Source organism: Microchirus variegatus (assembly GCF_963457635.1).
Source record: "Microchirus variegatus genome assembly, chromosome: 17".
Classification (NCBI taxonomy): Eukaryota; Metazoa; Chordata; class Actinopteri; order Pleuronectiformes; family Soleidae; genus Microchirus; species Microchirus variegatus.
In genome coordinates, this window is record NC_139818.1 from 9,922,254 (window position 1) to 10,064,279 (window position 142,026).

General features: G+C 41.1%; 5 protein-coding genes across 7 annotated transcripts; 1 reads left to right on the forward strand and 4 right to left on the reverse strand.

Annotated features, from left to right (window-relative positions):
* The first annotated feature begins 4,510 nt into the window (after positions 1 to 4,510).
* nrap (nebulin-related anchoring protein) lies at positions 4,511 to 37,657 on the forward strand. Of its 2 annotated transcripts, XM_083904055.1 has the most exons (42): positions 4,511 to 4,763; positions 5,448 to 5,542; positions 5,673 to 5,760; positions 8,288 to 8,392; positions 9,172 to 9,279; positions 9,376 to 9,483; positions 9,573 to 9,677; positions 9,767 to 9,874; positions 9,974 to 10,081; positions 10,273 to 10,380; positions 10,981 to 11,097; positions 12,182 to 12,286; positions 12,404 to 12,511; positions 12,843 to 12,947; positions 13,072 to 13,170; positions 13,845 to 13,952; positions 14,108 to 14,215; positions 14,344 to 14,541; positions 14,627 to 14,731; positions 14,829 to 14,927; positions 15,028 to 15,132; positions 16,903 to 17,010; positions 17,169 to 17,326; positions 18,866 to 19,019; positions 19,106 to 19,210; positions 21,273 to 21,371; positions 28,188 to 28,292; positions 28,381 to 28,488; positions 28,608 to 28,721; positions 28,807 to 29,004; positions 29,526 to 29,630; positions 29,859 to 29,957; positions 30,846 to 30,950; positions 31,057 to 31,164; positions 32,375 to 32,686; positions 32,777 to 32,881; positions 34,725 to 34,823; positions 34,920 to 35,024; positions 35,147 to 35,254; positions 35,893 to 36,204; positions 36,348 to 36,503; positions 36,607 to 37,657. In XM_083904055.1, exons 1-42 carry the CDS (start codon positions 4,698 to 4,700, stop codon positions 36,910 to 36,912), a joined length of 5,325 nt encoding a protein of 1,774 aa, XP_083760181.1. In that variant the 5' UTR covers positions 4,511 to 4,697; the 3' UTR covers positions 36,913 to 37,657. The 2 variants fall into 2 exon arrangements, with proteins under 2 accessions (XP_083760181.1, XP_083760180.1); XM_083904054.1 differs by lacking the exon at positions 8,288 to 8,392 and having other exon boundaries at positions 4,512 to 4,763.
* A 1,084-nt stretch (positions 37,658 to 38,741) lies between these two features.
* Positions 38,742 to 46,574, reverse strand: habp2 (hyaluronan binding protein 2; the record flags this gene model as incomplete). Its single annotated transcript, XM_083903525.1, has 13 exons — positions 38,742 to 38,974; positions 39,072 to 39,214; positions 40,282 to 40,419; positions 40,515 to 40,657; positions 40,754 to 41,003; positions 41,608 to 41,699; positions 42,933 to 43,104; positions 43,211 to 43,327; positions 43,407 to 43,523; positions 44,798 to 44,908; positions 46,206 to 46,298; positions 46,391 to 46,409; positions 46,497 to 46,574. 13 exons carry the CDS (start codon positions 46,572 to 46,574, stop codon positions 38,819 to 38,821), a joined length of 1,629 nt encoding a protein of 542 aa, XP_083759651.1. The 3' UTR covers positions 38,742 to 38,818.
* Positions 46,575 to 49,007: 2,433 nt separating this feature from the next.
* dnmbp (dynamin binding protein) lies at positions 49,008 to 104,364 on the reverse strand. 2 transcript variants are annotated; one of them, XM_083904300.1, is made up of 17 exons: positions 104,210 to 104,364; positions 86,909 to 87,063; positions 85,406 to 85,528; positions 79,260 to 81,503; positions 57,921 to 58,120; positions 57,684 to 57,783; positions 57,330 to 57,477; positions 55,593 to 55,610; positions 54,578 to 54,777; positions 53,864 to 53,994; positions 53,665 to 53,769; positions 53,355 to 53,483; positions 52,930 to 53,265; positions 52,647 to 52,838; positions 52,338 to 52,533; positions 51,120 to 51,820; positions 49,008 to 50,012 (listed from the first exon to the last, which is right to left on the reverse strand). In XM_083904300.1, exons 2-17 carry the CDS (start codon positions 87,051 to 87,053, stop codon positions 49,827 to 49,829), a joined length of 5,154 nt encoding a protein of 1,717 aa, XP_083760426.1. In that variant the 5' UTR covers positions 87,054 to 87,063; positions 104,210 to 104,364; the 3' UTR covers positions 49,008 to 49,826. The 2 variants fall into 2 exon arrangements, with proteins under 2 accessions (XP_083760426.1, XP_083760425.1); XM_083904299.1 differs by lacking the exons at positions 55,593 to 55,610; positions 85,406 to 85,528; positions 86,909 to 87,063; positions 104,210 to 104,364 and having other exon boundaries at positions 79,260 to 81,371.
* Positions 104,365 to 111,810: 7,446 nt separating this feature from the next.
* Positions 111,811 to 130,805, reverse strand: cpn1 (carboxypeptidase N, polypeptide 1). The gene is made up of 9 exons (XM_083904128.1): positions 130,466 to 130,805; positions 125,979 to 126,175; positions 122,482 to 122,637; positions 118,221 to 118,397; positions 118,017 to 118,128; positions 115,535 to 115,674; positions 114,842 to 114,941; positions 113,954 to 114,072; positions 111,811 to 112,418 (listed from the first exon to the last, which is right to left on the reverse strand). Exons 1-9 carry the CDS (start codon positions 130,698 to 130,700, stop codon positions 112,308 to 112,310), a joined length of 1,347 nt encoding a protein of 448 aa, XP_083760254.1. The 5' UTR covers positions 130,701 to 130,805; the 3' UTR covers positions 111,811 to 112,307.
* A 3,405-nt stretch (positions 130,806 to 134,210) lies between these two features.
* Positions 134,211 to 140,944, reverse strand: mfsd1l (major facilitator superfamily domain containing 1-like). The gene is made up of 13 exons (XM_083904315.1): positions 140,729 to 140,944; positions 139,929 to 140,029; positions 139,504 to 139,613; positions 139,368 to 139,423; positions 139,129 to 139,272; positions 138,879 to 139,037; positions 138,268 to 138,383; positions 137,989 to 138,089; positions 137,401 to 137,512; positions 137,170 to 137,307; positions 136,819 to 136,958; positions 135,939 to 136,050; positions 134,211 to 135,818 (listed from the first exon to the last, which is right to left on the reverse strand). The coding sequence occupies exons 1-13, from the start codon at positions 140,748 to 140,750 to the stop codon at positions 135,681 to 135,683; spliced, it is 1,449 nt and encodes a 482-aa protein (XP_083760441.1). The 5' UTR covers positions 140,751 to 140,944; the 3' UTR covers positions 134,211 to 135,680.
* Between the last annotated feature and the right edge of the window lie 1,082 nt (positions 140,945 to 142,026).

The window sequence follows — 142,026 nt, forward strand, 5'->3', positions numbered from 1 at the left end:
AAATGCACCATGGTCCAAATAAAGTCAAATTAGTTTTATGCGCACGCATATTTATTATAAAGCTGCCATTGCTATGCAAAACACACACCATTTAGCAGATAATAATCATCGTATCCTAATCCCTTTGCTATTGTTTTTGTTAGTAAAAGTCATCTTGTTATCCTTACAGGCTGAGGTAAAACATCTCGCTGCTTAAAAGAGAACATGGACTCTGTGTTTGACTATCGCTGTCAGAAAAGAAGGTGATTCACTCTATGTTCCCCCATTACAAAGGTTCACAGTGCCACCCTGTGAGTCAGACTTGACTAACAAGAGGCAACATATCTATGTTTGTCACTGATGGCTGGAGGTTAGGTCCTGCAAAACAATGTCAGCCATGAGACACTGTAGAGGGATTTACAATATCATATTTAATCATTATTTTTAGCACTTGCTGTGGTGCACAGCCACTTGGCGATTGACCTCAGCACTAAAATTTAGTTCAGTTAAATTATGACCTCATCACAGACTATTTAAAACTAAGTTTTTGGGTAAATCAAGGTAAATATATTGATATTTCGTTTTGATTTGGTGAAGCAAAACTCAAGAAACCCTCACGCATAGAAATACTGATATTTCTGAATTCATACACATTGATGTAGTTTAGGACCACAGTACAGTTTTTTCAGCCATTACAGCCACTGTAATATATGACACATAAATAATTCACAATGCAAATGTCTTACTAAAACATGTCCAAGTAAATTGAATATCTCTAAACTGTTAATTAAACAGTAAATATAGGAAGAAATGTAATAAACAACACAACTAAACTATTTTCTATACCACACAAATTAAACAAAAACAGATGGTAAAATGTAATTGCCGGTAAAACGTGCAGAAATCAACCCATGGTCTACTGATTTGAATTTATGTGAAAGTGGCTGATCAGTTCAGAAAAAGGTAAAATTAACAACCACAGAAACGTGACATTTAGTTCATAGAAAACATTGTGTATATACTTAAGTGAATAACAGGAGGATTTTCAGAGAAGAATTTGCATCATAAAGCATCAGAGGGCTATATTGACATGATCAAGCAGGAATAGAACAGCACATTAATGGTGATTCTGTTCAGTTCAAGTAGTCATGACCGGCATGAATGTGGAAGCTAAATGGAACTCAGCAATCATTATTATTATTATTTTTATACCTGTGATTTTCCTCGTATGACCTGTCAAAATGTTTGCTATGAAAAAGGTCAACAATTATCGCCCAATGGGTAACCAGCAACACTTCCTACTGTGATTACAGTGTACTCGATTTTCCGATCAGAAAATGGCTTTAGGAAAAGATGTGACACCTTACTGCGATGGCAGATAATAATAAAATATTGATGAAAGAATGGAGAGATTCTCTCTCTTCCTTTGGGGGATTTTCTTGGGGTTGCACTGGATAGTTTTGACTGAAATTAAGCATATTATTCATGTTTAAATTTCAGATCAGATTGTTATTAACGATGTACTATTGCACTGTCGATCGCATGGTTTGCTTACTACTAAGTGAAACTGTTGTTGTTACACTTATAATACTCTAATAGTATGTGTACATATATACTGCACATATCTACATATACATATATATAACTAATAACTGGTTTATTAATGCTATAGCAGACTGGTTTAACTGCTGTGTTTGTGTGAGAGAATACTTCCTCCTGGGTTGTATGAGTGTGTTTACCTCTGCATATGAACAGTACACAGGTACAAAAGAAAGTCACCTCACCTCCCAAATAGCAGAAATCTGCCTTTGCGGTCAGGTTTGGCGTCAATCTGATCTTCAGTCAGCTCTTCCTCCTCCTCTTCACCTCCAGATGTAGTCTCCTTCTCAGCTCCTGTAGCCATCTGTGCTCAAAACACACGCACGCACAGACGTTACTCTTTTAGCTTTAGGTATTTACACTGATTTGTTGTTAAATGTTTATATAACGTCATGCCCTCATGTCATAGAGTCAGCAGTTACCAGAGGGTTGTCACATTTCAGAAACACATTAGAAACTATTCACTACTGATTTAGTACGTGCACCAGCAGTGAAGCATTTGACTACGCAAACAAGCTAGCTTGTCTGATTAGCATAAAAAGTTAAGAGAAACTTTAAACGAACATTTTGCCAACGGCCATTTTAACACTTAGCACTTACTCTCTTGTTTATTTGTTGTCGAGTATTGGCACCCTTACAGCCGCGGCAAACCTTTTATTTCCTCTTCCACAGGTTTCAAGCCGAGTTGCTGTTCCTTAAAGAAAACTTTAGCGCCGAGAAAACGAAAGTATGTTTGGCGTTTTACGTCATTACGTCAGAGGAAAGCTCCAGTGTGAGCACCAGGAGTCCCACTGTTGTGACCACATGTCAGGTAATATAAACTCGAATATTAACCATGTAATATTGTAATAACGATAATGTAGTTGAATGTAATGCACGCTCTTATGCTAACACTGGTCTAAGATAGATACATTAAAGTTTATATGGCACAGGTTTTCAAAATAAGAGTCCCCAATGAAGGCTCTAAACGTCTTCAAAAGAAATATCAGTATGGATGTGAAAAGTTATGACTTTTGTTTCTACATTGTAAGTCATTTGGTTGAACAATTCAATGATGTTTTATATGATATATAGTCACAAACTTATAAACCTTTTAGAGGAGTATTTATTTCAAGTCTGAAGTTATGTCATACAGCAACATTATATGTTATTTTATTATAATTATATGGAATCAAATATGAATCATGGTTGTGTAGGAACCCAGACATCAAGTGCAAGTAAACCTGAGGGGAGGGACACACTTTCAGACAATCAATAACTCACTGATTAATTCAATAATTAAAACGTTTTTTTGATATTTGCTAAATTGTTTTAAATGTTTGTAAAGGCAAACATGTAAAAAACATGATCTGAATATAATGTTTCTTTGTTTGCTTCTTTATGACAGTAAACAATATCTCTGTGGACAAAATACATTTAAGTACATTGTCATCATTAAGAGTTCAGTAAAAATAATCAAAATTTTCCTCAATTCTTTTTGCATTTTATGGTTCAAATTACTGCTCGTTTACTACAGAACATATTCCAGAGATCAGTCAATTATGAAAATATTTGTTCATTGCAGCCCTACAGGAAAGTAGTAAAGTACAACTTTTTCAGTAAGGTGTTTCTATTATTCTGCCCACGCTATTTCTGTTAGTCAAGGTAGATGAAATAACAGAAACACCCCTGTGTGCCTCTCTGATTCTGTGGCAGAGCCCTTTATCCATGCTTTTAACACCTCCTGGGGGGATGACATCAGTGGAATCCGATCCTGTGTACCCAGCAAGAACCAAGCCCCAACAGCACAAAACTACACTCATCTATTTTCACTCACATTATCCTCCTTATTACTTAAAAATGCCCCCTTGCCTTTGTCCGTCAGTACTTGTCTCACCTCCTGCACATCTATTCTATAGATCTATACTCCATTCCAGAATCTATATCGATACAATACTCGGTATCATTATCTGCTCAATATTGATCAAAATCACTGGAATGGATACCGGAAAGGGAGAAGTAAAATAAGATATTATCAGTAAACCAACACATGTTGTGATCTTCCAACAGATCATACAGTAAGGGGATGCATGCAGGTGGGACATTTTGTTTTTTTAAATGAGTGGTTATAGCTAGATGTTAAATGCATCAAGCTGAATGTTGTGTTTCTTAGGAAGGTGGTGATGGAGGAGGACATGGCTGGATATGTTTGAACTGATGCACTATTTCCGGGAGCCACTGAGGAAGGAGAGATGGGAGAGATGCAGACTCATTCCTGCGATGGACATGATGCATCTGACTGGTACGTACGTTTGTGGTGGAGCATTGAAAGAATCATTAGGTGCGGGATAGATGGACATTAGTACACTATACCCCATGTACATGATGAGTTATCAAAAGTTTCAACGCAGATTCAAAGGCATACAGTAACAACTTCTAAAATCCTATAAGAATATTGGAAAATCACCTCTTTTTATGTTATTATGTTTTATATGGGCCAATAGGTGACTTTTCAAGCAATGTCTAAATGATTTGCGTGATAAAATATCGATTTGGATGCCATGGGGATTTGGTATTTAGTATTTGTATTTAGTTTTCTTTTCTTGTTTTTGACAATAAATGAATCCAAACTTTTTTCAAACAATTATTACTGACAGAAAATACAGTTACCCAGCAAAACGTCCATCCTCCAAAATGATAAATAACCTGTGTATATATAAAGAAACTCTAACACAAACTATATAATACTCATTCTTGTGTCGTAACGTCATGGCATGATCCCCATTGTTGAAGTAGCTCTCATCTCAGGATCATGACACATACAGTGACATCTGAACTCCCCGTTACTCTGTCTGTCTTTCTTCCCGCAGACAGACAGCTGCCTTCAACCAGTCTTTGAACGCGGGGCCTGGGAGGGGGTTGGTTCATCATGGGACCTGGTGTCAAGTAAGAGACACTTGCAGAGTTTCACAGTCACAGAGCTGCTTTCGCTGCCGTCAGAGACACACCGTCAGAACTGTGTGGAAGCCACTTCCTCCTCTGAACTCCTGCCTCACCTGACACTCGTTTTTTGGCTGAAATCTTTTGTTTTCTTCTGATATTTTTTTTTTCTGAAGGAAGGGAAAGGACAAACTCTCACCATGCAGTCCTGTGCAAGGTGTGGCTTTGTGGTCTACCCAGCTGAGAAGATCAACTGCATTGACCAGGTAACACCCAGATGATTGCGAGAATGAGTTTCTAGAAATGTAATATCTATTCTGAAGTGCTAGTTGAACTCTTATGAGAGCAAGGGTTTTTATATTAAATATATTTAATCAACCTCACAAAAAAACATATTTGTGAAAGAATAAGATTAGGTTGGTAGAAAGCATTTGGAGATGTATTTTGAATAGAATAGAATGCCTTTATTGTCATTATACAAGTTGTACAACGAGACTTACTTAAATTATGATAGTAATCAAGCTTAATCATCTAAGATTTGCCACAGGGAAAATGTAAACTTGCCAACATTTATGCTCTTAAACCAGAATTAGGGGAAATACAAAATATTCCTCAGTTTGAAAACATGTGATTGTGTGAAATAGCATGAAAACATCAAAACATCCCTATATCATGACACTGACTGGCTAAAAATAAGAGGTATATAGTTTAATAGTTACACAAATGCTTAATTTGAGAACAAGTCAACGAGTCCAGCTGGAAGAACACTCTGTGTCCAATGCTGTTATTTTGGGCCTTGCTATCTTATTATAATCTGAAGTTATCCATCCAAAATTAATTGCTAAGTTTATTTTTCTGGCATGATAAATTGACTGATTGACTAAACGGCTGAAGTGATGAGTTTGAGATAAGATTTTGGATGTTAATTGGATGTGATTTTCTTTTGGCAGAACTGGCACAAAGCATGTTTTCACTGTGACGTCTGTAAGATGGTTCTCACTGCCAATAACTTTGTCAGCCACAAGAAGAGGCCGTACTGCTCCGTGTAAGTTCCAGGCACCACCCCAAAAACTGATCAAAAATCTAAATTAATGGTCCATTTTGCTGTAAAATTAGATTTACTTCTCCAGCCTCAGAACTGGTGATTAAAATGAACCCTACTCTCTTCACCCCAGGCACAATCCAAGGAACAACACATTCACAAGTGTCTACGAGACGCCCGTCAACATCAATGCAAAGAAGCAAAGCAAGGCGAGCAGTGAGGTAAGAGGATGTCCCACACAAACGCAGCAGGAGCAACAGCTACAGCAACGTGGGGGTGAAATATTTCAGCCTTGATGTGAGTCAAGGTGTATTACTGACAGGCTGACATAAGTCTGGCACTAGAGGAATGACCATCCATCATTGGCTGGTCATGACTGAGTTTAGTGTGGAGCTATTCATAGTGCTGCTTACTGTCAATTTAGGTTATTGTTTTTCAGAAAAGTGGATTGATGCAAGCATTATAGTTGAATTTTGAATAGACCTGCCAATATCAGAATCACTCATAGTAGGGGTGCAGCTGACAATATTATTATAAGAGAGAAATGTCAGACCTCAATATGACGACATCCTCAAATGTTCATTCACATTCAGTTTACTGTCATAGATGAGCAGATATACCAGATAATATTCGCATATAGGAAGCTGCGATCAGAAAACTTCCTGTGATTTGATAAGAATAACGTGGTAAATGTAGATTTATTGGTGACTTGATGCAGCCATATTATTCAGGCTGGGAGAGGGATCAGTCCTCTGTTTCTACCATTTCTTTCCATGTACAAGGGTTTTGTGCAGTTTTTCCTCATTGATGTGAGGGCATAAGGATAGAGGATGTTACTTGTTGTACAGACTGTAAATTCCTTCAAGGCAAACTGTGTTTGTGATGTTGGAATACACACATCAGTTTGACGAATTGACTTGAGCAAGACTTTTGCACAGGAAATTGACAAAATATTTTCCTTTTTTATTTATCACCAAAAGCCACACAAAACCCTTAACGACTTCACAGTAGACTCAGCTCTATTAACCTATGAACATATAAATGGTCAGAGAGTTCAAGACCTGAACCTCATTCCATCTTTATGAGGGGAAAAGAGAGAGAGAGAGGTGGACTGCTGCTATGAGTCTGTGGTGACGGCAGCCGTGTGGAATGGAGAGTGTGGCTGACTGCAGGTTATTTCTGTGCTTGTGACAGAGGCGAGAGACCACCTCTCTGCTGAGCCCACTTTATGCTTCAGTGGGCTAAAATTATATTTCAGGGGGAGAAAAAACAGCCTCACATCCCTTCCTCTCCTCTGCCCTGCCACCTGTCCCTGTTCGTCCCAGTCTGTCTGTGTCCACGTGCTTATAATATTAGCAGTAGGCTAGCAAGCTCATCAGCTACTGCTCTGTGCCACTGGTGATAAGTCAGCCTAAACATGTTGATATTTGATCTGAGGGCCAACCATGCTGCTTTACCTAAATCTTACCTTTAAAAAAAAAAAAAAACTTGCTTTAAAGGATGCTTGTCTGTTTCTTTGATATGTTGTTATTTTGTGTAAAATCACAATTTTTATTCATTCATTTCAATATTTTATTTTCTCCTTAGCTTATACAGAACACCAGAAAATACAATAATATTGTATTTAACATATTATGTTAAGAAACATTATGCAGATCCCTCCCTATTATCCCTTCCCTCATTTAAAAAAATAAATAAATTGAAGTAATAATATAGAAAGATTATGTTGATGAAGAAAGAATAGAGTCAGTAGAGGCAATTTAAGCAATATCATATAATATCTGATGTAGATGTTGGTTTAGTGTCCAGTAAATCTGGTAGGGCTGCCAAATCTTCTTAAAGCTTTTCTGTTTTCAACAAACCATTGAGCTATGAGGGGGTTAGAGTCAGACTTCCCTGCCATAACAATACATTTCCTGTTACTTAAGATTAAATATACCATGTAGCACATGTGTGTACGTACTGGGAAAGAAGTAATTGGAAAAGTAAGATGTGTCATAATCTCACAGATGTTTTGTCAAAAGGCCTTAAATTTAGTGCAGATCAAGGTACAATGTAAGTATCCATCCTCTTCATCTAAAACACATCATTTTATACTTCAGGTTTACATTAATGCAATTTCTGTAGAGTAAAATACATTTAGCATTCGGCATAATGTAAACCTTAACTGCATCAGTTGTTGCATCTATGTCAGATTTTCAATTTTTGATTTATTCAATCCTGGTTTGAATCCCCATCCATAAACAGAGAATACACTTTAGAATGAACTATGTTTCCCTCATTAAGTATTTTTTCTATTTGGCTTAATTCTGGTAAAAGTTCTGGCTAAAAATTCTTCTTGATGATTGTTTCTCATGATTATTGTTATCACTTCAGCATTGACGCTCACTCAGTAGCTGTATTGCATCCTTTGAAATGTGCAGCTACTCTAATCTTAGTTCTGAACACTTAAACAGCTCAGAGTTTCATCACTTAAGTTCTCCGCTCTGGATCATTCCCAACAGATCCAGCTACATCTTGATTAGACAACTTAGTTATTAATAACAGCGCACTAATAATATTACCCCTTAGGGCTGCAGGTCAGACTACATTAGACAAATGATGATTAATGCTGTGGCTCTGGAATTCAGGCAATCTTAGTAATTTATTTTATCATTGGCATCAAAGTGAATGCTGCAAAGTGTGTGCTTATGCAAATGTGTGCTGCTTTGGCTTAATGTTTGTCTTAATCTATATGTGCACTTGTAGCTGAAGTATCGTGAAGATGGCGAGCGCTTTATGTCCACCTTCCATTATGACATGAGGTCCATGGAGCTGCAGAAGGCTCTCCTAGCCAGACAGATGGCCAGCCAGGTGAGGTAGAGCAACTGGCCTTTAGCCTGGGTTAAAGGGATTCCCTGCTCAAATCTTGATCTTTTTATTTAAATAATGCAGTAATACTTTTAGTTCATTGTATTTTATAATATATGAAGCAAATAATTCACGGACCATTAGGGTGTCTATTTTCTTTTTATCATTTGTGCCAAAAGCAAAGTGGGTGCAGGATGTCAAAAGTCAAAATTATTATTTAATGTTGATGTTTTAAGTGAATTGTGTATGCTTTCAGTGATCATGGAGGGCAAGGTTGTAAATCAACAGTTCCCTCACAATACATTTGCTGTTATCACAAAACCTGACAGGATATGATTTGTACCAATATGACAGGGCCTGTGATAGATATGAAACTATATTATTTACATGGGTATATTAATTTCAAATCACAATAGCCAACATTAATATGATTAGACAACTTTGACACCATATAAATATGAAGAAACAACAATCCCAATATGTTACAATATGTTTTCACAGTTTTTGTCATTCCTTTGCATTAATTGATGCATAAAACCTAACCTCATCTCTTCACTTTTCTGTTATAGGACTTTTGGTTTTGTCCGTTTTTAGACAAGTGCTGCTGACTGTGTTTTATAGACACTGGTTTATTTGCTCTTGTTACCGTTACTGAATAGAGACTGTGTAAACCAGAGAACAAGTAGACAGGGCTGGGTGTTCTTCATGGCGTGTAAAGGTACAGTATAACCTGTACTGTGAATGTCTCATAATAATCAGGTTTGTTGTCTATGTCCAAACAGGCCTTTCACTCTCAGTCTGAGTTCTCACAGCAGCAGACCTGGTATTCTGGCATGGCGAGCAGTCAGGAGATTGGGATGTCATCTCAGGCACAGAAGGCCATCAGTGATGTGAGGACACTTTTTACCCTTCCACAGCATTGATAATAAAAGCAGTTTCTCAGTATTTACTGCTCAAGTGTGCTCACTGATTCTGTGCTGTGACAGGTGAAGTATACAGAGGAGTATGAACAGTCAAAAGGAAAAGGCAGCTTCCCTGCGTTGATCACTCCGGGTTACCAGGCTGCTAAGAATGCCAATACGTTGGCCAGCAATGTAAGTGAAATCCTTTTTGTTAATGGTTGGTGTGACATTGTGATGAGGTCAGTGAATGTCACCAAGTTTGATGTTGACTTTCTGTGCAGCTTGAATACAAAAAAGGACACGAGGAGAGAGTTTCAAAGTACACAGCATTTGTTGACCCTCCAGAGGTGCTGCTGGCAAAGAAACAAGGGCAAATAGTCAGTGATGTAAGCCTCTATTTTATTGTAATTCAAACCCGATCTTGAGTCAAGTCAGTCAACCACGTGTGCCTGAACCATTGCTTGTCTTCCACTAGTATGCCTACACTGAAGATTATGAGCAGCAGAGAGGTAAAGGCAGTTTCCCCGCACATCTCACACCTGGATACAAGATGTCAAAGAAGGCCACTGAGCAGGCCAGTGATGTAAGTAGCAAAATAGAAAATGCAGGCACACTCATTTATACATGCATTTATAAACCGTGATTATTGTTTTATGCTGGATTATGATTCATATTCCACCAGATAAAGTATCGTCAGATGTATGAGCAGGAGATGAAGGGTAAAGCCAGCACTGATGCTGCTGTTTTGGAGACGCTTCACGCCAAAGAAAATTCAGAAAACTTCAGCCAGGTAAGGAAGTTTCTCTATAAAGCATTCGTTACTTAAGGATGCATCATCATGATGTGCAGTTGAAGGTTGAAGTTTATGTGGTTTCCACCTCAGAACAAAAAAAAAATATGATTAACAGTATTGTTGCAATGATTACATGACTCTAAACACTTTAAAATCACAAATTGAAGTAAGTGCTGTCCTGTTTGCAGATCGCGTACACTGAAGACTATGAGCAGCAACGAGGCAAAGGAAGCTTCCCTGCAATGATCACTCCTGGTTATTATCAGGCAAAGAAGGCACAGGAGAATGCAAGTAATGTGAGTATTAACGTTACAGACATTTATCCAATAATGATGAAGTGAATGTTGAGTCGAACAGGTGCAAGTTTAAAGTCTGTGTTGCTAAATTTGATATGATTTGAAACTGAAAATTTCAAACACTTCGTGGCTTTTTTAAACGTTCAAATTTGCCAAGGTAGTTCGTAACACTTTTTCCTGTTAGATGATGTCACTTTACTGCACTGTAAAGGTTAGCGTGTCAGTTGTATAAACATGTGGACTGGTATCATGTGAAGGGTGTAAGATGGATAACTTCTGGCCTTGTCATCATTGAGCAGGACAGATGAGGGACAACAATGAGAATACCTTTCTGTGTCGCCATGCTGTAAACACTTCACCGTGACCAAATTAGACTCTGTGTGTGTGTGTGTGTGTGTGTGTGTGTGTGTGTGTGTGTGTGTGTGTGTGTGTGTGTGTGTGTGTGTGTGTGTGTGTGTGTGTGTGTGTGTGTGTGTGTGTGTGTGTGTGTGTGGGTGTGTGTTAAAATGCGTGCTGCTAATCTTCTGATCCAACAGTAACACAATATGTCATCCTCATACTTCACGTATATGCACTAAATCATCTTTCATCCACTTGCAGCTAAAATACAGAAAGGACTTAAGCAAGATGAAGGGCACCTCGCACTTCCATAGTCTGACATCTGAGGACAATCTGACTCTTATGAATGCCCGGAAGATCAACAAGCTTGTCAGTGAGGTGAGTTTGTCAGTGATTCATTTGTCAGGCTCTTGAGGTGAAGGCCTGGTCTTTATTTTACTCACTGGTTTTGTCTCAATGGTTTTAAAGCCTTTCCTGTTTGTGTGTGTGTGTGTGCTCAATAGTGACAGTAGTGGGCATACTGTGTCAGTACCCAACAGACATGAAGCCGCCCAACCTACATGTCTGACATGCCTGTATGGTGGGGTAACAGCTCACCTCCAAGGTTACTGGACATCCCATAAAACTGATTTGACATAAGTTAACATATATTCAGGATCTTACCTTACACTAAAAATATACTTTCTAAAGAAAGAACATATTTATATATTTTAAAATAAATCTTTGATTGGATCTTAGGTAAGAACTGAATCTACTCACACCCAAAATCACACTAACATTTTATGCCTGAAATACAGTCATTGCAAACTCTTCAATTCTACAATTTTATAATATTGTATGAATTAATTTATCATTCAACACATGTTTTTATTCTTTTACAAAGCATTGTAGTTTTTCCAATAAATACACACTAAGACAACATAAGACAACATTGTGCATCAAATGTAGTTTTCTTAGTAACTTTCTTAAAAACAAACTTCAGGGAAAACATCAAGAAGATAGAGAGAGATAAGTTCCATTACTCTTATTTTTAAAAGAAGAAGACTGCTTTGTATTTAAGTGAGAAAGCCAACAGACATTTTTGTCTCAGCAACTCTTGATTTATGCTGGAGAGTTACTGTTGGTGACTGATAGGTTGCAGGCACTTATATACTGTATATTTAGCACATGACATAGATGACGACCACCTCAGAGCTTCAAAAAATCAGACTGTTTGATAATAAAACTAGACAAACCTCAGTCATTACACTTTACATTTTTTGCAAGGTTAAAACATATTTGAAAACATTCTGAACCATGTCCAGACTGTCACCACAATCTAATAAATTCTTAATTTAGCCATAATCTACATCCCCATAATTTTTTTGTTGTTTCCTTTTAAACTTGTGCTGCTTACACACAGGCAGACGGAGGTAACAACTTCAAGAAGCAGCTGCTTTAACTTCATGTATTGTTGTAACAGGTGGAGTATAAGAAGGACTTGGAGAACACCAAAGGCCACAGCATCAACTTCTGTGAGACACCACAGTTTCATAATGTTTCTAAAGTTGCCAAGTTCACCAGTGATGTAGGTATTTTTGATGTGTTATTCATGTAATCACTCAACTTGCCTATCAATATGTCCTTTTAGCGTAGCATCTGCTGTCGAGTTCTGCAGTTTGATGAGTCTTTTTGTCTTTTTCAGAACAAGTACAAAGAGAAGTACATCAGTGACATGAAGGGACACTATGAAGACTCAGGAATTGATAAGAAGACCATGCATGCAATAAAAGTCAGGAAGTTGGCGAGTGATGTAAGTTTTTCATTACCTTGCTAAAATAATATTCTTAATTAAGTCCACTTTGATAAGGCTTCATATTTAATTACTTCCATGAAATCTTGAATTTCATTATTTTATTATTATTGAATGTCTTATTCGTGCATACTTAGCAACTGTTTTTGTAGAGGTGTTTTCTGGGATAAAGCCGGAAAGTGATGGGGATTTACACAGGTGTTAAAATGTAATTTGAAACCTACAAGAAGGGAACAAGGTGAATGTTTACTAAATAAACCATGGATCTGAAAATAATAATAGATAAGGTGGAACTGTTTTCAAATGATGCAAATCCTTTTGTACATTTTAGATTTCATACAAGCAAGGCTGTGAACAGGAGCAAGGTGAATACAACTACCCAGCCACTCTCACACCAGGTTACCAAAGCCAAAGGAAGCTTGACCCACTAAAAGATGTGAGTTCTCCAAAAATCAATCATTTTAAAAAATCAGGAAAAGGCTTAATGTACTTAGTTTAATCTGTTATGATCTACTTTGTAATTGATTGTCACCATTTGGTTTGTTTTGGTTTGTTTTCAGAGGAACTACCGGCAACACATTGACCAGGTCAAGTACAAAATGGTGACAGACACACCTGAGATCATCCTCGCAAAGAAAAATGCCCAACTTGTCAGCAGTGTGAGTAAACAGCATCATGATCATTTTACAGTAGTGACTGATTTCGAGTGATTTGATTTACACCAATTTTTCTCAGCACATTTCAGCTCCACGCACACTGTCTGTAGGATTTAAATTTGTAATTCATGGTGTCCTAAGGGCAGGCTATGAAAAGACAAAGCACCAGACTCAGGAACTGCTCAGAAACGAAAACACTAAAAGCCACTGCTGCTGTCTCTTAAAGCTCCAGTGTGTAAGATTTAGTGATGTATAATGTGAGACTGTAAATTGTAACAAATGGTGGACTCCTCCACTCAACTCTCCCTTCCCAAAGTGCATCAGCAAACTGCAGTGGCCTTTGTTTACAAGAAAGTATGTTGTTTTTGCTGCTGTAGATACATGATGACACAAGATGGTGGAGTCTTTAAAGCATGCCCCTTGAGAACTTGTACTTGTAAAAGGCTAAAAGCAAACGTTTTTTATTTTAAAGTGATTTTACACATATATTCATAGATGTCTGCGAGTAAACTCTCCTAAATATTACATACTGCACCTTCAAATTCACTCAAACACTCATAGACTCTGTCCCTTGCGCTTTATGTTCACACAATTAGACATTATAATACAACAACAAAACAAATTAATTTTAACTTCTCATAACATCATGTATTGCCAACCCATATCCATCCATCCAGAATAAATATAAAGAAGACTGGGAAAAGACCAAGTCGAAAGCCTGTGACATCGGCATGGAAGACCTGAGCGTCAAAGCGGCCAGAGCTTCCCGGGACCTCGCCAGTGATGTAAGCAAACACACACTCCTCCTCTACTCTGCTCTGCAGGGAGCTATAATCTGAGCGTGAACAGAGATGATGGCTGATCTGAACTGTGCGTAAGTGCATTTAATCAGGTGTAATCGCAGGCAAATTAAATTAAGTCAGGCGGGTATGTGTTTCAGATTAAATACAAAGAGAGCTACTTGAAGAACAAAGAAAAGGCAGTGGGGGTGAACATGAGTGACTCCAAAACTCTGCACTCTCTTCAAGTGGCCAAGATGAACAGTGATGTAAGTTTCTTTTACCATGAGTAGATTACAGGTACATTTAAACGCATGTTTTTCATTTACCGTGTACACTACAACACTGTATATTATTCTTACTGCCTGCCTTGTTTTTGGTATCATTAACGCTTCAGATTGCGTACAAGAAGGGCTCTAAGGAGAGCCAGTCTCACTTCACGCTTTCTTCAAACATGATCAACTTGAGCCACGCCAAGAAGGCCCAAGCCCTTGCCAGCGACCTGGAATATCGTACAAAGCTCCATGACTACACCATTGTGGCAGATGACATCAAGGTCCAGCAGGCCAAGAAGGCTTATTCTCTGCAGAGCGAGGTGAGAGGGATGAACCTCAGTCTGGTTTATATGCTTAATGCCGTTCAAGGTTAATAACACAGTTTTTTTCTGTTGTGCTTGACAGAACCAGTATCGTTCAGACCTGAACTGGATGAAAGGAGTCGGCTGGGAGGCAGATGGTTGTCTGAACATAACACAGGCCAAAAAAGCTGGAGAGCTTCTCAGTGATGTTAGTACAACTGTTATATCTTTGTAGATAATGTTTAGTAAACATTGCATCCGGCACAACTGTCCATCTGCTCTGTCTTCTGTCTCTCCTCTCTCAGACTAAATATCGCCAAAAGGCAGACAGCATCAAGTTCACCCAGGTGGCCGATGATCTCTCCATCAAACACGCCAAAAAGAGCCAGGAGCTGCAGAGCGATGTAAGGTCTTCACTACCAAGCTGTACATTTAAGTCACATATATCTAGTTACACCCTCTCTCGCTCATAATAATATGTGTGTGTCCATGTATGATTCTCAGCTGGCATACAAAGCAAGCACGGATCAGATGATTCACCAGTATACCATGACAAATGACGAACCTCTTTTCAGACAAGCAAAGGCCAATGCTGAGCTTCTCAGTGCGGTAAGTTCAGCAAATGTTTCTTCAATGTGTGTTATAATAATGAATAATTACAACAATATGATCTGGACATTTACAGTCTTTAAGTGTAGAATCCCCTGAACATTAAATGTGGTTGTGAGATACATACATAGCTGCCGGCAAGGACACTTAACAAAAGGCTCACTGGAGAATTAAGAAATAAGAGAGAAATTATAGAGAAAATTTTTACTTCACACAGACAGTTGTTCAGTAAATTCAAATCCATCTTTGTTGTCAAACTTAGACTTTGGTTTGTTAGAGCAGTTTATGGAGAATTAACTGCCTTTTCCAGACAGAAAAGTTTGTCTAACGGTGAGATAAAGCGAACATAGTCTTCAGATGTCATAGAACTGAGCAGGTTTAACTTTTATTGGGTTAACTTTTAGTGAAGTGGCTAAATATATTTTTTCTTATCTGAAAATGGGCTCTTTCATATTATCACACCTTATCGAGGAAGCATTTTTGTGTGTATAGAACAGGGTCAAGAATAGTTTATCCCATCAAACTACTGAATACCCTTTGGTGTTTACTATACTCGAAACTGTTTGCAGTCATCTCACTTTGTGCCATTCTTCCTGTGATTTATTTCGTGTGTCGCTAGTCAACACAAGTTCTAAACATGCTCCAATTGTTTGTAATCATTGAGATGTTGTCCACTACAGCTTATAGCTGCCCTAAATGCCTAATGGGCAGAAACTAACAACAGCTTTTAAGGGGTCCACAAACACAAAGAACCAAAATACTGTACGGTCCAAATACATTGCATGCTTTCCTCAATCTCAAGCAGTCGTAACATAAAGTGTGTTAAAATGGTTAAAACGTCAAATATTGTATTCAGGTTCATCCACAATAAGTGCATTTGTTAGGTGCTAATCTGTTGAACTCTAACTTTCTGATAATGATCAGAGATCAGCAGGACGCAGTGGATTTAAGAGAAAGCAGTCATCATTGCACTTTAAATTTAAAGAGAGCACAAAGCATAGTTTCTTTGAGTCATGTCCCTTCACAAGGTCAACGGTTAATGCTGAGGAAGAGGTTGCCATGTACAGTATAATATGCAGTTTATATTTGTTTTTTAGTGTCCCAGTAGGGCACACAAAAAAGTTGATTAACCAATGATTTAGTCCTTCAATTAGAAATAAGAATAATTAGATCAGGTTGAAAATCTGCAAAATCCACTTTGACGATTTAGAGCTTTTATTCACAGTTTGCCAGTTTGCGCTCCATGTGGCATATTACTACTGAGCAACATAAGATTCTGTTAAGAAAGTTATAAGCCACGTAGAGCATCTTTGCAAGTCAAAAAATCTATTCAAAAAGACATTTTATAATATATACTGTATGTTAAACACTGTGAACACATCCATTTACAAGATCTAAAGGTAAATTGACTGTGTTTCTTTGGGGCTTTTCTTGTCTGACACTCAAAGTACTTCTGCATCACTTTCACCCATTCACAAACAGAGACTGGAGGAGATGGGGCTCAAACCATGACCTTTCTGATTAATGGGCAACCTGCTCTGCCTCCTGATCCCCAGTTGTTTTCTAACACCGTCACTCCAATACATTCACTTTCTTCAAGAATCAGGGCTGTTGCTTATTTAATATACTAATGCAAGAGATCATGTACAATACGTCCTAGTACTTATCTTTGCTATCTTGTTTTGTTTTCCTCCATGTTTCAAACATAATTACCTTTTTCTTTGCCTTCAGTTCATGTTAGGTGACTCTGATGTTGATGTTTCTTTCTAGAAAATGTACAAGAGCAACTGGGAGAAGCAGAGAGAAAAGGGCTTTGAGCTGCGTCTGGACTCTCTCTCCATTCTCACTGCCAGAGCTAAGAGGGACCTGGCCAGTGATGTGAGTGACATACAGTTGTGTCATGGCATCATGTATTTAAATATGTTTAAACTTGACAAGAGTTTAGTACATAACCAAAGAAAAATGACTGTAATAAATGCAGATAAATGCATAGATCTACTATTTGGTCAAACCATTATTATCTTGTCTGCTTGCAGATCAAATATAAGGAGCAATATGAGAAAAACAAAGGCAAGGTGATTGGTATTAAGTCAGTCAGTGAGGATTCTCAGATGGCCCACTCTGCTCTGGCAACCAAATTACAGAGTGGCCGCCATTACAAGAAGAACTACGAGGACACAAAGACTAAATTCAGGTGAGTTAGCGACAACTGACACGACACAAGCTTGTACAATAGAGAGCCAAGAACATGGCCAGTGAAATAAAGTTAAGAAGTGTGGTTGTACTGGATGAGGTGATAGGAGTTTGTAAACTGCTTACTCTCCTGCACCAAAGTCCACAAAGAAAATCAGTGATTTTCATCAAGGGTGTCATTTTTCAATTAGTAATTTTGTGACTTTGTTTGAAATTCCTCATTTGAATTTATCTACATAAACTTACCAAATGCTGTACTAGCTGCTCCTCTGTCCCCATGAGCTATAAATTATTATAAATTATTATATTTTATCTATTGAATTTGGTGGGATAGATTGAGCTGTTTACATATTTTTGCTTCCAGATGGTAAAGGCTGTTTAATGGTGAGATAAAGCAGCAAACATACTATTAAGATTTTATTAGGTGAGTCTTTTGTTATGTGGCTAAACTCTATTTGTCCACTCACTGGCAGCCATGTTTTCAGTAAGTAGAGAAAGAGTGAGCCTCCCAGGGGGCTCACACAGCTCAGTCAATGCTGACTAGTGTCAGTACTGTAGACAGCTACCCTTTAAAAAACGAGAATTATCCCTTTAATGGAGAATCCGACAACAATGCGAAGACGTTAACTTTCATCCTTGTCACATTATCCTAGTAAAAAATGTGTAAAATCCACTTAGTTGAATTGATTGGTATTCAGAGAGATCATTAAGGCTTTATTGTCGGTCTCTGCTACAGTTGTCCATGACCTCTAGTTAAATATGTTCAGATGTGCCTCAGAGGGGATTGATGACGTCAACATTTGATATGGATTAAAGGGCCAGCCACTGCCCGAAAAACATAGATATCTGCTTAAATCACAGGCAGTTATACTCTAAAGCTCAGGTCTGCTGACACTGTGGCCACTGATCCTTGAAAATAAAGTTCAATCAGGAGAGACTTGGACTGACAGTGGAGCAAAGGTTATATTGTTAAGCACAGCCCAGGAACATGTATCTTTTGGGACCTTAGGCCCCTTGAGATATTTATGTGATTAGAAAATGGGTCAGGCCATGCTTATGGCCCGTCTAGACTGTGGGGTTGGTTGATACTTTGCGGAGTTGCTGAGGATCTGAAGGATAACAAATGACTGTTGCATTTAAACTTTTGTAAAAATGTCTTCACATAACGCTTATTAAGCTCTTTGCTATCCTGGACAGTCAACTGTCTTTGTCCTGTGGACAAAACAGAGATGGGATTTTGGAAACCCCGATTGATTATTTTTTGCATTTATCTGAAGATTCAGAAAACTATTTATTGATTATTTGAAAAATATTTGTCAAACATAGTTTTGGACTGGAAGTAAATGGGGTGGAGGAGAGTCCTACAGCCAACTAGTTTGACTGCAACAATGTTATTCACTGATTCAAAATATATGATTACAAAGATGCCCAACAGCTTAGAACATGGAGGGCAGGGAGGAACCTTCCTTTGGAGTTATCAAAACTTTCCATTGATTTTGGAAGAAAACCCCTTAACTGATGTATTGAATCTCGTCTTCAGTGTTGCTTTGGATATGCTGAACATCAGCCACGCTAAAAAGGCTCAAGACCTGGCAACCGAGACCAATTACAGGACTTTCCTCCATGAGTATACTATTCTGCCGACAGACATGAACGTCGCCTGGGCTAAGAAGGCCTATGGACTGCAGAGCGATGTAAGTCTCAAATTGCTAGTTGTTTTATTAGATGGTAGGATTTTGGCGTTTGGTACTGAAGTGCTCTTGTAAATATGTGTCCACAGAAACAGTACAGGTCAGATCTGAACTGGATGAAGGGCGTCGGTTGGGAGGCCTCACAGTCTTTGGACGTCCAGCAAGCGAAGAAGGCAGGAGAGCTCATCAGTGAGGTAAACCTTTGACCCTGAGACCCAAACCTGGCGCCACAAGGGGGCATAAGAAGTCTGAGCCCCTGAGTTGCATTTTCTGCCACCTCTGTTGGAGCTATATGCATCTTAACAGCCTGAACAGAAGTGGTGGAGAAACTAACGTAGCTTAAAGCTGTTTCTATGTGCCACCCTGCTGATTTTAAGTATAATCATATGTATTATAATGTGTTTTTTTTTTTGTTTTTTGTTTTTTTAAATCTTGTCAACAAAAATGCTCTTTTTATGCTGCATTTAAAAACAGGCTCTGTCAAGCAAGTTATCAGACCTGATCGAGGGAACATTTGTGTTTAGGGTTCAAGAACCTGGTTTTTTGAGCAGTGGATTTCAATTTTGAAACTTTTAATGTGTGGTTCTTTCTGTTTTCAGTCATTTTCCAACCTGTTAAAGAGCTGACTTGATTTACGAGCGCAATGTTTCAGTTGCCGTTGTCAGTTCTCTTCACCTAAACTAAATCACTTGCTGTGTGCAGTGTGAGAGTGTTGGTGTCATGAGTTAAAGAGCACCACTGAGAAACAGAAATTTAAATGATTGAATGATTTAAACGTAGTCCACATTTGTTACTATTTGAAAGTTACACTTTGAAACAATAGTCATTATACTAGAGATCTTCTGTAATTAATTTATTAATTTTATTTAGGGAAAAGAAAATTGCCCCCTCAGTGACTTTATCCCAGAATTAATTGCTGAAATTCACTTATGACCAGTGAACACAATTCGTGGAGTGTGAAATGAAAAAAAGTGACAAATGACTCCACTTCTGGGGCTGAATGGAAGAGAAAGGGAGCGTTTCTCTCTCTGTGACCTGAAGTGACATTTAACCACTTTTATGCAAATTATAATGAGAGCCAAGTGTAATTATCATGCAGCATATGATACGTGCTCTTAAGTGTTAATATCTATGAGACCTATGTGGCTAAGTGAGCACAGAGAGCAGCAGAGAAAGTGATGACAAACATGCAAGTTGAAGATACATTATGAGGTTTACGGCTGAGGTCAGAATGTATCTAAAGAGCCGCAGTTGATTTGTGTTGTCCAGAAACTGGGACAAGTGCTCGATCAAGAGGTCCAACTGTTTATAGTTGTATTTATTTTTTATCACAAAGATTCTACTTCACTGATTTGGGCTCAGTTTTAAATCTGTGATGCCACACAACTTATACTGTAATATTATACTGCAGCTTTTAAGATAAAGAGCAAGTGATGAGGGAATCATTTACATTTATGTTATTTGTGCTAACTAGACCTTCCCAGGAAACGCTGTGAGGCATCTCCATAATGCCAAGTGTCCAGTTTCCTCAAAGCCTCCAGATATTCTTAGTGCACAGTGACCACATTGAGTCCAGGAGCTGTGTTACATAAATGCCCCAGCTCTGAAAACATATCTTATTATGAAATGTGTTCATTTGACTTACATTCATTCATTTTACATTTATATGTCACTTACTGTTTACTTTTAAGCATTTGATTTACTGTAAATATTTATATTTATCTAATTTTGAAGAGAAAAGTTGTAGGAGAAAGCATGTTCTAACTTTAACATGAGAGATAACTGATGACTCAGGATTCTTATTGGATCTGACTAATAATAATGTAACCTATCTTTGTAAGAAATAGGTTAAATGTTAACATTTGCAAAAGATACACAATATATTTATGTGACATGTCTAGTGGAGACTTAGCAACACCAGACTCATTCTATTCATAACCTGTTCATGAGCAGCCAGTGTAAGTGCCATTCTGGTCAGGGTTACCAATCATGAACATAAATAGAGTTTTAAGCTCCTTCTGAACTGGACATCTATTAATATTGGAATTGTATGTATGTTTGTCCTGAAAGGAAAATAACTGACTTCTTTTGTTTCTTCTTGGCATTATTATGGCGTTATTATTATTAATAGTTGTCTGTGATATTCTTGTGCCCTCTGCTGTTTATCAGGTGCATGTTCCACTAGAGTGTCATCTCGCTCTACTGTGGTGAGTCTCTTGATAACTCGTCCCTCTTGTGTTTCATGCATTTTTGCAGAAAAAGTACCGCAAAGGTGCCAGTGCTCTGAGGTTTACCAGTGTTGAGAACACTCCAGAGATGGTCCAAGCCAAAGTCAGCAACAAACTGGCCATTGATGTAAGTTAAGCTGCAGTTTAATTTGTCCTTTGAGCCAATGCATCTCTTATACGTTACATTTCAGATTGTATTCCCCTCCATCTTACTTTAATCTACATTAAGCAAGACACAGAAAGAAACAAACAAAGTTGATTGTTGAGTGTGCTCATGTTTTGGGATAGAAGCCCTCTGTCCTGAGAGGAGCATTGACAGATGAAACTGCTTTATATGCAACAGATGAGCAAATGCTTTTTAAAAGTGTTTTATTGTGTTTACTGTCTGAGTCTGAGTCTCTGTTACATTGATTCCCGGCTCCACTAGTCTACATGCCGTTGTGTCCTTGGGCAAGACATTTAACCCCACGTTGCTACTGACGGAGAGTTGTGTGGTCATCAATACGAGAAAAGTGCTATAAATACAGACCTATAACATTGCAAATCCATGTAACTTAAACCGAAAGTTACGAATGTAACTACGGTTCTATGAATCCTGGATGACCGCCAGAGGCGGTGCTTAAAGCACTGGATATCTCCACCTCGCGCATGCGCATTTCGAGTACCTAATATCAACATAGTCACTTGTGACCCTCCCCGTGACACCGGGAAGGCTATAACTTCCGGTGTCATCGGAGGCTCAGTTCCCAGAATCTTCTCGCGAGAACACAAGGATTCTGAGTGACTGGACGCTCTGGCGGTCATCCAGGATTCATAGAACCGTAGTTACATTCGTAACTTTCGTTCTATTTCATCCTTACTGACCGCCAGAGGCGGTGCTTAAAGCACTGGATGACTCATACCAACAAGGTCACAAAGAATCCGACACCCACCTCACTCATCAGAGACAGTAGAGCTCAGACGCAGGATCACATCCATCGGATGGGGAGCAGCGACGTTGACACGATAAAACCGTGCAAATGTGCCAGGCGACGTCCATGATGCCGCAGCACAGATTGACTCCAAGGGCACCCCTCTCAGCGCCGCCCATGATGTAGAGACACTTCTAGTGGAGTGGCACCTCACCCCGGATGGCGGGGGGCAGCCACTGGCCTTATAGGCTTGCATGATGGCATCGACAACCCAGTGGGACAGCCTCTGTTTGGAAAGTGCACAACCTCTGTTAGGGCCACTATGACACACAAACAGCTGCTCCGACCGCCGTATACCGGCCGTAGCAGCAACATAAGCCTCTAGTGCCCGGACCGGGCATAGCAGCTCCGACCTACCCTCCTCAGACAGGGAGCCAAAGCGTGCGAGCTGAATAGGCTGGTTGAGATGCGTACGTGAAAGCACCTTGGGCAGGAACGCCACATTCGGCCACAGGACCACACCTGAACCATCAGGGTTCCATCGCAGGCAGGTATCAGCCACTGACAGGGCATGTAACTCCCCGACCCTCTTCGCGGAGGTAATGGCGAGCAGAAAAGCAGCCTTCATAGAAAGCCATTTCAGCTCCACTTGGGTCAGAGGCTCAAAGGGAGGTGACCGCATGGCCTCCAGCACCAGGGGCAAGTCCCATGCTGGAGCCCTCAGGGTCCTTGGAGGACGCAGCCTCAGTGTCCCTTTAAGGAAGAGGGACACCAGTCTGTGGCACCCTACTGTAGAACCCTCGACCATTTCATGTCTGGAAGAAATAGCAGCTGTATAGACTCTCAAAGTGGAATGAGAACGACCACGATCCAGCAGAGACTGCAGAAACTCAAGAACAGTCGCCACAGAGCAACGCACTGGGTCTTCTGTCTTATCCCTGCACCAGTCAGAGAACAGCTTCCACCTGTTCTCATACTGAACCCGGGTAGATGGGGCCCTGGCGTTCAGAATAGTACCCCTGACTCCCACAGTACATTCCCTCAGTAGAGGGTCGGGCCCTGAAGCGGCCAAACCCAGAGCTGGAGGCGACCGGGATCCGGATGCCAAATCTGACCCCGCCGCTGCGAAAGGAGGTCCTTCCTGCAGGGGAGGCGCCATGGGGAGCTGCAGCAGAGGCTGCGCAGCAGTGGAAACCAGAGTCTCCCTGGCCAAAAGGGGGCCACCAGAAGGAGTCTGTGGCCCTGCAAAAGCACCCGCTGGAGCGTAGGAAGAATCAGGGGCAGTGGCGGGAAAGCATACAGTGGTCTCTGCGGCCAATCGTGAGCCAAAGCGTCCTGGCCGAGGGGGCTGGTCACCTCCATCCAGGAGAACCAGAGGGGGCAATGTGCCGACTCCGCCGAGGCGAAGAGGTCCACTTCCGCCCTGCCAAAAAGACCCCATATCATCTCCACCACCTGCGGGTGGAGCTGCCACTCCCCCGGTGGGAGCTTTTGTCGTGACAGAAAATCTGCGACCTGGTTCTGTTCCCCCGGAATGAAGACTGCTCGCAAACTGGCCAGGCGGGGATATGCCCAAGTCAACAGGCTCCGAGATAGCCGGAGTAGTTGTGCAGACCGGGTGCCCCCCTGGTGGTTGATCTGGGCAACTGTGGACCTGTTGTCCGATCGAACAAGCACATGTTTGCCTTCCAGTTGAGGCAGAAAGTGAACGAGTGCCAGTTGCACAGCTTGGAGCTCCAGTGTATTGATGTGCATGTGGTGCTGGGCCGGCCACCGACCCTGGACAGTCCTGCCCTGCCACACCGCGCCCCACCCCGAGAGGCAGGCGTCGGTTGTGACCACCTCCCGGCGGGATGGAATAGTTCCCATCGGTACGCCCATAGACAGAAACTCCCTCTGTCCCCATGGGGACAGAGAGAGGAGGCACCGCCGAGACACCCTGACCTTCCGGTAACCGTGCCACTTGGGGTCCAAGTGGAGGTTGTTCAGCCACATTTGAAGAGGGCGCAGAGACAGCAAGCCCAAGGGAACGACAGACGAAGCAGCGGTCAGCTTTCCCAAGAGCCGGAGGAACTGAATAAACGGCACCATCCTGCCAACCCTGAAGAGGGGGAGGCGGAGGAGGATATCGTCCACACGCCGAGGTGCCAGAGAGGCCATCATGGCTACCGAGTCCAGAACCATCCCCAAGTATATGACCCGTTGGGATGGGTCCAGGCTGCTTTTTTGAAAATTCACGTTCAGGCCCAGCCGGCCCACGTGCATAATTAGCCGGGCTGTATCCTGAGCCACCTGGGGTCGGGACGGTGCGCATACCAGCCAGTCGTCCAAATACGGCAGGACCTTCATGCCCTGCTTCTGCAGGGGTGCCAGAGCTGCTGCTACAACCCTGGTGAAAACTCTCGGGGAAAGGGAGAGACCAAAGGGAAGTACCCTGAACTGAAAATGCTGTCCGCGGAAGGCAAACCTGAGGAAGTGCCGGTGGTGCAATGCAATTGGGACATGGAAGTATGCGTCCCTCAGGTCGACAGTGGTGAACCACTCTCCCCTGGCAACCACACGAAGCGTGTCTGACACAGTCAGCATATGAAAAGGCAGAACCTTCAGGAACCTGTTGAGTCCCCTCAGGTCGAGAATGGGACGGAATCCGCCATCTTTCTTCGCCACAAGAAAGTACCTTGAGTAGAGCCCCCCGGGACGTAGCAGAGGGTCCACTGGTTCGATTGCGCCCTTGGCCAGGAGGGCAGACAACTCCTGACTTAGAGCTAAGGCCTTCGCCGGGTCGCTGACAACAGTCATATTGACCCGGCCGAAGGCTAGGGGCCGGTGTCGGAACTGCAATTCGTACCCCCGGGTCAAGGTGGAAACCACCCACGGGTCTGAAGTACAGGCAGCCCAGTAACTGAGCTGCTGATGGGAAAAACATCCGACGGCCGGCCCCGCACCCCTAGCGCCTGCCCCCCCGGCCTCCGGAGGCTCTGGGGGGACGGCGGATAGGCTGCGGCGCACGAGGCTGCCAAGACGGCAGGCGCTCAGGGGCCCGAAACCCGTCAGCAGGTTGCTGAGCAGGCCGCTGAGCAGGCCGCTGAGACCTCCGTAGGCCACCAGCAGGTGGCTGAGAGTGCTGCCGGGGAACAGCAGCGGGGCCCCTAGACCTGCTAGGAGTGGAGACTCTTCTGCGAAGGCCAGAAAGCCGCTGCCTGGTCTGCGTGGCCTGGGCCGCCCTCTCCAGTGCTTCCAAGGCAGCTGGGCCAAAAAGATCCCCTGGTTCCACTGGCACAGCACGAAGAACCTTCCTACATGATTCAGACAGGGGCGACTGAGCAAGCCAAACCTGGCGGCGAGTCTGGACAAGAGTGGACATTGTCCGTCCTAACTCTCTCGACATGAAAGCGAATGCCTGTAAAGAGGCATCGCTTAGACTCTGCAGTGAAGGATCCACTTGAGCCTGTTGCAGAGAGGTTGACAGGCTCAGCAGTAGATGGGAGAGGGAGTTCCCAATACGACCCATACGTGCTGCCGCATCATAGGCCTTCGAAAGAAGGTCGTCTGTGACCCTGCACTGTGGTCGGGGACATCTGGCATCCGGCCTCAAGGCCTCATCAGGAGCCAAAATGAGGGAGGCAATGGCTGGCTCAACGGACGGCATACGCCCCAGCCCAACCTGTGCTGCATCCTGCATGGCGGCTAAGGTTCGGGCATCTGAGGTTAAATGAGAAAGTGCCCTCGTGTCCCTCCAACAGGCATGAAGCTCCTTCAGGTATTCCCCTGAAGAAGGAACAGTGAAAGTGGTCGGGGCAGGGTTGCGCCTGAAGAAAGCGCTAGCCTGCGCCGAGTCAGTCTGCGGAACGTCAAGCTGTAGGCGAGCAAGAGCCATACGCATGATGGCCCCCATGGAAGTGTCTGCTGTCCCCTGCAGAGAGCTCTGAACAGAAGAGCAAGAGGCCTCCCCCAATGTGCGGGAGGCATCGTCCTCTGTAACAGCCTCATGGAAGAGACCGGATGAAGCGGCCAGTGATAAGGCATCATCAATCATAGGCGCATTCTCCGAGGGAGGGCCAGGCTGTAGCCCAGCCAGCACCCCAGTAGTCCCAGGCTGAAGGGCCAGGAGGAGCGACTTCATCTGCTCCATGTCAGCCGCCAAACCGTCCACCTTGGAGGACAGCCCGCCCCTCCCCTTTTTCTTGGGGGGGGCACCTACCACCGCAGCTCCCTCACGCCGACGCCGAGAACGGTCGGGTTGATGTGGGGGGAGACCGGTTAAGGTGGAAGGGTCGTCAGTCATCGCCCGCTCCATCTCCGCCACCCTAGCCACCTTTAGCCCCCAGGGCAGGAGGCCACAGTTCATGCAGGCGCTTTCAGTGAGGCCCTCCCTCAAATGCTCGAGACCGAGGCAAGGAGGGCAGTGGTCGTGACCGTCCTCGGGAACAAGAGGAGCCGCACAGGCGACACAAGGATGGGCCATCAAGAAGGCAGCCGAAGCAGCGTTGCTGGGAATGGGAGCGAACACACTGCCTACACGCAAACGCTGTCGCCAACAGAATATAACCAGGTTATAGCGTTACCGGGAGCGGGAACGAAAACACTACCGTCACCGGTATGGTCAAATAAATAAATAACGCGGTAGCCTAGCACCGCTAACGCAAATCAATATCTGCAACGAGTACTGGGAGCGGGAGCGAACACACTGCCTTCACCAGCAATCGGAGGTGACAAGTACAGTAAACAGGCGGAGCGCACACGCTGCCGCAAACAGAAATGACAGATTATAGCGTTACCGGGAGCGGGAGCGAAAACACTACTATCACCGGTAAGGTACAGACAAATAAATAATCAAAGCGGTAGTCTTAAACCGCTAATCTTCTGCAAAATCAATAACGCTACAAGCGCTGGGAGCGGGAGCGAACACACTGCCCTCACCAGCAATCGGAGGTGACAAAGTATAGAAACAGGCGGAGCGCAAACGCTGCCGCCAGCAGAAATAACAAATTATAGCGTTACCGGGAGCGGGAGCGAAAACACTACTATCACCGGTAAGGTAAAGACCAATTAAATAATTGAAGCGGTAGTATTAAACCGCTAACGCAAAATCAAAATGCTATGAGCGCTGGGAGCGGGCGAGCGAATACACCGCCGTCACCAATAACTACGGCGATAAAGCATATCAATCAGGCCGAGCGTGAGCGCTGCTGCCAATAGAAACAATAAATGATAGCGTTACTGGAGGCGGGAGCGAGAACACCACCGTCCCAGTAAGATACACAGAGCGGTGTTTTAGAACCGAGCAAGCTAACGGCTAACACACCAACTCGATAACCCAAACATTGAGAGCAATGAGGACAGCGAACGCTGGGAGAGGGCGCGAACACGCTGCCTTCGCCAACAAACACCGACACAGACCTGCTACTCTCTTCTGTCGTCAGGTTTCAGATGATCAGCTGGCCACAGCCTCTGGAGGACGGGTTCCCCGCGGCTCCGACTGTCGTCGCGAAGCTGCACGCGGCCAGCTGTAAACGAAGTTTTTCCTTTTTTTTTTCTCAGCACAAAGTGCGAGACGGTACATGCGCAGCGAGAAGATTAAAGGAACTGAGCCTCCGATGACACCGGAAGTTATAGCCTTCCCGGTGTCACGGGGAGGGTCACAAGTGACTATGTTGATATTAGGTACTCGAAATGCGCATGCGCGAGGTGGAGATATCCAGTGCTTTAAGCACCGCCTCTGGCGGTCAGTAAGGATGAAATAGAAACAGGGCAGCGTGCCTGATGTTTGGTGCTGCGCAGGGACAATAAATGCCAGAAAACACGTGTCAATATCATCAGAGAGTTTCAGACATGCCTCAGCTCAGTGCTAATCTGATAAAAGGAGATCAGGACAGATCAAAACATACTCAAATAACCTGTAAACCTGGTGGCTATACCAGCATTCCTTAACTCCAGCACTGATGGACTGACTATTATAAATACTGTAAACATAAAATAAAGAAACACTTGTTTCGCGTAGGATCTGTAATGTTGTGCTTTCTCCTTCACAGAGGTTGTACAGGGAGAAGGGTGAAAACCTGAAGCACAACTACACACTCACTGAAGAGCTACCTGAGATGGTGCAGGCCAAGCTCAATGCCATGAATCTCAGTGAGGTAAAAAATAATAATAATTCAGGAACTTGTACATGAATATCTTACGGTAAATGTTTTACATACAGGATATTGCTTTGTGTGTTTGCAGAGCCATTACAAGGAATCTTGGACTAAGTTGCGTGACGGTGGTTACAAGCTGCGTTTGGATGCCATTCCCTTCCAGTCTGCCAAAGCATCTGCTGACATTCTCAGTGATGTAAGGGTTCAATAAACAGACATAATTTTATCACTGCTTGAAAACTGTTGGTCTGAGAGATTTAACAGTCATCACTCGCATTTTGAATATCTAACTGTACCCGGACGTTGTGATTTCAGCAAAAGTACAAAAAAGAATTTGAGAGGACTAAGGGGAAGATGATCGGGCTGAAGGGACTGCAGGATGATTTGAACATTGCTCACTCTGTCCATGCCACCACGCTACAGAGCGACGTGAGTGCTTTTATTTAAAAAAAAAAAAAATGTCTGACAAGAAATACTGTAAGAAACGAGGGTTACGGTTAATATCTCGTTCCAGATTAAATATAAGAAGGATTCAGCGAAGCAGCTCTCCAAGTTCCAGCTGCCCATGGACATGATAGAGGTTGCTCATGCCAAAAAGGCCCAGTTGCTGGTCAGTGATCAGGACTACAGACACAGCCTGCATCAGTACACGTCACTGCCTGATGACATGAAGGTGCTGGCGGCCAAGAAGGCATACGCACTGCAGAGTGAGGTAAGAGTGACAGCACCATGCTGCACACACAGCATCTGTTTTAAACAAGTGGCAGCTGATAGTGACATCACCAGTTTTGAAGATTCCACAGTTGTGATGTGGCCAGTGCCACGTTGAGGTTTTTACATCATGACACCAGCTGTCAGTCACACTGGTGTCCACTCATACTGTATATGCCTTAATTTACCCTCTATTTCCCTTTAAATGGGAATATAATTTACAAATTTGAGGAGCTGAAATGAGCTGGAACTAGTGATTGAGACCATTAACTCCTCAGGAAAATGTTGACTGACATTCTAAATCAAGTAAATCGCAACCAGCAGAGTCGCCCACTGGTGGCTAGTCAATATATATTTTATTTTCGGGTTGGCCTCATCCAACAAGAGGGTCTAAATGAATATCACAATGGTTTTGATTGCAACATCCAGGTTTTACTGTCATTAAATGTTACACAGTCAGTTTATCACAGAAATGTTTTATAAAAACTAAAATTTGAATTGAATAACTTTGATTATTTACAGAAAGTGTATCGCTCTGACTTGAACTACCTGCGTGGTGCAGCCTGGATCGCCACAGGGGCCCTGCAGATCGAAGGCTCCAAGAGGGCCTCAGATCTCATCAGTGATGTGAGATATTCTGAATTTTGCTGTCTTATACATGTCTTTATGCACATGCAACTATTAACTAGCTGTCAATACCAGCAAGGTTTATCAGTCATGTACTACACCATGTACAGTACCTATGTGTGTTGATGTTTAATGTAATTCTTTTGGATTTTGAAGTAACAAAAGTTACCCTCTGATACACTTGGGGAAACACAACAGGGACTAACATGACTGTTTCTCCTCTAACAGAAAAAGTATCGTCAGCAGCCGTACAACTTCAAGCACACTTCTGTCATTGACTCTCCTGATATTGTTCATGCCAAACTCAGTGGACAGATCACAAATGAGGTGAGACAATAAACATGTGGTATTAAAAAAAGAACTCTTTCCTAGATTGTACGTCAGAGGCAGAGTACTATCCAGATAATGATATATTAATGAAGTAAATTATAAAGTAAACTTTATTAATATTGCACCTTTTGAGAACACTGACATCGCAACATGCTCCACAGAGGCAGCAAAATATAAAAAATACAAATAAAACAACATAGACAGGGTATGGAAAAGTATGGAATTTAATTTGAGTAATTTTCAGGTCTGGATAATTATGGAAAAATGGAAAAGAGTACGGAAAAATGTTGTGTTGTTTCCAAACTATTATCTCACTTTCTAAAAAAATATGAATAAATACAAATTACAAAAAATTACTAAGGCAACATAGCCTACCTGTAGATGATATGAAACTATTCAAGCTGGCTGTAGAATGGTGTCGGGTTACCATGGTTACCGTTCGCCATACAACTGCGATTCTCATTTATTGAATTGTTTTCCATACGTGTCATCAAGCCAGCCACCTATTGTCGGCAGCGATAGTGTCATGGGTCGATGCAAGTTTTCCGAGGGCTAGCTTCATGAAAAATGAGTGAAGGATTTTAAAACCATTTATTTACATAATAAGCATCTAAAAATTGTTATTCAGATGTTTAATATTGACTGAAAAATCCTCCAAGAAGTCTGGAAATTTGAGTCTGAATAAATATGGAATTTTGAAATTGAAAATGTGTAGGAACTCTGCATCGAGGAATCACTCAAAAGCTAGCAAAAACTATTGTCAGTGACATAACATTTATGGAACTTACTAATATACTAGACATTTACATTAAATGCTTGATGCTGCTGCTGATGAGGATAATGTTTGGCCTTTCTCTCTTCTGTCTCTCTCTCGCTCTCTCTCAGCGTTTATACAAAGAGAAAGGCATGAACGACCAACACAACTACACGATAACATCCGAGAGGCCTGAGATTACACAAGCAAAGGTCAACGCAGCCAACTTCAGTGAGGTACTACTAGTGCATGTCCCCAGAAACCATACAACACACACACACTGCATGCACCTGTGTTTTATTTACATTTGATGATGACTCACCGTTTGTGTCTCTGCTGCAGATTAAATACAAAGAGTCCTGGCACACGCTGAGGGCTCAGGGCTACAAACTCACCATGCAGGACATCCCATTCCAGGCTGCCAAGAGCTCCACCGGCATCGCCAGTGATGTAAGATTTTTCAAAACAAAACAACACAGTTGCTGAAAACATGTAAATACCAAATGTATAAACTAAAGAAAGTAAAGGTCCAATGTGTAACAATGGGGAGGGTTTATTGGAAGAAAATGAATATACTACCCATAAGTATGTTTGTATGAGCATAGAATACAATTTTTGTAGACTTAACTTAAGTTAAGGCAAAAGCAACATTTATTTTGTTTAGTTTTCATTTTATTAGTTTATTTGACATTTGCAATGCATATCAACAAACATTTGTGTAAATATACAAGAATTAGACAACTTCTTAACCATATTCCTCTGCTTGATTTAAATCACAGTCACAGTTGAGATTAGGGAACACATATTCACCATCAACTAGGTGCTTACTAACATATATAAGTTGCATACCAGCCCTTTATTACTAATTAAGCATGTATTAACACCTTATTCTACATAACCTTATTCTACCTCTATTACGAAGGTTTTTATTACTATTTGTCCTACATAAGGTATTACTACATGCTTAAAGGTGCCATATGTAAGAATGTGGCCAAAAACAGTTACTACATTCAAATTCAAAATACTGAGGTCTTTTAGGTTTTGTTTTTTGACGTAACTGGCAACCCGTGGTTGCTCGGCAGCTGAAACTCTACTGACTGCAATAAGATGGCGGTAGGTGACGCCACATGCCAAAACATGATTTGCAGTCTGCAAAATATTTTTTTTAATGCAAATATTTTGGCTGTACTGTTGTTGTTGGTGAGTTCAGTTTGTTATATGAACATTATTCCTGAGTCTCTGTGACATATTAGAAGGATTTTATGGCCAGTTGCTTTAGATTTATTACATAATGCACCTATAATATTTCCTAATAATGGGCTAGTATGCTACTTATATGCATGTTAGTAAGCACCTAGTTAATAGTGAGTATGTGTTCCCTAATCTAAAGTGTTACCAAAATCACAAACTGTACAATTTTGCAAATCACTAAAGCTGCAATTTAAACATTGTTCTATGCCAATTTAAAGATGTAATACATGTGTTTGAAACAAAGTCCTTATCCTTACTTTACAATATAAAAGTTATACTTATACTTAACTTATACTTTATGGTATTTGTTTGTAGCCTTCAGTTATCATTAAAACTCAAAAGGTGTTTAGTTTTTTGTATTGGTCTAAGACTGTAATTTACTCCAGCTGTTACTTCTGCTTCTCTGCAGTACAATTACAAACACAACCACCTGCTGGAAAAAGGAAAACACATTGGTGTCAAAAGTGTCCTGGACGACCCACGTCTCCTGCAGTGTCTGCAGGCGGGCCGGCTGGCCAGCGACCAGGAGTACCGCAGGGACGCCCTGACTGCCAGCGGTCAGTACCACCTCACTCCAGACATGATTAATATAGTGACGGCTAAGAATGCCCAGGCTCTGGCCAGTGATCAGGACTACAGGACCAGGCTGCATGAGTACACGGTGCTCCCTGATGACATGAAGGTTAAATGGGCCAAAAAGGCTTACGACCTGCAGAGCGAGGTGAGAGGAAGAGATACGTAACAGAAAGAAAAAGAGAGACAGCACAAATGAGGCAATCTGTTTTGATGACTTTTACTGACTTTTGCCCAGAACCTCTACAAGTCAGACCTCAGTTTCATGAAAGGAGTGGCCTGGGATGGAGTGGGAGCTCCTCAGCTGGAGTCAGCCAAGAAAGCTGGAGAACTCATCAGTGATGTGAGTATATGTGGACAAGGATTTTAGTTTGGTCCAGAAGATTGTTTATTGGCAGAAATTCACTTTTAAATTTAAATCATTTGGATTCCATAGACTTAGAATAATACTGCATTCCGTTTACATCGAAAGTGAAAGCCACGAGCCACTGTTCAAAATAGCAGTTGATAGCAACACTCTACATGGTATTGTGTATGTCCATGGATACAAATTGAACAGTACTATTGACATCTTGTGCTGAGATTGTTTCTTTAGCAGCTCAAATTGACAAACCAGCCTGAGTGAAAGTTTCACACTTTTAAGCAGCAGCTTACTAACTAAACAAATTTTGATCATCAATTGATCAGCAATCAAAAATTGCTGTGTCTAAAACAACTCTACATGCAGAAAAGTAACGTTTATAGCATATTCATGTGACTCCATGGGCGCTGCCATTATTCTCCGACTTCATTTTGGTGAAGTCGGGGTTGGTCGATCAGCCCCGACTTCACAAGTAGGAAGTCCCACTTCGACAGGCATTGGATGGGCTCTGGAACACAGCAAATGAATCCCATTCTTATTGGTAAATAAAGGCCATTGTAGTTCACTGACGCAGTTGGAAAAGGGAGCTTTGGGCAGAGGAGTCCTTCATTTGTTATGAACTGCAGTCTCTTCAGAAGATGTCACTATGTTTTTACACCACAGTAACCAATAACACCCTATAACATCATATCTTGGACCACAGCAGGATTATAAAATTATAAATACATAAACTAAACAATAAAATAAAACCATGGATGCTGATAACTTGATAAGAAGCACAAAACAAGCAGCAGGAATCAGTCATGGGATTTCATTGAAATAATCTTGTTGTTGTTGGTGGTGAGGTTGAATAGTGTAAATTAGACTAAATGAGTATAAGTATGTATAAGTATAAGTATATATATATAAGTATATAAGTATAGGTCTGCGTCAACATTCCATTTGAGCAGAGTGGAGGTTGTTTAGCTGGTTGTTTGAGGCTGCCTTGATTGCACTGATCACTTGCACCTGGTGGATGATCTGTCCTGACTGTGACACACCTGCAGCTAATGAGATGATAAGATAATAAGAGAGGGAGGGGAAGAGGAAGAAGCAGCTTAGAGCAGGTTACTGAGGCCAGCACTAACATAACTACTGTCATAGTCGCATTTAAAGTCTCATTCTGCATGAACACGCTCACACTTCTACATGACACTGTATATTATTATATGTCCTGTGCTCCAAAACGTTTGCGAAGGAAAAAGGAGAAAAAGATGTTGTGATAACAGTTGAATTCTACAACAATTCTACAACTCCATTTTACAGAAAACATCGATGTTGAAAGAAAACAAACACTTAGCATAAATAATAAAAATCTGTTTTCTGTTTTACTTAAGAATCATGTTTACTGCATTATCTCAACATTAGACAGACTTTTTTTCAAACTGGAAACACGTTTGTAAACTGCTTAATCTCCTGCACCAAAATCCCTTGAGAAAATGTTGTGCCTCATTTGCCTCATTTTGGTTAGTTTGTGTCACTTAGGTGAATCTGAACAGAGAAGTCACAAAATAACACATTTAAACTTACTGATGGAGGCAGCAGTGGATTACCAACCCCATGCCATGATGTAAAATTGCTCATTTTCTCTGTGGACTCTGTGACAATTACTTTTAGCATTTGAAAAGGCTCTGAATGGTGAGATACAGTGGTGAACATTATTTAGGTATGATAGCCTTTAAGCAGGCATAGATTTTACAAGGTGAGTCTATAATGGGGCTAAAACCAGTTTAATTTTGACTCGAGAATGAATTAATAAAGTTTTATGTTTTGCTCCTGTGTGCAGAAAAAGTATCGCCAGCTTCCTGACCGTCTGAAGTTCACCTCAGTGACTGACTCTCCTGATATTGTCCATGCCAAGACAAGCTATCAACATTGCAGTGAGGTACAGTGACATGATAAATCATCTCCATTTATCTATTGTTATGTGTTGTGTTGTTTGTTCATATCCTGTGTGTGTTTGTTTTCTTGCTTACTGCAGAGGCTATACAAATCGGGAAAGGATGACGACATGCATAAATACACCTTACATCCAGATGATCCAGACTTTGTTAGAGCCAAGATTAATGCCCAGCAGATTAGTGATGTAAGACACTTCTCAGATGCTCCTTTATGATCCTTAATGCAAGCCATATTTTGAAATCCACACAAAAAGATGTTGAAACTTGTTGTGACATGTCTTGATTTCCACATCCTTTTCCAATGAAGAAAGTTTACAAGGCGTCTGGAGAGCAGGTGAAGACATCGGGCCACGACCTGAGGCTGGACGCTATTCCCTTCCAAACTGCCAAAGCCTCCAGAGAGATTGCCAGTGATGTGAGTTCACTTTATCACGACATCTTGACATTTAAAATAAATTATAAATTAAAGCTTCAGGTGGTGAAATTGCACAAAAAATGGTTGATTCTTGAGTCTTCTTAGTCAACAGATGTGCCCTCTCACTGGCCTCATTTATCAAATCAGTGTGTATACGCTCATTTCCATGTGTACGCTCATTTCCATGCAAAGATCAGCCTTTCTCATGAATGAATTATGAATTTTGGCGTAGCGTACAATCAAATCTCACGCCATCTCAAACCAGGTGTACATGCAAGTTTGATAGATGAAGGCCACTGTGAACTGTGTGTAGAGGAGGCACATTATGTCAATTCAGATCACTTGATTTACATTATGCTGAAAGATTGTTGTGTAATTCTCGATCAATAACAAATATATCAGTTATTACTGTAAATGTACACCTATTTCTTACTCTGTTTCCTTATAGTCATTCCAGTTTTGATTTTGTATTCTGAATGTAGCATAATGGCAGAAAAAGCACAGGTGTTAATCACATTAACAATAGCTCTGTTCAGTTCATGTAAGTCAGGACAGTGCGACAGTGAACGAGCATGCCACGTAAAATATTGAACTCATCTACAGTATATAAAGAAATGTTCCTCTTCTCATTCCAACAGTTCCGTTACAAGGAGTCCCATCAGAAAGAGAAGGGCCAGCAGGTGGGGCTGCGCTGTGTGGAGGACGACCCCAAGATGGTGCACTCCATGGCAGCCAGCAAACTCCAGAGCAACCTGGAGTACAAACGTCAATCCAAGGAGGAGCGTTCCCACTACAAAATCCATGCCGATCAACCCGAGTTTCTGCAGGCGAAAAAGAGCCAGGCGCAGGCGAGCGACATCACCTACCGCCACAAGCTCCACGACTACACCTGTGACCCCGAACAGCTCAATGTCAAGCACGCCAAGCAGGCCTATGGGCTGCAGAGTGATGTAAGTTATTTTGGTGACATTCCTTTTTCAAATGGCTTCAAATGTCACTCACTTCATTTGTTATTTGCTGGTTTTTCATACTGAGTTAACTGAACCTTTTGAGAAGATGACCTTGCCCTAAGTGTTTCTTTATTTTGTTGTAGGTGAAGTACAAATCAGACCTGAACTGGATCAGAGGAGCGGGCTGGACTCCTCCTGGCTCCCATAAGGCTGAGCTTGCCCGTCGAGCTGCAGAGCTGGGACTGGCAGAGGGAGTTACCACTGACGAGGCTATCGCTAAGTACCAGCAGATGATGATGGTGAGAGAACATGGAGGATGATTTTCTCTAATTGGATTCTTCATCCCATATACAAAAACTTGATCTTCAGGTTGAAGACTTATCCTGCTGTTTTTCTTTCCAGGTTCATCGCCAGCAGCAAATGGAGCAGCAGCAGCAGCAGCAGCAACAGACTTCAGAGCAGGTGGAAACAAGCGAGGTGACTCAACAAGGCATCAACATGGACGCCACGGAGGTCCTTCATGTCAAGAGGAAGAAGACCATGCAGACCATGCAGACCGTGCAGAAAAAGTCCTCCTCCACCATCACCACCTCATTCAGATCCATGCAGAAGAAGTCCAGCAGCACCTCGTCTTCCTCTTCAGCTGCCCTCCAGAACACCATCACGATGTCTGGGTCTAGTAAAGCTGCTGCGATAGAGGAGGCGTAGATCACTCTAGTTTGTATACATGATAGTGTTAGGAGATTGTTCAAAGATGGGCACTTTGAGAAGATGAGACAATGTGGTGAACTTTTGTAAAGTGGTTCACTGTGTAGGTGATGCTTTAGTCTCTATTGTAATGAAATGGTTGTTGTTATTTGTTATTATATGTGAAGCAACTGTCTGTAAAGTAGAGTATTAAATGCTAAAGGCGGGCTGAGCATGTTGAATTGGGTCTTGAAGTGTAAGTTAACTGGAAGGTTGTGGTGAAGTAAAAGGATTTTAAAGCTTCAGGTCGGTTTTATGGCCCATGTGATCATGAAAGTGTCTGGAGAGCACGATGTTAAGGGCAGGAAAAATTGGGAGAGGACAAAAGTGACACAGTATGAAATGGCTTGTGTACGTTGAGTGAAGTCAAATGAGATTTCTATATGACCAGCGCTTTAGGAGATTTTGTGTTTATCCATTTTATTTCCATCAGAGATGAAGAAATGCTGCAAGTTCAAATGGACAAAGCAAAAAAACGACACTGTTGCACCTCTGCAAAACATGCAGTTTTAATATGAAGGCTGATAATCTGGTGTCCTTTGAGCGAGGCTCAGGTCGACTGATACGATGTGTGATCTCCATTTTGTCTGGCAGGTTCAGCTTTGTGAGTTTGTAAAAGTGCCTCTTTAACTCAAAGCTGGACTCGGAGTAAATGCTTGGTTTTTGTTGCTGAAAGAATAAACAGTTTTTTCTATTTTCAAGGCAAACAAAACTGTTTTCTTTTTTCTGTCCTCGCATTCCTGTTTCTTTAGGACAGTAAGGACCGTCTTATATACAATATACTACAAACTGTTTTTACTGTACTGGTCTAAAAATGACAAAATATGCCAGTATCAGTGATGATACTGATTTTTTTTATTTTTTTTATTTTACTTATAAATCCTTTTGTAAAAATGTTAGCCAGAACAAAGCCTTGGTAACACCTCCAGCTGTTATACACTACATTCTCTTATCTAAATGAATCAGAAGAGAAACATAACGTAATTTTGAAAGGTTGCAAGGTCATAAAAACGACCTATTTATAATCATCACTCAAATCTGATACAAAAAAAACCCCAAAACATTTGGATTTCAGCAAATAATAATGTAAAAACACAGATGCAGGCTTCAAAGACTTGAACCATGTGTGAAGTTTGAGTTTAATTAAAGAATCATCACTTTCTGAAATGAACTTTTCAATTTGCAGCAGTGGCTCAGGAGGTACAGCAGGTGGGTCTTCTAATCAGAGGGTCGGCTGTTTGATCCCTGGTGTATGACTCATCACAGAGAGCCTAAAGCCTCTTGAAAACAGATTTGTTAAAGAGCTTAAGGATTGTCTTGTCTGTGGTCCCTGTCTGTCTGCAACACTTGCCAAATCAAAGGCAGGAGTCTTTAAACACATGTAGTAAAACATTACTGAGGAACTGTGGACTACGGATTTCAAAGTTGTGATTGGGAACTTTGAACTGTGGAGGTCAGCATTGCACCTCGTAGTGTACAGCTTGTCAGAACTTTGTGGAGGAAGAAGAAGAAGAAGAAGTGTGGATGACAAGAACTGATAAAAAGATTTCAAGCCCTTGTTGCCTCACACTCAGACAATGAGCAGGTGACGTGACCAACGTTTGTGAGAATTCAGGGCTGGAGGGTTAAGGGTGGGACAGTTCCACATTTTTGTCCCTAATGCTACATAATTAATGTGTTATTGTTTCTTTTAATTCGTTTGTGTTTATTGTCTAGAAATGAATCCCAAGTGGCATTTAAAACCATGACACAACACTCTCTCATTCTGGAGAATGAAGTTTAATGGAACCAGGGTTCTTCATACATGTGATATATATTATTTTATATATAGAAAGACAATTGCATGTCATTCTCATCCATTTTAGGATTAACGTACATAACGAGCAATCCAGTCAGCAAAATGTCCAACGTCGGCGTACACACCGGGCTTGTTCTTATCGCCGCAGCCATGGCCCCAGCTCACCACACCCACGATGTGGTGTGTCCCGTCTCTCGCACACACCAGAGGACCACCAGAGTCGCCCTGCAGGGACAGAGAGGAATTCATACTAATCTGTAGTGGTGAAGCAATAACCATGTTCTGTCCTTGAAAAGAAAACATTTAAAACGCGTGCACTGACCTGACAGGAGTCAGAACCTCCCCGCATGATGCCTGCACATAACATGCTGTCATCCAATAGGTTTCCATACACGTGAGGAGCTTTGCATTTCTCCTTAGAGATCAGGAGGATGCGAGTGTTCAGCAAATGTTTGGAATACGCTTCTGCAAAAGAGAGAGAGAGTTTAATGTAGACATATTATACCCTATTTGTCCAAGTTAACCTAGTTCCCTGGTGTCCTAATGAACATGTCTGTGACATGCTTTGGTCAAAACACCATAAGGATGAAGCACCACAGCAGTTCAATCACCCTGCCAAAACAGCCCTGTTCAGAACAGGACACAGGCTACTGGGAGCTAACAGCAGTTAGCATTTGGAAAAGTGATCATTTGCAGGCCATACTGATTGTAGAGGCCATATTTTCTGGTTGTAACAATAAAGGGACTGAAAAATGATCATCAAACGTGAGACAAAGAGATAAAATAAAAATGTGCCACCAATGGCTCCATTAAAGCGGAACTAGACCGGAAGTGTTTTTTTTAGTGTGTATCTGCATCATTACCTTGTTTATGAAGCCCTGAAGTTTTGAAACAAACAATTCAGCCACTGCTGAGAACGCTGTGTTTTATTGTAATCTCGGAGGTCAGCGAGATCTCTGAAAATCCCGTTATAGTTACGTGAACAGCGGTTCTCCGGAACAGCCGATCGCCGACTGCTCTGGACACTAGTCCGGGCACATCCGGTTGCGTACATTGAACCGCAGAAGAAGAATAACGTCTGTTGTGGAGGTGTTTCACGAGCGACAGTGTCTTCTGACTCTGGGTCTGACTCCGGGTCAAAGTCATAAAAGGGACTGCGGCGGGGAGTCGTGAAGAAGCTATTTTTAAACACTGTTAAAACAATGTTTTGATAATGAGGAGCAGTGCATCCACCATTCCAGAGGGGGGAGCTGCGCTTCTGAGAGCGGGTTTGCCGAATGTCACTTCCGGGTACTGGCCAATCACAACACAGTCTGTCTTCTCAGGCGAGATTTAGGTCTGAAATATCGCGGCTGACAAGTGCTTCAAAAAGGACAGATCGGCTCGTTTCCAGCAACTAGGAGGTTTTTGACCATGAAAACAAGTAGTAGTAGACCTCCATAACTAACATATATGTGCAACAGGACCACTCTATGTGACCTTTAACCCAGACTGATCCCATGCAGTAATCTACAGTATAAGATGATACTTACTTGTTTCTGTCGCACCCCATCCTGATGTCACACACTCTGTCCCACTGTTGAACGGCTGCTTTGGCAGACAGGCCGCCTTCACAAAGCGAGTTTCTTTGGCACAGTACGGCGACTGCGTGACTCGTAGCTGAAGCAAGGCTGCACATGAGAGGCACATACCAGGGATATGTTGTGGTCAAAACGCAATCCATTTTTATATGGACACATATTAATTTCACACAACAGCAGCTCACCAATATCATTATAAAGAGCAGACTCGGTTGCCCTGTATTTCTCGTGCACGATGGCCCTCTCCACGGGAATGACCTGGTCGTACTCCTCATCCTTCTCTATGTTCACTCTTCCCAGCACCACCTGTATTTCCATTTCACTCTCACTGGACAAACAAACAGTCCCCACAAAGGTGATCATTTAAGAGGCTGAGCTGTTAAAACTGTTCATATATGAACATAAAAGACATGGGGAGCTTTACATGCAGTGAGCAGCAGTGAGAACCCAGCAGGACCCCAGGAGGATTCCACCACAGAAGTGGCCGAAGGGATCAGCGGAGCCTCTGTGTCTGACCTGCACGGAAACCTGCCATGGGTGAGCCCCGGGAACAGACTTCTTCCCTCCGATGATTCTGGATAAGCGGCGCGGTTGTGGCTTCCCACACTCAGAAAACTGCGTGGCTGGAGTGACCGTTGGTTTTGTTTCATGGGTGGTTGGTGGAGTAGTCGGAGCTGAGGGACAAACATTCAAACTATCAAATACGAGCCCTGGAAAGTGTGTGTGTCCGTGTGTTGTTGTGTGGGTATCTTTGTGACCATAGGGAGTGAGGACATTTTGGAATATTTTGTCTCGTCCTCACATTCTGTCACCCCATAAAAAGGGCTTTTGAGGGTTATGACTTGGTTTTAGGTTAGGGTTAGGATTTGGCTTTTAATTGTCATAGGTTAGGATTAGGGTTATCCTAACCCTGTTAGGATAAGGGGCCAGGGGATGCATTATGTCTATAGGTTAGGTAAGGGTATGTCTCCAAGAAATTAATGTAAATCAATGTAATATCCTCTGAAATCATGGAAAGCATGTGTTCTCGTATGGCTATATTTGTGAGGACTGAACAAAACATGTAAATCAAAAGGAGTAAGGACACTTGGGAAAAGTGAGGACATTTGGGATGGTTCTCATATTCTCTCATCCTTTAAAAGGACTTTTTGAGGGTTAGAATTGGGTTTAGGGTTAGGGTTAGGCATACAGTTGTGATGAGGGCAAGGGGCTAGGGTTAGGGTTAGAATCTATGACACTATGAATGCTGCACAAACATGTCTGTGTGTGTGTGTTCACCTGCTGTACATTTCCTGACTTTACAGTGGTCCCAGTCCAGTGTGCCATTTTTCTTTATGTAGCACCAGGGCCTATCATCACCGTCCGGATTCCTTCAATACAGAAATACTTCAATACAGGGTCAGATTAAATCAAAGACCAAAAAACCTCCATAAAATAATATTTTCACCTATTTATGTCTGATTTATTTAATACTTTTATGTTTTGCTTATTCTATAACAATCATGAATTATGAAAAAATGAGCCCTGGACCATCAGCCATGAGCCATGAGACATTTTGTGTTTTTTCTTGTTTTAAGTTTAATGCTTTTTTTTAAAACATAGAGGGAAGGAAAAAGAAAGGGTACTTTTCACAATTTAATTTCCCTTTATAATATCTGTACAAATAAAGCCAAGAAAAGAAAGTCAATAACTAAAGGCTGGAGAGGTTTTATGAATCTGGGTCACAGGTTTCTTTGTTATTTAGGTGTTATTGGAGGCACCTGTGTTCTCCCACAGCTGAGGCTAGTTAGCCTGGCTGACAGGTCACATATGCAGGTTACAGGAGTTTTCCTGCTCAGATGGTTTTGTCTCTCCAGAGAATGAACACGTTCGGTTCACTTTGTCATTCTATTTTCATTTAAATTCAAGTTTTTTTTTAGGTTAGGAACTTTAGGTTTAGAACCTTTTGGGTTAGAACATTTTATAAAGGTTCCACCTGGAACCCTTAGTGTAACCAAGAACCCTTTTAAACCCCTTTATTCAGGAAAGGGGTTCAAAGGGTTCTCTGGATATTATATGGTTCTTACTGGAACCATTAGAGTTACCAAGAACCCTTGAAAAACAAATGGTTCTCTTTCATTCACTCCCCGCCGCAGTCCCTTTTATGACTTTGACCCGGAGTCAGACCCAGAGTCAGAAGACACTGTCGCTCGTGAAACACCTCCACAACGGACGTTATTCTTCTTCTGCGGTTCAATGTACGCAATCGGTTGTGCCCGGACTAGTGCCCGGAGCAGTCGACGATCTGCTGTTCAGGAGAACCGCTGTTTACGTAACGGGACCGGGTTTTTTCAGAGATCTCGCTGAGCCCGAGATTACAATAAAACACAGCGCTCTCAGCAGTGGCTGAACTGTTTGTTTCGAAACTTCAGGGCTTCATAAACAAGGTAATGACGCAAATACACACTTAAAAACAGCGTTAATTGGAACTTCTGTTCGAGGTCTGCTAATAACCACTAATAACTGAAGCAAAGACAGAGACCCACATAGTATGTTATGTCACATGGTCACATGGTTACGTCATCAGCAAACATTTCCCGCTTTTACACAAGATGGCTCCTCACCTGCAGTAATTGTGTTGTCCAATTCCGTCAAAGCCTGCAAATGAAATGAAGGGACTCTCCCCATTCTGTGCGATGGAAAAGGAATCCCAGTCCAGACACACCTCTCCTTCTTCAGTCTCACTCACCATGCCGCGGTAAAACTCTCCATCACCTTGGTAGCAGTCGTTAGGCCCTAGAATCACAGTGGACCACTGATTTTTGGCTCTGTTGTTAAAAGCTGGATTCTTAGTGATGGTTGTTTTCTTTTTAAGGTCTATACATGAGAGAATTATATTTACCCACGTCGCAGTATTTCCCACTGTACCCAACAGAACAGGAGCACTGGAAGGTGGAACGTTTGGCTCCCATCGTGCAACTGCCTCCATTCTGACAGGGATTGGGCCTGCAGGAGGAGGCTGTGAACACGGCCAAGAACATCAGTGTCGCAACGGAATCTTTCTCTGGAAATTCAATCAAATTTGAACGATTGCAGACCTCTCTTGCAGTCGGGAGGTTTGAATGGAGTTCTGCACTTGCACTGGTAGAACGGAGCAGTCGACGTGAGGAGACAGTCTCCATTGCCACATTTCACATTCTTGCAAACGTCTTTCACTGAAAAAAGAAGACAAAGCATTGTACATTCATGTCATTTTGTCAATGCATGAATGAATGCTTTTTAATTCAAGAAAGCCTTTAAATGTTTTTAAAATACAGGAATGATCAGTAACATGAATATTACACATTAACAATTAGTAGATCTATAATAAACTAAATACATCACAACATCATTGATCTAAGTCCAAAAACAATAGAAATGTGAACCTATCGAGCCCTTCCTTTTCTTTACATTACGTCTTTTACCCTTTACCAGGCAAGGAACTATATTTGGTAACTTCCACAGACATCCGAAACAGTTCCGAAAAAGTACGGTCATACGGCTCAGTCTTTTCCTGCATCTACGGTAATAATCTCAGAAACTCAGAAAATCAGGTGTGTTGGAGCAGGGAAACACCTAAAACATGGAGGACAGGGGTCAGGATTTTCTTGTATATTCTTTGGAATTTTCATTTTTACCACAGAGGGGCAAGGAACCAGATATGGTACCTTCATGGACCTTAATTTTTGATAGGAAAATAACAAATTTTGTCTAATTTCCAACATCTTTCCCCATCATTCACTAAGTTAAAAACATGAAGGCAGCGCTTGTTTTTGCTTCCATTTTCCATGAAATGAAACACTGCACTGTGAGTTTATTGTGACCACCAGTGAAACGATCATGTTCTTTCATCAGCATCTTGACATATATATCTCACTTGTCAGATGGATGGATTATAGTAATAAAAGTGCAGTGCTTACTAATAAATATTTTAACACATTTGTGTACACAATTTGACAGTAGTATGTGTTGTATTGTCTTTGCTTAGCACATAAGAAACCTTACATCTACAAAAACAAAAGTGTTGGGTTGATGTCTTTGACTGTTAATCCAATCATGTTTGAAATCTTTGCTCGTTGCAGATCCAGTTCCTTCAGATCCTGCCGGGTTTCCACACCCACCAGTTTGATTACATGCCCCGCCCTCATTACTTTCACCTGTGCTCAATTAGCCACACCTGCAGTATAAAATCTGCCCTTCTGATAGTTTTCTCTGTTTAGTCTCCAGTGTGTGACCCTTGTTCTCTTAGTGATTTTGTATGTTTGCTTATCCTGCCTGTGTACCAAACCTTCTGTCAGTGTACTCTCACTTTATTCAGTGTCTAACTGCTCATGAGTCCATTTCCTGCCCCAGTTGTTAAACTAGTTCATACAGGATTTGGGTGACATGGTTCAAACAAATCAGTTTTTTTTGATGACATGAGTGACTGAGCACAGGTCGACAGACCTACCTTTCTGACACCACTTCCCTGTGTAAGGCTCAGGGCACAAACACGTGAAGCCCCCACTGGCATCGGTACCACAGCTGCCGCCATTCAAACACGGGTTTGAGGCACATGGATCTACATGAAGACAGGATCTTATCAACTTGGATAGATTGTGTTGGGACAGAAAGATTCAGACAAATAAATGAGGAGCAGAGTGTCATTGGTTGTATTGGAAGAACAATGTAGTAGAATAGACTCCCAGTTTCAAAAGTAAGCCACCAGGGGGGGGAAATGACTATTTCTCACTTGATTTACATCAGCAGCAAACATTTTCCTGAGGGGTTAACAGTCTCAATCACTAGTTTTAGCTCTTCCAATTGAAGAATGGGGATATTTATTTATTTATTTTTAAATGATGTTCCCACATGGAACATGGTCAGATAGGTGCCTAGTTGCAGTCCCATTGTGAAGACTTTCATTGCACTGGTCACAACTGCAAAGCTCGGGGCTTCAAAACTTATTTAAATAAAATAAAAAAAAGAACAGTATCTAAAATAGAGTGGAGCAACCCTGTGGTTATAGTAACAAATCAGTAAATGCACAAATCAAAAGAGAAAGGAGACAAACAAGTCTTATCACCACCATCGTCATCCATGTTCTTTCCAATATCTGTGTGATTGGATTTCGCCTGCTGTTAATCCATAGTTTCACCACTTTGGTTTGCAACTTGATGACCAATATATTTTCTAAACAATTGACTACAGGGCTGAAACATCAGATCTTCATCAAAACAGTTTTTAATATATAACCCTAACCACTAGTATTTTTTAGAATAAAGGCTGTACATTCTGCATGACTTGGTCAATTGTGTGAAGAGAAGCAAATAAAACTAAATCTAACAAATATTTAGTGGGCTCCCAGTTGGGTCTATGGCATGACATTTGGACTTACTGTTGATTTTTGTGGGGGAGTCAGTGATGCAAACTTTACTTTGCTGTTGAGCGTTTAACTGTGACAGTTTCATAGAGCTGCAGACAAGATCAGTGTTTTTCAACCTTTTTTGAGCCAAGGTACATTTTCTCCATTGAAAAAATCACGAGGCACACCACCAAACATAAAATGATACTCTGTAGTCTATATTAACAATTTAGTCATTCTTATCAAAGTGTCTTGAATATTTATATCCATATAACATAATTATTTGTTTTCAAAAAATGTTTTTAGACCAATTAGGTGAAATTGGATAATTTCCCACACCTGACGATCTCTCACGGCACACTGGTTGAAAAACACTGGTCTAGATAGCATGATAAGACAATACAATAACCAAACACCCAAACTAGCAAATGATATATCTGAGTAAACAACAACAACAACAGCATTCTTTCAATCCACTGCTCATCGAGTGAAGACGGAGACAGACGTCGTTTACCTGTGAAATCCAGGAGGTCGTACAACCAGTCATCCAGATTCAAATCAGTGTCCGGCCCTCCAGTGATTTCCACATAATCATAATAGTCATAAACTGTGAGGAAAATAAGAGCCATTTAAATGTTTCAGTATAACAACAGTTTAAATTTGCAATAACAAATAAATCCAGGTGAAAGTAGTCTTTACCGTCGTCATTTAAGAAGCCCTGTAAATAAAGCAAACATTTATCAGCCATTTATTAATCTGACTTGAGTTTTGTCTCATGGACACAAAATTCACAGATACTACTCACCTGTCCAAAGGCAGTGAGTGCACACAGGTGTGAGAGGAGAGCTATTAAGCAGACTGAGTTCACGTAGAGCCCGGCCATGATGAGACCAGAATATTGTGATTTAGCTCAAACCGTCCTAAATAATCCCTCCGAGGAACACAGGAATCCCTCCTGGTAATCATTGATGCCTTCCATCGATCTGACAGCAGTTGCATAAATATCATTCATTGCTTTGTTGACCTCCGCAAAGGCATGAGTTCGTTTGTCTGTCTGTCTGTTAGCAACATAACTCAAAAAGTCACGGACGGATTTGGACGAAATTTTCAGGAAATGTCCGCAATCACAATTTTTATCGATATTTTGTGGGGGGGCTGAGCTGCCTTGGCGGAGGTCTGCGCTCTCCGAGTGCTTTTCTAATTGTTGTTGTTTTTTTTACCTTTTATTTCCAGTGAGATTGTTAAAAAATAAAGTAAGCAAGTATAGCTCACATTAACCATAAACACTCTAATACTTATTTTACACCGTTGTCAGAGTTCATGCATTTAAAATAAAAAAAAAGATTTGTGTAAAGGTCCATCCATCCATCCATTATCTACCGTTTTATCCTCCACCAGAGGGTCACGGGGTGCTGTGCCTATCTCAGCTGACATAGGGCGATAGGCGGGGTACACCCTGGACAGTTCGCCAGTCCATCGCAGGGCCACAAACAACCATTCACTCACACTCTCACATCTTCGGTCAATTTACCTAATCCCCATATTGCATGTTTTTTGCACTGTGCTGAGAAGCCGGAAAACACCCACGCACACACAGAGAGCACATGCAAACTCTTTGCAGAAAGGTCCTTGTTCCAAACGGGGCTCGAAGTTCTTCCAACCAGGGCTCGAATCCAGGAACGTGGGTTGTGTAAAGGTCATCAACCTTAAAAAAAATCTTTGTCTAGTCAGCTGGTTTTTTTTGCATTAGCGTATTACATTAAACATTAGTGAGTGAACCTGTTTCTCAATATGTGAGAGGTTATCTTAAGCAAACAGCTGATTATCTGCCACTGTCTACATGCAACTGTAAAATGTGTGTAAAAATTTCACATGGCTGCAATTAAAAAAATATTTTTCCTTTGACAAAGTGACTGTGATTCTTTTTTTTTTTTTTTTACTTATAATGCGTGTTTATCTATTTATGAATTTATTAGTTGATTTATTAAACACAACTCTGCTTTACTGTGGATGGCAACAGCAGAATATTTGATAGATTTGTTCAGAACATCTGTCTATTTATGAACTGCTGAGGAACTGAAATGTACAGGTCTGTTCTGTCAATGACAGTATAAAAAACATTAACACAAATGTATTTCCATGATTGATTAATCTGTTGACCAGTAGGGTAAGAATAAGTATAAAATAATGGCAGTGTTTCACAAACTTCTTTGTGTTTTGCTTCGTCCACAATATAGTTTAAAACAGTGGATATGTAGATACACAGGCTATGATGATATTCAGGGAACACATTTAAAAAAAAAAAAAAAAAAAAAAATAGATTAGGCCAAAGAAGCTACAGCAGCTATTCATGTTTTTTCTGTCTTTTTATACTTTATCTGGATCTGGATTTATTTGCTGACATTTATTTGGTAACAGAAAAACTAAGGAAAAAGACAGTTCTTTTTGGTGTACTGAATCGTTAGAGTCTGTAAATTAAAAAGACTAGTTCAGTACTTCCTGCATGACCGGAGCACAGACAATAATAATTGTATGCACTGGACTTTTAACTGATTGCAGATATGGAACATTTTTTCAAATTAACCCTTTTGGTTGATTTTCCCCACAATAGAACATACAGATGTTTAACAAGCTCAAACTAGAAATTACTCAAACTGATTAATCAAGAAACTAAATTAAATGTAGTATTTGATGACTTTAGAAAAAAGCTGTAGCTGCCCAGTTGGGTGATCACCTGCATCGCAATCATTTTGAAAAAGAACTGGCTTCTGTACTGGTCCTACTGGATTTCAGTGCAGCATTTGACACAATAGACCATGAGATCCTGCTACATAGACTAGAACAAGAGTCAATTTGTTAGTGTATACGAGGAATCCTCCATACTCACTAAAGTTAACTATGGAGTTCCTCAGGGTTCTGTGCTCGGCCCAATTCTTTTTACCCTGTACATGCTTACTGGGCAACATTATCAGGATCAACAATTGTAATTGTATGTTTTGGTCCGTCCGTCCAGGGAATGGATCCCTCACCTGTGGTTCTCCCTAAGGTTTCTACCTCTTTCTTTTTCCCCGTTATAAGGGTTTTTTCCCCTGGTAGTTTTTCCTTACCCTGGTCGAGGGTCTAAGGACAAAGGATGTTACCAACCCTGGGAAGCCCCGTGAGACAAACTGTGGGCTATATAAATAATACATTTGATTGATTTGATTGTTGCAGCCCCAGTGCTAACAAGCGGACAAAATTTGTCAGACAGCACAAATATTCGTAAGATGAGATGTTTTTTTTAATTCAAACAGTGATCACTTTACAGTGGGTGCAATATTGTATTTTCACTGTTCAGCACTATATATAATGTACATGGGGAGCATGAAGTGAAATCAAAGTACAGCTCGTTCCCCTCCTCTCACAGATCAAAGGGCCTGTTTACACCGTGTCAACCTAGTGGATAAAAAGAGATTTCAAAAAGTCCAAGGGGAACACAGTGAGCACTTGTAAACAGTATTTAATATGCCGTTCAGCGTTGTCCCCAGTCTTCATTCAAAGAGTCAAAAATTGATTTTCATGAAAACACTCTATATTGTTGTCGATGGCTCCACAGACACTTTGAAAACTGGCATCCAGTGAATAATCATCTTTAAGTGCATCAGCTTTGTTGAACACCATGGATGTAAATGCATCAAATATTCACACGTCATTGCAAGAAAACACAGCGTCGATGCCGTGCTGTGCATATTATTGCTTTATGTTTATGTCTGAACCCCCAAAAACCTTCACATTTCCATTGCAATCTCCCAAATTGCCAACCTTTAAAATGAGCATAAAGACAATGTGGCAACAACTATCTGGTGCAATTCACAGGTTTTTCAACGGAAACAACAAACCTTTGGCTGCAGTTTCCAGAATGTAAAAAATAATATAAATACAGGTGTATAATGCTAACGTTCAGGAGCTAAGTCAGCAGCAGGTCAGTCTCTCTCTCATCAAACTCCATGACAACAAAAAAATAAAAATGAGTCACTGCAAAAAAACTAAAAGGCTTGTTTGTTGTGGTTTGTTCCGTCTGCTCGCAGCAGAGTGAGCCTTCTTCAAGTCCAAGTGCTGTCAGAGGTACAGGATCGTCTCCATCCACGTCATTTGTTCATGTGTATTCCGATTTGCGGATGTAGTTGGAAGGAACGTAGCCTCGCTGGCCTTCCACCTCCCCGAGCCACCAGTCGCTGTTGCCGTTCAAGTCCTTGAACTCCAGTATCCGCAGCCGCTGATTGGCCGAGATGCTCAGTTCATTGGCACAACGGGCGCTGAATGTATAGAGGGCATAGTAAAACTGAAAAGAGAAGAAAAATATATAGTGTTATTATTATTATTTTTTTTATTTAACATTTATTTAACCAGGAAGGTCCCCTTGAGATTAAGAACCTATTTTTCAAGGGAGTCCTGGACATTCCTTAAACATTAAAATATTATGGATGCACCGATTTATCTGCTGCATTAGTCCAGTTCAGGTTCAGATGACTTTCTTTGTCCCAAAGGGCAAATCAATACTACAGTCCCACAAAATATACACATGAAATAAATAAATAAAAAACAAATAAAGTGGGTTGTGTGTGCACATGTTTGAAGTGCAAACACAGCAATTGCGCAATGATAAAGACAGGTGAATAAATAAATCAAATTTCAAGGAATAAACTAAAACAGTGTGATGGTCGCTGGGATGAGGGACTCAGCTATGAGATGAGGGAGAAGAGCTATAAAACGCTGACGTGGGGGCATTATTTTAAGTCGGTGGACATCATGTGGTCGTTGTTGGTAAATTACGCTTTTTCGTATGTAGTCTTTTTTGTGTCATGTCAAAAATCTCCTTGCAAAACTAGATGAATAAGAGGCTAAAAAGCTAAAATAAACTGCTAGTGTGTGTGTTTGTGTGTAATTGTTTTAAAGTAAAAGTGTTTTTTTAGCATTGTGCTTAAAAGTACAGTAACTTATTTGGTATCCAAAGGCCACCGTAGTTCCCACATTCATATTGGGGAAAATACACAAGAATTTTGTGGCAAATGCTTTATTTATTTATTTATTTATACATGTGTGTCTAAGCTGGACGCCGTATTTTTAGTGAGCTCAAATTTGTCTTTGGTTGCATTTGTGGAAAAGATGACGCACTTGTTTGAATATTGACAATATTAAAACGAGCCCTCCTGTGCTGTGCCGCTGACCCCATCCTGAAGAATAAATCATAAATAAAACATTTGCACAATCAAATGCTGGAAATTCCTCCTCTAACTTGACAAACTGTGCTGTTGGTAATCTTTACTATGGTTATACTGAGATGTAGCAACTGAAAGCCGTTACAAAGAAGACTGCAAAAGGCTGATATGCTTTTTTTTTGTTACTGTGAGTGACTTCACGACACACAACACAACACACTAAATCTCACCTGATGACCGTCCACATCACTCTCCTGCTCTGGTTCTGGTTCTGGTTCTGGTTCTGGTTCTGGCTCTGGCTCTGGTTCGATGTACTCGTCTCTGGAGTAAGCAGATCTCTTTTGGCCTCCATTATCTCCATTTCTTCGCTGGTATGAACCATAGGATTTGTCTGTGTGTCCATAGCGCTGCTTTGTGTGATTGTTTCTGTGTGAAGAGGACGAGTCCGTCTCCGAGAGGTCCGACGTCTCCCTGTGGCTGCTCGAGCTCGTGTAACTTGTATCGTACGAGTCCCTGTGATTACCCGAGTGTTGGTACAAATGATCCGTGTCTCTCTGACTGGGCGAGTGCCGGTGCGTTTGCTCCGATATCTCCTTTCGGTGCGAGACGTTTCGTGGTGATGAGGTTATGGAGTTGCTTTGACTGACAGGGTCAGGGTTGGCCACATCTCTGTGGTGACTTTTCCGAGGAGAGGCAGAGTCCAGCGATGGGTGCGGAGACGAGTGACTCTGGGTCTGGGATGAGGAAAAGCTGACTGTGGCAGTTTCCTGGTTAAAGGTCAGCGTGCTGTTGCTGTTCTGGCGGGAGAACACGGGGGAGGAGCCACCGTAGCCTGACTCATTGGACGACTGGCTCTCGATGGACAAGTCCGACTGGCTTCTGCGCGGGTTGTAAGGTTTGAGGAAGGAGCTGTACACAAAACCCTTGGTGACTGCAGAACAAGAAAAACAAAAAGGAACAAAGGAATTTATTACTGCACCATTTTACCAAATGCAGTTTTTTGCAAAATCAAGTCATGTGAATGTAACTTTTCTTTAGCTGTAGATGAGCGGTTTGGACCCTAATGTATATTACTTGGAATAATTTGATAATAAACAATTTAATTTCTGAACTATTTCAAATATTTTGTTTCAGAACATGACTCTGTCCATGATGCATCATTGTTACCATAGCTACCTTTTGTCCATCTATCTCTAAGCAGCATCATTTCAAATCCAGCCAAAGAGAAAAGAAAAATCTAAACATAACATCATATCACATACATGTGCAGATTAAATGAGCGCTGATATGCACAGAAATATGTAACAATTTACAGTATATGTGGCCCTACAGATGTAGTAAAGCTAGTGTGAACAAAACCTCATGTCATAATGGGCTCAGGTCACATATCCATGCTCTAATATACAGTTTGGTAAAAAAAAAAACAGGTTGGGTTTTAAATAAATTACCTCCATTATCAATTAGCCAGCGGTTGTTGCTGCCCATGGGATCCTGCTGCTTGATAACACCCACAAGGTCTCCTTCCTGTATAAAGACATCCAGATCCTGGGCAGCATTAAAGTTCCTGTCAGCCTGGAAGAGTTTGTCAGGGCCGTAGCGTACCAGAAGTCCTGCACGGTGCTCCTCTGTCTGCTTGATGATTGGCTAAAAGTGACAGAAGACAAAGAGTCCTGGTTAGAATTCCTGATTTGAAAACGCCTTACTCCATATACTGTGTAAAAATAAAAATGTGGTAGAAATGAAAAAGTTCAGCTCACAGGTCCCTGCAGTTGTTTTTTAGAGGTCTGCTTCTCCAGAGTCTTCTTCTCAAAGGGTTTCTTCGAGGCGGCGGCGGCTGGAGGCAGGTTCTCCGGGCAGAAGCTGAAGCTCTGCAGAAGTTGGAGAACTCGTCCATACTCCTTTTGGAACTGAGCGATGAGGTTGCCCTCCCTGCCAACTTTGCTAGAAAACTGAAGATTTCAGTGAAGGAAAAGTTCTGCGTTAAGAGTGGATAATTATGAAACACTAATATTGTAAATAAATCAGATTTTAGTCACTCACCATCTGCAGGATGGGCTTCAGCTCTCTCAGTGTCGTCTGCATGAAGTCCTTCTGAGCCTGAGCGAAATCCCTCACGCAGCCCGTGAACAGCTCCTCTGCTCCACTGTGGAACTTCGGGAGCTCGTCGAGAAGTTGGGCGTTGAGCGCCTCGTAGTTGTTCCGCGCCACCTGCAGCTCCTCCTGGATGCGGCGGTCCTTGAGGCGATCGGCTCGCTCCTTGCAGTTGTCGTAGTCCAGCAGCTTGTCGAAGCGCTTCTGGATAAGCTTGTGTGGCCCGGCGAACATGAGGAGGAGCTGGTTGAGCGGGTTGATGACTAAAGTCTCGGTGCGCTCCTTCTACTCAGGGAGGGAGGGAGAATGTGATCAGATGTCATTCTCAATTCAATTTGTTCGGCACCTCGGTGAGGCTTGAATGGACAACTTACAAAGCGTGTGAACTGTTCTTCGCTGATGCAGCGGTGAGCTCTGTGGAAGAGCTCGGGGTCCAGCACGCTGCGCTCTGTGTAGATGTCGCAGAAACTTATGGCTGCCAAGACTTTTACGGATGCTGATTCCTGCAAAGACAGAACTTTCACAGTTACAATCCAGAAATAGTGGATATATATATACCAACAGTGACTGGAATGTATGAATAACCCATTATTAATTGCAGGAAATCCACCAACACCTCTTATATTTATAACTGAGGCAGTACTTTAAATAAAGATAATTGTGATTCTGGTAATGTGCTCTTACTCTGATGTGTTGCAGATACAAGGAGATGTCCCTGATAAAAGACTTGATGAGCCTCTCCTGCAGCCTGAACTTCTTCTCAGTCTCATCAAACGCTTCATCTTTGATCTGGAACAAGAGGTTAAAGGAGACATGTTTTCATTCCCGCAGTCTGCCCTAGTGTGACCTAATGTGAACTTTAACATTCGCAGCAGTGACGTACCTGGGGTGCAATTCCTGTGAGGTGCTTGAGGTGGCTGCTGACACGGTTGGACTTTTTGATGATGGAGTGCATGCTCAGCTTTGAGATCTTGTCGATGAACGTGTCCTCGTCCCCTTTCCTGTACTTCACCACTGTGGACAGCAGAGGGAACAGTTGAGACGAGAGGCCCAGTCTTTGTACTGCATGTAAACACCTGACAGGCACTTGACAGGCTTTCTGGAGTTAATGGAGTTAATGGGGGTATTAAGCACATCCCCTGCTGGTCCCCTGCCTCTAAAACCAGCTTGAGACAGGCATGTTTACACTCAATAAGAACATGGCTGCCAGAGGATTCAAAAAGCAAAAACAACCGATTTAAGTCCATTCACAAAAGCTCAGGTAATCAATCCCCACACCAAAGCACACAGAGAAAAAACAGCAATCTTGTTTTCCAGCACATAGCAGGTGCTGATCCACTGCTGCCTCCACCAGTAAATTAAAATCTCTTGTTTTGTGACTTCTGCGTTTGAAATCCTTTGTATGCATTTACCAAAGTGACATAAACGTGCCAAACATGGCAACAGGAGAGCAGCAGCTCCTGTGTCGCAAACAAACTAAAACTGCAGATGTACTCTATGGAATTTGGTGCAGGACAAAAGAGTCAATTTTAACCATGATGTGGTGGTTCATAGAGGGTAAGATTAAAGCAAAAATTAGATAGTGGTGGATTTTTACCGAGGTCCTTCCTGCGCTTGTACTCGTTGATGTTCACGTTGATATTCTTCACGTCCAGCAGGGCCTGAGTCAGCTGGCGCCGATCGTGGTGGCTCTCTGGCGTGGCCCCCAGCAGCTCCATCAGCAGCAGCGGGTAACGCATCACCCTCTGCACGGGCTTGATGAGGAAAGAGCCGAGGTTGATGTAATTTGTTTTACCCCTGAAAAAGAGTCAGCGATGACAGAGGTTATTGTATGTATATGAGAAACCATCAGATCGGTCACATTTAAACGAAATATACGCTTCCTCCCATGTTCACGTCACACGTCTGTTTGTATCATGTGGATTAAATACGATCCAATGATAAGCGACTTCATCACAAATGCACAGTTTATATGCTGATGATGACAAACACAGTACAGGGAAGGTCCAATATGCCACACAATATTGATCTTTGCTTAGTTATAATGCCATCGAGAGGACAAACAGCTTCCAACTTCAAATAATTTGCCTCCATAGTTGGGCTGTTTGGAGCCAAAATGTGATCTGATGTGTCAAAGTAAATTTATTTTATTATTATTTGGTTTTCACTTATAAGGTAAATGATGTCAAAACATAGTTTAATATGAAAAATATGTGTCCCTTGCATAGAAAACATTTAAATCTAAATTATACTAACAACACCTGTGGCTCTAAACTGCTGTTACTGTTTTAGTCCAGCAGATGGCATTCAAAGCTTTCCCCAAGCCCAACAAGCAGGACGATGTCAAATGATGTCTCTTCACGACAATATGCACATGCACATGCACAAAACGACAGCGTTATTAATATAAGTCCATGTCAATCAAGGCAGGAACAAATCAAATGACCCGTTATAGATCAGTCTTCAAGATTCACAGAGAGAGAGAGGGAGGGAGAGAGGGAGAGGAGAAAGAAGGAGAGAGATCTCATTCCCGGGAGTTAGTAAGCAAAAAGCATGCAGTCAGGATGATTCTGACGCCGGATATCACGACGACACTCGTTATGGAGACTTACCACTCTCGATAAATGGCCCTGGTGAGGAGGAGAATGGAAAGGGACAGAAAGATAACACAAACAGGATTTATGAGCCTAAATCTTAAACTCGACTGTATATATGTACATGAAAATAAACATCTCAAAAGATATCAACCAAACCCACTGAATACAACCATTTCTGTGGTTGTTAAGGGTTTTGTTTCAGGAATTCTCTCTTAGACCTGGACTGTGGCCCAGTGTGGCAGTAAAATGTGTTGGTTCTAGAAAGTGGCGGGCAGCGCACATGACCTTTTCAAAGCTGAATAGGTTGCAACACGCACACACACTTTACAGTGCATACTTTATGGCCCTGGTTAAGGCTGCACACTTACTTTAGAGCTGTATTTACAAAAGCGAGCAACAAGTTGCAGCTACAAACAACAGATTATCAGAGAACACACGCTGAGCTGCACATTGTGCACAGTGTCCTTTTTGTTTATGTCCATTTGTACTTTGTCCTTTTCTTTTTGAAACCTGTGTTTATCTTCAGACTATGACTGTATATTTTACAGACACGCAGCAGTCTCTGAGTCACCGATGGTGAAACTGCAGGTGAAACCAGGCAGGGCACATTCTTCAACTGCTCTACATGACTGAGAGTTATAGAAACACTATGGGATGGAGCGCAGACACATACACACAGTGTTGAGCAGCTGTTCTGAGGACACTGCACAAATGTCCGTTCATTTTGGACAGCCTAACAAAGCTTTATCCAACTTTAAACTCAGCACCATTCAAATCTTAGCCTTAAACTTAATCCGGTAGGACCATTAGGACCAGGTTTTGGTCTCTATGTGGTCAGTTTTCGTACCAGAAAAACACACAAACACAGGTGTCTGATGATGTATCTGTTCAACAAATTGATAATTTACAGTGTATTCAAGTGTAAATGTGTTTCAGGAAAGACATTTCTGACTCATTACTTCTTACACACATTAAAGTTCAAAGTCTGCTCATGAATTAATTTCATGCCAACAGTAGCTTTGAACTCAATAACTTCTTATTACAAATAACAAAATAGGGTCAAAGGAGAATCAACACCAGGAATGGATTAACTTTTAACGCACAGTGAGCTAAAAAGCACTCGCAGTTGGCCTTTACCACAGCAGCCGCTTTGACACAACACCAGTGGAAAAGCTCACGTGTAAATAATCAATTGAAACACGGCTGAATTCCATTTAGCTGGCTCACTGTCGCTTCGTTAATGTGCTTTTCAGCTGGTGCCACATTAAAATGGCCTAAAGTTGTTGATCATGGTGAATTTCCATTATCGTGACACACAAGGGGGAGGTTTTATTTTGAAATTCCCGTCATAATATTGTGAATTGCCAATTAATTGGGCCATAATCATTGTGACATGCCTAATCTACTCACCTTAAATACATTTTTAAACGAAAGTGTGCGAAGCAAGTTCCAGTTTGTCAAGCTTTAAATAATAATAATACTTTCTTTTGCTTTGTCACAAACACTTCAAATAATAAATGATTAACCGGCCTCTGATAGTCAGTGTTTTACTTTGTATTACTCATGCTTTGTTTTCATGCTTATACACATACACACACACACACACACACACACACACACACACACACACACACACACGTTCACACACACATGCACATCTTTGGTGCAAAATGACTTTTTAAACAAAGGTCAAACTCAAACTCGCAAGTGAGCCTGCTCACGTGTGATTTAAAGTCATTCTCAGTGGCTCACCTCAGTCTCTCCAGACACTCCAGCACGTGGCGCTGGATGTTTTTGTCTTTCTCGTAGCTCTCCAGCAGAGAGATGGCGTCGTCGTGGTTCTGGCAGTAGATCTTGTACACCTCCTCCAGCTCGACTTTAAAGTCCAGAAATACACTTCCTGAGAGGACAGAGGACAGGGACACGACGCAGGAAAAGACAAAGGGTGATTCAGCCGAGCATTCAAAAGAGTTGAGTCAGTAATGAATATAACACATCCGGTTAGTTTAAGGGAAATACATTTCATTTACCAGAAGAGTCTGACTGGACTGTTGGTAAAACACTAACTACGAGCAAACATGCATGTTTTCAAAAGTGTCTCCTCACCGATAGAGTCGGTGTCCTGCAGCGCATCAAAGAGCCGCTCTGACAAGTCAATCACAGAGCCGATGTTGCCAAAGAGTCCCTCAAAGTCAACATTCTTCACCTGCAGGAAGAGCAGCGAGAGATGAAGATGATGAGAGTTCAAACCATGAGGAAACTCAGGTACTGGATCTCAACTTCACTCCCTGAAGTGAAGGAATGGGCACATTTTGTGGAAAATAAAAGTTTAGCTTGTTATACCTGCTTCTTCCTCAGGGGCTCGATGATTTCCTCGACACACATCTGCAGGTCCTTGATGTAGTCCTTCTCCGTCTGCAGCAGCTCCTCGATCACCTTTGACCTCTTCTCCAGCATCCTCTGCTCTGGGTCCTCGGTGTCGGCGGTGGGGGAGAAGTCTGAGGCGGGACACGGTTTGGGTTGGGATGACACGAGCGTCATCTCTGGAATAGACAAGGAAAAGGAGACAGGTTTAGCTTCATCTTTAGCTTTTGATGACCATTTTAAAGGATTGTTTTCATTTAAAGCTACAACGTGTAACTTCTGGTGAATACAGTTTTAACAGTATTCAAAACAAATGTGAATTCCCCTCAACATAAATTTAAAAAAAAAATCCCAAAAGGAAACAAAGAAAGCAAAGAGAAATCTTCCCAGCCAATGTCCTTATTCACTGTAACCAAACGTGTCCCTGTGGACAACCACCCACCCGCTCATTCACCCACCCTTTACTCTCTCTCGTCTAGCTTTTGATCAAGGTCTCTGCCATCACTCGGGTCAGGCTGATCTCTGGGGCTCCCTGGGACTGTGGGGAGAGCCTGGTTCATGCATCACCGCTTTTTATGAATGGACACAAAACTGGAGTGGACTCGGCTTCTTTGTGTGCGGCACAATGGCCCGTGACAGCAACTACAGACTTACAGGCTCTCGGGGACATTAAAGAAGAGGCGGTTAGAGTGGGACAGATAACAGAAACAGTGACAAATGGATACTGTTTATGTATTTAGAAAATGTGTATGAGTTATGTTAAAGCTGCAGTAGGCAGGTTGTTCATAACAGTCCCTTCAGTAGAAACATCAGCTCTGGCAACAACTATGATGCAATGAGTAAAAAAGTGCTTAATAGAATTGGAGGGAAAATGTAAAAACGTGTCAATGTGGGTGAGGCCTTTCAGAGCAGGAGAGATTAACAGCTCAGGACAGAGAGCAGTTCTCCCAAAATGTTAATAACATGCAAATTAAACTCAACAATGAGCACCTTTTCTTGTGATACTGCCTACTGCAGCTTTAAAGAATCAAATATACACAATAAAACTTGAGCTAAACTCAAAATGGCTTAATAGAAATGTGTCATTTTAGCTGGAAAAGCTTTTCACGATGTACTATATTGCGTGGAGAACACAACTTTTGTTATCAGATACACATAGAAAAAGTACAGTTTATCTGTGGAGTGTCATAATGCAAAAATATTAAGCAGCATAAGAAGAAAAATACTCAACTAAAACCATAATTAAGTTACAATAGTTGTGAAAATGTACGTAAACACTTTCCACCATTGATTATTATAATGCACGTCTACCGGTCAAAAGCTTGGGCTCACTTAGAAACGACTTCATTTTTTTAAAGAAAAACACTTTTTTCCAATGAGAATAACATTAAATGAACCAGAAATACACTTTATACATTGTGAATGTGTTATTATTTTGAATAAAAATCATTATTTCTAATCTTGTCAATGACTTGACTATATTTCCTTTTGATGAATAAAAGTGTGAGTTATAATGGAAAACACAAAAAAATTGTATAGGTGACCCCAAACTTTTGACCGGTAGTGGATACACTCTATAGACAACAATAGGTTTATGGTGGTGTTGACAGATACAGTGCTGTAGCAGCAATAACTCCTGCACATACAATATCTGCTGCAATTGTGTTGTAAGGTTGTGTTCATTCAGATCTGTGTCGATGGATGACAGCTTCAGTCAGATGGCTATACAACATTAAAGTTGTGCTGTTCAGATAATAATAATAATAAGCCATATTGTGTTACCAAGAGGACAATAAAACTACTTCCCTTCTCAGGATTTTGAGTAAAATATTTGACTTCATTTTTATCAGAACTCTTACATTTACAGACAGATACGGTGTGAACTTTGTGATCTTTGGCCACCATGACCTCTTCAACCTGACAACAGCTAAACCCAAAGGAGCTTTTCTCATCTTTAACACCATCCATTTATCTCTCTCCCGCCCTGATGCAGCATCCATCAGTGTATGCTCTGCCAACTGCTAACACACCAGCGTTTCCCCCTCTGGTGAGGAAAACAGTTCACTAATAATGGGTCAAAAAAGTCACACGGCGATGGAAAACAAAGGGACTTCCAATTGAGTTGGAATCAATCCACTTATTCCCACGTTTGATCCTCTGCACATACACACAACCACATCACATGCTCCACTTCACAGGGTTAAATATGCAGCTTTTTTTTTTTAACATAATAAACACACTGTGAAGGCTGCTATGCTACATTGTGACCCACTTCTGTGGAATTCCACTTGCTGCTTTGTGAAGGATGGTATAGTTGTCGGCACACACACATAATGCACAACAAGATTTATAATGGTGGATTACAAATTTTAATTTTGAGAGAAAAGCGTTGCACAAACCAAACAGGAAATCAAAGGAGCCCATAAAGTTAGGCGTCAGTCAGTGAGCGAGCAGCAAGTCAACACCCTCACAACAAATACTTCACTGAGCAGTGAACAACACGACAGTGAGTAACTGCCAACAATCAGAGACTAATCACTCAGTTCAAACAACAAGCTATTGTTGACACCCTACATTATACATTATATTTCATGGTGGGTTTTTTAAAAGTTTAATTGTATGAGGTACTGACACATAGTCACTCCTGGGTTAAATGGGTAGATTCACTTTCATAGTGCTTTCACAACGACACAGTTTCTGTTCAGGCTCTAGATCGATTCAGAACCTTGGTGCTCTCAGAGAACCAGGAACATTTTTTTGGCACGAATGTGCCGGATAAATATTTTCCTCTGCAACTGAAATGGTTGATAAAATGGAGGCCTGTTTAGTCTACGATATCTTTGGGAAACAATTTGCCACTTTATCATGTTGTTAGACTCCCTTTTCTGACTGGAAACCACTCACTCTACGGCACCAAAGTCCATGGAGAAAATCTGCACTTTTAGCTCTGAGGGACACTGGAGCTGCTGGTCTACTGCCGCCTATTTTAATACACTTACTTATCCAAATGAAGAATTACAAACCCCCAAGTCTTGTAATCACACATCTGAACTTACTGATGGAGGCAGCAGTGGATCAAAAACTCAAAAAATTCTGATTTTCTCTATGGACTCTGGACTCTTTATTTGAACCCTGCTCTCCAAATATAATTATTATTATAGTTATATCTCTGCATGTGTGTGCTGGGTTGCAGGCGGACATGACTGACTGACTGTATGCAAGGTGTTTACGTGGATCCTGGAAGCCGATTGGTCCTGAACACGAGGTTCAAATATAAGAGGCGGGATCATCCACTCACAGCCGTTTTGAGTCAGAGAAGTTGCTTTTTGTTTTGAAATAAACCTTTACAATAATTTGTTTTTATGTGTTGCTGGTGCTTCATTGAGAGTCGGGGATCCTTCATGTTGCAACCTGGAAACAACTATTATTTTACTGTATACCCTTTGATAAACCTTGAATATAGACTAGTTCTTAACTTCCTCACACGTCCTACACTGTTTTTTTGGTGTGATTTCTCTCTATAAGTAGACAAACTGTCTTATTGAAAAGAATAGAATATCATTTCTTGACCAATGTTAAAGGTTATTGTGCCAGCTTAAGGGAAATGGAAAACAAACCACAAATACAGTATATCTCTGATGGACAATATGGATATAGAGGCAACAATTCCAGTTCCCAGCAGGTGGAATCAATAGTGTTGAGCAGAGTTTCCACAAATGCAGATGGTCTGAGTCATTTGGATACATTTCAAGAGAAAATCCTGGGACTAGCTTCTTCTTCTACGTTCCAGATCAGGTAAGGTTTAGATTTAGTCTGGTAAACAGTAAACCTTCTTCTTCGAAGCGAAAACTTAACACTCTAATCACACTAAACACTTTTTTTTTTAACTTGGAGCCAGTCCTTCATTCTCAATCCGACCCCATGACTCACAGTCAGCGCTGAGCTAAATACACTGCAGACTGGATATCTGGGTCTGTCACAGCAGGGAGTGGATTTAATTGCGATATAAAGCGACGCAATCTCTCACCACGCCGCACCTTCTGTCTTCAGCCACCCACAGTGACGACAATCACAGTCACAGCTCACGTGTTAATCGAGGGCTCGGTGAAACAAAGATATCAGGTGGAGCGAACATACGACAGCTCAGTCAGAGGAAAGAATTGTTGAGGGAGAAGATGAGTGAGCTTGACACTGGAGTTTCTCGTCAATCTCAGATGTAAAAATGCTCAACAAACATGATGAGAGATACAATTCCAACATATTTTCCCCTCTGCACTTTGCACACAGGGAAGAAAAGGGGGGAGAAAAAACAGGAAAAGATGATGAGGCGTCACCCACCTGCTGCTTGAAACTTTCTTCAAACCACTTCAAAAACAAACACACATGTTCATACGTGTGTGTGTGTGCGTGGTGGGTTTAAACAACACCATCCATTCTAATAAGATAGTCCATTGTCAGTCTGAAGTCCAGCTCTGTAGAGGACTGCCTGCTGCAGAGACTCCATTCCTGAGCTCCAATTACCATGAGAATGGATGGGAACCCACCATGACTACACTCACACACACACACACACACACAAAAACACAGGGAGGACAACCAATCTGGCAGACGTTAAAACCTGGAGCTGGACTCTACTCCTTGCTGTCCCAGAACAGGTGGCAGTTGAAAATCTTATGATATTTGTTTCATTTTACAGTTTACATTTTACTTTGCGTGGTGGAAAATCAGCTACTGACCACTTTTACTTTGGCTGAACAATTTGAGGAAAACACAAATAAATCAAAATTTAATTTAAGTTATCGTTTTTTAAGTCAAGTTTCTGTTCAATAGTCACAGTGTTAATGATTTTGATGGTGGAGCTTTACCATGTAGCAAACCATTAAATTATTATTATTATAAATCACTTGCTTCTTTTACAAATTAAAAATAGATAGATGACTATCACACAGGCTGTGATGGTGGTTAATACACATAAAAGGCTAAATAAATACAAATTCCAATAATAAAACTAATGGGACCTTGCTGTATACAATCACTGACTTTTATTATTTTATTTTGCAATAAAGATTGCAATTGTTATTTGAAAACGATACATTTTCCAGTCCAAACTCTTACTATGTGTCCTGTTTTTTTCTAATGCTACGTTTCTGATGCAGCATTTCAGCATGTATTTAGGGTTATGGACTGAACAGATCCAGTCCAGTGAGGTCCAGTTCTGCAAAGTGTCCATTTCATGTTTCATGATCTGCTGACCAGGCTCCTACTCTGACAAGCTGAAATCTATCAGAAATACATGAATCAACAAATACTCCTCAGTTTAACCAAGTTCACTTGCATTTAAGGATATTTTCACCACTAAACTACACATACACACCAAACCAGCCTAGTAAATTCAAGAGAAAATATTCTTTTTCTGAATTGAAATTCCAAAAAAAAAAAAGTAATTTCTCAAGTGAGACTTTTCTAAAGTCAGTGTTTCTACGGTCAGTTGCTGCAGTGGAGTCACACAGAGTCAAAAGTTTGCCCTGACTGCACTAAGCGCTCTTATGTCAGACACAATCAGTGCTGGGTGTTTTCTGCTCCAAAGTTCACAGCCGAGTATGCAGTTGCCAGGGAAACAAAAAAGAGTTAGCGGGGCCCCTCCTCATATCAAGCCAAGATTTGGAGAGCAGGGAGCGGCTTTGGTGAAGAGATCACGTGGGCAACTTTGTATGGGAATATGTGTGTGTGTGTGTGTGTGTGTGTGTGTGTGTGTGTGTGTGTGTGTGTGTGTGTGTGTGTAGCAGTGGGGGGGCGGGTGCTCAGTTGGGAAAAGATCATATGAGTTTCCAGTATTTACCTGGCAACCCGAAACAAGCCATGACTTGAAATGAATACAGGATTTATTAAAGAAAACAAATTAATCCATGACGCAAGTAACTGAAATAAAACTGAAATGTCAGCACGGGCAGTGTAAATATTAGCGAGACCTTTAAAAAAGGGGCCTCAAACTCACATGCTTTCACACATTGACTTTGTTTTTCTGGAACAAGGCAGCACTAATGTTGTAATCTTAATAATCACAATGTTCTGAGCATCTTACTGGATAATCCAACTGTTTATGAACATGCTTTTGCACACGCTTATGCTTTTGACAACAGAGCATGGCACTGAGTACTGGCTAGAACAACTAATTTTCTTCATTTCCCATAATACATTTTCTCCAACGAGAAAAACGTCCCAAGCCTGAAATCAATGTTGTGACCCTAACCCCCCAAAAAATTAGAAAACAAAGAAACAGCACAGAACTGTTCTGAGAGAAGGAACTACACATCCCATAAACCTGTTCAAGCCTTGAATTGAACTTAATTGAACTTTAACTAAATATTGTGTTGCAGTACATGCCTCATATGTATGTATATATCTTGCTTTAACAAGTTTAAGGAAATTATCCCTGCTTTGCAATTAAAGGTGCAGTCCGTAATTGGTTTCTTCATCACTTTTTACTTTGTTGAAGTTGTCATGGGGAAAAGATAAACACTGGTGATCTGTATCCCTTGTAATGATCGGTCCAATTGTCTCAGATCAGCTCAGATTGGCTGGTGGAGCCGTCAAACTACCTTGCTTGGAGTGCGTTCATGTTTGTGTTAGCATCATTTTCATGGTAACAGTGAATTCGAACAATCAGATGATGTCGCGGATACGTCTGAGGATTGTGGGTAGTGTAGTGTTTCTCCCTGACAATGCAAATTGTTTTTACAGCCTTGTTGCTTGTCGTCAGTTGACCTTGGACGAACATTACGTCTAACAATCAAAGCATCTGTGCAGAAACTGGATGGGATTGTTTTACTTGACTTTCAAAACTGCACAGTAAACGTGCTTTTTCATCTATTTATCTCCTTCCCTTTGTTCATTTTTGAGCCACCTGCTGTTGTAATGAAGGACCGGGGAGTTTATTCAGTGACATGCCTTCCTGTTTATCTTTTTTAGGGTCAGATGTCAAAAGGGCACATTCCTGGTCCTGGCAACATCTCACAGCAACCTATATAAACACTGCTATTACTGGTAATCACAGCCACTGTTCAACTCAACACAATTCTTTGTTTCTCAGTATAACAATGTTTAGATCTTGTGCTGTGCCGCGATATTCACATGCTGCACACAGGAAGTGATTAATTGTATATCAAGACAGATGGAGGCAACAGCAACAATGAGCTCTTAACAGATTAGAATATATAACAAAGCACCCACAAACTTACTCAGAGGTAAATTCTACGACCTCACAACTCAGTCGTTCAGGTCTGATAGTTTTGCTTGACGGAGCCAGTTTTCAGATAAGTGATGTCGTAAACAAATATTGTTACATCATTTCTGTTCATGAAGACCAAACACAGGCAGAATAATAACAGCAAAAGGTAAACAAGTTACACAGTGCAGCTTTAAGTGTCCACTATCAATCACCAGCTCTGCATGTCTATAGGTGGATGCAGCTACAATCTAATTAACATGTTAAATTAACAAGTTTCTACAATGTTGGATCCTTTGAATTTCTCATTTTGTCTTTGATTTCTATAACGAACACTGTTCAATTAGCTCAAGAGAGCTTTAGCTTTGCATATGTGCAGAGAGAGAGAGGGTTTGGTGAAAGTGAAGAAGCCCATTCACACAAGACCGCTCTACTTTCTCCAGGTTAATGGGGTAGACGACGACAGCGGGTCTGTTGTTTCGAGCAGGTGCTTCAGTGAAACACTGAATGTTTTAAGGCATTCATGAATCTCAGATGAATTATATTAACGCTTCTACTGGTTGAAAGTATTTCCTAAGAGTCTATAAACTTCAGTCTCCCCATGTGGGAAAATCTGCTTTGAGATTCTGAGCTGACTGAATTTTCAAGATTGTATCAATTGCAGGACAAGTGAAGACAAAGACCTGCCTCAGGGCTTTTTAGATTTTCCCACAACTGCGACAGAAAGTTGCGTTATCCTCTTCTTTGCACTGCACTCTACTCACAAATGACAGTTTGAAAAGAATTATAAGGAAAATACAAGAAGTTTTAATAGTGAACAATCTCAAATCTATGGCATATACTATACTGACACTAAAATACTGTGTCTTTGTTGACTAAAGTGAGTTTTTATCTCTTTACTGTGGAGTAACAGTCGAAGAACCCCAGCATGTGTCAACATGCAAATAAACTGGTCCCTAAACTAACGTCTTTATTTTCACAGCCAACATCTGTAACTACTGTGACAACTGTATACACATCACACATAACAAGTGTTGCAGCCTTTATCTAAAATGGGTTTATTTGGTTAACATTTGTGTTAAGTGTTGAGTACAGGGGGCGCTATATTTAGAACACAATATTGGGAAAGAACTTTGATGGAGAGGTCAATCCAAAAAAAGGGGAAAAAAAACACATTCACAACAGCATTAGAGGAAGGAAACGTCGGGATATGACGTGCAAAACATGGCCCACAAGAATACAGAATGCCCATAAAAAGGTAAAGTGCACGACCTGGATGAGTTCATGTAACCACATTCACAACAACCACCGCAAGAAGTCTTAAAGTATGATGGTGAGTAAATTAGTGGGTAAATAAGTTGAAAGAATCCATCCATCCATTATCTACCGCTTCATCCTCCACCAGAGGGTCACAGGGGGTGCTGTGCCTATCTCAGCTGACATTGGGCAATAAGTGGGGTACACCCTGGACAGTTTGCCAGTCCATCGCAGGGCCACATATAGAGACAAACAACCATTCACTCACACTCTCACACCTACGGTCAATTTAGAGTGACCAATTCACCTAATCCCCATATCGCATGTTTTTGGACTGTGGGGGGAAGCCGCAGAACCCGGAGTAAAGGCCACATTATACTTCTCCGACTGCGTCATGCGTTATCCGTCTGCGTCACCACGTAGACCACTCGAGCCTTTATACTTCTGCGTCGTGGTGACGGATAGGTGGTGCAATTTCCCGCCCGATCAGTAGGGGTCGCTGCGCAAGGTTGTTGTGCTTATGGCTACAGTGCGCAATGGCGTCCGAGGGAGAAAGACTGTTGTTGTTGAAACAGTGGCCGTTTGTCACTTTTCTGTGTCCCGGAACGCAGTTTTAAGATAATTTGAGGCGAGAAATTGGCCGTTTGGAGTCTAAACATGTGCTCTGTGTGTTAAGATATGATGTATTTATAGTTTGGCAGCGACTAAGTCGGCGGTGTTAAGCTCCGCCCTCTGTAGACGCTCTGTGCTCACTGTGAGCCGGCACAGAGCAGCTTCGCTCGGCCTGTCCTGAGGACCAATCGCAGCTCTTGCCGTCTCTGTTGTCCCTTGACGGAGTGACAGACACTTAAAAAATATTCCGTGCACCCGGAGACGACCGGAGACTCTACAACAGGTTCTGCGTCGAGGCAGAGGACTCTGCGTAGCCTACGCAGAGCACTTTACGCAGGAGTATAAATTGGGCTTAAACCCACACACACACGGGGAGAACATACAAACTCCTTGCAGAAAGGCCCTTGTTCCCAAGTTGTAGTTTAAATACTCTTTTTTTTATTATTAAAAAGGATGCAGATATATTTCTGTATTGATATTCTGACCCACCTCTACTCCATACTTTTGTGTACAGAAGAAACATCACTGAGGTGTCACTACCACACACACAGGCGGTGAGAATGTGTCCTTATCAAGAGTAAACTGAGTGTGACGGGAAAGGCCACATGGGCAAAGATCATTTTGCCATTTTTTCCCACACTTTTACCTGAAAAGGTAAAGAAAACATTGGTCCTGTTTCTTATGCAGGTACCTGTAGCATCCTCTAACCTGGACCAAAAGCACATAGCAAAACTGGACATCTATGACCTGCCTTCACAGTTCACATTTGAACATTACTTTAAGAGGGAGCCATAGACTAAATGGATGTAGTCTTCAGGTTGGGAAATGAACTCGCTTTGTGACGCCTTGTGATTTGCATCTTGACCATTTTTGGCAGTTTGTGAAACTCACAAAAATTCACTGATGTCAACTGCAACCAGGCACTTTCTGGACAGTAGTAGCTGTCAATCACCCCCTCATATAATTTACCATCTATTTTCCTCTAATTAAGAACAGAATTTATGAAATTGACATATTGTTCTGTTAAACAAGACCTAAGAATAATGATCAAGACCATTTACCCTTTAGGGAAATGTTTACTCAGGTCATAAATCAAGTGAAAAGTAAGACACTTATTACCTTAGACTTCCCTTCAAAGGGAGTTGTTTTTGCAACCAGCAGAGCAGGTGACTGCCTGCTATTTCCATCCTACTTCCTGAGCTTTACTTTTAAAACCAGAAGTCTACGTCCATTTTTATACACAGTCTCTGAAGGTAACATATAACTTTTATGTCCCTAGTTTTTCCTGTATGGTTGACGCCCATAAGGACACAGGTACTTTTCGGCTGGGGTTGTCATGATATGTACCACTGCTAGAAAAACATGAGATAATATCTTAGTATGTTATACTAAGTAAAAACAGTTTTGTAGATAGATAGATACTTTTATGCTGTGAATCAAAGTGTATTTTTTCTCTGTGAACCAGTGTCACCAAGGGACACTGGTTTCCTGCTGTGAAAGGCTTATGGAGGATCAATATAAACACAGATGGTGTTGTTTTCTATCATCGTGATCTATTTCAGCTTCTTTCATTATAGTAAGCGATGTTAGAAAAAAGTCAACACTAGACAAGTAGATGTTATTGACTTGAAACTACTCACACTGTATTCACGCGCATGTGCCACTTAAATGCTAGAAGTGGCTTTTGAAAGTTATCAGAACAGTATCTGTCAGTGCATTTTGCCAGTTGACTGAGATTAGACACTTTAGAGTGATGTTATCAGATGATATGGAATCTCATCCAAAGAGTTTCTGCCTTAACTCCTCACCCCACCAATGGTAGTGACTGCTGAGGGATTACAGAGGACAACACAACATATGCTGCCGTGCCGGATCATAACTGGATGACGACACACTGCTTACCCACAACCACTCAACTATTTATTTACTAAATGTATTTCTTTTAAAAAAAACATAAAGGTCCAATATAGAATCCTGGATTAATGACAACAAAGGTCCTTATACACACTTAAGGTTCACCTCACAAAAGCCTTGACCTTCACCTCAATGTCACAGTATGACAGAGTAAGCCCAATAAGCGCAGCGACAAGATGGCCTAATGTTTTTAGCCCTGCAATCAAATGCTTTGCTCGGGGGGTAAAACCCTGACCGAGCTGAAACAGTTTAATGAGATTAACGGATGACAAGACACCGCGGCTGTCAGTGCACATACGTGTGTGTGTGTGTCTGTGTGTGTGTGTCTGTGTGTGTGTTTTGAAAAATGGCGTCATCTTTCAAGTATGCCTGCTCTATAACACACATGCATGTGGAGTATCAGTCTAGTCCTGCAGTGAAGGAGTCAGGCCAGTGCTGGCCACCGCCTGGCACCAGACGGACCCCCACCATCCACTCAACCGTGCTGACGCTAGGGATTAATACTTGGGCTCCTGAAATGAGTGTGTGGTGGGGGCTCTGTGTTTGTGTGTGTGTACTTTGTTATCTCTTTAGGACCTTTTCTGGTATAATAACTAACCTTGTCAGGACCAGTATTCTGCATGGAGCTCAAAACCTGATTCTGAAGAAGTAGAACCTCCTTTCTGAGGAACTGTTAATGTTTAGGGCTAAGATTTGGATTATAGTTAAAGTTACAGTGAGGTATTAACTGGTAATGGTTAGGGATAACACTTTGTTTAGGCTGTCCAAATTAATGGAAGTCAATGCAGCTTCCTCGGAAGGATTGCTCTGCAAATCTGTGTGTGTGTGTGTGTGTGTTCCTTGATGACTGGGGGAGGGGTCATAGGGCACCACCTGCTTCTTCTCAGATGCAATGAAGTGAGATAAGAAGAGTGTTCTTTCTTTTCCTCATCAAATATCTCTTTCTTTCTCTTTCTCTCTCTCTCACTCACACACAGAAAGTCACTGTTTGTGTTCATGGACATCTATCCAGAGCAGTATGTCCACTCCTTGACCATTGCCACTCACTGGTGACGATAAGATGATTTTAAAGGGCTGAATGTTTATATGCATCTTGGCAGCTTCAGTCGCAAACAAAATGTTTAGATTCTATTTTACTTTGGGCACATAGCTGAGGTGAAGGTGTGCAAAAGAAAGAAACAAGAGGGTATGAACTGCTGTTAAAGAGACGAAGCCCTTCATTTGGCACTGCTGTGCTGCATACTCTTACTACTACTACTACTACTGTTTCCCAACAACTTCTTCTAAAAGTGCTGAAATTATGAAACGTTTTTCCTGACCTGAAACTTGAGTATCATTATTGGATGTTTTTAACTCACTCTTAGATTACCGTTTAATAATGCCATGCATTTTCTTCGCTTTATCATAAGACTCACAGTCTAAAATACAAAACATAACTTGAAATCATCATTAAAAAAAATCCACTTCAGTGTGTTTTCAAGTGTATCTCGGCCACAACAGGAACAGACAGACCTTTCAGTGATGCAAGAACTAAACAGACTGGTTAGTGGTGCGCGTAGCATCAGTGGAGGAGAACATTGCAGCGACAGGGAAACCTACAGACAGTGAGAATGACAGACAACAAAAACCAAACACCCACAAAACCTGTTTGACTGGTACTTAGGCCTACAAATTCCTGACAGCTCACTTTCTTGTGATATAGCTGTAAGTGATACATGCATGTCCGTACACACACACACACACAGGTTCCAACACACTGTTTCCTAGTGGGTGAATGTGACTAGTCAGCACATTGAAGCCCCCAGTTAGCATTGATTAGAAAAGCACCACTGGAGGTCACCAGGGATAAAAAGTGAGACTATTGACCTGATCACCCTCTATTATCTCCTCAGCCTGGAAGTGACAATCTCCAAAACCATGTCTTGAGTTTTACTAGATGTGTTTAGTGGTAGAAGTCGAAAACCTGAGCTTTTCATGTACAGTAGTTTGAACCCTCCCACAAGTCGATGATCACATGGACACAAAGACCTCATCCTGTGCAAATAACTACAAGTCAAGGACATTCGCTCACATGACAATATCCTTGTGTTTACCTTGCTTTTGTCTCCTGGCGGTGGCGAACTGGGACTTTCGCAGGGAGCTCGGCGCTGTTTTCCTGCAGAAGCTATTCCGATCTAGTGAGCCCACATAAACGGGTTTGTGACCCCGTTTTGAATCTATGCTCCCAGCACTCGACTCATAACCCCTTTCCTGCTCATCACTGTGCCGGTATACGACGGGGTCCTCGAAAGAGTGTATCTCCCCGCGTGCCAGTTTCTGGTTCTGCTGTTCTACCCATTCCTCACAATGGGTCTTTGTGGGATACTCCTCATATTGAGAATCCATAGACATTGAACGATGTTCTCGATATCCGTCTCTGGACCTGTGGTGTGAACGTTCTGTGTCTTCTCTGGATTCGTAGCGATAATCATTTTCACGGTCATAGTGGTCCACATCCCTTCGCTCATAGTGGTCCCTCGCCCTATAATTGTCCCTTCTTCTGTTGCTATAGTACTCATCTCTCCTCCGGTCATCATCTCTATCCTGGTACCTGTTAGAGTAGTCCCTCTCCTTAGAATCACTGTATTCCTCGAGTTCTGAATCATAATAGCTCCTTCCTTTGCCAGTTTCCTCACCCCGTCGGTTGTAGGGGTATCTGTCTTTATTTTCTCTGCGTTCATATCGATCCTCTGCATACCGGTCAGAGTAAGGGTCCCTACGTTTTCGCTCATCATAATAGAGGTCATTGTCCCGATGGTATTCCTTTTCTCTGGAGCGATGACAGTCTTTAGAATCATTATACTGCCTGTCACGGTCATAGTAGGGATCTCTGTCCCTGTAATTGTCTCTGCGAGGACGTGTGCTGTCTTCATACTCACTGCTGTAACTGTCATGTTCTCTGCCATCGCGTTTCCTGTATTTCTTTCTGTCATAATATTGCTCCTCTCTGTCACTGTAGTATTCATTGTATTTCCTGTCATAATGTTCTCTGTACCTGGATCTGTCCTTGTGATCGTACTCCTCCAACTCTCTGGGACTCCTATAATCATACCGATCAGTGTTATGTTCCTTTTCTCGGGCAAAGTCATCCCTTCTTTTCCTGTCTTCCTCTGAGTTACCGTATCCTTCGTGAGTTCTTAAGTCATTGTTCTCCTGTTCTTGTGGCACTCTGCCATAGTCCTGGTGGTTGTAGTCCTCTGGGCCCTGGTAAAAACAATTTCTGCCTTTCCATTCCGATATCCTCACGTCGAGGTGGCCGTCCTGCGAGCCAGGGTGGAAGTAAACATCCTGGCTTTGAGTTCCCGGTGCTGTCATGTGCTGGTGGTCCCAGCCGGGCTGTACAGGCCACTGAGCTGGAACATGAACTTGGGGTGGCATTGGTCCACCTACAGGCACCATCATGCCACCATGTACTGGTGACGGCCAGCCTGGAGGTGGAAGTGGGTCACCAGGATTTGCGAGCATGACTGGTGCGTGTGGCTGGACGGGATGACCGACTCCATACCCAGGATATCCAACCTGTTGCTGCTGAAGCTGCAGCTGGTGTAGTTGTTGTAAATGTTGCAAATGGTTGATCCTCTCCCTCTCTTTGGCCCAGCCGGCATCACCCAGCTCCTCCATGCTCTTCCCTCTCTTCACTGGGGCAACAGCAGCATAGTTCCAATCCACTGGACCAAACATGCCTGGATTGCCATAAGCCACAGGGCTCTTCATGACTCCTGCTGTTTAAATCAACCTACCCGGTGCTGATACTGTTCCTTGCTCAACATGGCGTTCTCTCGCTCTGTTTTCTGAAGTCCTGCATTCCATAACAAAGTGCAGTTCGAGACTCCACCTGTCAGGCATATTGTCTCTAACTCTCCCACTTGTTTTCTGCCTCCTCTCCACTGCTTCAGCGGGACTGCCCAGCCCAAGCACCTCCCAGCCCTCAGTGTAACTTAATCACACCCTACTCACAGCCATCTCAGCGAATCATAGAAGGAGAGGGGGGTAGGGCTCCTGAAGGAGGGGCCTCCCTGGGTTAATGATTCAGTAGAGTCACATGAGTGGAGGATTAGAGCACTAACTCCTCCCAAAGTTTCAACAGGCTAGTATCTCTGTTTGTAGGAAAACAGTCTGGAGTTCTTTGATGGAGGATGGGGGCTAACATCACTTCACTTTGGCAACAAATGTTTTTTTTTCACTGCCATGAACAATCCTCCATCCTTCCTCAAATCCTGTTTGCTTTGTTTCTGCTGTTTCCTGTGACTTTCACAATTACTACAGCTTCCATTCATTCTGACTACGGTCAGAAAGTCTCGTTCCTCTGTGTTCACAACTCCCAACACTGGTTCAAAGGTCATGAGTGAAACTGAACTCAGCCAACAAGTGACTTTTGAAGGAGGGACTTCTTTTTAATGAATGGCTGAATGAAAAAGAAGCAAACAAGTGGAATAGAAAGATCTAATGATAGTTATTGTAGTTGTCTGTTTTGTTAGTGGGTATAAGAGTGAGGAGAGTGACATATTTTTCCAGAGAACACAACCCGATTGAGCCAGAGCAGCTACTGGTGCGTACAATGAGCTATTGTTGAAGAGTCTCCCTATGTTCAGAAGAGACACAATCTTTTAGTGTGAGAAAATGCTCCGGCCTATTCATAAAGCAGGAGTATAATGTATCCCTCCCCCTTTAACGCTCTATGAAAGAAAGGTTTAAAGCACTGGCAAACAGTCCAATGGACGTGATACACACAGACACGTACGTGTGGGACAGTGTCAGTTTACCCTCCACGAACACAATCTATAATGTAATTAGAAGCTGGTGAGTCTCTGCGCTCTGAATACCCATGTTCTAATACTATTTAATCTTTTTATAAAACTCTATTTAATGGTTTAAAGTTAGTGCAATCTTTGCAAACCTTATCGCAAACAAGGAATAGAAAGTAGAGTTTCTTTGTCAAAGTTATAGCTCTTTATGTGTATGTCAAATATTACATATACATATATATACATATATACGTATATATATATATACATATATACACACATATATATATATATATATATATATACATACGTATATTTGTGTGTGTGTATATATATATGCATATGAATTGTGTGTAAAATACCCCGTTATGCAATGATTTGACCTTGCCCTCATTTGTTTACTACAAAAAAGTTTTTTATTCAGTACAATTTAACATTTAAAAAGCTAAACTGTTTTGAGCTTCGTGTTAGAAGAGTTTTTCAATGTTTTGTCAAGAGAAATTATGTCATTTTAAAACACTGTTAGAATAAACACTCTTTTTTCGTGCAGAAGCCAAAAAACGCCATGTTGAACACAGGGCTTGGTAAGCCTGAGTCTGAGCACATAGAAAATCATAATTAAACAGTGCTCTGTTCTTTCGCAAGACTGCTTAATTATCAGTGTCCTCAACATCTCAGCTTTCAGTAGCACAACACAACCGAAACCGTGCGTTTGTGTGCATGTGTCAACTGCAGGAATGTCAAAGACAACATTCCTCTGTGCTGGTTTGTGTCGCAGTGTTTAGTCTCCGTTAATGAAGCTGTCGAGGGCTTCACTGACATCGTCTAGAAGATGGGCCGTGATGTCCAGGAATAAGGGCATATATCAAACTGACTGTAGTGTTGCAAGGCTGACAGAGAGAAACCAGAGGCTGAAAAGGACTCCTGAAAACAGTGTTCAACAGATCATAACGTGCTGGCGTGGAAGCGGATGGAGGCGTTTTTAATAGTGGGTTAAAGAATTACAGGAGGCTGAAGGAGAGCTTATAAGAGAGGAAACACAAAGAGATGGTGGAGAAAAACCTGTTCCAATGTGTGAGAAAACAGGGCTGTTTATGACTGACCCACACCATGCAGGTTATAAACTTAAACAGAGGCCCCCTCGTGTTGATGCAGCTATGATAGGATGCATCACATGCACATTCGATAAATAGATAACTTACCTTATCAGTCATAAACCAAATTGGCCAATCATAACATGATTTCTTTGAAAGTCTTTCAGTTTCCGCTAAGCACCGATATTGGTTGACAAGCGTAGAAAGGATCCAGCTGATCTGACAGCAAGATAGGTACAAAAATACACTAAACACATTTCCCACACTGCCTTCAGCTGAACTTACATTATGAATGAATTTCTCTAGCTCATAGACAAACAAAATGACTAAGTCTTCCTCAGGGTCAAGTTTTAGTCATAAACTTAATTTCCTTACTACACAATAGTAATTCAAACTGAAACACAAGATGCCGTTTTCTAGATAGAGAACCTGAAAAGGAAAATCTTAAAAGAAGAATCATACTGAGCACAGGTTTTGAAGTTGAATTGAGTTTCAGTAATACACTGATTGAGGATTCTCTCTCGATTGGCCTCTGTACAGCAAAAGTGCAGTCAGAGCTCAGTCAGTGGTGAAGTTTACTGCCTGTCTTGTAACAATAAGCTCCTATTGTCTCTTGAACATCACACTCAGGGAACACACCCTGCAGAAGCATGAAAAACTCCTAACGCGTATGTAAGTGTGGACTAGCGTCACGTGGCAAGTGAATAACAAAGATCCTGTGAGCACCGTTAATATGTGCACATCAAACATGATAGAGGGAAAAAAGGGGGCACATCCTTTTAAAGCTTGTTGTGTCCGACTAATGTGTTTCTAGTTACCATATCAAAAACACTGCAAAAGGCAGGTTCTTGATTTTTTTTCTTCCTTCCAGGTGCAGCACTCGGTATCACCATCTTAGTCCATTTCCAAGATATCAAAAGAGAAACCTAGAGGCGGCAAACCTAAAATTATGACTGTGAGAGAAGGGTGTGAGAATTCCTACAGTGTGATGAATGAATGGAAACTATGTTTTTTTTGCATGACCTTTAGAGGCACCTGTAGCCTTTATAACCTGTTCCTGTCTGCAGGCTGATTCCTTTCATTGACATTCAACAGAGAGATCTGGGATCCACCCTCTGATAAGCTCAGAAGTGACCATATATCTGAATGTAACAGCATACAAACATGGTTTCAACACGAAGCAACATGATCAACAAGCATCAAATCAAATAGTACAGTAATAGCAATCGGATTATCTTGGGGAGATAAGCTTTGAGTAAAGAAACAACAGCCTAAACTGACACTGTGTGTTTAAAAACACATCCAATTAGTATGTTCTCAATAGGCATGAAACTTGTGTCAAATCAGAGACATTTACATGACAAAGAAGCACGGTTGTGACTGTGAATGGCAGTGATTAGACTGAAAGGTTTTAGATGAATGAGGACACGTATCTGTGTCTGTTTCACAGAGAAACAGTGAACTCTGGTGTCAGAGAGAGTTGAGACGAGCACATTGACATGGCTGATAATCAGAGTATTGCTTAATTATAATCAGTAAACAAAGGAGTCGGTGAAACCCTCGTATAGGGGGAACATTTTTAGAAACAGTTTGGGTCTTTTTTGTGTGTCATCATTCTTATTTTGTGACTTTGGTGTTTGTAATTTACCATTTTGATTTACATGTGACACAAACTTATCAAAAGAGGACACAATAGACCAAAAAAATAAATACAACTTTGGTGTTTGAGAGTGAGTGGTTTACAAACTCCAGTTTCATGAAAGTGAACATACAGTATTTCTAAGATATTTATCGACTCTAATCAGATAAGCATTTTAATAAATTGCTTAATAAATGTGGTAGTGCAGACAGTCATGTATTCAAGCGTAGAGAGTCTCCGTGTCATGTTGGTTCTCAGCAAAGGAGGCGCTCATAGTGCAAGCAGCACTGTCTATGTGTCAGTGTCTCATACATCCACACAAACAACCTGAACTATCGCTATACCCTATTTCTCCAAGTTAAACTAGTTCCCTGGTGTCCTAATGAACATGTCTGTGACATGCTTTGGTCAAAAGCACCACAGCAGGACGCTCGGTTTAGTAGTATCTCTTTAGGTCCACCTTTTTTCTTTTTTTTTAAGTTTTCTTAAAAAAAGTAAAACGAAACATAAGGAACAAGAAATGACATCAGCCACAGAGGCTACTGGGAGCTAACAGCAGTTAGCATTTGGAAAAGTGATCATTTGCAGGCTCTAGCAGGCACATTGCCGTCATACATAACATGTATCCACTGGACAGATAAATCCTCTGAGGCTGGAAGTTTGTGTAGAAGTTTGTGTAGGACTCTGTGCTGCACTGGGGAGCCAAGAATAGAATTTTTGGCGGACTTCCGGTTTTCGGATACCATTTCCCTCGCCAGCACTCTCGCGTGTTTTACGGACAAATCAGAGCTCCGTGAGACAACAATTCCAGGAATTTAGCGCATTATGACGTCCCAATGAGTGTGGAAGTCAACATTGCATGTTTCATCTTCTGTACTTAGACTGAGGAGGACCACAAAAACATGAGTGAGTCATCTTTTTACACACTTTGCTGACTGATAGGGCCTCCAGAGTCCCAAATATAAGGATTTAAATGATTAAAAAGTTGATTTTGCATAAAATGTCCCCTTTAAAGTGATAGTGACCAGCAGAAACAGAGAAACAGATCTATTTGAGCAAGGCACTAAACCACCAACTGCTGCTACGACTCAGTGACGAGTGAGAGGACAATTGTTGATACAGTAGTGGGCAAAAGAAGATGTGTCAAACAGCAAAAATGCCAATTCGGTGCAGCAGGGGCGATCAGCTGTCTCATAAACACAGCACATATCAACACAACATCTTGAATCGAGCCTACCTGTCGCCCGGTTGCCGCTGACCTCTCTCACCAGCCCTAACAGTGTGGAGAGGTGGGTCACAGGCCATGTCACAGCTCGCCACAACCACAATTTGGGTCCCGCTCTAAAGTGGGACATAATCTGTGTGTCTCCACAACTGCAAACGGCTCAACGGCTCAGACTAAAGAAAAGTCTGAGGAAGGAGACGGAGAAAGGAAATATGGATACAAAGACTAAGACAGACAGAGAGAGTGTGTGTGTGGAAAGTGAAACAGAGGCCCATGTGCCTCTTGGTCTATGCAGGAATGCACATCGTACCTATGTGCAAGTGTACGTGCCAAAGACAGCACCCAGATACTAAGTACTGTATAAGAATCCCAGTCAATTAGATGTGTTGCCGATCGTGATCTGAGAGTTCACTCACTTACAATTGAACTGTCCTTTTTGTCTACTGCAGCCTAGAAATCCTGCCACATTTGTTCACTTTTCAAAATGGCTGGTTTATTTTTTATTTTTTATTTCTTAATGTCACTGTTAAGAGTCAGAGTTGACTGTGCTGTGTGTGACCCCTACATGAACCTTTCACCAAGAACCTGGTAGACTTGCTGTCATTGAAAACATGGCCAGTGGGGACACAAGAAAAGAAAAACAAATAATAACAGCTTCCCTACTATAATCTATGTCAGTTGAAGCAACTTTATCTCACTGTAATACAGCTGTTTTTTCAACTGGTAATTAAAGTTTGTAAACTCCCACTGCTGCCTCTACCAGCAAGTCTAAATGTTTTATTTTGTGACACTGGTGTTTGAACTCCTGAGTTTCGATTTACCTAAGTCACACAAAGTTCTCGAATGATGCAGCAGTAGACCAGCAGTTTCAGTGTTTTCAAGAGCTAAAAATGCAGATTTTCTCTATGTATTTTGGTGCCTTTAAAAAAAACATTCTGTTTCTAGTCAGAAAAGTCTGTCTCACAGCAAGATAAAGCCGTGATGATATTGTTAACATATCATAGACATCATTTTTATACTCTTGTGTTATGAATGAATGTAAGAACTCATCTGCAGGCAACAGAATCTCAGTAAACAATGACACCAACTCAAACACAGTCTACTTTATTGCATCATTCTGCTAAATAACTACCTGTAGAGTGTAACAATACAGTACTTAGTTCTTTGCACACACAGTTAGAACTTTATTTTATTACATCTATTATGCTGGGTGTCGTTCACAACTCTTGCCTGCACTGAAAAACCTACTACGGGAAAGAACTGTCAACATTCAGCACTCCATTGAATCCACTTTGTCTCTAACATCCTTAACTTTTATCATGTTATCTTTATCTTGAGAACAATCCACCCAAGGACTCATAAATAACTAAATGCTCTCCTATCCTAAGGGTATAAAGGCCTGACAGTGACTTGCAAATTTCTCAGGTGGGGCATCATTCCTGAGTTTGATCTACCCCATTCCCCCCTGTCCTTTCATTTCCTGTCATCTTTTATGTTGCACTTTCTAATAAAGGCTTGACATTTCCCAAAGACATCCAAAATGTCCATTTAAGCTTCAATGATCTTACCTTGTAGCTGCTGCTGTTCTAGGGCCAGTGTCTCCAACGTGTAGTTGCAGAACTCTAGATTCTCCATTGCTTGCATGCGGGCCGTCTCGTCCTCCTCCTCCTCCAGCATGGCCCTGAGCTCCTCTGCTGTGTGTGCATATGCCTCCATGTCGTGCTCCACCTCTTGTAGCCGCAGGAGCAGCTGATATCTCTGCTCTTCTTCCCTCCGTCTCTCACTTTCCAGCTCCATTTCTCTCTCCAGCTCTTTCTCCGCTTCCAGCTGACACTGAATTTCGTGTTCCTGGGCAGCTGCGAGGTCACTGAACTCTGGATGATCCTCTGTTATGTGGTCGAGGAGGTTTGCAGGAGATTCTTCAGGTGTGTAGAAGATGGGGTTGCTTGTGGGGATGTTGCTGGTTGGAGGGGGACGAGGAGGGGGACGTGGAGCAGGGCGGGCTGGTTTGCATGGAGCTGGGGCTGGAGGACGATGGACTCTGGGACGAGGAGGAGGAGGCCGGAGTGTCCTGCGCCTCTCAAGTGTGGAGGATGCAGAGTTTGACTGCAGGAGGTCGGACACAGGGGAATGTGAAGAGCCTCGAATAATATCACTTTCATTGCTAAAGTCCAGAATAGAAAAGTGCCGTGAAACATGTGATTGTTGGCTCAGGTCACCTATAGATGAAGTGTTCCTTGAAGCCGCAGAATCCATGTGAGTGTCGCCATATAAAGAAGTCAAGCTTTTCTCAAATTCAAAAAGCTGTTGGGATAGTTTGGCCTCCAAGTTATTGGCTGAAGCCGCCAGGGAATCCAAGGTGATGGAAGTCGGCATTATCCCATTGGAGCCACGCACCGTCTGCCGGGGGTGTGTCCGCGTCTCAGCACCGCCAATCATCATATCTGCGTCACTGACGCTAGCATGGCGAGTTAATTTCTTCCGTTTGTGACTTTCTACAAGGTGAATTAAGGCCTGGCCGAGAGTGGCACCTCTGTTACTGGGGGAGCCAACATCTGGTGGTGGCCTCTGGTAGCGTCTACTGTCTTTAGACCAGCCAGGCTGAGTGTTAGAGGGCAGGGTTAGACTGTGAGTTCGTTTGGGCTGCAGCAGTCGAGATTGACCATTAGCATAGTTAGACCGATGTGTGCCAGAAGAAGGACTGTGGCGCCTGTGGATTTGTGCGGGCAGGCTAGGTCGCGGTGGGAGTGTGGGCCTTGCTGGTGGAGTGGACCTGGGTCTCTCTGGCCCTCTTTGTACTGGAGCGACTGGTCTATGTGGCGGGGAGTCAGGCTTCCTGTGCTCTTCTGTCTGGGCTCTGCTGTTAGCTTGAGCCGCAGGACTTTTGCTTTCACTTTGCCACCTCTGCTCCTCAGTCCTCTCAAAGTAATCCAGGTCCCACACTGTATAATCCTCACACTGCCTCCATTCAGAGCCATTCTCTGACCCATTGGGACGCATGTGACCTGAGCTGTATCCAGAAGTACAACTGGACCTTTTGTCTTCTTTTGTTTCAACAACAGTTGTTTCCTCTGCAGTTTTCTGCCCGTCATCCTCCATTTTGACAAATCGATGAGGAAAAATCCCATGTTGCCCTCTCAGCTCCCCCTCCAGCCACCCGTCTTCCAAAGTGTTAATAACTCGAATGCGATCCCCAACATCAAAGTCCAGCTCACCTGGCTCCATGGCCCGAAACTCATACAGGGCCACTCCATACATACTGCCCTCTTCTTCCTCCGCAACACTTTCCCTGTGCTCCTCTTCCTCTTCCTCTCTCAAAAAAACCTCCCCTTCCTCCACACCCTCTTCAGGACCCTCTTCTGCATCATAAGAGTCCTCGTAGCTGAACTCTTGAGGGTCATTGTTCAAATACTGGCATTCCACAGGCTCCTGTGGAGACCTGATTGGCCCAAGGAGCTCCACGAACCCCTCTGGGAAGATCCCCCTGCGACCGTCCAGCTCTCCCTGGAACCAGCCCGGCTCAGGCAGGCCTGTGATGATGATCAAGTCCCCCTCGCGGAAATCCAGCTCTTCATTGAGTTGTGCGTGGAGGTTCATGAGAGCCCGTGCCTGGCCCAGGGCATAGGGCGGCAGCTCTGAAGCCTGGGCCTGAGCCGAGCGTTCAGACAGCTGCCTGGAGCGACCCGAGAGATTCAGCTCCTTCACACACGAGGTGGGGAAGACACCGCGGATGCCCCAAACATTACAGCCACGTTGCCATGTTTCCCCGAGGCCCCTCAGGGACCCTGCTGCCTCTCCGACCACCACATCTCCTAAAAAGAAACCAAATAATGACTTGAGTAAATTAAATAACAGCAAATGAAATTATAATTTTGGTAAAGGTATCAAGATCACAAAATAAGGGGACAAAGAATTGGCAGATAGAAGATGGGAAAGAAGAAGAAGCTAACAATTTAAATAGTTTTTTTTTTTTTTATTAGTAGCTGTATTTTTTTTCTTTCTGTTACACAAAAAATCTATATTGTCAATGTTGTACAAAAGTGTCACAGCACAGGCTAGATTTAAATCTTCCATTCACGTTGGCTTGAATTTGGTTTAATGGTGTCTCTGTATCTGTATTTTGTAATTATGTCATGTCATTATTTTGTTTGTATTCAGTTTGCACTTTCAGACATAAATACGAAACACTATTTGCTTAAAAGCACAAAACAAAACAAGACATATAACAAATAATAAATAAATATAGTCACATAAATGAATGTAAATGTATGAACTACTTACATGAAGTAGTACATTGTTAAAAACATTATAATTGCTTCATAAACAGTTGGACTGTCTAAAATCACTAACCTAACAAGTTGGGGAAAAGTTTGCTTCTCCATCTGCTTGGATTAATGTACAGAAACTGCTAAATCTTATAAAAACACTGTACTCGGAATGTTTTAAATTAACTTTGAGTAACTTGGACTCATGTTAATCAGGCTGTTGATGTTTTTATCTGATTTTTTTTTCTGTTGAATGATGTATATTTTTTATTTATATATTTATATTTTATCATTCTGTCCACATATATACAAAATGATAGCAACCATGGTTGTGCTAATCTGGTCATTACTAGAGACTGGTTCAGGACCAACAGAAGACTGGAAACTGTATTTTGGTGGCAAAATAACATTTTACTTCAGATTAATATCTGCAGTAATCCTCAGAGACAACACTTGTTCATTCCCCACCACAGTTAACACTTTCTACCATAATAATCCACAATACAGCAGCCTCCCTCAACATGTGGCTCATTAAGAAAAAGACTGAGCTAAAGACAAAAGACTGCATCTAAACTAACTCCAGAGTGTAGGTCATGGCGTCTCTGTTAATTCAGAGTGATTTGCTGCACCTGTGTTCTCCCACAGCTGAGGGTGATCAGTGGCTGACAGACTACATATACAGGCTGAAGACTCCATGATCAGTTGGGTTTGTGTCTCCAGAGGGTTAACGCTGGCCCTTTAGTTGTGGGGTGACAATGTAGCTGTGATTTAGAGCGAAGTAGCGGGTAGTTTTGGGTTGTTTTATTTGCATTGCCATCCCTTAGAAAACTCAAAGACCTGTTTAAATGAATCCTGAATGTTAGGTGTTGCTTTCTGGGGAAAATGTAACACTGCACTTAATACACACCCTACACTCTCCTCTTACACAGCAGACCGGGATGCAGTCACTTATGAAGTATTTAAAGGAACAACGTGTGAAATCTGGCAACTTTTTTATTGGTGAAGTGGCCTGTTTCAGCTGAATATCCCTCTACTTCCCTTCCAAGTGTGTCAGAGAGCCTATGTAGCTAGGGCTGCCACCTTTCAGAAATGAAAATAAGGGATGCCCCACCACGGCTCCTCTGGGCCACGACCACCATGGACCGACTAATCTAGACGCGTGTGTTGTAAGGGTGTTGGGGGTTTTTCAAGGAAAATTTCAATATGGGTAATACATGGTGAGGGAGCGGAGGCGGGTTGGTGCTTAGCGGAGCATTTGAAAATTTGAGATAAAAATGGGGCATTCTGAGGCTTTTTGAAGGACCATTATGGTGACTCATGAAGTAAGGGCAAGTTACCACAGACGCAGAACACTACATAACTCTGTATTACAGAAAATATGTACTTTGGGAAGCAGCTGGGGGAACACATGAACAAGAAATATAACTAGGGATGCACCGAAAATCAGGAAAGGAAGCAGTTGGCCGAAATCGAAAAACCAAAATAAATTATTATGCCAATTCTGTACCGTTGGTTTTTTTTTTTAAATCTAATTTTGTTGTTATGACAGGGACTGTGTGTGTTATATTATATTCTAGAGTGTGCCCCCTCATCTGGTGCAGATGGGCCTTTTTTTTTTTTTCTGCGCACCACACATGCACTGTGGCTTCTCTCTCCGTGTCCCGTATTGGTTCAATATGGGACACAACATTTAATTGCCAAATAAAGAACGATTCCGTATTTTACAGGACTGGTGGCAACCCTTATGTAGCCTTCACTCAGCATCAAAACATGTTTAGTTTGTCCAATGTGAGCTTTTGTACAAACATGGTGACCTCCGTAGAGCAGACACATGTGTTACAGAAATGGCAGTGCAGTGCAAATGTGCCCCTGCCATGATTTATTATACTGCAAACATGGCTGTGATGGTTTGTCATCTTTAAAACTGGGTCTCTGTATATACAGTTTGGGAAGCACAACTCTAATGAATCTACATTTGATGTTTATTTTTCTATATTGTATTCACTGTCCAGTCCAGCCAGTTGAAAGTATTGAGTTTATGAGTAAAACATGTCCATGTTGTCATAGGAGCCAGCAGGTGAGCCCAACAGAGAACGTCCCAGCAGGGACACATACTTGACTTAACAGAATTTAAGTGGACACAGCTGCATTGAACAGACTTGATTTTTGGTTGAAATCGGTTGACTTATCGCCATTTTCTGATAACCTTCATTAGGTCAGCATTGCTGCTAATATATCTGGAGTATAGGGGATAACAGGAATGTTGACTGGTCAGACACAAGTCATGGAGGTCACATACCAAAGACCTGTGGCCCCACCTCCCATTGTGTCGGAGGCCAAAACTGGAGCGCTGCCAATACAATCATGGAAAATTATACTGGAAATGAACTGGAAATTTCAGCTCTCAAAAGGCAAATGAGACCTGTTTTTCTCTGCTTCCTCTGATCCAGGAAATGTTATTTACTCATGATGGTGCAAAAATACCTTGTCTTCATTCACCATTCAAATATTACAATGAAAAAGTACACTAAATAATTTGTTGTGTGAATTGTATATGTATGACTTGGTTGGGACCATTGAAGAGCAAAATTATGAGCTACCATTTGAGTCCTTAACTTATATTAAGTTAATAGATAATGGATATTTTACAAAAGTGACCGTTTCCAATACTGTAACTACAACTATAACCACTAACACTTCTAATGACTATAAAAACTTTTGCTGCATTCATCAATAATTTATTCCTGAGGGTTTTGTTGGATTCAGAAATTTGACCAACAACAAATACATGAATCTTTCAAAGAATCTGAGAATTAAAGACAGCGTTTTCTGCAGTCAATCTTAATTTGGCATATGGGGACATCTAGTGTGGAGTTTTGGAAATGAACCTCAGTGCAGTGAGATTACGTGGGTTTTATCCACTCCTGTGTGGGATTATCAAAGGTTTTTTCATTTGTAAAGAAAAGTTTATTATTACATATAATATTTTAGATGGCCCATTATAAACCCTTATGAAAAGAAGGGCCCAGGGATTGACGGTATTGGAGTCAAACTGTCATGATTCAGATCCTATGCGAAATACTAGAAGGTTTAATTGCCATTTATTTTGTTGGAACTGGCAACAATCAGCCGAGAGTAGGTTTGGCTGCAGTAAACGACAAAGGAGACAAATAAACAGTTACTATCACTGATCACACAAGTACACAACACAACAAGACAAACATTTTACCTGAGCACGACATCAACATGAAGCATTAAACTGAGAGAGAGAACATTTCTCATTAAATATACCATTTAATGCTACTTAAAACACAGAGTTTGAGTTGTTACAACCTGGTCAAAAAATGGATGGTCAAAATATAACTGCAAAAGGTGACTGTGTAAAGCCAAAATTTAATTTAAAAAGTCAGCATTGTGTATGTGTGTGAGTTCATGCAACACGTCTGTACCTCTCTTCAGAGACAGGTTTCCTGCTTCTGTTGAGCTGAAATCGTTGATGCACACGTACAGTTGGTCTCCAGGCTTGGTGCTGGGAATGGTGACCTCTTCCACAAAGGTGGTGGGGAACTGACCTGAAGACAGGAAACCAGAGGGAAAACGGACACGAGTGACGTCGGTGAAGATGACGGAGAACGTCTCTGTGTTCTTAAGAAAAGGGAAACACTGATAATTATGACTTGCTCAATTCTGTGTTTTCACAGCGTCCTGCATTCACTCTGTGGTCAATTACAGACATGCACAGTGCTGTGCTGCTGTACTATCATAATTAGACACACATAAGTAAGTGGGGATGTACTTGAATCAGAAAATGGAGGAAGGGGAAAAAAAATGTCCTCAACTACATTAAACACACCTGTTTTAGTTTGCTATGACATGCCTCATTTTAAATACTGACCAATATCATAGGGATGCAAACAATAAATAAAAGGTCATAAGTGTAAAGAAATAGTGCTGGGCACGTTAACGGCGTCTACGATAAAGCATGACACGTTTCCATGACAACTGACTGAAAAAAGACACGCATGACGTCATGTTTACGTGCCGTGGCACTGGAGTCCTGGCACTGTTTACATATTAGCTCCTTTAGCGCCGATAGCGCGCCTACAGTCGAACTGGAGTGGTCTGTTAAATTAAAAGAGCCGCGCTACAAGTAACAAGCGTACCTGTGCGCATGTGTGCCTCTGTTTTTAAAGTTTAGCGTTACTTTAGAGACTCATTGTAACAATCGGGAGTCATTTAACATCACGTCTTTTTCCGGTCAGTCGTCATGGAAACGCGGCATACGTTAATATAGTTGATATAAGTTGAACATGCCCAGCACTAATAAAGATAAATACAGAGCAGTTATTCTACAGAGTGTGGGCCTTTGCCTCCTGGTGGTCCATCATGGCACTGCAAGTGAGTCATTCAAAATAAATAAATAAATAAAAATGCTACCTTTCAGTTTTGAAATGAAGCTTCAAATAAGCCCTCACATTCGCACTGGATCATAAGAGGCGTCTTCTCTTTTCTATATTGATATCGTGTGTTTTCCAGGAACAGCCAAACAAACCCACGCTCACTTCCCATCTGTACTTGCTTTGAAGGCATTCCCCTTCATCATCCACCATAAGTGACATTTAACTGGAAAACATGGGACCCTTAAAGATGGCAAATGACCTAATTTACAATATAAATTGTAACATAATGTAGAAAGTAATTCACTGAACATATACGTAACACCTGATATCCTTTTAAATTGGTAAATGAATTACAACTAAATTTCATGCATGTTATTTAAAACATACTGATAAGTCGGGTGCTTTCAGGTGATAGTAGATATTACATCATAGCATTAAAGTAGAGTTGCAATAACATGCACGCTGCACAGTAACATTTCCAAATATCCCACCACAAACTGTAGTTTTTCGTTGATGTTAATTAATTTTCAGTAATGATGAATGGCACGTTACCTGTGACACCATCTTTGTTGCCGAGCAACCAGAACTCGTCCGCAACACTTAGCACCTCGATGACATCGCCGGGGAAGAGTGGCAGCTCCTCAGAGACGCTGGGGAGAAACTCAAACACGGCACGCACCACCGACCCCGCTTCCATTACTCATAACCTGCAGAGAGACAGAGACAGACAGAGACGATAAGAAAAGAGATTCTGATATTTATAGCATTTCATATTTGAATAAATTAAGACATTCACAGAGAATGGGGAACTGTATGCGCGGGTTAAACAAAAAAACTACCTAAGGCTCACTTTTATGATTCAAAATCACTCACTATTCAAATAAACACTTGACAGCACTTGTGTCAAACTCAAGGCCCGCAAGCCATATGCGACTTATAATTGTATTTGTCTTTCCTGCTCCTCCATTGACACACTTTTAGTACCACACATTAAATTACTTTGAAATCACAGATCTCGTAAAAATTGAGTACAGCAAATAATTGGCTATGATACATGTACTTTAAGTACACGCTTGTATGTGCTCTTCTACTGAAATACAGCAGAGGAAATCAAAGACAGGTGGAAACTGCATTACTATTCTGTTGATTTCAATGGAAAAATCATTCATAAATTATTTTACCACTCTTCTACATTCATGTTATTTTGTGAGTACGCCAACTGATGTGTATATGACTTTGAAACAGGAGCCCAATGTTGATATTTCGCCCCTCTGAGGATATTTCATGTCTAAATCGACCTCCACTTGGACGAGAGAAGGGAGAGAAAGGCAGAGTTGCACTTACACTCTTAGAAATAAGGGTTCCAAAAGGGTCCTTCTACAAGAGCTGAGGTTCTACCTGGAACCATTTGCTTCTGAAAAACCCTGTATTCAGGAAAGGGCTTTTCAAGGGTTCTTGGTAACACTAATGGTTCCAGTAAGAAACATTTTGATCCAGAGAAGCCTTTAAAAACCATTCCCTGAATAAAGGGTTTTAAAAGGGTTCTTGGTGGAACCACCCAAAAGCGTTCCAGGTGGAAGCGGACAAGCCGAAGAACCTTATATGGTTCTACTTAAGAGTGTAGGAAGGCTGGAGAACAACGCTGTTTCTCTACTTTCTTATCAGTTAACAAGATCTAGAGATGAACAACACCTACAGCTCTGTGTACTCAGGCTGAGGCAACACACCTTTGCCCACAAAGTTCAGTACAGTACAGATTTCAGATCTCACACATGAAGTAGTTTTTCAAGTTTCATGTGTATGTTCCCACACTTGATACTGCATTTATGGTTCACTTCACAGCCGCGGGTTATGTTTTCAATGCCGTCTGTCTGTTTTCAGGATTACTTAACAATTACCGATTTCCATTTTGTGGAGGGGTGGTACAAACTCATTAAAGGGGTGGATAAATGTTTGTTCTTTAACATTGTGAGAAAGGGCGTTTTTTTAAGTGTTGGTGAGGGTTTAGGTTCTCAAAGCACCACCTAGTTTTTTTCTCAGTTATGTGTGACAACTTGGAGGAATTTTGACATTTTAATGAGGGATGGTGGCAACATGTTTGTTGCAGTAGAATGAAAAATTAACCTTTTAGTTGGATCACTGACACAAATACAAGAGGGACACTAGAGTAACAATTCCATATAAGAGATCTACAGGAAATGATTCAGTTTCCAAATCAATTAAGCTTAGTTATGAAAGAGATTTGCACAGAACTAATGCTGCAAACTGTACAAATTTTGGATGTTGATGTAAATTGTTGATGTAGGCAAGTTGGAGCACTTTATATTTAATATGACCACACAATGTAACTCTAGAGCACAGTTGTAGGTGACAATTCAAACTCAAACTTATTTAAATGTAAAATATCCAGCCTAGAAGTACATTAGACAGTTTGAATCCAGCAGAGGGCACAGCTTATCATGCATCCAAGCTCTCTCTGATCATAGGAAGATAAGCGATGTGTGCAGTGACAGTGGAGGACACAAACTAAACTGTAACTGTAAAATGCATGTGAAAGGTGGCATGTAGAAGTATTTCTTTATGCACCACAACTGCAGAAGTATCGAACAAATCTGCAGAATCAGCTTGTTGGCTTTAGCTGAACAGCTTGCAGTCATGGGAGACGAGTCTCAATAGATTTGTGCAGAGGATGCAGCAAATGGTATTTATTAAAGAGGCCTCAAGGGACAAGACCGTGGCCAAAATGGGTTTTCTCAGGAGGCTGGGGTCTCCCTTTGGAGATGAGGTGAGAAGCCCAAACCAACTGGAAAGGAGCCACCACAGGGAGGTGTTCCTGGCACGTCCACCTTGGAGAAGACCCCGGGGCAGACCAAGGACTAGATGGAGAGATTATATTATATCTTTGTTGGACTGGGGGCACCTGGGGATCCCCCAGTCAGAGTTGGATGATGAGGCCAGGGAAAGGGAAGTCTAGGGTTCTCTGCTAGAGCTGCTCTCTTGTCTTCACTGACGTCACTATTAGGATATTGATTTCAGATCTTTCAAATGAAGATAGAAATGAATTGGAAAATGTATTTTCTTTTGGTTAAATCCAGCCCTAATTGAGTTTTTCCACTCCTGCACTTAGATTCCCCACTTTTGGAAAAACATGTTGTTTAAGAGACATGTAATCCTGTAGGTCTTTTTAAAAGAGCAAGGGCCGAGTTGGATTGAGAATCTGTTTTTCTGTCTGTGTCTGACACTAGACATGCATCTGTAATAACATGCAATACAGTTACCGTGTTTTCAAATTCCCAATATCACAACAACTGGATATCGTTATGGAAGTGTGACGGCACCCATTTATTTCTAAACTTCCAAACAAACTTTGTATACAGAGCCTTTAAGAAATGAGAACGGGGGAAAAAAGTGATACTGCCAGACTGTGGTGAGCTACACAAAAAGATAAATGTATTAATAAAAACAACCAAAAAAAGGGTGCATTTAATAGGTATTTGAGCAGCTCTTGTGTATCATTATCTGGAGACAGACTAACAACAGGTGTGGGTGGACATGCTCTAAGAGATGGGAAACTAGAGAAGAGTCCAAATCAATGGGGCCTCTGTTAAATGGGTCCATGAATCAGGAAGGGGGAGAGGAAAACCACTCGAGCCCAGTATAGTGCTACAGTCTCTGGACAAAGACAAAGCTCAGGTTATCCTGAATGTGGAGGTTGAGGTGGATGGAAAGGACAGAATAATAATATATTATATATAATAATACTATTTATTTACCTTGAAGATTCTTGTTAACAACAAATATCTCTCTTAGAAGAGCAGCAACAGGAGGGTCCAAACCTCCTGAGCTCTTGAACAGTCCATCATGACGTGTTGTTGCTGTGTTTCATAATCAAAACAGTAAATGGCTGGACTGAGGACACTCCTCTTGCTCTGAACACAGCTGTACTCCAGGAAGCTCCAGCTTACACTGGAAGCCCCACTAACACAAATAAAATACTTTTTAATCATATTTCTTTGTAATATTGCATCAGGTAATTTGTGTCCATTTTATTAATAGCATTGTCTCACTTTCTGAGTGCAAAGGAAATGAAACCTAGTCTTTTATTAAATGTTTTATTTTCTGCTGTTGAACAGCTGTGAAGGCGACTCATCATAACAAGATCTTTTTTTTTTTTTTTCATTGAACCCTGGCTCTTTTCTCACTGACAACAAACATCACAATGGCCCTCGACTCAGCTTCAGTCCATGATGTCTAAAGAATGAGTCTGTCACTTCATTTACCGACTGGAAACTGAAGTTTGTGTCGCTTTATAAAGCGAGTGCTTACTAGTGGCTGCCTCCACTAGTAAGTTCAAATGTGTTATTTTGTGACTTCTGTGTTTAAAAGCCAGAAAAGATTTAAAGGGGACATATTATACCCTATTTCTCAAAGTTAACCTAGTTCCCTGGTGTCCTAATGAACATGTCTGTGACATGCTTTAGTCAAAATACCATAAGGATGAAGCACCACAGCAGTTCAATCACCCTGCCAAAACAGCTCGGTTTAGTAGTGTCTCTTGAGGTCCACCTAAAAAAAAAAGTTAAACGAAACTTAAGGGACAGGAAATGACATCAGCCACAGAGGCTACATGGAGCTAACAGCAGTTAGCATTTGGGAAAGTGATCATTCATTTGCAGGCTCTAGCAGGCACATTGCCGTCATACATAACATGTATCCACTAGACAGATAAATCCTCTGATGCTGGAAGTTTGTGTAGGACTCTGTGCTGCACTGTGGAGCCAAGAATAGAACTTTTCGCAGACTTCCGGTTTTCGGATTCCATTGCCCTCGCCAGCACTCTCGCGTGGTTTATGGACAAAGCGCTGTTCCGCGAGACAACAATTACAGGAATTTAGCACATTGTGGCGTCCCAATGAGCGCGCAAGTCAACATGTTTTATCTTCTGTACTTAGACCGAGGAGGACCGACTATATGGACCTCCAGAGTCCCAAATATAAGGATTTAAATGATTAAAAAGTTGATTGTATGTTTACTTAACCTTCTTCAAACGGGGAAGAAACTCACAGAGGAAACGACAACAAAAATTCTGGAGTGAAATCAGCAAAACTGTTCAGACATAATGTCAAACTCTGTTACGCTGAATGTTTACAGACCATATAAACAACATGAAATGCTACTCATCTTCTTGCTTATCTCTGATTCAAACCACCATGTATATGTTGCAATGCTGGCAGGTGAAAACTTCACCATCTTTGATCAACAGTTTCCATGAGGCAGACAGTGATGATTACTGTGCAGGGTCACAACCTGATCTGTTGTGTCTAAGTGAACAAGGCCACTTCCCATGTTGTCCTTATCCATCACAATTAAAAGAGTGTGCGCACACACACACACAGACAGACCAGTCACCAACTAGTGTGAACCTGGAAACCTGGTTTTTACAAAAAGTCACAATGTCTTTTACTCTGACATTTATTTAAACCACAAATCAAACTACCTTCCGTTGTCTTCTTCACAGATGGACTTTGACAATTATAGGGCTGCAACTAAAGATTTGGTCCATAAAATGTCAGTCAAAAATGACCATGAGTGTTTCCTAAACCGTTTTTTTTCCACAAACCAAACAGAGTAAGTTTAATAGAGGAACAAAGAAACCACAACATGTAATCAAACTTCAGAGGCTAAAAACACATCACTTGTTTTTAGACTGATTAATCTGTCACGTAAAGAGCTTTCATTTAAGTTTTTGATTATCGACTAACTGTTGCTGCTCTACAGTTATCCTCTTGAAGTTAGACAAAAGAGAAAGCTTCAAAATACTTTCAAATGTAACAAGAAGGCCATGAGTTGTTTAGATCCTAGTTATATTCACCTTTTTTTTTTTTAAAGTTAAAAACAAAACACACGCTCTCAGTAAATGCTTCTTCTACACTTCATGTTGCGAGCTTACAGTTTATGACATGTAATAATAAATAAACAACTAACTGATCAACATATTATTACTTGCAGCAAATGTTACAAGAGAGACAGGGACACTTTCCTCTCTGTTTCTGTGTAGAAATCAAGCAGAAAACGCATCACCCAGCCAGGAAGTAAAACCTCAGCAGGACCTGCAGAGAGAGGGTCACTGCCCTGCTGCATCTCTCCTGAAGTTAATCCTCAGCTCTGCATCCAGCCAGACAAGCTCCTTAGAGATATTTCCAGCTCTGTCAGTGTGTCAGTGGCCCACTCTGATCTTTTTTTTACCCCCTTTGCTGGCAGTTGACAACATGATCAGTTGACAATGTACACAAGACAAAATAAGAGATCGATGATGGGGGGGAAAAATGTTTAGACCGTACTTTTTGTTTTTACCTCGCAATAGTTTTCCCTCCCCGGTACTAATCCAGAGCTACCCGGCTCTCCCTGTGCCTCAGGCGGTCCTGCCTGACACCTGCTCCCTGTAAGAACTCCCGAGAGCTGGTGCAGGAACAGCAGCAGCTCTGTTGTTTTCGGGACCTGCAGGCAGTTGTTTAGTGAACGCATGATTTTTTTTTTCTTTGCATTTTGTTGGAGGAGCATGCATTTCCAATATATTTGTGTTTCATGCAGCACCTACATGAAACCAGAATTTTGAACTAATTGTATGACAATTTTAAAAGCATACATTTGCACTACAGCTTTCATGAGCTGAATTAATCAGTTTGAAGCGTTTTAAATGTGAATATTTTCTGGTTTATTTACTCCAAATAACAAAGAAATCATTAAAACTGAATCATTTTAGATCATTATTTCTGACATTTTATGGACCAAACGATTACTCGATTTAATAGGGAAAATGACTGACAGATTAAGCAATTGTGAAAATAATCGTTTGTTGCAGTTATACAGCATTTAACAACATATTGTGGCATGAGGGCACACATGTATGAGGTGCTACAGAATACGAAAATGCAGATTAAATATTAAGAAGATATGGGATATACAAGAGAAGGAGAGAGAGGTTTTATTTGCTGTAAATTGTTCAACTGTCCCAGTGGTCCTCTTAATCCCTGTCACAGAGTTTGAGCAGGAAGGCTTCCTGCTTTATGTTCTTTTGATTAAGATTTGCTCCAGCCACCAATCAATAGAAAAGCAGGTTTTCTTTTTTCTCCATTCATTCTAGTTAAGAGTAATTCATATTAGACTGACGGCAAAGACACATTTTACTCATTTGGAAAAAATACAAAAAGGGGTTTTAAGAGTCTTCCCCTTGTCCTTTTCTTTATAAAAAGAAAGTTACTGTGCTTCAGTCATATATTAGTGTTTCAGTTTGTCAGTGGTTATTTTTGTCTCTGGCTAAAGGCCATTTAAGATTGGCCAGGAGAAGCAGGCGTATCCAGAGTGAACCTTTCAAAATAAGATGCAACCAGTGTCGAATGATTCCACTGTCAATGGGAAACTCGCACAAATAAAACTGAAGTATGAATGTAGTGTATACAAGAATCTACCTCCACACATTTGAAGTAAATGGTATATGAGCAGTTGATCCACCACTGCAGAACATTTCCTGGAAAAGTGTGAGGAGCAACAGCAGAGGTGTGTCTCCTCTTTTATGGTTTATGGACTCTGATCAAGACTTGAGTATCATCAAATAGGCTCCTGATAATACAGTACTAAAACTAGTGATTAAATCTTATTTTGATCAACTCTTCATGTCCCTTCACTGTATATTCAAAATCATTCTGTTTGTTTTCTTTGTATATTATTATTTAAGGAGAGACAGGAGAATGACAGTGACAGAAATACTGAGACTTGTGTGTTCCACTTGGCACCGTCCTGGAGAAAGTAGTAGGATTACGACAGACGCTAAGTCAACAGCTGACGCACACACACACACGTGCACACAGACACACACACACACACACACACACACACACACACACACCTACCTCACAACTGACAGCAGAACAAAGCAACAACTGTTTGAACTGAGACATGTCACTGAAATGTCCTCATACTTTACTGAAGAATCTTTACAGATCTGGTTAGGGTTATGTCACTCCATTTAAAAATGGCAACAATTAATTTTTGATTTACTTTTTCAGTTGTTGTTCAGTTATCAACAAGCGTGAATGCTCTTTCATCTCATTTGCCGTAAAATGGTTTTGTTTCTATAACGTAGCACTTACAAAAATGTGAAAAGTGATACTTTTCTTATATAACGAAATATAGGAATGAGAGGGAAATATAATATAATAAAAGTATTAATTCTCATTAGACAGGCCTACTTGTCTGTTTTTAAATCACTACTTTAAACTGAACTCTTTTTTTATTGTATGCCTGTTGCGTTTACCCATGTATTATGTCTTTCTATTCATTTTAATAGTTTTTGTGACCTTTTGTCTTTTACTTATTCCGTCTTTTATTTATTATTCTGTACATACAGCACTTTGGTCCACAGTGGTTGTTTTAAAGTTCTTTGCACTGATAATAAGTGTGATAAATGTCAAATAATTAAATGGTACATTTGCAGTTTTAAACTTCTGTATGGGGGAAAAAAGATTAGAATTCACAAATCTGAGGTAAAAAAAAATATTAAAAATTGAGATCCGTTTCAGTGCTATTTTGATAATCAATGAATTTTTACAATGCATAAACATTTTATCGATACAAACTAAACTTTTCTCACATTGTGAAGATTATATTATTATTGTTATTGAATCATGAATCGTTTTCTGACGTAACTGGCAACCTGTGGTAGCTCGGCAGCTGAGACTCTACTGAATGCAATGATTGGTAGACGGCGGTAGGCGGCGCCACTTGCCAAAACATGATTTCAAAACATAAACATGATTTGCAGTCTGCAAAATATTTTTTTAATGCAAATATTTTGGCTGTACTGTTGTTGTTGGTGAGTTCAGTTTGTTATATGAACATCATTCCTGAGTCTCTGTGACATATTAGGAGGATTTTATGGCCAGTTGCTTTATATTTATTACATAGTGCACCTTTAACAATAATAACGCTGGAAGTGTGATCTGCTGACTTATCTGCCTATGTCTATATCTTTTCATTGAATGGGGTCATCTGATGCCAACAATGAAACCGCTACCTCATTATGTGTGTGCCTGCCAGGACCACGTGGACACACACACACACACACACACACACACACACACACACGGTGCTGCCATTCATTCTATTCATATGTCCTGAAGCGGCACTACTGGCACAAGCCTGTGCACTGATGTGTCTCTCTCTCTCTCTCTCTCTCTCACTGACACAGACAAACGCAGACTCGCACAGAATCCTCTGGTGTGAGCTGGATGACAGCTGATGTCTTTTGATAGTGTTTGTTTGGTGTCGTCCTCCAATCCAGAAACGCTGAGTCCACTGAAAAAAAGCCTTCACGTCCAAACAACATCAAAACAAGCAGGTGGGCGACGGCCACCGCTGTGCGGCTCCGTGGGACATCTGTCGCTCGGCTGTGGAGCGTCTACTGTATCAGCACATGTGATGGGGAACAGCGAGGGGGGAAGGTTGAAGGCTCAGACTAACTGACAGTTGTCAACACAAGTCATGTGGAGGTTGTGTTTATAAGCATGTGTTGACAGAGTCAGTGCTGTGGCATGCGCTGGTTGAGATCTAAGTGAATATAAAACCTAATGCTCTGTGCACACATAAACCATATGCAGTGATTTAGTTGCGCTCTCTGAGCTGCAGGATGGGTGGGCTTATCCACAGTAGAACGCAACTTGTGTAACTTTTGGTAATTTTGTTGTTGTCGTTCCTCTGCCTCTGTTTGCTCTTCCTGAACTGAAAATGGTGCAACATTATTGAAATGCTTCATCTTCATGTGTCAAGCAATACTATCAGACCTGGTTGAGGGAGCGTTACACAGCAACACAGATGCAGAAAAATTTACTTTTTTTTGTATGTTTTCAGTCGCCTCACTTTATGAGCTCAATGTTCCCATTGGCTCTCTCTCTAAGCTGGTCAATCAATGTCTCCCATCATGGGCCAGATCCCCAAGGCTGTAAACGGAGCTTAGAGGAGGGGCAGAAGTCTAGTTCACTCTGAGATCACTTGATTTACAGTATGCTGAAAGATTATTAAGGATTAAGGAATCCATAGCACAAAGAAATATGATGCCTTCCCCAGCTTTTTATCCAATGTTTGGTCCTTAACATTTTTCAGGACAGGCATCCTTCCAAGTGGTTGAATATAAAGCTAAATTAAGAAATTAATTAGGGCTGCAATAACTAATTATGTAATGGATTTTTAATAGATTACTACAGTAATCATCACCTATTTTGATAGGTGATATAGCAAAGCAATCAAACATGAATATTTTGAGGTTTGGGAAACGTTTTTCAACATTTTATAGACCAGATTAATCGAGAACAGAATCAACCGATTCATTGATTACAAAATAATAAAGATGCAGTAAAGTAAATCCTAAGTAAAACAAAGCAGCACAAGATGTAGCAGATCAACCACACTGCACTCACATCCAGTTTTACTCAGGCATTTCTCTCCTGCATACTTTGTAAAAACTCACAACCCCAGTTTATGACATTTATCTCATCGTCTACTCAAAAATAACCCATTAAAGATGCACTATGACACCAGTCATTGCTTTAAACAGCAAGCATTGGGCAGAGACAGTGAGAGAGAAGCAGTCCAATGCATTTCAACAAGATGAGACAGCACGGCATGGCCTCAGCCAGCTGGAGGAAAAGAACACATCTGGCGAGTTGAGTCAAATCCCGAAAGATGCCAAACTCTGTTGAAATATTAGGCGAAGCCCTCTCTTCCAGTCGAACATGTGAACAGTAAACACAGAGACAAATGGCACGTTTGTGTCGATTTACAGTATTCTAGTCTCATTCATCTTCATGCTTTTGCAGTCAAATCTGCATTACATCACAAAGCCTTTTCTATCGTGACACATTCAAACCGTTGTGAAGATCAGACAGCACAGACTGTTCCTTGTGTTTAGTGCAAACCAAATGCTGACATTTGAGGTTAAACTCACTGTCAATTATGTAAATGTATACGTTTAAATTCTGAGTGGGGTGTGATAGCTGGACTAGCCCTTTAAAATAATCCCTACAAGACAGGTCTGGTAGAACAAAGCAGATTTGACTGTTTTCTTGGTTGACGGTTAGCTGAGTCAGAGCAGGAGGGCAAGCCTATTTACTGCTTAATACCTCTCCCATCAGTCATCTTCCACTCTGAACTTTGTTATTCGTGTTTATACTGTATCCTGTACATAACAATTAAAGCTGGGGTTGGTAAGTGTGGAAAAGCTGGCAGAGGCAGACTGCACAAAGGAAACTCTGGAGATTTCGGCTGAAGTTTATCTACAATTTTTCCATGACTCACCCACTAAATTTTAAGGATGGGCATGAGTATTCAGTTCCTTGAGATTTTTAAAAGTCGATCCGTTACTATGACAATGTTGGACTTTTTGCCGATGTTCAGTGGGTGCTTGGGCCAATGACTGATATCAATAAGACTCATACTGTTGCCACAGCAGAAATGAATGCACACAAATATGAAAATTCAAGCCAATATCTGCCGACACCAGTATTATAAAGATACAAAACAAACAATTTATGAATGTTTGTTTGTAGAAAAACTCCAATACGGCGATGTCTACCTAATTTGTGGTGCATCTATGATCACAACGTGGCGGCAGCAGCAAGGATTTAGTTCATTTACAAGATTTCTTGAATGCATCTTGAAGCTTCTCCTCTCAGCTCAACATGCTGTAAACCCTGCAATACTTTCACTAGCTCTCATGCACTGGAGTTGAGAAGATATATTCGACAAATAATACCATTGTATATGTAATTCTCCGAATTTAGCTACGAAACTTGTAAGTTGGGATGTTCATGATAAACCATTAGTTTAGGAATTTAACTGACTAGGAATGTATTAATTAATTGCCACTAGTAGGGCCGCAACTAACGATTATTTTCATAATCAAACCTGGAAATGACAATGTTCTCAAATGTCTTGATGTCCAAAATGTCCAAAATCTCAATTATTCCGTTTTAATGATGTCCTTGTCAAATGGAGCAAATAAACCTGAGAATATACACATTTAAGAAGCTGAAAAAATAGGAAAACTTTTGTAATAGTTGATGATGAATTGGTTAATAATTGAATTATCAAATACTTTTTTCCAGCCCTAGACACTAGCTATGTTTATATGGACACAAGCAATTGGAATAAAAGCCTGATCTGAATAAAACTGTCATGTAAACATGCCAATCTGAAAACTCTGAAGACACTGAGAGGATGAGCAGACACATGCAGCGTTTGTTTACTGCGGAAGTGAAACTTCTTCTTCTTCTGCTTCTACTTCCGGAGAATTCTGAGCATGTCAGAAAAGTCCATTCTGACTGAATATGACATATGAATGATGGTATTGTCAATTCCAATCTGAACAAATCTTTTCGGAACAAAGACATTTTGTACATGTAAACATAGCTATTGTCTGTTTCCTTTCATTTCTGTGTCCGTTCTCTGGACCTCACACACTGTGTGGTTAAATACCAACAGAAGTTGTCAGATTGCCTGGAACAAATGTGAGGATTAAAGAAGCAGACTCTGAGCTGCACCTTCACCAGGACACACTGTTGCACCCAAGATGCCGCTGCCTGAGGACCACCACTTTTTAAATGCATCCAACAGAGCTGGGAAAAAGAAATCACTTTCCTCTGATGACTAATGGAAGGCAAACGGGCTACTAATGAAACATTAAAACTCCTGGAAACACTATTTGAGCCAAACCACTGATCAAAATCCACATTGATCCCAGCATCTCTGCAGTACGGCGAGCATGCAGGTCTTCCTCCAAGGAATGTGCTTATTTGTTCAAACTCCTGTTTCATCTCGACCTTCTTTCCATAAATCGCCTCACTCTCACATTTCTCTCCTTGTTCCCCTTCACAACCGTCCACGTGTTGAATATCAATTGCTTGGATGACACACACACACACACACATTAACAGTATACAGACACTGGGTGGAACTGCTCCTTTGCATAAACATTTCCACAGTGAGGAGGAGTAGGAGAGCTCAGAGGGCCTTGTCAGATATATTAGTCCGGCAGAGGGTTTTCCCTGAGAGGACCTCAGAGGTGCCCGGGGACATGCCGCACCCCTAAAGCGGGGCCAATCCCTAATAGCTTGCACATGAGCTGTTACGTAACGGATCTCTCTTCATTGGAATGGCATCATGACATGATTGCAGAGGACTTGGAAATGTGCTGGAAAAATCCACTCAATATCCTCAATAAATTATCAAATGCTCCTTGAATGAACACTTTTGGTCAGTTTGGGTGAACTGGGTTTTCCTATTTACACTTGTTTGTGCTGCTGACATGTTTATGAATTAAATGTTAACATGCTTCAAAGACCAACTCCAAATGTATGTTCAGACCTGTATTTACCTCTGTCCACTCAGGATGGATGTTATGTTAACACCAGGTCTGCACTGAGACGACCCTGTGTGGTGTTTTCTTGTTTAGTCTTCTTCCATTTCATACCCGGAGTCTCCCAGACACCCGGACTGTTTGTCTCAACCTCTCAGTCTTATCCCGACTCAACTATTTTCCTTCAATCAAAAAAATAAAAAATCTGAATATAAAACATGTGACACTTGTTTGCCCTGGTGCTCCACAGTAAGAAGGTTCCATATTTAAATTCTGATTCTACTGAGGCCAATGTGCAGAGTTTGCATTTTTCCCTGTGTGTATGTGTTGGGTTTTCTCCAGGTAGTACAGCTTCCTCCTACATTCCAAAGACATGCAGACTGAAGTTAAGCTAAAGGTATTTATTTTGTAAGTAGTGTACTTACACGAGTCAAAAGTTTTCCAACACTTTACCATCCATAGAAATCTGTATTTATATTTAAATTCAACAGACTGTTTAATTTCGGTCACCTTTTAATGACTTCATTTGCTTTGCTGCAAGCAATTTAGCTCAGTTTCAGGAGTAATCTGCATACATTTCAAATTAATAAACTACTAATTTATCGTGTGACCATTAAGAATGGTTATTAATAATAATGCATTATATTTGGAGGCGCCTTTCATGACACTCAAGGTCGGTAGTTGTTCAATTTAGAAAGTATTACTAAAGTGAAAGCACAATAGTGAAAGTACAACAAGACTTTTCTCATTACAGTGATGACGAGGTGAAACTGAAACTGTGTTAAAAAAATACACATTACCAGGTTTAAATTGACTGTGTACAAGGGCAAAGTCCAAATTTGACTCTTGCTAAATGTATTGATGTGCGTTAGTCAATCAGCCTCTGCTCAGACAAGCACGAAACACATCCGCCCTCTTTTCTCATCTAGTTCAAACTTATTCTTCTAAATTCTAAATCATTCTGCCTCTAGGACCAAGCTAATGAAAACGGTGCAGGAACGCAAGGAATGTTGTCTCTTTTTTTTTTTTTTTTTTAAACATCTGAGTCACATCTCCTCTCTGGAGACACATTACATAACAGGATGAAAGAACGGAAAATATGGAACTATCCTGTTGGTTTTTCCCCCACGCATCATATAAATGTATTTTTATCATTGCCGATTTCCTCTGGTTCACATGCTGCCAAGCAGCTACAGTCTGAAGTGTCTGACTGGATTCATCAGGTCAGATACTGGTGAGAGTGTGTGTGACATGGAATACCCTAAGTGACACAAACGCAGATCACATTTCTTTGTCACCAGGTGATGATATAGGACTCTGTTGCCAGGGCTCAATTATTCAGCAAGTGTCCGATAATCCTGACATAAGCGCAAGTCACACACACACAAAAAGAGGATAACACACACACACACACACACACACACCAGCTAATGATTATATAATCTGTTGTCAGACTCGATAGTTTACCAAAAGATTATTCTGTACACTTCTGAACATCTAAACAACTTGTCCTTTAAGTCTCATGGGCGGAGCAAGGAATGATGTGATGTCCTTGAATATGTACCGACAACAGAATCAGTCTGATAGTCTCTTACGTCTTTTAAAGAACTCCCATGACATTTAGGATTTTTAGATTGTATAGATCTTATCTGACATACTTCTTTTCCTAATATCAGTGTATCGGACCAATACTCTCGGGTACCAATCCCCTATGAGAAGCTGGAGTCAGTCTGTCTGGAGTCAGCTAACCCTGGGTGGAAAACAGCGCACACACACACACACACACCCTGGACATGTCCCCAGTCTATCACAGTACCAACATACAAGGACGAACAATTCACACTCACATTCACAACGACACACAATTTAGAGTCTCCAACTCGCCTCACCTCCCATCTGTTTGTCTTCAGACTGTGGGAGGAAGCCCTTGTACCCACACAAACCACACACTCACTCACACCGAACACCAAACAGAAAGACCTCAGTCATATTAAGATTTAAACCAGGAACATGTGGGGCAACGGTGCCAACTATCACTGCAATGCGACCCTCGTGTACAGACCAAGTCTTCACTTTAAAGACTTGAAGAATTTTCACTTCAGGATCAATAGTTAGTTCCCTGCAGGAAAAGTAAAATAGAAAACCTTTTGATAGTGTGTGACAGTGCCAAAGAACTGTAAGTCATAACACCAACAGTCCAATACTGTTCAGCTCAGACATAACTGAACTGATGATGGTGAAGTTTAACTACAGTATAGACTGTCTGCAGTGTCTGGATGGTTCCATGGTGGATGAGTCAAGAGTCACATATTGGCACTTTTCCACTACAGTTGCAGCATGACTTGACAACACGGCTTGATTCTACTTTTTTTTCCTTTTCCATAAGGGATAGTACCTGCTCTGGCAGCTCGAAAATGTGACTTGGACAGACTGTTAACCACTAATTGTTCAGAGTGTGTCGTAACTGGAAGAGTCATGAACTGACACAAGAATCAAACCAAACAAGGCCGAACTATAGATCAGTTAAAAAGTAGCACTGGGCGCATTAACACGATAGCGGCGGTTAACAGCGTCAACGTTAACGCACGACACCTGATCGGAAAAAGACGTGTGTGACGTCTCGTTAAGTGACTCCAGATTCTTAAAATGAGTCTCTAAAGTAACGCTAAACTTTAAAAACAGAGGCACACATACAAAGTACACAGTTACGCTGGTTATTTGTAGCGATGCTCTTTTTGTTTAATAAACAGACCGCTCCAGTTCCGACTGTAGGCACGCTAACGGCGCTAAAGGAGCTAATGCAGCTAACAGAGTTAACTGGTAAATGGTGCCTGGATCGCGGCACGTAAACATGACATCACACCTGTCTTTTTCCAGTCAGTCGTCACGGAAACATGTCGTACGTTAACGTAAAAATCCTAAACACATGCGTTTATCTCCAACATTTAGCAAGGAAATATCTAAAATCTCAATATTGAACAGAAGAATCTGGTGTATTAACGACAGCACTGCTAAAACCGGGCGATGGTGACCCGAATCCCAACCCGTTCAGCAACTGTGTCAGACGGAGTATGTGGTACGGTCATGCAGGAAGTACCGAACAAATCTTTTTAATTAACTGATTCTAATGATTCAGTACATCAAAAACAACTGCTTTGCTCGTCACTAGTTTGGGTGTTTGTGTCACGTATAATAACGATGTCACGGCAGATTCATGCAGCTGCGCTGTCCATGTTGAGGAGGTACTATAGTAATGGCAAACGAGCGACGTGCCCGATGCCAAACTGAGTAGAGACGAGCCGTGTTGTGCCGAGTCGTGCTGGAACTGCATAGTGGAAAAGCGGCAATAGTTACAAAGAAACATGACGGATGAAGATGCACTGGTGTGCGTTAAACAGCAACAGAAACACAGGTTATAAAAGCTGCTTTTCTGATCCATATTATGGCACAAATTAAAGAACACAGTGGGCAAGTACACAGAAACACACTTCCATGTCACCACACAGAACATACTGTCCCCTAAAAACTAAAGGATTAAAGGGATAGTTCAGAGCAGTTGATGAGTTGCTGACACACACAGACAAACAGCTTGGAAGCTCTCTCTCTCTCTGAAAACATGGCTGCCAGTAGGGACACAAGAAGAAAAGGAAACTGTGGCACTTTGTAAACCACTCACTCCCTGCTTCAAAAATCAGCAATGTCGCATCACAGCACACAAGAGCTGTCGATCCACTGCTGCCTCCATCAGTAAAGTAATTAAGAAGCATTGTAACACACTTCCAATGAGAAAGGGAAATGTTTGTAGAGTAATCCATTCAAATTATAGCATAAAGAATCCTATTATGTTCACATTTTCACAAGTTCACAACAAGCATCAGAGTAAATTAACTTTTTAATGTGAACCAGTTCACGTGGAGGCTTATACAATAGATATAGAACAGAAACACAAATAGTGTGTGTTTGTGTGAGCGAGCAATCAAAATATTTCCCCAGCTCAGTGTGTGTGTCAGTTTGTTGTCAGTTGTTCCACCATAAGACCCTCACTCACACACTCACACTCACACACACACACACACACACACACACACACACACACACACACACACACACACACACACACAGAGGGACACTCTGCAGCACTTGTGTTCAAAGTCATCACTGATTCAGCTCACGTGACTTGCTGTGGATCCACAGTACGTGTGTGTGGCTGCTCTGAGATCAGCGTGGATCACACACCATGTCCACGAACACAGCTGATCATATAGTTCAGACACACAACAGTGTTATTACCCTGCCACAAACCACAGTGCAGCCACTGACGTGGTTGTAACAGCAATTCATATGTTACAACAAACTTCAACTCCATGTTATTGCATGTTTTTTCCAGCAGGGAATCAAAAGTCACATTGTTTACTTGTTAGTGGGACTTGTTTACTTCTTCGTACCTGTGAAGGCGAGTGGAAAATGTGTGATCAGGACGATAGATCCAGACAGAGTAGATATCCAAACTCTTCCAGCCTTCTCCTGCTGCTCCTTATGAGGATGATGATGGTGATGTGGTGTTGGCGGAGCTTTTCTCCTCGACACAACTTTTTTTCACTTCCCTCAGACCCGATCAGCAGCGCTGCAAACACTCTCAGTCTCCCCGGGGAAGAAGCGTTATATGTCGGCGTGAGGGTGGAGGACGTGTGCTGACTGCGGAGGGTGACACGGCTCTGAGTGTGAGAGTGTGGACAGAATCAGCTGTCATCTCGTCACACAGCAGACAGACACAGCAGCAGCAGCGGCGGCGGAGGCGGCGGAGCTTCTCCTCTCCATGCCTACAACACGAGCGCCACCCACTTTTTCCACAGCGACCCGCGGCTGTCCATACTGCTGCCTGACTGAAAAGAAACTAGCTACAGGACTGTTTTTTTGTTTGTTTTTTCATACTTCATAGTGCTCAAAAATGAATTACAAAAAATGTAAACATATGAAAACACATTTGAGGGAAAGGATACTAACTCAGTGACATAGAAATGCTCAAGAAAACAGAATAATACATAGCTGAAGTAGCATAAGTAGCTAAAGTTCTAGCAAAGGTACCAGTAGCATACCTTCTACTGCTTTGGAAGTTGAAGTCACGTTTTATGATATTACTTAAGTAAAAGTCTCAAGTATCGAAAGTAAGTTTCTGATATAAAATGTACTTAAGTAAAGATTTGGGATTGAGCCATGGTAGCTCATGGTAGGGTGTGGGTTCAATTCCTGGCTCTGTTAGTCTATGTGTCCTTGAGCAAGACACTTAACCCTCCTCAAGATTAGAAAAGCTGTATATAAATACAGACCATGACCAACTCTTCTTCTTCTGACTTTATTTGGTAGTAAAAAAAGATAGTTATGGGAGTAGTGGAGTAAACATACACAAATTATTATTTATAAATAACAAAGTAAAGTAGAGCTATGTGAATTGCTACAGTAACTTACTATTTTGTACTTGCGAATGATGTGACATGGAAATTCACATTTGGTGTGAATGCGGCATTAGATGTCACTCATTCTTACACACTGGACCTTTTAAGACTGGTGTAATTTCTAATATTAAACCGTAGCTAGACCGGAAGTTACAATTGATGCTGTTTTTTTTGGTGTGTATCTGCAACATTACCTCGTTTATGAAGCCCTGAAGGTTATAAACAAACAGTTTCAGCCACTGCTGAGAATGCTTTGATGTATTGTCATCTCGGGCTCAGCAAGATCTCTGAAAAAAACCCTTCTGGTTGCGTAACCAGCAGTTCTCCTGAACAGCGGATCCTCCTGGTCCGGCGGGCACTAGTCCGGGCACATCCGGTTGCGTACTTTGAACTTTGAAGAAGAATAACTTCTGTTGTGGAGGTGTTTCACAAGCGACAGTGTCTTCTGACTCTGGGTCTGACTCAGGATCAAAGTCATAAAAGGGACTGCGGCGTGGAGTCGTGACAAAGCTATTTTTAAACATTGTTAAAACAATGTTTTGATAATGAGTAGCAGTGCATCCAATGTTCCAGATGGGGGAGCTGCGCTTCTGAGAGCTGTTGTGCTGGTCACTTCCGGGTATTGGCCAATCACAAGACAGTTGGGAAGGCTGTACTCTGGCTGGCCAATCACAACACACTCTGTCTCCTGTGTGTGAGATTTCAGTCTGAAACACCATGGCTGAGGAGAGCGTCAGTAAGGAGAGATTTCTATGTGTCTGTGCCCTTGAGCAAGACACTTAACCCCATGTTGCAGTATGTGAATAGGTGTGAAAGATGTGTGAATGGCAAAACGGTAGTGTAAAGCAGCTCCTCAAGACTAGAAAAGCTATATATAAATACAGACCATGACCAACTCTTCTTCTTCTGACTTTATGTGGTAGTAAAAAAGACAGTTTTGGGTGTAGTGGAGTAAACATACACACATTATTATTTATAAATAACAAAGTAGAGCTATGTGAATTGTGTACTTAAGTACAGTAACTTACTATTTTGTACTTGCGAATAATGCGACATGGAAATTCACATTTGGTGTGAATGCAGCATTAGATTAGATGTCACTCATTCTTACACACTGGACCTTTTAAGACTGGTGTAATTTCTAATATTAAAGCTCCAGTGCGAGACCTCAGTCGCCCCCTTGTGGACTTCTGAGTAATTACATAAAATCTGAGTAGTTACAATACATTACGGGCTTTAGCACACTTGATCACACACAAATAATGAAAAGTCATGAAATTGTACACAGCAGAGAAAATCTGTGGTAATTATTTATTTTCAGTATTTTTATAATAATACAATAACAATAACAAATAGATCCTAATTTTGTCCTTATCATAGTGTTAAATATGCAGCGTTTTACATCACCTTTATATCATAACAAGATACACGAGAGGTCTAAAGATTCACAACATTTTATTAAAGCAGGGACAATGCACTAAAATCTACAGCAACATTTCCTCAATTCCTTAACCTCATTCCTGTACAGGTCAGCACTTGTTTGGAGTGTCCACTCCACCCAGAACAAATGCTGTTGAGAGCAGTTTAAGGAAGTAACATCTATTTTTGAAACTGAGTGACTTGAATCTTTGTGTTCTCGCTCGTCTCTTTTTCTTCTTCTTCTTCTTCTTCTTCTTCTTCTTCTTCTTCTTCTTCTTCTGTCTATGGGCCTTCTGAGTCCTCAGCATGTCAGGGGTAAAAGTAAAAGGTTAAAACGTGTAGCTGTTACTAGTTTGAAAGGCAGGATCCCTGAAGTTGTTTGACACTCAGCAGGATGGTGTAAGCAGCTATTTGTTTCGTGGCTTTCTTCTCAAACTGCAGCTCCTTTAGTTACAGTCACTGGGACAATTAAATCCTTATTTTAGAGTGAGAAAATCACAGTTATTCCATAAGTGATTATAGGTTGGGAAACCTTTTTTGTCACACATGGCCATTATGCATTGTGGTGTTAATCACTGAATCCAAATTTTTTTTTTGCTGTGTTTGCAGTAGCGACAGCTTCCTCATGTGTGATCTTGGGCTTGCAGAACAATAGCAGGAAACTGAGCCAGTCAGATTGCTTTTGCCCTCAAGTGTTGTCATAGGAAACAAAAAGATCCTGGAGAGTTCACACAAAGAGACAAACATGAAAACAGCCAAACAGTCCCATGTACACATATGTATGCTGTCACACCTATTTACATCAAAACAATTTGTATTGTTGGCATCACGTTATGGCAACCTTTTGGGGTCTGTACATACAGCAATGTACATACAGCTAAATCTACAGCACACGTCAGCATACGCTGTTTTTTGCACGTGTCAGCCTTGTAGTGGTGCTGAATTATGGAGGAAAAGACCAGAAGACCTTTAATTTGTGTGCAACCACAAACTTGCCTTATAAATTCCAGTTTCGCTCCAGTGTAAAGCGCCGAACGAGTCCACTTAGTTAGTGATTGTACATTTTATAAAGTTTACTGGAAAGTGTTTTTCCTATGGCTGCTGTGACTAAGCTCTGTTACATCAGGTTTATTTAACTCATTGGACGGTTGCTAATATATAAGTCCATCTTTAGATCTGGCCATTGCATTCAAAATCCCACCACTGTATTTTAACATTGTTGATAATGGTGTTACTTCAAGAGCTCAATATTTTCCCATGTGGTACTTGATTTAAAACATTTGTGAAACACTGATCAAGTGAAAATCACATATTGCAATCACAGCTTTTGATTGACTACAAAGAACAACTCAGTTTTTCCTGTAATTTCCAATAAAAACCTTCTGCAGCCCACCAGTGTCGGTCAATGAGCGAGTGTAGATGAGTGTGGGAAATGTCTGGCACTGTAGGATCGCTGGTGGGCTTCATTGACGCCACATTTTGCCAACTGAGTCTACACAAGTACATGCACACACACACACACACACACACACACACACACACACACACACACACACACACACACACACACACACACACACACACACACACAGCCAGGGAACACTCCAGATCTGTAGCCCAGTATAAATGTGGCCTTTGTCTTCACACACAGTGGCCACTTTCATTAAAGGGCAGTTTGTGGGTCTGTTGTTGTCTTTCAGAATTTACTGATGGTCACTCCAGTGCTCTGTAGGCACAGAATACACACTATTGTGCTTCTTCTGACAACCATCATTTAATGACATAAGTGTTGGCACAGACTAAAAATAAATTAAAATGATTGTGGGCAGACATTAAGTGATGTCACTGAATTAATGTCTTGAATGAATATTGTGACTCAGACAGTAGGTTTGATCCTTCAGTTCACTTCAATTCAAAAATACTTTGTTCAAGTGAACTAAGCGGCTGTGGAGTCACTATAAGAAATCTAGATGTCTTTACAAATATGTAAATAGCCTCTTTTTGATTTAACCCCTGTGCCACTGTAATGTCACAGGTTGCCCGGTGAAATGCGCTTTTCCTCTTTCCTGTTCGTCAGAGAGGCTATTGTTGTATTCTCTTGTGTTTACGACTGAGAAAATAAGCGGACACCTCCTGTTCAAGGCTGCAGTTTCTTTTGTTGTTGTTTTTTGGTTAGACATTATTATTTGCACCATTCTGTGACAATACTGTGTCATAACTGAACTTTTTTCCTTGAAGTTTTTATCTTTTTGTCTTAAAATCCCAACAAATGAACAGTGCTTTAGTTTACTACACAGAAACACTTTTATAAATCCAGAGAGTTCTGTGCATTGTTCTCAAAGAGACGTGCCTCTGTCCTGTGCTGCCACCTCCAGGATGCTGACGCTCAGTCATGTGATGATGATGATGTGTTTTGGCGACACAGTCATCGGTGGTTGTTTTCTAATGAGGTCAAAGTCGTGTTTATGTTCCCTGAGCTGCAATTGGCTGTGCAGCAGTCAAAAACCAGCCGACACAGCATAGAGAGAGCGTGTGGACTCATTTAATAACATTTTTAAGTGTAACCAGGTGACAAGGATGAAGGACATTTACCTGTCAAGTCCATTTAATTTATATATTTTCCAACCTCAAAGGGCTTTACAGTGTGCACAGCAAGTGAAAACTCTTGTACAGGGGGAAGAAAATGGGAGAAACCTCAGCAAGAATCACAGAGGACAGATCCCTCTCACCACTTACATAAAGGCCCAGTGTTTATATTAATTTGGCAGATATTGAAGATAATTCTGCTTAATTTTAAAAGTGTACAATCACCTGATTGTGTGAACTGTTGTTGTTTCAGCCCATTTCAGACCTCCATGTTTTTATAGCAGCCTACAAAGGGCATCTGTTTTAGTTATAGTTTTTTTAAATTATGGACTTTATGGCAAAAAAAAAGCATCCATGCACTTCTGAGAGGATAATTTATTCAACAGATATATTAAATGCCGCTGTATCTCTGTAGTTATGTCACCTAATATCTCACTGACATGAACTCAGTAGTGGTGGTTGTTAGTTCTGCATCACCAGATTAACAGTGGCTCCTTGTCCAGTTGAACCAAGGGCATGAACCTCCTTACTGTTCCAACAGCTGCTCAGTGGTCACTCATGAGAATCGGGGTGTTTATGGTCAGAGCCTGAGGAGCTGAGGTCAGCTACATCTGTGTCATCTTTTAAATCACTCCACCAAACCCACTTTCACAGGAAGTCTTTCTTAGATTGAATGACAGTATTAATTATTTTTTTTACATAGTGTTGTTTTTGATGTTATTTTGTAAAGCACCTTGTAACTATGTTTTGAAAAGTGAACATAGTGGTTAAAGTCGTATACATATAAAACATAAAGTAAGTTACAAGGATGTTTAGTAACTGGCCTGAGTTCCTCCTCCAGAAAATTGGCCCTGTGGATTTGAGTCGACATGATATGCAAATTACGCTGTGTGGCTCCACACCTGTCATTGGACCATGTGGGCGCCTTCTTCCGTGAACAAACACACAACAATTATTTCAGTCAAATTGGGCGCCTCGTTAAAATTGCAGTATCAGGAATTGTCTGAGCGGCACTTAATGTCTACACTTTTGGTAAAGAAATTGGGCAAAGGTTACTTTTATTGTTATGAAAACAGTTTTTTATATAAACCACAGAAGGTTACTTTACAGTAATGTCCAGAAACACTGCAGCCGTGTTGTGATAACCACGCCCACGTTGAGAAGGTACGTTCTCTGTAGTGGAAACACAACTAAACCGTGCCGTTTCGTGCCGTGTCGCTCAGTGCCGTGTAGCATAGAGCTAGTGGAAAAGCGCCATAGGTGTAGAGGTGCTGAACCTGAAATATGAATTTTAGGATTTTCAAAATGAACACCGTGTTCTCATGTTGCTTCTCTTTCCCCTCTTGCAAAGTGTGTGTAATGGGGCTTTGAATGTGACGGATGTTATAGAGGTGTAAAGAAGTGTGCTGGTATTATTATAATAATAATAATAATAATAATAATAATAATAAAAGTAAAATAGATGACACACAATTTCACAATTTTGTCTGACTTTATCTGATGATAATGGCTCCCTCTCTTGTGCTGCAGTGACACTTACTGTCCAAATGACAAGGTGTTAAAAAAATAATCCCCACACATTTAATTAATAAAAAAATATATTAATTAAATGAACTGGGCTGAGGGGGCATCAATAAGTGATATTCTAACTATCTTAATAGGTATCATTTGACAATACAGTTAACCATCATCACAGTTACATGCCAATAGTAGCATTCATGTTAATGTTTCGTTAAAGTGCAGGACACACCTGCTGAGTATACTACTATACTTTTTTTTTTTTTTTTTTTTTTTACATTTTTATCCAAAACAGAAAAAGCAGTTCAGTCTATGGCCTGAATAAGTCAACAAAATACATAGATGGATCTACCACAACTGGTTTGGCATGGTGGTGTGTCTGCACTCCATTATATGCACATTGTATTGTATATAAAAAATAATGTATGAACTGTAATATACATGAAAGATGGAATAAAAACAACTAAACTTTATCAAATAAATGTGGGTGAAGAAAATAACTTTTAGTGCACTTAGCAACTGGTAAATATTGACCTATTTATTCAGTCTACCCATCCCTCCCTGCTGTATTGACTTCACTAAAGCCTTGTGTTGATGAGTCTCCCGGTCAGAATTACATCCACATGTTTGGACTATTTTTGACAGATGTCACATTCTCTCTTGTAACCACTGGTAACTTATTATTTATTCGCTATTTATTACTTCACAGCAGAAGGGTTAGTGCTGTACTTTCAGTGTAATATAAATGTGCTGCATGTGAACTTTACCAGATGCAAACTTGAATTAATGAAATGTTCTTTCGTCCTCATTATTTATAGATGTGAGTATTGTTATGTCACGCTTTTTCACATGTATAGGGTTGAACTGAAATGCAAAACCAAATCAAAATTAGCATACACATGCTATTGTAGAGGAATAATAATAATAATAATAATAATAATAATAATAATAATAATAATAATAATAAAATAAAACAACAATTATCAGATTATTTATTCAAATTTTAAAGGCCAACAAAAAGTCAGAGTGAAGATACTTTAAGAAACCAAAACAGTCTTTTATTTTCGCTTTCAACTTTCATCAAATTATAGAATTCAAAACTGAGAAAAGTCCTTTACATATACAGAATAAGTGTATTCATACAAATCATTGCTGTTCCATAAATACACCAGGTTTGCAACAAATCCTTATCATAAAGACACACAGTGTATATTTTTTTTTCAACAAAACAGGTTTGAAATACATAATCATTGGACTACAAGGGTCAAATTACATACACGTATTATGGTGATTCATCATTTCTAATAGATGATATGCAACTTGTGTGTGAGTGTGAGCATGTTTCTTTACAGCATGTAGGACTGATGGTGTACAGTACGTGTGTGTGTGTGTGTGTGTGTGTGTGTGTGTGTGTGTGTGTGTGTGTGTGTGTGTGTGTGTGTCTGTGTGTGTGTCTGTGTGTGTGTGTGTGTCTGTGTGTGTGTCTGTGTGTGTGTGTGTGTGTGTGTGTGTGTGTGTGTGTGTGTGTGTGTGTGTGTTGAGGCTACTGTAAATCAAAGTCCAGGCCTCATCTTGGGCCGAGCTTTAAAGAGGCCTTAGGAGACGACAGGTACTTCTTGCTGTTGTGGGGCTTCACTTTGATGTGCTGCTTTGGTGCTGTTTTCAAGTAAAAGTGAAACTGACGGGGAAAAAAATAATGAGAAAAAAGCATAAGTAATGAAGGCAAAATATAATTACAGAGCTTATAGACACACTTTAATCAATCACACGCATTGTTTGGGCTTCTCTAAGTGGATCTCTATAATTTACGTCATATACAGTACATGTACTATATTTACAGTTGAATACAAACAGCTCAGACCTGGTGTTAAAGTCAGTTCTTCAAGTGGATAACACTGTGTGTGACTATTCCTGAATGCATCTCCTGTGATATATGATCAAACCTGACTTTCTCTTCCCCCGTATTCAAATACACACTGACATCACGGCTGTTTTTAATGAGTACAACCGTACATGCACGTCTGAAGTCAATGCGCTCGTGTCTGCGTAACTGAATCAAAGCTCTACTAACACGGCTGTAACCTGAAATAAAATTACAGCCATCAGAAAAAGGGAATTTGTGTGATGATCAGTGTCATTATTGCATTTGTGGCTGCAAAGAAATCATGTGTGCTCTGATTAGCATAAAAGCACTGCGGGTCAGAGGACATCAGCTAAGAATATATACTGTACGTATAAATTGATATCATCATCAGGTTTGCTAGGTTAGGATGGATTATGAGCCCATGGGCCCCTATAAAGACAAAGTTAAAAAATATTTTGCTTGTCATGCATGGAGTCTTACAGATTCTCCTCTTCCCATGAGCAAAATGTGCTTTTTGTCAGGCAACACCTGGCTAATAATAATAATAATAATGATACTAAGATCGAGGGGCCCTGTTAGACATATCACATAACTTAACCTTCGTTATTAGACTGAGGGCCCCGTCAAAACATCAGTGGTGGATTACATAGCCTAAGGGACCCTATAAAGACATCAAATACCAGTGTTATTTGGCTCCGGGGCCCCTTTCAGATATCAGGGAGTAATAACATAACGTGGTATATGATTTAGGGGCCCTGTTAAGCTATTATATATATATATACATATAACCAGTTTTATAATATTGGGAAGAATAACATAGTAGCAAAGATATCGGGATAGTAGGGCAGAGACTTGGGCCTCAGGGACTCCTGAACCCTTAGGCCACCTGTGGGCAACTCTCCAGGTTTTAAAAAGAACTCAATTTGAATGGAAAATTACCCCATTTCACACTTGATTGAATTTGCCAGTGGAGTCAATCGTCTCAATTACTAGTTTCAGGTGTTGGTTTAATGGAACATTATGACCATGGCAAAGTATGGCACATAAGAGTGGACAGCGTGATTGACAGCTAGTATCATCCGATAGGAGCCTAATAGCAGGTGACGCCTTTGAATTTCTGGTTGCAACGCCTCAGTAAAACATGAAATTATGAAATTCAAGGCTTCAAAACGTGAGTTTAGATTCTGAATACCACTGGGTTCATGCAGCTAAGGAATGTGGCCTCACACCACCTCTGAATGTGGGTGTGTGAGTGGATTAAGGCCAGATTGGGAAGCGTTCAGACATGTACTTAACACAATCTGGACATGGTTTGATTACACTCTAATACCAGGTCCATACAAACATACCTGTATGGCCTCAGCTGGTCCCACTGTGACAGTGCTGGTGGAGGGGAGGTAACCCGGGGCCGATGCTGTGACAGTGTAGGTGCCTGGTAACAGGAGTCTGAAATAGTCGCCATCCACTCCTGCAGGAGAGAGGTTGAAACAAACAACAAACGTACAGTATGTCAGATGAGGCTCTAGTATGAGTTCTGTCTGGAATACTTCTTTTTCGCATACTTCGGTTTTCATGTACAGCGTTTCATTCTCTAATAACCTGGAGCCAATCCCAGCTGAAAGGGGGTGAAAGGCAAGGTGCACCCTGGACAGGTTGCCAGTCAGGTCGTCGCTGTCCATCACACAGAGACAAACAACCATTCACTCTCACATTCACACTATGGGCAATTTAGAGTGTTCAATTAACTTCTGCATGTTTTAGGACATGTGGGAAGAAACTGGAGAATCTGGAGAAAACCCATGAACACCGTGTGGCCCCACTTCCTGCTGTTATTTCAAGTTTCATAAAACCAAACACATCATCACTGTCTTTTTATGATTGCTTACACACAAAGAGTGCCTCATCAATGACTGAGGTTCTAAAGTAGCATGAAATTAAATCATTCATTTAAGGATTTGTCAGCGCTTTGCTTGTTCGGTTGGCATTATTTTCAATGTGTATCTCTACCACTGGCCACAAGATGGCAGTGGTAGAATGTGCTATCCCACTGTGGAGATAGCTCTTACTGTCTGATGATGCTTTAAAATTAAGGTATTGGACACAGCGAACCTGTGACTCTTTCAAAGAAGCGCTTATGACAGTTAATCTGGTGGTTTAGATATTCCACAGGAGTAAAACACTGTCAGAAACAACATTCATATCTGCAGAATAATGAACTGACACCAACTGTGTCTTACCAGTGGTCACATCATGGTGGATGCCAGATACTGAGATCTCAGCGTTCTTGATAGGATTGTTGTTTTCATCGTACACCAAGCCTTTTATCCCATGATGCACCTGGAAAGGGAGTAAAATATAATTTTTTTTGTACATGTTGTGCAACTTTCCATTCACTGAACCACATGTGCTAAATAAGGTGAATGTGACTGCCTTGTGTTTGAATGTTGCAAATATTTAAGGAGTCATAAACTACATTTCCAAGGCAAACGCCAAAACCATCAGACAACATTAACCTTCCTTGACTTTACTGACCTTCTTATGCAAAAACGCTTTGGTTTATTTGATCAGTGCTATGGAAAAATGACAGAACCTTCCCTCGTGTCCGCAAAAACACCAGTGTGATAAATCACCACTGTATTTTATCTCATTTCATGCTCGACAGAAGGTAAAACTCAGTTAACTTGTATTTCTCGCAGCTCATTCTGTGTCACTTTATCCTGGGAATCAGAGCCAATGAACACAGGAAACCAGCATACTGGACTCTTGGCAGCTGATCGCTTGTGTGTCACCGTGTAACAAACTGTGTGTTTGTGGTGTGTGTGTGTGTGTGTGTGCGTCAAATTGAAAGTTGTAATACTACACTACAATAACTACAATCTGCAAAATTCTCTAAACACGCACAGTATGTGTGAAATGTGTGTTCTTCTGACCTCTTCCATGTATGAAACCAGAGCTTCTCGATTGCCCAGCCATTCTCTGGGCAGCGCTGACGCTGCGGGGAACTTATCGCAGCTCAGCTCCAGGGTGATCTCGAAACAGTTGGAGTACAGGTAGTTAAAGTCCTGCATGCCTGAAACGCACACAAACACAGATATTAGTTTATAAAATGAATGAATGAATGAACCAACAAGATCTGTCTATCTAAATAGATGTAGATAGTCTATATAGAGACAGAAAGACTACAAACAGTCTCTGTGTTCCAGTTTTTAAGGAGTCACTATGATTTCAACAAAATCTGGCATTTATTACAGTGGACTAAAAAAATGCCCTGTGCAATTTTGGTTGGTAATAAACTGGACCTTTAAAAGCATTTTTGATGGACTTTCAGTACAACCAGAGCCAGACAGACTGACTGACTGACTGACTGTGAAATACTGTCTCCTGCATACAGTAAGAGGCCAAGACTGGGAGGAACGTTCAAATGTACCCTCAAAGCCCATGACATAAGACTTGGAGCAAAAAGGAGTTGTTAAAGCAAACATTTCATGCTCCTACCAAACGCAACTGTGGGTGTTTTCGTCCAATTCAAAAGATTGCATGACTCAAGCGAAAAAGCTCAACAGTTTCACATTCCATGGAAGAATCCGGAGAAGCTCAGCCCAGGATTTATAGATCAAAGAAGTGCTTCTTTTTTGCTGCTGCAGTTCCAGATTATCTGAGCTAAAATTTAATGCACAAGGCCCAAAGAGTTTGATGAACTTAATGCACTGTAACAGACACACAAGTCCCGACCGATACTCCAAATAAAGGGATGAGGAATTAGTGCCTAAGCTCAATTAAATCCCAATGGCCAATGTTGCCAGTAAGTGATATTATGTTAAATCAGAACAGCCCCCACGAGGCATTCCGACTTTTTGCACTACCCTTAGCTATTATGGAGACATTTAAAATAATTTCTTTAAGCAATTCAAATTTCATGATGCAAAGACAAGAAAAAGGGTATGATATACAAGACACTGAAGTAGATACTGTATACTAATACAATATACGATGAATTTGTTAATTGAATAACGAGATTTATATATCTTGTTATTCAATTAACAAATTCAAGCACTCTAAAGTAAACCATTCCTGCCAGTTCCACTGTTAAATGGATGAGGGAAATTTGTTTATAGTTAGTTTATAGTGGGATAATAGTGAAGAAAACTACTTTACGAGATGCCCCATCTACTTTCAATGTATAGAGGATTTGATTTCTTCAATTAGAGAGATATCGTGATGTATCGCTATATGATTGCTTATCACAGAATCGTTGTATCGGGATATTATTGGTATAGTGGACCATGTATCGCGTATCATAACGCGAAGTACCCTGTGATTGCCACTCCTATTTCGGAGTGGTAATTTATCAGTACATCATACAACCATACTTCCAAAAAAATGAACTCTTCCTTTAACCTTTAAGGAAAATTAAGGGAACTAAAACCAAAGGGAAAAAAAAGGTTGTGGTTGTCGAGTAAAACTACTGTTTTCTTAATATTAAGGGAGTTAAGGTTTTTCCTGCAAGTCCCAAAAGGGTTCACATAAAAATGTATAAGAATTATTGGAAACTCAAATTGTATGTTTAAAATATCCCAGCCATTTCAGACAGAAACCAACCTCTGTGGTGAACTGATCCAAGTGATGCCATTTACAACCATGAGGAGCTAAACTAAGGTACGAGTGTGTGGGGGGTCAGTGAAGTGCAGCTGCTGATGTAGAGAAGGTGAAGAGGTTAAAAACAAAAATGGGAGCAAGGAGGCTCCGGAAAGAGTTCAGGGGGACACTGGGAAACTGTGCCGTGCAAGTGTCTCAAGGTATTTCATTTATGCTGAAGTCTGTGTCAGTGCTGGCCATCATTCACACAGGTGGCCTTGTCTTTTCTCTGGAGCCAGTAAAGATAACAGTGTCCTCTGACACACTGGGATTCTGCGTGTCACCAGGAGACACTGTTTTTGTGTGGGGGGGTCATCACGACCTGCCTACATCTGTCTCTCTTCTGTATCTGTAAATGTGTACGGGACTGTGCACGATACAAATACATCATGTCTTTGCGTACAGTCACCAACCACTTTATCAGGTACACCTGTTAAACTGCGTGTCAATCAGCCAATCATATGGCAGGAATCCATTCAGGCATGTTGACGTGGTCAAGATGACCTGCTGAAGTCCAAACTGAGCATCAGAATGGAGGAGAGGTGACTCTGAGTGTAGCATGTGGTTATTAGTGAGTAGCAGTTTCTTTATAAAGTTGCTAAATATCCCTCACCTCACCCTTCCCTTCCAAATGTGTTGGAGAACCTATTTAGCATCAAAACTCAAAAGCTGTTTAGTTTGTCCACTGTGGGCTACTGTAAAAACTGCTTCTGCCAAAATGTTGCACACTGGACCTTTAATTCGTTTTTTAATGCTGATGTTAAGCAGAGGTGTTACCTTTGGACAGAGAGTACCAGCTGGCCCCATTGGTGATGCCTTCATCAAAGAAGTCCCCACAGTTCCAGCCCTTGTGCATCCAGCTGTGGGCGTACGAGTAGGTCCTTGCCAACTGTTATCACACACACACACACACAAATAAACGTATGTACAATCATCCACAGACGAGATGTGTGACATGTCCGTGTAATGTCTGCTACACACCTGTCTGAAGAGTTTGTCATCTGGTGTGGCAGCGTAAATGGTTCTCCCTCGTATGCGCTGATCTCTCGACTTGTCGAAGGGATAATTGGCCACCACGGCTCCTCCGTGGAGGTTGGCGGACAGGACAAAATTGTAGCTCTGCATCCATTTTATGACTGCGAGTGTCTCTAGTTCAACCTGAGGATTATATTAAATGACATTGGTGAATAAAAAGATCCTTTATGACTGATGTACGTGTAGATTTCCCCTGAAGTGGTTTATATAAATGCACAAGATATTTAATGCAGCCTCTGCTATTTAAAGAGACCTATTTAACGCATACAGAAAAGTATTTTTCCATAAAGTGTATGTTACTGAATTCAGGCCCCTTATCTTCAATGAAGGACAATCTCAATGCTTCATTGTACCAAGAAATTTTGGCTTTTCTTTTCCAACATGACAAGCAAGGACCTGACCTCAACCCCATTGAGCAACTTTGGGATAAACTGCAAAAGAGATTGTGAGCCAGGCCTTCTCGTCCAACTGCCTGACCTCATTAATGCTCTACAGAATGGACATTAATTCCCACAAAAACAGCTCAAAATCTTGAGGAAAGTCCTCCAAGAAGTGTGGAAGCTGTTATAGCTGTAAAAGGGGGAAGAGCTCTATATTCAAATACTGTATACGTATCTGAGTACGTCCCAGTCCCTGTTTGTGTAATGGTCAGGTGTCCAAATGCTTTTGTCTACATACTATACAGTGAAATATTATTTCACTGAAAGCAGCGTGAACTTAACACCAGAGGCCTGGTTTTCCTTTTCTTGGGTAACTTTTTGGACAAATGCATCAAATCTCACTATGTATCTGCGAATGCTTTGCCTATTTTAGCCAGGTTTAGCCATGAAATCATCATTTTACTCTCTATGTGTAGCGCAATTTTAATTTTTTTCTAAGATTAGTTTACCAGATAATCCTGCACTTAAAGGACCAGTGTGTAAAATTTACTGTAGGAAGCTTTCTTGGCAAAAATGTAATGCACTACTCATCAATATGCTTAGCGCAGAAGCTTACTGTGCTAACAAAGAAGAATGACTCAGCCTACATACATCTGATGCATATACAACAACTAAGAAGAAGGATGAAACGGCAGAGAGTGTGAGACTGGGAAAGTGGAGCTCTTTTTGTTTTGCAAAGGCCACCGTAGTTCCCTGTAACCAGGCTCCTATTGGAAGACACCATCTGTCAATCAAACTATTGAAGAACACCTCAGACTAGCATTTAGACCATTAACTCAAAAGTAGAAGCTCATTTTTTCACCGACTTCCATTCAAACCCCTTTTGCAACCAGCAGTGTTGCCCCCTGGTGGCTATTAAATATAATTTTACTTCTGGGTTGGCTCCACAGTCTGCAGTCGTGTCATTAGATTTCATCGATTCTTACGCAATGGACCTTTAAACACCACCGTTACCACACAAATAACTCTCTAATGAGTAATTCCTAAGCCACAAAGCTTTTTCAAAGCTTACATAAGGTTAATCCTGACTTACTATTAATTGAAGCATCTCATTTTGCAGCCTCTCAGGAGGTTTCTCCAGCTCAACAGTAGAGATATTTACAATTAACCCTTTTCTTTGGCTGCCACTCCTTCTGCCCTATCCTCACTCACCCCACGCTGCATATCGTGCCTGGAGACAAGAATTAATACCTCTCCTTGACTAAGGTATGTAGGAAAATAAACACAGTCTGGCTCTGCTCAAGAATAATCAGGCCGCTCAGAGCCCACCGGCCTTGAACGCAGCCCCAAGTGGGACGTCTGTTTTTTGGGGATTGGCAGGTGTTTATGATCTGTGGATCTTTATATACGTCCATACATACTTTGAAGTCAGACCTGTCTCCGTGGTGTAGGGTTACACTAGAGTACACTATATCACTTTAGGCCTTTCTTATTGTTGACACTACTCATACGGCACATAGTCTGTGATCTTTAAAAGAAAAAATCTCATAAATCCACACACTCTGTGTGAAATGTGGCCCCCCTGGCTAATCACTTATCAGCCTATACTTTCGCCAAAGCACTGTGTGGCTTCATGTAGCAAAGTAGGTTGTTTTTAGAGGCTGAGTAAATACAGTATGAGAAGAAGCCCATGCAGTCAGTCCATGAGTGGTTATAAAATGGATTCCTGCGTGACGTTAACCATAAAAATGTCCTATAAATTTGGATTCTCTGTGGTGCTACTCCTGTTTTCAAAAGTGTCACAGCATGTGAGGATTAAAACTGAGTTAGAACTCATATGGGAATCAAAAACATTCCACAATTCAGGCACCTGAGTTGATTTAACATGGTGTTTGCCCAGAAACGTATTTTACACCTCGACACCGTCTCACTTTCTTTCTTAATGAGAAAAAGAAGAACATAATTCACTTATTAATACATAATTAATGTAAAAGTAGCTTAGCTGAGCTGGTGAGTGTGTGAGGATGTAACTGTGGTCAGCACGAATGACGTATCTGTAACAGCAGCACAGTTTCCCTTTTGTGTATCTTTTTCAGGCAGTTAACAGCCACTTCAAATGAACGGTGAACACAGAGCAGCTGTGTTACTGTCTGCTGAAGATAAAGACGATGATTGTGGACGAGATGTCCTCCATGTTCAGACCTTCATTCTAACAATGTTCTTTCAGCAGACACTTAAGAGAAGCTTCACAGCACATGCCAGCATACTCTAACCTCTTCATTGATGATTTGTACACTAAAAAAACTTTAATAATGAGAGTTAGAGGCCAAAGGGAAACAATGTCTCTCTCCCACAGCCAAACTACAGCAAACAGCAATACTGATCCAAGTTCTGTTTGCAGACATTAAAGAATAAGGAAATGTAGAACAAACTGTCTCAAACTCACATTTATTCCAACATTGATCACGCTACTCAACAAGGAATCAGATTGATTGACAGACTGACATAACTGTCATATTTCTCATTTGCCCAAGACAAATCTCCTTGTGAGAATAATGATGTATATGAAATTTGATTTGATTTGATATGAGGTCTTTGTGTAGTTTTCATTTCCAATTTGTGCCATCACAACAATAGATTTCCACAACCAAGGATCCATTGAGAAGGAACACAGGAGTGAATGTCTTGATTAAATACAGAAAGCGACCGTCTGTGTCTTTGGAATATAGATGACTTTAAAAGACATCATGGGTTTCTACATTTGTGTGTGGAGTCACTCACTATCTCCAGATAGAAGATAACAGATCCACTCTGAAACCACACATTAGGTCAGCTCTGCTTCTCACAGTGGTGACAGAGAGAGACGGAGAAAATGTTTGGCTGGAGCTGACATACTTCACATAAAGAATATCTAATCACAAGGAGCTCTGTGTTTTTATTCAATTTTGTTTACTTTTACTTGACATTCAACAAACTCAAGGTTTTTCCTGTGCTTAAAATTCTTTTTCCTGTGGGAAAAACCCACAAGGGAGAGACAAACAGATGCCATGAAGAATAAATTCATATTACTTGCCAACAAGGCTTCTGGAACTGTCTTCAAAATTAAAGGCTGATCAAAAAAAGAGAGCAGCTGCTATTGATACATTTGCAAGAACAGTACCGTCGAAGAAAAGCACCTTTTACCTAACAAGATACAGGTTTTCAGTGGTTCTCAAACTTTTTATATCAAGTACCACCTGATAAAATATAGAGCTCTCGAAGTAACACCATTATCGCCAAATACAGACTGACTTTTGACCGGAGGCAGATTTATTCCCAATAAGATTATTTGCTCTCTCATCATCCTCATCTTCCTCATATATACTGTGCACACTGGTATAGTGAAGATAGATTAAGATGGAGTGAGAGATAAGGTGACTCTAATTATTATTATTTAATTTACAGTAGAACAGTACTCCTCAAAGTACCACCAGAGGAAGCTTGTGTACCACTGGTGCTACATGTGGTGGAGAAGGTGAAGGAAATTATGCAGACACACCAATCCAAACAGATAAGATGAACGCATATGTATATGTAATGCAACCACACACAATCTTGGCCCATCACTGATTTTCTGAGCCCACTTGTTTAAATTTATGGCCTCTTTATTTCCATTTCACTGGCAGTGCAGTGTGTCCAGTGCAAGTTTAGGCCAAACACACACTGACACAAGAATGAAAGATGTTTCCATCCATGTTCCTCTCTCACTCTATCAGTTATGCACACACGTGTGTATACAATAGACAAACGTGACAATGTCTCCTCAGGGTTTATCCAGTAGCACTGACCTGCTGCTCCCAGTTGTCCGGCAGAGGCAAGTGGTGGTTTTTTCCGCTGGTTTTCTCATAGTAATACATGAGCGCGTTCAGGTCTGGAAAGTTCCGGTTCAGATCGATTTCTCTGGCGTTTCCCCGGCCCACCAGGTAGCCATTGAACTCTGGACCCTGTTGACCCACAGACAAACAGTGGAGCGTGAAAAACTTTCAAGGGGTTATGTATTTTCATTATGCAGTGAAGGGACACTATTGCACAAAAGGCTAAAGGTTATTTTCAGAAGAACAAAATAAAATTATTTTATGTTCTTTTGGATAATTACAGTTGATTATTACCTCGTTTACTTGGGAAATAGAACTCAGTTCTTTCCCAAGTAAACACTTTGAGTCTTGACTGTAATCACTGTGCAAAATACAGATTAACACTCAAGACCCCCTGAAAGCCTCAAATGCAAAATTTGAGGGGGGTCTAAACATGTTACAGTGTAATTGGAAAGCATGTTTTTTTCCTAAAGATTTTTGTAATTTCAGTTTTATATATATGATCTACATACATAATACACTTTGCATTCTTCTTATCCCTTTTAACCAGACAAAATGTCAATTATTTTATTTCTAATTAATGTATTTTTAATGTTTTAATAATTGCTTTCCAAATGGCGCTGTGGAAAAGGCCCACACAAGCCCTCATCTGACAGGGAAGATAGCAAATACTGCAGGGTGGCACCTGGGGTGGTGAAACAGTATTGCGCAACAAATGGGAGATGGGACCCCCCGATTATTAATGGATATTTCGCATACTATAATACCTAATAGAAAAATGCCTGCTTAAATTGACAATAACCTAAGATTTGATTTATTCACTGTAAAAACAACCTTTTTTCTGGCCAGAAACTTGATTTATTTCACTCCTCGCACCAAATTCCATAGAGGAAAAATCGTGAATTTCACATCACACCACACAGGAATTGTTGATCCATTTCTAACACCATCAGTAAGTGAAAATGTGTTATTTTGTGCCTTTGGTGTTGAAAATCATTCATTCAGATTTACCCAAGCTTAACAAGCAGCAGAAGACCAGCAGCAGGAGCTAAAAATGCTGATATTCTCTATGGACTTTGGTGTGGGAGAGTGGGAAGTGGACACACTTCAGTTCACAGCCAGAAAAAGCATTTAAACAGTCAAACGAATCCTGCTTGAATCCACAATAACCTAACCTGTTTGCAGTTTTATCTCTCAGTGAAAACAACCTTTTCTAACAGGAAATGTGATTTATTTAGTCACTCCTTGCACCAAATTCCATCGAGAAAATCATACATTTTACAACATGGCACACAGGAATTGTTGATCCATTTCTACTTCCATCAGTAAGTGTAAATGTGTTACTTTAAATCATTCATTCAGATGTACCCAAGCTTAACAAACAGAAACTGAACAAATGAGCTCCCGTGTCCCAGGGAGTCAATGGACTTTGGTGTGAGAGAGTAAGAAGTTTACACACTTCAGTTCAGTCAGAAAAGGCCGTCTAACAGTCAAATAAAGTAGCAAACATACTCTTTAACAAACATAGTGGCCAAAATGGTGATTTTTTTTTAGTCTTTTTCAGATGGCAGTTGAAAAGATCCTTCAAGTTTTCATGAATATTCAACTATCAGCAGTACGAACATGTCTCAGCCTTCAGCAGGACAGGCCTTGATGGTTGAAATTACTGTTGATATGATGCAACAGCCATGAAAGAGCCAAGGATTTTTAACTTATCATCCTCTTGAGTGGACAATTTCCACCACCAGGCTAAGCACTCTGCACTCCAAGCACATAAAGTATATTGTTTCGCTTCGTTATAATGGCCAAACACTGGTGACTTATTGCGTTTGCATTGGGTGTGTATCCAAAGACAAACTTTTATGATTATTAAACAGTATTTCTTGTATTTTAAAGCATTTCCATGCAGCGTCCTATAAGACTTTCTGACCAGCTGGACGACGAATGCAAGATTTGACTGTGCTCTGCATGGAAGGACAGTATCCACATTTTATATCTTCTGATGCCACAGACATGATCATCTTGTTGTTTTTCTCCTCAGAAAGCCCAATTACTACCCACAGTCCCTGCTATGCTATGATTCCATGATTAAAACAACCCTCCCATTGTTTTCCAGATGCTGCCGCTGCAGCCAAACATCTGTGATGCGACAAATTATAGTGTGATGCACATGTATCATCTGAGTGGCAAACGCAGGGAGCATCGTGTGCAACCGACCTCTTCAGGATATATAATTAAAGGCATGTGTGCGTGTGTGTTTCATGGCCTATGTAATTACCTCTTGCTGAACGCGAGGGGCTCTCTTTCTCTCAAAGACCCGATCGTTAGTGTTTTTATAGACATTAGAAAAAAAAAACGGAAGAATTTCCTTGATAGTATTTTGCTCTGAGTTGCTCGTTTTAAGTATAAACAGATATCACTTCACACAATGCTGATTAAGCCTGATCAGCGCCACATAACTCTCTGTGTGTTTCTCATGATCGCAGTGTTTCGTTCTTGTGTCCCCTGTGTGATATTATAGTGCCGCACACAGCGAGTGACGGATTATATGTCACGATTTATGGAAGCAAGGCGGAGGCGAGACAGTCGCACACACTTGGATTACAGTATGATTGAAAACTATTTTAATCGCAATCATATTATCGTCTGTGTGTTTCAATCACAGCTGCTGCTGTTCCTGCACCATGCAGCTCCATGTTTGCTGGATGAAATGTGGATGGGTCTCCTTACTTTTAAAGACAGATATACATAACATAACAACTCCCTGTAGAAAGTAGAAACAAACAAATTCTTCCTCGTCTGACGCATTTTTCTTCTCATATGTTCCTGTAGCAGCACAGCGCGTTCATAATCTGTGGAAGCTCAGCTTCACTTGATTTCCAGTGGTGCTTTTCCATGACTGATAGTACTTAAAATGTGACGTCAACAGGCTGCCGGCCACTGACTGGTCAGAGAGTGTCGTCACTGGAAGAGTCACGAGCGCGATGTCCGACACAAGAATCAAACTGAACAATGCTGAACTGTAGCTCAGTAAAAAAAAAACTAAACATCCTGAAAACATGCGTTCATCTCTGACATTTTGCAACAACATTTCTAAAACCCCAATATTTAACAGAGGAGCACTGCTGAAAGCTGGCAATTGTGAGCAGAATTTATGTGTAAATAAATGGGCCTAAAATTAGCTTCCCCTGTTTCAAAAAACAAAAAAGCAACCGCCACTATTCTGAATACATGTTGCTGGAGGGGAAGATGTGTGTAGAATGTGTGTGGTGAGCTGTGATTTTGCTTTCATGTATTAGGTTTCACTGAGGGGGCTTCAGCACTGGCAAGAACACGCTCGAGGAAAAATGTGGAAACTTATTTTTCTCCCCAAGTGGCAAATGATTGCTTAAGACAAACAGCCAAATGTGTCCCTGAGGAAGATTTTTCCTTTAGCTTTGCGGACGCCTTGGGGTCAGGGTGTGCATTACCTGTCTGGCAGCCACTTCGTAGCCATCAGGGTTCATGGAGGGCAGGATGTGGATGCGCGTGTCATGGATCAGCCTCGTGATCCGTTGGTTTCCGGCGCGATACTCCTCACACATAAACTGGGAGAGCTTGATGAGCAGCTCGCGGCCGAGCACTTCGTTGCCGTGCATGTTGCCCACGTACTTGAACTCCGGCTCCACTGGTGCGGAAAGGAAGAGAGAGAGGGAACATGACATGAGGGTCAGAAAACCAGATATGAACTGCAAGGTGTGAGAATAAAAAATGACTGCACACACACACACACACACACACACACACACACACATACATCCTTGTATAGCATCAGTGAGGATGCTATACAAAAATAGTGAAATAGTGATTCCTTTATGGACCACTGTATATCTCTTGAAAATGACTTGTTTACCGTTCAAGACATTGATAACTCCTGTTGTTATGATTTATATCGTGAGGTTGTGATATTTTGTCATCTTTGAATAGTGAGTCGTTGTAAAACAAAAGTATGGAAAACTATTCTAACACATATGTACATAACCTACAAGTCAACGCTACTGATGACACTGGTTTGTTTGGAGATTTGTGCGTGCTTTACTGCGATTGAAGTGAAATAGATAACTGATTTAAGTCTGCTTTAAGTCCTTTTCCTCTTTAAGACCAAGTAAAAAGCAGAGCTTTATTGTGCTAATTCTTTATGTATTCAGTCTAAACTCTAAACTAATTAGCTCACTTGGCCCCAAGTTATTGCATTATTGGAATTTCTTGATAAGGATTTTCCTCACCATGTCTGACAAAGGTGAAGTCTGGGGGGGTGGAGTGAGTACGATTGCAGCTGATTGAATTATTTGGATAGGGTCATCTGTCAGCATTCCAGTGAGTATCTGTTGGTGATTGGGTGAGCCACTTATCCAAACAGTCTCCTGCTCTGTATAGGGTTCCCTCCTTCATTAATCACAGAGAGACCTATGGGCCCCCAAATACTATACAGCTACAGAGAACAGAGCTACTGTTGAGCACTGGCTGTGGTCTATGTATGTGTGTGTGTGTGTGTTTGTGTGTGTGTAATCCAGTATTATTTTACACTGCATCAACTATATGTCAAAATTAGGACTGGGACAATACATCTGGGATTCCATAATATCATTAAGGGCAATTTTCTTTCTCTTCTTAAAACAAAATCATTTTCCTACAGCTTTAGTATAGCTGAGGTCACACAACAGCCAGAGGCAAAACAATGTCATTTTGGCAGGAAGCCGTGCTGTTCAAATCCATGGACATATTGTACATAACTGGCGATATACTGTACACTCTTAGAAATCAAAGTGCTAAGTAGAACCATATAAGGTTCTTTGGCTTGTCCTCATAGGAGAACCCTTTTTGGCTTCAGGTAGAACCTTTTTTATAAAGGTTCCACCTGGAACCCTTTTGGAGGGTTCAACCAAGAACCCTTTTAAAACCCTTTCTTCGGGAAAGGGTTTTTCAGAAGTGAATAGTTCCAGGTAGAACCTCAGCCCTTGTAGAAGGACCCTTTTGGAACCCTTAATTCTAAGAGTGTATATGAGGCGGTATAAAAGGGAGGAAGCATTTTACTAGATCACCAAAGATCCTGAGAGATGGAAAATTTGCCATAAAACAACCTCAAAGTGAGTAAAATGTGCGATGTGAACCCACAGGCAACGGATTCTGTTTCTGTAGTGGTTACTTCATATCAGATACAGAATCCAACACTAATTACTTTTAATATTGTGTTTATTTAACATCCCTGTATTGTGACATCTAAGCGTTCACTGAACTAGAAAGAGGAAAAGGTTAAATCTGGAATAATCTGGTCCATACTCGTTAAAAGCACCTGAGGGACATTTTAAGTGTCAGATATATTCTGTCTGTCAGGTTCTGTGATGTAGTGCACAGTGAACTCTGACGGCTTGAAACTGGCACTGCAGCTGTTCATTCGTGCAGAAGCTTTTCCTGCCAACATGGCAGAGTCAACGAACTGAGTCACAATAACCTGCAAATTGCCTAAATTGTAGATGAGCAGAACTTCTTGAGGAAATTTTAGTTTCTAGTAGAATTATTCTGAAAATGAAAAAAAAATTTTTTTATAATAATCAATTAATCTATTAACTAATTTTTAAATTAGTTTCCCCCCACCCCTAATACATTTAATTTAATTTAAATTATATTAAATTACATTTAAACACCCACATTGCTTCAGGCACCAAACTGGTGCAGCTTGGCCACTTAAATTTAGCTCCTATTCTTTAAAAGGACGCTTTGAGTTCGGAAAAAACAGCGTTTGGTTCAAGTGTGGAGCTTTAAGAAAGAGAAGGAATAAAACACACTCAGCAGTATGGGAAAGACATGAACTTCCTATAGGGTGGAAGAGGGTTGACCCAGACAAGGCCTAAGGTCACTCCCCCTCTGTGAAGTGCACGGTTCCTGTTTTTCACCATCGGTCACCTTGCAACAGAACAGACTCACATCCTTCTATTCTACTTAAGGAAGCTTCTACTTGTGCAAAGTTCCCCCACAGCCAAAAAAAGCATTCCCTGCAGTTGTCAAGCTCTTTTTTTTTCTCCTATCTCATTCCCACTGATCAGAAAACAAGTTTAATTCTGGGCTTAAATTGGTTTCTCACCATCGTAATTTGTTTAATCAGCATTCACTCCCAGGAAACGTGACTCTGCGATGCACATGGCTTTTCTATAGGCTGCAGTTCCAAAGGACATCAATGGGAAAATAAGATTTTTCTTCTTCATCTGCTCTATTTTTTGATAGAGATGCCATTGTTGGTGTAATTTTATCGGCATTAATGATTGTAGTGATCCTTACCGATTTAGAGAGAGTAAACAGTGTGACATTATCATAGAGAGCTGTGTGGTTTAATGTTCTCCCTGACTCGTTTTGTTTGCTGCACATCTGTGACATCACAACTGACGCAAAGGAGAAAAATCAGAACAACCACTGGCAGTGGAATCTGGTGTTAATCACCCAGGTTTCAAAACCCAGAACCTGCTAATTTAAGTGTCAATGAGGCTGCAAATAGCTGCTATACATATATGCAGTGTTAAAATCCCTTCCAGGAGTGCAAACATTTGACCTGCTTTCAAAGCAAACACTTGCTATAATGAGTTTATGGATTTTAATTTGCAAGCGATATGCAAAAATAAACACGCGAGCAGCTGATTCAGTGGTGAGGAGACAGGAGAAAACAAGCAGAGCTTCTGTGAAAAGTGGGATCAGGGTTAAAACGTTGTTGACTCAAAGCGCACTCTTGTGTCATCTGCTCCGCTTTGAATAACACTCCACATTTTCTCAGCGGCTGAATGGCAAAAAAAAAGAAAAAAAAAGAAAAGAAATGAATCACAGATGTTGACTCCGTTGTTTCACTTTTGCTTTTTCCTCGTGCACCGCGGGTTTTCCATAGATTATGGTCACTGATGTTTATCACAGGGATGACTTTCATCTCCACTGCTGAGGCAAGCTGAAACTCGGCTTCTTAAAGCCTCATCGGAGGCTTGCATTTCAGCTCACTGGGGGTGAAAACTGGAGCCTGCAGTGCATGGACTGCTCTGTCCTCTGCCAGCTATGTTCTCAGTCCCAACAGCAAGAAGGGAAAAACTAATTAACAGCCAGTGACAAGACTGGGATTCTTGAATCCATTGTCATTTAAAGAAAAACATATTTTTTTGCCATTTCAACAATGTATCTGAGATATATAAACTTTATTGATATGTGTATTTTACATACGACTAAGTGTATTTTGTGCAGTCTTGTGTAATGTGCTAAACATGTGCTATTTCCAAGGTAATTGATAAGCTAATCAACATGTCATTAATGCTACTGTAGATACAATGATGTGTACTAGGCAGTATATTAAGTCATCTTTAAGAAGTACATTTAGAAGAATATAATGTTTAAAAAGTATCCAAATCATAGGAGGTCTTGATTAAACATTCTGCTTTGTACACTTAAATAAGTATAAATTCAATTCAAGTTAAAACTTGATATATGCTACTGTACCTTTTAATGCACACAGGAAATGTGTTTTTGCACATTTGGGTTGTCTTAATTTTTGTAGCAGATTGTTATGTTATTTTATACTGAACTGTATTAAATAACAGGTTTCTAGTATTTTAATGGGGTGGTTGAGTATATTGGTAATTGGTTTTGACGTTCTGGGAACATAGATTCAGACTATCCATAACCATTTACCATTAAGTATAAGCACCACTAGAGTATTTCAAATTCAGTTTCATCTTGCAATTATATTAACACTTCTTTTAAAATATCACATTTAATATGGCCTGAGTATATAACTTTCACCAAAAACACTTTAAGTACATCTCTTTTCCACCTGGGATGTGATTTATTCCCCATATTCTGGTATGATCCTTCATTAAAACACTTTATCCAAATGGATCGTGTCCATCCACACGGGACTCTGCACACAGAAGGTTCAGGTGTTACTCACATGCCTCGTGGATGCCCGGGTTATCACTGAACTCCAGCACGTAGAGGTGTCGTCCCTCCACGCTGCGCCCGATGCTGTAGATGCGAGTGACGTAGGGGCACTCGTTGTGCACTGCAAACAGGGCTCGCACCATCTCCTCATACCGGTGATGCTGGAGGTCCGAGCCGGACACCAGGAGCCCCATCAGCCCCAGCAGGACAGCGCCAAGCCAGGAGAGAGCCCCCCGCTGCTGCATGGTCCCTCTGCCAGAGTTGTGCAGCACAGCAGGAGCTTAACGGAGGAGACTGCTGCAGCAATGCAATACACTCACACACTGTCAGATGTGTATTAAGCTCTTCACACACCAAACATACTGGTTACTCCCTGTGCTTGCTCTTGCCCTTTCTTGTTCCCCTTCTCTCTCCTGCTCTCCCTCTCCCCCCTTGCCTCCTCCCACATACAGTCCTCACATTGAAGAGCAAGTAAGGACAGCCCCTCGCTCCTTCTTTGTCTCACTCTCCTCCTCCAACAGCTGCTTCTCTCCCTCTCTCTTTGCCTTTGAGTCCTTGTCAAGTACATGCTACTTGCTTTATTGCTGCCTCAAATGCCTCTACCTCAAGTAGCTCGCCCCGCAGGACCCTCGGCTCTCTGAACACACAATCTGAATTTCATCCCGTCTCCCAGAGACTCATTTTCTATCCCTCTCTTTGTCTCTTACTCCAGCACGGTTCCATACTGCCCTCCTGGGAAAGAGGGGTTGTTTCCACGGTACTGCTCTCCCCAAGCCCTGAAGCCCTCAATCATCCATTCATTAACTCTTAAGTCAACACACAACCCCTATGTGTGTGTGTGCGTGTGTGTGTGTGTGTGTGTGCGTGTGTGTGAGAGTGTGAGAGAGAGAGAGAGAGAGAGAGAGAGAGAGAGAGAGAGAGAGAGAGAGAGAGAGAGAGAGAGAGAGAGAGAGAGCGAGAGAGCGAGAGAGAGAGTTCTTTCACAATCTTTAGACTGGCTTTGTTGCTTGCTTTCTCCAGGAACATTAATACACACACACTTGTAGAAAAACATACCCACGCACAGTCTAATAGCCCAGGGAAGAAAGACCAAATGCTGCATTTAGACTTCTAAAGACACCAATTGATGCCAAGTCACATGCACGCCCACCCCCCCAAACACACACACATGCACATGCATAGATTCGCACAGCGAGGACATGCTTCTATTCACTTGGACAGCACTAAGCAAAGCGTTAACCAGTTAATGCCTTACCCCCACCACAATTCAAGTCTTAGCCCCAAACTTAACCAGTTCCTCGGGAATGAAGCTCTGCCTCATTAGTAGCAGCATTTGGTCTCCATAAGGACAAGATCTGTGTTTGCAGAAAAGGTCCCGAAGAAGTAATAAATGCAAGTGCACACATGCACACACACAGAGGTGCTGTCAATCAAACCTTCTGGAGAACTAAGTTGTTGTTTTTTTTTTGGTTTTTTTCACTCAGAGAATTGTGCAACTTCTTTTGTTAAAAGAGTTCTCTTAAAAAAAGAACAGGGAAAAGCAAGTTGAAGATGGAAAATTGAGCAACATGAAACTCAAGTGGCAAGAAACAAAATACAGGAAGGAAGAGCGACTGACAAGGATTGAGAGAAAAGGGGGGAGGTGGGGGGATGAGGAAAGGAGACAATGTGAAGGACGGAGATAAAGACAGAAACACAAAGACCAACTTAGCTGCACTTTGGGGTGGGCAATGATTCAATAACATTATATATACTCTTTTTAAAAAAGTGTGTGTTATTTTCCTGCATAAAGTCTTTTAAATATCTGATCTCTTCCACTTTCAGTGAAGAGCAAAACTTCATATTTACTTCTCTGGCATTTGATAGGGGAAAGTATCGATAGCAACTGAGATCACACTTTGGTCAAGCATGTTATTACCCTGCCCGAGCTGCAATATGCTTTCATTTAACAAAACGTGCCTTTCTGATATTGATTTCCATCAAAATGCAAACCTTCATGCATCAACGTTTTTGCAATTGGCATCGTCTCTGCTGTTGATTATGTCTCCTTCACTTCACTGTTAACATTTGGCCCACTTCAAGGATTTGCTCATGAGCTGAACAACAATTCACTGAAAGTCACTAACTGCACATCCCAAAACATCCTTCGGTTTATCAGAGTAAATGGATCATTGCTGTGAGTGAGTCTAAAGTCTTAAAAATATCTCAGGTCACAGTTACCTGGTTGTACCAGTCTGATACACAGAGGTTTGCTGTCAGTAAAAACATGGCTACCAGCAGGGAAACACGGCGGGGAAAAGGCCATAAGACAAAAGACTTATCTGATAAAAATGGCTTGATATAGCTTTTTCATGTCTATATGTCAATACTGATATCACAACCTTGGTATCTACGGAAAGGTCGAAAGGTCATTTTATATCTTTTAAACTATGACGCTGACATAATTCTCCAGCTGTGTTACAAATATTCCGCTCCCATTCTCAAATGTTCTCATCCTGATATCTGACCTAATGATTATGACCAGTATCAGACTGACACTGATACTAATGATGCTCTTAAAAATCTGTGACTGCTTAAATGTGCACTTTATCTTGACAATTGAAGTTGGTGTGGCTTTGTAAAGTGATCTCTCCCTACACCAAAGTCCATAGAGAAAAGCAGCATTTTTACATCACAATACAAAGGAGTTGTTGCTCTACTTGTGCCTCCATCTATAAGTTCAAATGTGATATTTTGTGATTTTGGTGAATGGAATCTTTTGCTTTGATTTACATTAGTGACACAAACTTCCCAAAGAGGGCAGCAGTAGACCAGCAGCTGCTGTGTCCATGTGAACTGAAAACGAAGATTTTGGTCCATTTCTATGGACTTTGGTACGGGAGAATAAGAAGACTTAAGCAGGCATATTATTTTAGGTTAGCTTTTTTTGTTCAGCGGCTAGACTCCATTTTCCCCCTTGAGTCGGTTGAGTGAGTCCTTCATATCACCACACTTCAAATACTATTACTTTTAAACCACGTCAAACAGCATACATTAAGATTAGATTACCTTGAAGAAGTTCACCTTTGGATTTCAACCTGAAGTAAATGTGTAACCAAATGGAAACAGCGACATTCGCTGTGAACTACTTTAACACGTTTTGCCCTGCAGCAGTTAACTAATAGCATACGGTGTGGATAGTCCTTAGAAAAGCAGCTGAAACTGTTTTTTTAAAGTGTGTGTTTGATATACTCGCATGTAGATACATTACTCACCTGTATTCAAACGCTTGAAGGCGACTTGTTGTAAGATAACGACATCTGGTGGAGGTAAATGACTGTGGTCAAATCAGCTGCCCATTAATGTGGAGGGTGCCTTTTTTCTCGCCTTTACGGTATACGCTGAGCAGCCCCATTTCCGGTTTTCAAAATAAAGTGTTGACAAATCAGATTTGTACTAACATTTGTACAGATAAGTACTAAAAGGAAAAATGTATAGAACAGGAATCACAATAGTATATACAATAGTGCAGTACAGCATAGTATATGACAACTGGTTTAACCATTTTGCATTTAATCGTTGATTATGATTACAGTGTTTGAATTAATTAATGTTTTGTGGGTAAGACTATTTAACAGAGACCTGGTATAATACATTGTGGCCAAGAAATTGTGTTTATAACGTGAATTATAGTAACATAGTGGTATTCTGATAAAAAAATGACAGAGAAAAACTGTGATGTAACGAAATAATTTATACAGAAAGTTTGGGTAAAATGACCACAACAATACACAATGTCAATAATGACGCACAAGCAAGGAATATACAGAAACATTACAGAGGAATAGGTTTCAAGGTATAAAAAAAACATGCCTTACTCAGATATGTTGACGTCCTTCAATAGAAGAACTTAAGAGTAAAAATAATGAGTTTAATACTGACAAAAGGTCCAGGTAAAATACATTATGACACTAGGAAGAAGGAGCACCATGCCCCCAATTTGAGACCGAGGTGGAGAGGGTGAAAAACTTTAGATTCCTGGGAACCTACATCAATGAAGATCTAACCTGCTCAGACAACACTCTGCAACTCCTGAAGAAGGCACAGCAGAGACTTGCTCAGAAGGCTGAGGAAATGTGGCATGTCAACCAAAATTCTCAGAAAAGAGTGTCATCACCAGCTCCATCACAGTGTGGCATGGGAGCTGCACTCCTCTGGACAGGAAGGCTCTCGAGTGGGTGATGAAAAGAAAACTGCCCAGTACATGTGTGGACCAGCCCTCCCTAAACGTCAGGATATTTACGAGACCAGGGTCGTCAGGCGGGCCTCAAGACATCATCAAAGACAGCACACACCCACAACACAGTCTCTTCACACTTCTGCCATCAGGGAGACGCTACAGAAGTGTAAAATCTAGGACAACGAGGCTCACAAACAGCTTTACCCACAGGCCATCAGACTTCTGAACACAACACCAAGCACAACACTCCCCTACCCCCACTCTCACTCCCACTGACTGCTAACTGTTGCACAAAAGCTTTTATTCTATTTTATATTTTTATACTATCTTGTGTGCATTTTATGTGTGTCATAAGGGAGCAAAAATGTAAGAATTTCATTGTACTGTTGAATCTTGTTTGTTTGACAGTCCTCACAATCCCACTGACTAAACAGGAGCAAATCCATCGCAAACAAATGTGCTGTGAGCGCTACCTGCTGCCTGTGAAATGTCACTTGCTCCATTTCCAGAGCTTTATGCGTTAACCGTTTTGCTGTAACAAAGCACACAGAATATAGAGCACCAAAAGACAAAATATTCCCTCCAACAGAAGGAGGGTCTCGTTTGAGTCAAAGTGAGTCAAACGAGACAAACAAAGTTCATTAATCCCAAGCTTTAAGTCTAAATTTACCCGTTGAAAATGCTCTTACTGCTTAAAAACGTCCCACAAAAAAAAGTCCCAAAGGGACCAAAAGGTTTAAAAATTATAGGTTGAATAACCTTGATAAAAACTTGACCTTCTGTATACTAACCATAAAAATGACACCCAGATACTAATTTAAGTTTACATTGTGTTTGACAGAAATGTATTTACACCCCTTAATTCTGTCAACCGTAACAGGAAAGTTGGTATGTAGATACAAAGCTTTTTCACTGGGTGTTCAATAATTCAAATCCACTCTAAAAAAAAGATACCGGTGCAAAAACATATCAACTATAGAGAGAAATGTTTAACATGAAAAACTCATTAGTTGATTGAGGGAGAGCTCACATCCCCATCATCCTCTTTGTCATCTTGTTCTTCTTCTTCCTGGTTGAGAGGCTGAGTGTCCGAGTCACTCGCAGCTTGTGCCGAGTTCTTTGTTGTCTTGTTCAGTGTCCCACTCTGAAGAAAATAAAAGAAAGACACAAAACAACTGAATACTCACTGTACTGGGATGCCGTGAGCTGTAAGACAGACACAGATCACATGGAAGCTTCAAAAGCAGTCTGTGAGCTGCCTCACCTGTCTGTGGTCGACAACATTCAGCAGCACTGAGGTGACGATGCAGCAAACGGTGTTGGCCAACATGAAGATCAACATCCTCTGCCAGCGCCAAAATGGAATCTTTGTTTCACTGCGGCAAATGGGTTGACAAAACAGTTAGGAATGATATATAAAAACTTGATCAAACCAGAACTACTGTGGTTTATTTTAAATTGTTGGAGAGTAAAAGGATAGCATCCACTGTGGATGGCCTCAATAGACTGTGTGTTCCATTCACTGTCCTATCATAAACCGTAAATCCCAGTTCTAAACAGAAAGTCAATCACTTATCAGTTTCTACTTATCACTTATTTTTATCTGTTAAAAAAAAAAAACTATTAAATGTTTGCACAGCATTTTCAAGAGAGCAATTTAAAAAAACATACTATTTGAATTCATTCTATTTTACTTTATGTTTTACTAGAAGAACTTGTATTTACCATGTCAAAGTGACATGTCTCTAACTTCCAGTACAATTGAATAATTTTCAATTGTGTGTTTGAGGCCCAAAGGATCTGATATGGAACTACTGCTCGGACACGAGTGACTGCCTAGTAGTAGTAGTAGTACTAGTAGTAGTAGTGTAATAAATATAAAAAGCAAGATCAGCCTAAATTTGGCACAAGTGCAGTTAATATAAGCTGCTCTGAGTTTCCCTGATGTGCTCTTACATTGAAACGGCTTGTTTTCCCTGAGAGCACGGAAATAACATTTCTTTCTGCACACTAGCATTGCAGGTGCCAGCAAACCAGCCCAGGTGCTGAGCCAACAACAGGGACTGACTGTCTTTTCATCATCAAGAATTGTCACTCAAAAGCAGAACCACTTTTTCTTTCTTCTGATGCAGAAGATTACCTACCTAGACTTGGTGCCTAAAATCTGACCAACAACCAGATTAGACACTCCAATCCCAATCATCTGTACGGAGGTGGCCAGGCCCATGGCTGTTCCCAGGCACGCCTGGGGCACGACGAGGGGAATAGATGGCCACATACTAGCCTGTGTTCCAGCATGAGAAAAAGGTGAGTGACGACATGTTTTTAAACATTTCCAGTGCTATGAAATGTATCCAACCTTAAACAAAAATGTGTTCGTAGATATACCTTGTGACCAAGACACTCATTGCTGACATTTACAACAACGTTAGCTGTAAGAAAGTATTTGGTGAGAGGAGAAACATAATGGATGCAAGCTGATGCTGAGCACTTACTGCAGCAAAGGAGTAGGTGACACCCAGCCATATGGTGGAGACCAGAGGAGGGACAGAGGTGAAGGCCAGGAGTCCAAACACAGGGACTGTGAGGATGGCACAGGCCAGTGCAAACACACCCCGCAGTCCTACAAAATCCTTTAACACACACAGACACACACACACAAAGTCATGTGTTACAGCAGCTACCTACTTATTTAACAGTGTGTTTTACGAGTGAAAGATACTCACTATGAGAATGCCCACACTGGCTGAGAGGACCAGTGAGCTGTCATACACAGCCCCAGCAATATAGGCTGCCTCCTTCGGACTGTAGCCATCGTATTTATCCTGAATGAACTTACTGGATAGTAAAAAAAAGAAAAAACAAGAAAAAAAAAAATACAGCATAATTTGGGTAAACAATAATGTCATAACCCCATTTCCGCCTTGGTCTTGCATTGACTGTCTCTATCTTTGACATCATAATCAACTTCTTATGTTTGGAGTTTGTTCGGTCTATTTTCTTCATGTTAACTTTTATTTTATTTCCTTAGTCCCCCTTGGCTTGGTTCATTCCACCTCGGTGCCTGGGAGTGTATATGTTGGTTCTTCTGTGGCAGCATTACAGCACACACAAGGTCACAAGGTCAAAGTCATTTTGGGGTGGTTTGGTTTGTACGAAAACATGTGGATAAGGCCTTGAACGCAACAGTAAACAGAAACTGTTGTTCCAATTCAATAACAACATGATTGTAATTTAATAATAGAGAGGTCATCAGGAGTTTAGATGAACTTGTGAAGATACAATGACCTGGATGTGTGTGTTGAAAACCCTACCTGGCATCTGCAATGAATGGGAAGATGCCATTGTAGAAAAACATGATGGTGAGAACCAGCAGCCAATATCTTAGTGACAGAAGCCTGACATCCTGGATCCTCTATACACACACACACACACACAGGGAGAGAGAGAGAGAGAGAGAGAGAGAGAGAGAGAGAGAGAGAGAGAGAGAGAGAGAGAGAGAGAGAGAGAGAGAGAGAGAGAGAGAGAGAGAGAGTGTGAGATTGTATGGCATCAACTTATTACGTCAAATCATTAAAAAATAAAGTTCATACCACTTTGCGAGATTCCTCTTGGGTGATTCCATCCAGTCCCAGCTGCCTCATTCCAACCTTGTCGAGTATACTGACTATGATGGCAGACATAAAGCTCAGCACACATAATATGGCACCTAAACAACAAAACAGAGAAATCATTCATCATCTATGAAGAATACTACTGTTTAAATTCTGCAGTTGGTAGAATTGCTCTTTCGCTGCTCTCTGCACTCTCTACTGGTATTGACATCTATGGAATATGGACGTTGGGTCATCCTTTCACAAAGCTCTGTGTGTCACCTGAGGAGTGAGGGACGTCTGATGTCACTGCCCACATCCTTGGCTGTTAAAGCTAACAAGCACCTACGAAAAGTTTTCTCCAAGAGGAGAATGCATCTTCCTCACAGCACCATCTCTGTCACTCACTGCAGAAGATAAATTCATGCCTGTTTTCACCTCTAGCAAATCCAGCAGTGTTTTGGCTACAGCAGTTACAAACTGGAGCTTTAAATAAATAATATGTGCATGTCTGCATGTGTGGACAAATGTAGCACAGTCCTACTACCAACTCTACATTTAAGCCTTTCTCTTTAATGATTTTATTATCATAGAGCTTGACGTTTACATACCGCCCCAGAGCGTCCACTGCATGCCATAATTTTCTTCAAACCTCTGGGTGAAGAAGAAGTTCAAAACTGAACCGAGGCGTGAGAAAGCCAGGGTCACACCAAAGGCCAAGGCCAGCTCCTTCCCTTTGAACCAGAACGCTGTGATTCGGTTCTGAACGACTGATGAGGGAGAAGATGAGAGAATGGTTTAAGAACATTCCTAAGAAGAGTTGTCGCTACAAAGAGTTCACTTTTTTAAAAGTGTCCTTACTGGTCAGCGATCCATTGCCTGATCCAAACAGCAGCCGTCCTGTGAGCATCAGTGGCAGCAGATAGGGAGTCCCTTTGAAGTGGGAACCCAGTGCAAACAGGGAAGAGCCCAAAACACACAGGAAAGAGAAGAGGAACACCCCAACTGCACAGAGAATGACACACAAATCAATTCACAACGTCCATGCTCTGTCTTTGTCTTGTTGTGAATGATGAGTAAATGAGATATAGAGTACATACAGCGATTTCCTAATTTGTCAATCAGGAATCCAGCAAAGATCACCACCACCGCATTCCTGTTGATAGAGAATAAACAACAGCTGAAGCGGTTTTCTGATGAGCCTTTCATTGTGCTGTTCAATGTGTGTGTACATACGTCCAAGCATAGATAGCATAGAGAAGATTGTACTGCTGAGGGCTCATCCCCAGTCCCTCCACACAGTCCACTGTCCCATTGATCACTGTTGCATTGGGACATGTCAGGTTCTGTAAGATAAGAAAGAGCCATGGTAATTTACCTGTTTAGCCATAAATAGAGAATAGAAATAGAGAATTCTAATACCAAATCCTATGATGCACATAGGATATTAAGTGATAATAAAGCCCCAACATATTTGTATCACCTAAAAGTAGATGTAGTGACAACAAATATCTATTCTGGGTTTGTCACACTACAGACAAATGTGTTACTAACCTCTTTGCCAAATTTGAACGATTAAAAGCTGCTTCATGCCTAAAAATCATGTAAAATTCAGCAACTGTCACCGCTCTAAAAAGCTGGGGGCCTGTACTTGTACTTACCCCTTGGAACTGATCCTGCAAAACGCTGGGTATGTCAAAGCAGAAGTAGGAGCCAAAGGTCAGCAGACAGTTAAAGAACAGCACCACGAAGCGATAATACACTGCAACGAAACAGAATAATAATGATAAAAAGACGATAAAGATACATCACTCCTAAATGCAAGGTTATTTCACCCGACTGACAACAAGTCTGGTAAAGAAACTAGATGTAGACTATTTAATCAGTTAGGCCGATTCATTGGGTTGATATTAGCCATATATTACAAGCTATGCAATTTTTGCTGAAAGAAACTTGATTAATACTTTAAAGTCGATGACCTGTATCATGTATGTAATATTTTGTTTATACAATATTTTACTGAAACAGACGATTAGTGTTGTTCATTAACTAGTTACTGAAGTTAAAGAATGATTTTGCATTACTTGTTATGATTTAACAGTTATATTTTATCAGATAGGGGAAACATTAAACTACATAAATAAATACATGAGCCAAAAGGATTAGTATTAATTATCGGCCATTCATTCTGATTTCGAAATATCGACCTTCACAGAAAAAAACCCATATCAGTCAACCTCTAAAAGCAACAGTGTCATAAATAATAGAGTAAAAGTGCATTTCCTTTAATTTGGTCGAATTGCAACTTCTGTGCTAACTACTGACAGTGAACCCCCAAATTCAGACAACTTCCCTTCAGATCACATGAAGCAAGAAAAAATATGCTGAGCTGGTTTTTCTGCACTGGTCAATATTTCAGGAAAGTAAACAAAGGCTGAGGTGTGCTAAGTTTCACACTTACCCTTCTCTGCCGGTTGCGCCATTGTGTGGAAAATCCTCGTTGCAAACAAAGTAAAGCTTTTTAATCACATTCTTTAGTGTTGTGGCGTTGTGTTGTTCTTGGCAGGAGGAGGAGAAGTGACTTGCTCCTCTGACTCCTCCCTCTTCTGCCGCTGTCTGCTGCCTGCAGCTCTTTAAACTACATGGACCAATCTGTTGTTGTGACAAAACGTATGTCCCAATTTAGAGGTTGTATCCTCGGGAGGACGCGGTCGCAGCCAGACGCTGAGTTGACGAGCTGTTAACAGTCTAGCTAGGCCACGGAGAACTTCCTGGTTACGTCATCGAGTATCCCCGCCCCTCGAGGCTCTGCTTGCTGTCGCTGTTATCCCGAGTTCTGTGTGCCTGCCGAGAATTGCATCCCCCTGACGGGAACGCGCACAGCTGAAGCGGAAACCATCGGACTTCGAGCTTCAGCTGTGCGCGTTCCCGCCAGAGGCATGTAATTCTCTGCAGACATGCAGAACTCGGCATAACACCACCTAGCTTAACTGTTAGGTCGCCAAATCAAACATTTTATAGTTTTAGAAATTGTTGTCGTATAGTAAGTCAGTTGTTTTCAGTTCTAGTTGTTGCAGGGCAGCTCGTTCTAAATTCCTTTTGCATACTCAATGAAAGCTCGAAAATGTTGAAATATTGCACTTTTAAAAGTTTTAAATGTTTGCCGATGTATGGCGAAATGACAGAGAAAATTAGCATCTTTCTGGTAATTTTGTAGCATCAGCAACATAAAAGAAAATAGGCAGAAAGACAGAAAATAAACAGGGTGAAGTGGTTACACCTGTCATTACAAGTTGCCTCCATTGGTGGGCAGTATATACCAAAGCAAAAAATTAGATTTCTGCTCTTTCGTACAGTATATTAAGTTTGCATAGTAAAGGGAAGCCTTCGGGTACTGAGTTGTCAAAATACAATTTATTTAAAATAAAAAATTATCAAAAAAAAAATATTGTGTGGGGAAATTGCACTTTTTAAAGATAAATTAATTCTTCTCATTTTGGACTTCAAATGTACAATTGTATATGACATGATATGATAGGAATATACCATTAATCATATATTAACAAACCTTAAATGCAGATTTATAGGAGCTGATAATGTCACATGGTGAGTCACCAAAATAAAAGCTCCAAACTCAGACCTCTGTAGGCTGTAGATGCCGCACTGTTCCGCCCACTCCATTTAATAGTATAATAATGAGAGCTGTGACTGTGGATGTGCAGTGTGTGGAGTAGGGGGTGGTTACAAGACATTTGACTC

Coding starts and splice junctions, on each gene's coding strand:
- mfsd1l (XM_083904315.1), bottom strand. CDS start 140,750: ATGGCGCAACCGGCAGAGAAGG. Junction 139,038..139,128: donor AGGCAATGGATCGCTGACCA/GTAAGGACACTT, acceptor CTCCCTCATCAG/TCGTTCAGAACCGAATCACA. Junction 137,513..137,988: donor CCATTCATTGCAGATGCCAG/GTAGGGTTTTCA, acceptor TTTACTATCCAG/TAAGTTCATTCAGGATAAAT.
- dnmbp (XM_083904300.1), bottom strand. CDS start 87,053: ATGGAAGCGGGGTCGGTGGTGCGTGCCGTGTTTGAGTTTCTCCCCAGC. Junction 58,121..79,259: donor AGAACAGCAGCAGCTACAAG/GTAAGATCATTG, acceptor TGTCTATTCCAG/AGATGACGCTCGTGTCATCC. Junction 51,821..52,337: donor CTGGCTAATTGATAATGGAG/GTAATTTATTTA, acceptor CTTGTTCTGCAG/TCACCAAGGGTTTTGTGTAC.
- cpn1 (XM_083904128.1), bottom strand. CDS start 130,700: ATGCAGCAGCGGGGGGCTCTCTCCTGGCTTGGCGCTGTCCTGCTGGGG. Junction 126,176..130,465: donor CCCGGGCATCCACGAGGCAT/GTGAGTAACACC, acceptor TTTCCGCACCAG/TGGAGCCGGAGTTCAAGTAC. Junction 114,073..114,841: donor CCACCATGATGTGACCACTG/GTAAGACACAGT, acceptor TCTCTCCTGCAG/GAGTGGATGGCGACTATTTC.
- nrap (XM_083904055.1), top strand. CDS start 4,698: ATGCAGTCCTGTGCAAGGTGTGGCTTTGTGGTCTACCCAGCTGAGAAG. Junction 28,293..28,380: donor ATGCCATGAATCTCAGTGAG/GTAAAAAATAAT, acceptor GTGTGTTTGCAG/AGCCATTACAAGGAATCTTG. Junction 28,489..28,607: donor CTGCTGACATTCTCAGTGAT/GTAAGGGTTCAA, acceptor TTGTGATTTCAG/CAAAAGTACAAAAAAGAATT.